The 137,585-nt window shown below is 40.0% G+C and overlaps 3 protein-coding genes across 3 annotated transcripts in view; 1 reads left to right on the top strand and 2 right to left on the bottom strand.

Annotated features, from left to right (window-relative positions):
• The window catches only part of CATSPERE (catsper channel auxiliary subunit epsilon), a 243,606-nt gene extending 223,777 nt beyond the window's left edge, over window positions 1-19,829 (bottom strand). The window contains exons 1-2 of the mRNA XM_027122413.1: window positions 19,645-19,829; window positions 14,869-14,917 (exon numbers count right to left, since the gene is read on the bottom strand). Of these exons, the coding sequence (XP_026978214.1) occupies window positions 14,869-14,917; window positions 19,645-19,829 (234 nt within the window). The remainder of the gene's footprint in view (window positions 1-14,868; window positions 14,918-19,644) is intronic.
• Window positions 19,830-42,178: 22,349 nt separating this feature from the next.
• ADSS2 (adenylosuccinate synthase 2) lies at window positions 42,179-82,407 on the top strand. The gene is made up of 13 exons (XM_027122414.1): window positions 42,179-42,590; window positions 55,540-55,642; window positions 56,436-56,504; window positions 58,608-58,658; window positions 67,172-67,238; window positions 67,483-67,590; window positions 68,601-68,682; window positions 71,818-71,944; window positions 73,221-73,375; window positions 74,514-74,638; window positions 75,913-76,010; window positions 79,697-79,846; window positions 81,260-82,407. The coding sequence occupies exons 1-13, from the start codon at window positions 42,408-42,410 to the stop codon at window positions 81,310-81,312; spliced, it is 1,371 nt and encodes a 456-aa protein (XP_026978215.1). The 5' UTR covers window positions 42,179-42,407; the 3' UTR covers window positions 81,313-82,407.
• Window positions 82,408-84,741: 2,334 nt separating this feature from the next.
• On the bottom strand, window positions 84,742-121,688 carry SPMIP3 (sperm microtubule inner protein 3). The gene is given in 6 exon segments (XM_027122477.1): window positions 84,742-85,412; window positions 85,414-85,471; window positions 89,528-89,659; window positions 97,433-97,605; window positions 117,572-117,667; window positions 121,633-121,688. Coding segments are annotated over 6 exon segments (549 nt in total). The 3' UTR covers window positions 84,742-85,378.
• Window positions 121,689-137,585: the final 15,897 nt, after the last annotated feature.

A 137,585-nucleotide genomic window follows, 5' to 3' on the forward strand; every position in this document is an offset into this window, starting at 1 on the left:
ATTATCACACATACCGTGCCTTTGATATTAATGAAATAAAATAATTAGAATTTCTCATAAAGTTAATCAGAAAAAATTTTAGGATATTTGTAATCTTTTTTTTCACATCTTTATTGAAGTATAATTGCTTTACAATGGTGTGTTGGTTTCTGCTTTATAACAAAATGAATCAGTTATACATATGTCACTGGTAATTTGATAGGGATTGAATCAAATCTGTACATTGCTTTGGGTAGTATGGCCATTTCAACAATATAAATTCTTCCCATCCAAGAGCATGGGATATCTTTCCATTTCTTTGAATCATCGTCAATAAGCTTTACTAATGTCTTGTAGTTCTCAGCATATATCTCTCATCTTTCTGGTGAGGTTTATTCCTAAGTATTTTATTTTTTTCACGCGCTCTTAAAGGGGATTGCTTGTTTACATTCCCGTTCTGATATTTCATTGTTAGTATAAAGAAATGCAACTGATTTTTGTATGTTAATCTTGTATCCTGCTACCTTGCTAAATTTGTTTATCAGTTCCAGTAGTTTTTGTGTGGAGTCTTTAGGGGTTTCTATATATAGTATCATATCTGCATGATGACAATTTTACCTCTTCCCTACCAATTTGAATAGCTTTTATTTCTTTTCCTTGTCTAACTGCTGTGACTAGGACTTCCAATACTATATTGAATAGAAATGGTAAGAGTGGGCATCTTTATCTTGTTCCAGATTTTAGTGGGAAGGCTTTCAGCTTTTCACCATTGAGTATTATATTGGCTGTGGGTTTTTTATAAATAGCTTTTATTATATTGAGATATGTTCCCTCTATACTCACTTTTGTACGGGTTTTTATCATGAATGGATGTTGAATTTTATCAAATGCTTGTTCTGCACTATTGAGATGATCATGCGGTTTTTGTCTTTTCTTTTGTTGATGTGTTATGTCACATTGATTGATTTGTGTATGTTGAACCATACTTGTGACGCTGGGATGAATGCAAGTTGGTTATGGTGTATGATCTTTTTTATGTGTTGTTAGATTCAGTTTGCTAATATTTTGTTGAAAATTTTTGCATCTATATTCGTCAAAGATATTGGCTTGTAATTTTCTTTTTTGGTAGTCTTTGGTTATGGTATCAGGGTGATGATGGCTTCATAGAATGTCTTTGGGAGTCTTCCTTCCTCTTTGATCTTTTGGAAGACTTTGAGAAGGATTGGTGTAAGTTCTTCTTTTTATGTTTGGTAGAATTTGCCTGTGAAGCCATCTGGTCCTGGACTGCTGCTTGTAGGGAGTTTTTTCTATTTCACTTCTAGTGATCTGTTCAAGTTATCCATTTCTTCTTGATCCAGTTTTGGTGGGTTGTATGTTTCTAGAAATTTGTCCATTTCTTCTAGGTTGTCAAACTTGTTGGCATACAATTGTTCATAATAATTTCTTTTTTGTCTTTCTGTGGTATCCATTTTGATTTCTCCTCTTTCATTTCTTATTTTGTTTCCTTGGGTCTTCTCTCTTCATGGGGAGGCTGGTCAGAGTTTTTTCTATTTTGTTTACCCTTTGAAAGAACAGCTTTTGTTTTTATTGATTTTTTTCTATATTTTTAAATCTCTATTTTATTTATTTCCTCTCTGATCTTTATTTTCTCCTTCTTTCTGCTGACTTTAGGTTTTGTTTGTTATTCTTTTTCTAATTCCCTTAGGTGGTGTGTTAGGTTATTTGAGATTTTTCTTGTTTCTTAAAGAAGGCCTGCATTGCTCTGAACTTCCCTCTGAGAACTGCTTTTTCTGCATCCCATAGATTTTGTATGGTGGTGTTTTCACTGTCATTTGCCTCAATGTATTTTTAAATTTCTTCTTTGATTTCACTGTTGACCCACTAGTCTTTTACTAGAAGGTTGTTTAGTCTCCATGTAATTGTTTTTTTCTCATTTCTTTTTCTGAGGTTGATTTCTAGTTTTATGCCATTGTGGTCAGAAAAGATGCTTGAAACAATTTCTATACTTTTAAATTTGTTGAAGTTTGTTTTGTGCCCTAGTATGTGGTCAATCCTAGAGAATGTTCCATGTGCACTTGAAAAGAATGTGTATTTTGCTTTTTTTGGATGTAATGTCCTGAAAATATCAATTAGGTCTAACTGTTGTATTATATCATTTAGGATCTCTGTTGCCTTGATTTTCTGTCTCAAAGATATGTCCACTGATGTGAGTGGGGTGTTAACATCTCCTACTTTATTGTATTCCTGTCAATTTCTCCCTTTGTCTGTTCGGTAGTGTGTATATGTCAATGCCACTCTCTCACTTCATCACAGCTTACCCTTCCTCCTCCCCATATCCTCAAGTCCGTTCTCTAGTAGGTCTGTGTCTTTATTCCCATCTTTCCCCTAGGTTCTTCATGACATTTTTTTTTTCTTTAGATTCCATATATATGTATTAGCATACAGTATTTGTTTTTCTCTTTCTGACTTATTTCACTCTGTATGACAGACTCTAGGTCCATCCACCTCACTACAAATAACTCAATTTTGTTTCTTTTTTGGCCGAGTAATATTCCATTGTATATATGTGCCACATCTTCTTTATCCATTCATCTGTCGATGGACACTAGGGTTGCTTCCATGTCCTGGCTATTGTAACTAGAGCTGCAATGAACATTTTGTTACATGACTCTTTTTCAATTATGGTTTTCTCAGGGTATATGCCCAGTAGTGGGTTTGCTGGGTCGTATGGTAGTTCTATTTTTAGTTTTCTAAGGAACCTCCATACTGCTCTCCATAGTGGCTGTATCAATTTACATTCCCACCAACAGTGCAAGAGGGTTCCCTTTTCTCCACACCCTCTGCAGCATTTACTGTTTGTAGATTTTTTGATGATAGCCATTCTAACTGGTGTGAGATGATATCTCATTGTAGTTTCGATTTCCATTTCTGTAATGATTAATGATGTTGAGCATTCTTTCATATGTGTGTTGGCATTCTGTATATCTTCTCTGGAGAAATGTTTATTTAGGTCTTCTGCCCATTTTTGGATTGGGTTATTTGTCTTTTTGATATTGAGCTGCATGAGCTGCTTGTAAATTTTGGAGATTAATCCTTTGTCAGTTGCTTCATTTGCAAATATTTTCTCCCATTCTGAGGGTTGCCTTTTGGTCTTGTTTATGGTTTCCTTTGCTGTGCAAAAGCTTTTAAGTTTCATTAGGTCCCATTTGTTTATTTTTGTTTCCATTTCTCTAGGAGGTAGGTCAAAAAGGATCTTGCTGTGATTTATGTCAGAGTGTTCTGCCTATGTTTTCCTCTAAGAGTTTGATAGTGTCTGGCTTTACATTCAGGTCTTTAATCCATTTTGAGTTTATTTTTGTGTATGGTGTTAGGGAGTGTTCTAATTTCACTCTTTTACATGTACCTGTCCAGTTTTCCCAGCACAACTTATTGAGGAGGCTGTCTTTTCTCCATTGTATATTCTTGCCTCTTTTATCAAAGATAAGGTGACCATATGTGCGTGGGTTTATCTCTGGGCTTTCTATCCTGTTCCATTGATTGATATTTCTGTTTTTGTGTCAGTACCATATTGTCTGGATTACTGTGGCTTTGTAGTATAGTCTGAAGTCAGGGAGCCTGACTCCTCCAGCTCCGTTTTTTTTTCTCAAGATTGCTTTGGCTATTCTGGGTCTTTTGTGTTTCCATAAAAATTGTGAAACTTTTTTGTTCTAGTTCTGTGAAAAATGCCAGTGATAGTTTGATAGGGATTGCATTGACTCTGTAGATTGCTTTGGGTAGTACAGTCATTATCACAATGTCGATTTTTCCAATCCAAGAACATGGTAAACCTCTCCATCTCTTTGTATCATCTTTAACTTCTTTCATCAGTGTCTTATAGTTTTCTGCATACAGGTCTTTTGTCTCCTTAGGTAGATTTATTCCTAGATATTTTATTCTTTTTGTTGCAATGGTAAATGGGAGTGATTTCTTAATTTCACTTTCAGATTTTTCATCATTAGTGTATAGCAATGCTAGCGATTTTTGTGCATTAATTTTGTATCCTGCTACTTTACCAAATTCATTGATTCGCTCTCATAGTTTTCTGGTAGCATCTTTAGGATTCTCTATGTATAGTATCATGTCATCTGCAAACAGTGACAGCTTTACTTCTTCTTTTCCGATTTGGATTCCTTTTTTTTTTTTCTTCTCTGATTGCTGTGACTAAAACTTTGAAAACTATGTTGAATAATAGTGGTGAGAGTGGGCAACCTTGTCTTGTTCCTGATCTTAGTGGGAATGGTTTCAGTTTTTCCCCATTGAGGATGATGTTCGCTGTGGGTTTGTCATATATGGTCTTTATTATGTTGAGGGAAGTTCCCTCTATGCCTACTTTCTGCAGTGTTTTTATAACAAATGGGTGTTGAATTTTGTCGAAATCTTTCTCTGTATCGATTGAGATGATCATACGGTTTTTCTCCTTCAATTTGTTAATATGGTTTATCACATTGATTGATTTGCGTATATTGAAGAATCCTTGCATTCCTGGGATAAACTCCACTTGATCATGGTACATGATCTGTTTAATGTGCTGTTGGATTCTGTTTGCTAGTATTTTGTTGAGGATTTTTGCATCTATGTTGATCAATGATATTGGTCTGTAGTTTCCTTTCTTTGTGACATCTTTATCTGGTTTTGGTATCAGGGGGATGGTGGCCTCATAGAATGAGTTTGGGAGGGTTCTTCCCTCTGCTATATTTTGGAAGACCTTGAGAAGGATAGGTGCTAGCTCTTCCCTAAATGTTTGATAGAATTCGCCTGTGAAGCCATCTGGTCCTGGTCTTTTGTTTGTTAGAAGATTTTTAATCACAGTTTCAATTTCAGTGCTCGTGATTGGTCTGTTCATATTTTCTATTTCTTCCTGGTTCAGTTTCGGCAGTTTGTGCACATCTAAGAATTCTTCCATTTCTTCCAGGTTGTCCATTTCTTTGGCATAGTGTTGGTTGTAGTAATCTCTCATTATCCTTTGTATTTCTGCAGTGTTAGTTGTTACTTCTCCTTTTTCATTTCTAATTCTATTGATTTGAGTCTTCTCCCTTTTTTTCTTGATGAGTCTGGTTAACAGTTTACCAATTTTGTTTAGCTTCTCAAAGAACCAGCTTATAGTTTTATTGATCTTTGTTGTCATTTCCTTCATTTCTTTTTCCTATATTTCTGATCTGATCTTTATGATTTCTTTCCTTCTGCTAACTTTGGGGTTTTTTGTTCTTCTTTCTCTAATTGCTTTAGGTGTAAGGTTAGGTTGTTTATTTGAGATGATTCTTGTTTCTTAAGGTAGGATTGTATTGCTATAAACTTTCCTCTTAGAACTTCTTTTGCTGCATCCCATAGGTTTTGGGACGTCGTGTTTTCATTGCCATTTGTTTCTAGGTATTTTTTGATTTCCTCCTTGATATCTTCAGTGATCTCTTGGTTATTAAGTAGTCTACTGTTTAGCCTCCATGTGCTTGTATTTTTTACAGACTTTTTTTTTACTGTAATTGATATCTATTCTCATAGCATTGTGGTCAGAAAAGATACTTGATATGATTTCAATTTTCTTAAATTTACCAAGGCTTGATTTGTGACCCAAGATATGATCTATCCTGGAGAATGTTCCATGAGCACTTGAGAAAAATGTGTATTCTGTTGTTTTTGGATGGAATGTCCTATAAATATTAATTAAGTCCATCTTGTTTAATGTATCATTTAAAGCTTGTGTTTCCTAATTTATTTTCATTTTGGATGATCTATCCATTGGTGAAAGTGGGGTGTTAAAATCTCCTACTATGATTGTGTTACTGTCCATTTCTCCTTTTATGGCTGTTAGTATTTGCCTTATGTATTGAGGTGCTCCTATGTTGGGTACATAAATATTTACAATTGTTATATCTTCTTCTTGGATCGATCCCTTGATCATTATGTAGTGTCCTTCCTTGTGTCTTGTAATAGTCTTTATTTAAAGTCTATTTTGTCTGATATGAGAATTGCTACTTCAGCTTTCTTTTGATTTCCATTGGCATGGAATATCTTTTTCCATCCCCTCACTTTCAGTCTGTATGTGTCCCTAGGTCTGAAGTGGGTCTCTTGTAGACAGCATATATATGGGTCTTGTTTTTGTATCCATTCAGGCAGTCTACATCTTTTGGCTGGAGCATTTAATCCATTTACATTTAAGGTAATTATCAATTTGTATGTTCCTATTCCCATTTTCTTAATTGTTTTGGGTTTGTTATTGTAGGTCTTTTCCTTCTCTTTTGTTCCCTGCCAGAGAATTTCCTTTAGCATTTGTTGTAAAGCTTATTTGGTGGTGCTGAATTCTCTTAGCTTTTGCTTGTCTGTTAAGATTTTAATTTCTTCATCAAATCTGAATGAGATCCTTGCTGAGTAGAGTAACCTTGGTTGTAATTTTTCTCCTTCATCACTTTAAATATGTCCTGCCACTCCTTTCTGGCTTGCAGAGTTTCTGCTGAAAGAGCAGCTGTTAACATTATGGGGATTCCCTTGTGTGTTATTTTTCCCTTGCTGCTTTTAATATTTTTTCTTTGTACTTAATTTTTGATAGTTTGATTAATATGTGTCTTGGCATGTTTCTCCTTTGATTTATCCTGTATGGGACTCTCTGTGCTTCCTGGACTTGAATAACTATTTTCTTTCCCATATTAGGGAAGTTTTCAACTATAATCTCTTCAAATATTTTCTCAGTCCCTTTATTTTTCTCTTCTTCTTCTGGGACACCAATAATTCGAATGTTGGTGTATTTAATGTTTTCCTAGAGGTGTCTGAGACTGTCCTCAGTTCTTTTCATTCTTTTTTCTTTATTCTGCTCTGCAGTAGTTATTTCCACTATTTTATCTTCTAGGTCACTCATCCGTTCTTCTGCCTCAGTTATTCTGCTATTGATCCCTTCTAGAGAATTTTAAATTTCATTTATTGTGTTCATCATTGTTTGCTTGCTCTTTAGTTCTTCTAGTTCCTTGTTAAGTCTTTCTTGTATTTTCTCCATTCTATTTCCAAGATTTTGGATCATCTTTACTATCATTATTCTGAATTCTTTTTCAGGTAGCCTGCCTATTTCCTCTTCATTTGTTAGGTCTGGTGGGTTTTTACCTTGTTCCTTCATCTGCTGTGTGTTTCTCTGTCTTCTCATTTTGCTTAACTTACTGTGTTTGGGGTCTCCTTTTCACAGGCTGCAGGTTCGTAGTTCCCTTTGTTTTTGATGTCTGTCCCCAGTGGCTAAGGTTGGTTCAGTGAGTTGTATAGGCTTCCTGGTGAAGGGGACTAGTGCCTGTGTTCTGGTGGATGAGGCTGGATCTTGTCTTTCTGATGGGCAGGTCCACGTCTGGTGGCATGTTTTGGGGTGTCTGTGGCCTTATTATGATTTTAGTCAGCCTCTCTGCTAATGGATGGGGTTGTGTTCCTGTCCTGCTAGTTGTTTTGAATAGGTGTCCAGCACTGTAGCTTGCTGGTCGCTGAGTGAAGCCGGGTCTTGGCGTTGAGATGGAGATCTCTGCGAGATTTTCACCATCTGATATTACATGGAGCTGGGAGATCTCTTGTGTACCAGTGTCCTGAAGTTGGCTCTCCCACCTCAGAGGCAAAGCCTTGACCTGGCTGGAGCACCAAGTGCCTTTCATCCACATGGCTCAGAATAAAAGGTAGAAAAATTGAAAGAAGAAAGAAAGAAAGGAAGAAAGAAAGAAAGAAAGGAAGGAAGGAAGGAAGGAAGGAAGGAAGGAAGGAAGGAAGGAAGGAAGGAAGGAAGGAAGGAGGGAAGGAAGGAAGGAAGGAAGAAGATAAAATGAAATAAAATAAAGTAAAATAAAGTTATTAAAATAAAAAATTATTAAGAAAAAAATTTTTTAAAGTAAAAAGAAAAAAAAAACGGATAGACAGAACCCTAGGACAAATGGTATAAGCAAAGCTATACAGACGTCACACACAGATGCATACACATACACACTCAGAAAGAGAGAAAAAGGGGGGGAAATATATATATCTTTTGCTCCCAAAGTCCACCTCTTCCACTTGGGATGATTCGTTGTCTATTCAGGTATTCCACAGATGCAGGGTACATCAAGTTGATTGTGGAGATTTAATCCGCTGCTCCTGAGGCTGCTAGGAGAAATTTCCCTTTCTCTTCTTTGTTCGCACAGCTCCCGGGGCTCAGCTTTGGATTTGGCCCCACCTCTGCGTGTAGGTCGCCCAAGGGCATCTGTTCTTCACTCAGACAGGACGGGGTTAAAGTAGCAGTTGATTCGGGGGCTCTGGCTCACTCAGGCCGGGGGGATGGAGGGGTACGGATGCGGGGCAAGCCTGCAGTGGCAGAGGCTGGCATGACGTTACAACAGCCTGAGGCGCGCCATTTGTTCTCCCGGGGAAGTTGTCCGTGGACCACGGGACCCTGGCAGTGGCGGGCTGCACAGGCTCCCAGGAGGGGAGGTGTGGGTAGTGACCTGTGTTTGCACACAGGCTTCTTGGTGGCAGCAGCAGCAGCCTTAGCGTCTCATGCCCGTCTTTGGGGTCCACGATGATAGCCGCGGCTCACGCCCATCTCTGGAGCTCCTTTAAGTTGCGTTTTCAATCCCCTCTCCTGGCACACCAGGAAACAAAGAGGCAAGAAAAAGTCTCTTGTCTCTTCAGCAGCTCCAGACCTTTTCCCGAACTCCCACCCGGCTAGCTGTGGTGCACTAACCCCCTGCAGGCTGTGTGTTCACGCTGCCAACCCCAGTCCTCTCCCTGGGATCCGACCTCTGAAGCCCGAGCCTCAGCTCCCAGCCCCCGCCCGCCCCGGCGAGTGAGCAGACAAGCCTCTCGGGCTGGTGAGTGCTGGTCGGCACCGATCCTCTGTGTGAGAATCTCTCCACTTTGCCCTCCGCACCCCCGTTGCTGCGCTCTCCTCCACGGCTCCGAAGCTTCTCCCCTCTGCCACCCGCAGTCTCCGCCCGCGAAGGGGCTTCCTCTTGTGTGCAAACATTTCCTCCTTCACAGCTCCCTCCCGGTGGTGCAGGTCCTGTCCCTATTCTTTTGTCTCTGTTTTTTCTTTTTTCTTTTGCGCTATCCAGGTACGTGGGGAGTTTCTTGCCTTTTGGGAGGTCTGAGGTCTGCCAGCGTTCAGTAGGGTGTTCTATAGGAGTTGTTCCACATGTAGATACATTTCTGATGTATTTGTGGAGAGGAAGATGATCTCCGCGTCTTACTCTTCCACCAGCTTGAAGCTCTCCTCTGCCTGAGAAATTCTTTATCTCTCCTTCTATTCTAAATGATAATCTTGCTGGGCAGAGTATCCTAGGTTACAGATTTTTCCCTTTTAGGACTTTGAATATGCCTTGCCACTCCCTTCTGGCCCGCAACTTTTCTGTAGAGAAATCAGCTGATAGCCTTATGGGGGTTCCCTTGCAATTAACTCTTTGGTTTTATCTTGCTGGCTTTAGAATCCTCTCTTTAACTTTTGCCATTTTAATTATAATATGTCTTGGTGTAGGTCTGTTTGGGTTCATCTTGTTCAGGACCCTCTGTGCTTCCTGTACCTGGATATCTGTTTCCTTCTTTAGGTTTGGGGAGTTTTCAGCCATAATTTCTTCAAATACATTTTCAATTCCCCTTTCTCTTTCTTCTCCTTCTGAGATCCCCATTACGCATAGATTGGCATGCTTTATATTATCCCATAGGTCTTTTATATTGCTTTCATTTTTTTTTCACTTGGTTTTCTGTCTGCTGTTCTGATTGTGTGATCTCCATTATTTTAATCTTCCAGATCACTTATTAGTTCTCTTGCATTATTCACTCTGCTATTCATTGCCTTTAGCTCAGCTTTTGTCTGGCAAATGAGTTCTCTAATTTCTCCTAGTTCCTTTTTATAGTTTCTGTTTTCTTTTTACAATAACCAGCATATCTATCAACAGCCCTTCTTAATTCCTTCAGCATTTTCATTATCTCCTTTTTGAACTCAGTGTCTATTAGACTGAAGAGGGCCGTTTCATAGTGTGTTCTTTCAGGGGAATTCCCTTGATCTTTTAATTAGGAGTGGTTCCTCTGCTTCTTCATTTTACTTATATTTCTCTTGCTCTATGAATTTAGGAGAAACAATATCCACTGTGGTCTTGGAGGGCTATTTTTATGTGGGAGCATCCCTTGTGTAGACTGTATGGGTTTAACACTTTTGGTGCAAGTGTTGTTTTGAGTACGGATGCCTGCTGCCTCTTTCCTTGGTGTGTGCTGGCTGTTATCCCCTTGATAGGAGGTATGACTGGTGTGGTGGTGGACAGAGGCTGCACTGGATGTTGAGCAGGTCCTCCTCTTTGCTCTGTGGTCGTCACTGCCCTGACAGGGGCAAGGTTTGCTCCTTAGTTTTAGGAGTAGAAGCCTCAGATCCATTTCTGAGCTGTGTTTCTGAACTGCAGTGCATGGTATGTGGGATTGGAGTGCTCTCACTGGGAGAGGAGCCACTGAATATTCCTCTGCCAGAGCTGTTCACTGGTGAGTGTGCTCTGTTGTGTCACCTTTCACCCATTGTGCAGGCTCACAAAGTACACAGTTGTTGGCACTGCCGTCAGCCCCATCTCAACCATGCACATGCCGGCAATCAGCCCTCATGTCTCTCAGGCACTGTTTTCACAAGGCCACCAGCGCGGATCCACTGAAGTCAGGTGCCAGGACTGGACTAGTCACACACCTGGACCTGCTGTGCAAACTATGGAGGCAGCCCAGATCCTGACCTGGGTCAGCCCCCATGTGCAGGCACCCACAAAGCCCACAGCTGCTAAGGCCAGACCCGTCCCAGCCATGGGAGCACCCATTGTCTGCTCGGATGTCCTACGGGCGCTGAATTTACAAAGCCGATGGTGGAGGTGTAAATCAGCGGCTCACACAGCCATGGGGAGAGATTCCAGCCCTACCTCCTAAGTCACACAGCCCTGGGGCTCAACTATGATTTCAGCCCTGCCTCTGCATGTGGGCAACCCATCGGCCTGCTCCCGGAGCCTGCCAAGGTGGCGCCTGGTGCCAGAGCCTGCTGAGGTGTGAGCCCACCAAGGTGGTAGCTGGAGCTTGCGAGCCTGCCCTGGCAGCGGCAAGAGAGTAGGAGTCTACTAGGCAGGTGCCTGCTGAGGTGGTGGATGGAGCATGCACTCCTGGAGCCCACGGAGGTGGAGGCTGGTGCAAGGAGAAAGAGGCTGCTATGGCAACCCCACTCCTCCCTTTGTGCACCACTTAACAATGGAGCTCTGTTTCTACAGGCCCGGGTTTCTTCCGCAAACAACTCTGGTTGTGGCTGAAATACACTCCAACCCCTTCAGGCTGTCTCCTCCACACAGCCAACACCAGTCCTCTAAAACCTGAGTTTCAGCACTCAGTCCCCACTCGTAACAGTGGATGTGTGTCTCAGGCTGGGGCATGCAGGGTGGTGGCACGACCATCTGTGCAGGTCTCTCTCTGTTCTGCCTGCCACAAACCAGTTGATGCATTCTCCTCTGAGCATGTGAAGCACCCTTTCTGTCCTGGTTGATCTCCCCACCAGGGAGGGGGCTTCCCTGGGTGCAGGAACCTTTCCTTTTTCACAGCTCCCTCCCAAGGGTGCCAGTCCTGTCCCACTTCCTCTTTTGTTGTTCCTTTCATCCCACCTGGTTACGTGGAGATCTTTCTTGTCCTTTCAGGTTTTTGAGGTCTTCTGCTAGTGTTCAGTAGGTATTCTGTGAGAACTGTTTCACTGTAGATGTATTTTTGATGCATTTGTGGGAGGAGGTGAGTTCCACATCCTTCTACTCTGCCATCTTTATTCCTCTCCCCAACCATTATCAGGTAAATTACTTATCTCCATTTCTTTAAGGTTTTTTTTTTGCCCTGAGGTTTTATCTTATTGTTTGGAACATATTCCTGTGTTATTTCATTTTCCTTGACTCTTTGTTGATTTCTACAGTAGATGAAACTACCATCTCTCCCAGTCTTGAAGGCATGGCCTTGTGTAGGAGATGAGCGTATTGTTTAACCCTGCGCTAGCTCTTGGTTATCTCTCCTTGTGATTGTCCAAGCAGTCTATTTCATTTTTAATAGCTCCTAGTAGTTAAGGATGTGCCAAGACCTGTCAGTGTCCCAAATGGGAGAATCTGTCAGCACCTAGATTCATGCTGATTAGCATCCAGATCCTCAGGCAGCAGCTTTGAAAGTGTGCAAATATATACTGTCCTGTGGGATTGCAAGCATATAAGCCCCACTGGCCACCAGAGGCAGGCAATCTGTGGTGATTCCTAGGCAGCAGTCACAAAAATCAGGGCTCCAGATGAGTGTACAAGCTCCCATCTCAGAAATACCAATGAACTGTAATGAGGCAGAGGGAGAATGCAAAGACAGTATCCAACAGTGTATGTTCCCTAACAGCACCTTCATGTGTGCCAATCCTCATGCTGAAATTTCAGGAAAAGCAAAAAGGTGGGGAGGGACTTTTTAAAATGCTTTCCATCAAGAAGATTCATGGACTACTTAATCCCTGAAGTATTATGCATACTTAATATTTTCTTTCTCTGAATATTACTTTCAAGCAAGCACAATACCACTGTTTTTATCATCTACTCTCTTGACTTTTGTCTAACTTCTGCTCTGATAATCAAACTCTAGCTCCTAATCTGCATTTCTGCAATTACATAACTTTTTTGTTTTGGGGACCAATTATCAATTAAAACTGAAACATTTCTGTAACCTACATAAAAGTGATAAAGGAACAGTAGAAAAGAAAAAGGGTGATTTTAAAAAAAGACTAATAAAATGGTCAATCATATAATAAAGTTCTTCAAGAAAAAAAGATGAAGTACATAAACAAATAATATTAGAGAAATACAGTAACTACAAATAGAAATTTAAGTGGTATGCAAAGATTATAAAGAAATGGATAGCAATAAATTTTAAGACAAATGCACATTTTAAAAGGAAATATAGTTTTAATAACCTAAGTGGGAAAAGAATTTGAAAAAGAATAGATATATGTATATGTATAACTGAATCACACTTTGCTGTACACCTGAAACTAACACAACATTGTTAATCAACTCTACCCCAATATAAAATAAAAATTAAAAAAAGGAAATACAGTTTACATAGATTCCTTTTGCCTGGTTTTGAATAATGTAAATACAACAATATCTGTAAACAGAATATGAACGTAAACTGATAAAATTACTTTGTAAAATCTTTTGGCACCATCTACTAAAGCTGAACATATGCACATGCCTTATGGACTTATCAATTGATAAGTGGACTTATCAATTGATAAGTGGACTTATCAATTCCACTCCTAGGTATACACCCAGCAGAAATACATACATATGTTAAGCAGAAAATAAGCATAAGAATGTTCATAGCAGCCCTAATCACAGTAGACTAAAAATGGAAAAAACTGATTGTTTATCTAGAGTAGAATGATATATATATTGTTGTATGTTAATTCAATGGAATATACAGAATTGAAACTCCAACTACATGAAACATGTTGCAGAGAGGATCCGTCAAATCTACCAATAGGAAAGAAGAAAGTTCAGAAATCAACACATCCATATATAAAACAAAGATGATACCAGAAAAAATAATAAGGAAACAATAAATTTTAAAATACATGCTGGTTCATTCTATGGAGAAAGTAATGTAAATGCCTACCCTATATTATACACAAGGTGGACTCCAGATATTACTTATGACCTTTATTTGAAAAGTAAAAATATAAATCATATAAAAGAAAATGTAGGATAAAAATCTGTGCAATGCAGCGTAGGCAAAATTTTTTCTTAAATAAAATTCAAAAAAAGTATAAACTGTAACATCAAATAAGGGATGGGATGGCTCAACAAAAGTCATCTTTTAAAAAAAATAAAGTATCCATGGACAAAGTCAATGGTTAGATGAGTAGATGAGAGGCTAGGAAATGATAACTAAAATATTTAAAATCAACATTTGACTAATACATAGAGTGGAATGTAGACAATGCTCTGTAAATCAATGAGAAAAGGGTAGAACATTAAGTGGAAAATGGGCAAAAATGAAAAGGCAATTCACAGAAGAATCCTGCATAAATATGGCAAACGATTCACAAAATCACTAGTCATCAGAGAATTGAAAATAACAACAGCAGTAAACTATTACTATGTAGTAATGAGATTGGTAAAAAAAAAAAAGGGAAATTCAAGAATACCAAATTCTGGTGAAGATGTTCACGGTGTAAGAATATAAATTGTGATTGCCATTTTGGAAAAAATCTTGCAGAATTTAGTTAAGTTAGGTGTCTGCTTCCCTATGTCCTACGAACTATAGCTGAAAAATTATTGCACAGATTCATAAAAGGCCATGTAGAAGGGCATTCATCACAATGTTTTCTGTGGTGGTAGGAAGCCATTCATCCATCATTAGGGGGAGGAATAGATAAATAATATACACACACACTAGTAATCAGGCGTCATTAAGTGTACTAGACAGTGTTGAATTTAAAAAGTAATGTAAAGAAGGAAGTCTATAGCTTGGGTGACCATACATCCTGGTTTGTCTAGACAGCTCCAATTTATACCTATTGTCCCAGCATAACTGTTAATAGCACTATCTTTAATTCTCAATAGTTTAACAATATACTGCATGGTCATCCTGTCTGTATCATAACACCATTTTGTGAATGTTGAATCACAAAAACACTCAAAAACAACACTACCTATTTTTGCTAAATACATATTTAAAAACATTTATTGGAGGGGGAATTTATATTAGGAAGATATATAGGATGAGGAAATAAAATAAAAATAAAAGAATGACACTGTGCTGTATGACTGAGTATGATTAACTTTACTTTCTGCTGTGAAGTCAAAAAATTAATAATTATAGTTTAAAAAATTAAATACTTACAGTACTTCTGGTACTAAAAATGTGGTAGTTTGGGCTGTTACTGGAATACCTGCAGAGGAAAATGTCAAATATGAATACTAAAACTAATTTCTCCCCCAAATAAAAGGGATTCTATACTTGGTCAGAGCATGCCTGCGCTGCCATGAGCTTTACATTTCTGCCCAAGCACCTTCTTAGAAAGTATAGTCGGGGCTAAAACTGGGAATATCAGCAACATCTACCCATAACTCAAGGTGCGCTCAAGGTTGCTCAGTATCTGAAGACACTATAGCAAGAAGTAAATACTTTTACATCTTGTTTTGTTTTAGAATAAAAACTGTTGAAGAATATTGGCTCTAACTCCTTCACCTGTAAACTGAGTTAAAATAAAATGGATAAAGATTGAAAAATCAAAAAAACAGTATTTCTTATTTGAAGCATTGAAGTAAAGAGCAAATTTCTATGAGTCCTTGTTCATTATCATTTCTCACTATAATTCAGAGTACTTTAATTTCTGTGTATATGATTTATCTACTCTCCAATAAAAATATAATGTCTATGGAATTGAAAGTTTTCTAGTAGTCACATTAAAAAAGTGAGAAAAAACAAGTGATATTGCTTCTAATAATATATTTTATTCAAAAGTATTCTTTTGTTTTGGTACTAAGTCTTTGAAATCTGGTGTATATACTACACTTATGAAACATCTCAATTTTGACTAGCCACATTTCGAGTACTCAAAAGCCAGATAAGGCCAGTGGCTATCATAAAGCATCATCTTGAAATTCCCTTTACCTTCCCTTTGCTTCAGTAATCTATTCCATGTCTACATTACACACTTAATTGCCATTGGAATTGCTCCATCCTCAAAATCTTAAATCAGAGGCAATTTCTGTGTGTATTTGTATGTGGAATTGCTGGGATATCACTATGTAACTCTTTTAATAGATGTCAGTCCCATAATGAAATATATTTTGTTATTTATAATGAAACATTTTATCTATATGCAGATTTCAGATAAAATATAAAACATTTTAATGTATTTTTATATATCCCTATAAATTAAAATGGAATATATTTTCATCAAGGTCTCTTTTCAAGTAAGTATGAACCACCTCCCACTTATGAATCCAAGACCTCTTTCACTATAGTAAGAAAGACAGAAACCTCAGGAAAGAGAAAAATACAAGTGAAAATTTTTGTATTTTAATTTACAAAGTTAACCTGGGCAATTTGTGAATGAAACCTGGTAGCTAAATGATAAAACTACCTTCTCTGACAAGCCCTTTTCCCCACCTTCTCCTTTATCAGCTTCCAACTCCTACTAAGGCTGGGTACAGGATATGGAGGGAACAGTAGCTAAAGGAGTCATATTTAATTTATTAACTTCATCACAGACAACTATAATAACACCTTCTCATTCCTGCTTCCTTAATTATGTCAAATATTTACTGTGTTATTGTTGGAAATGGATCTGGAATGATCAAAGGTGTGGGTGTGCAGATGGCCCATGTGCTAGGACAATTTTTTAATGAAAAGGACAGTGTCATCTCACTCTGGGACTCTAAGAATGTACCTCTCCTACTCTCTCTAGTGTATTCCCACTCTACCAGTTCTTCCAAATCAAAGAGAATTCTTGACTTTTACCCCTTCCTTCATCTCCTAAGAGATAAGTCATTCCTGACTTCACTTTTTCTCTCTCTATCCAGCCTAAAAAATATATTCTTTGGGTAGACCATTTTCTCTCAAACCCCTTATTCATCCTAAGGAGTTTGTCTGTCCTGGAATTGGTCCTCAATAGGTCATACTCTTGGGCATCTGACAGAAGCATATGCTAAATCATTCATGTGGGAAAACCATACATTGCAGGAAGCACAGGATTCCCACAGAAAGTCCAACCCCCACTGGATATATTAATCTAACAGAAAAAAAGACTTTGAGACAAAAAGTGTTTTCAGGGACAAAGAAGATCAATCCATTATAATGTGACCCAATAGAATAGCAGAGCATGAGAAAACATATTCTTTTCAAGTGCATACGGAACATTTATAAAAACTGATCATCTAGTAGGACATAAAGCAAGTCTCAACAAATTTCAAAGAATAGGTATCATGTGGACCCTGCTCTCTGATTATAGTACAATTAATGGAGAAGTTATTAACAAAAACATAATCAAATATTTACATATTTGGAATAAAAACAAACTTCTAAATAATTCGAGGGTTATAGAAGAAATAGTGATTATAGTTAAAAATGTCTAGAAGTGAATGATAATGAAATGATTATATATCATTTCTTATGGGATACAGCAAAGGAGTACTATATGGGGTATTAATACCTTTAAATGCCATATTAGAAAAGAATAAAGACCAAAAACTGTGAGCTAAATGTCTGGCTTAAGATATTTGAGAAAAAATATCAGAATAAGCCTAATGAAAATAAAAGAGAGAAAAATGAAAACAGAAATCAATAAAATAGAAAACAAAGACACAAAGATAAGTAAAACAGACAAGCTTCTGACAAGACATTAAATGATTTGAAGTGGTACTTTAAAATCTACACTAAAACACTTATGTTCAGGGGTTTAACATATGAGTCCAATCACAACGTTCAAGGAACAAGTTATCCTAATCCTATACAAATTCTTCCAAAGAACTGAAAAAGAGATAACACTCTCCAACTCATTTTGTAAAGCTAGTGTAATGCTGATATCAAAACCAACCTAAGACATCATGAAAAAGAAAAATACAGACATAAAAATCCTAAAGAAAATATTTGCAAATTGAATACAATAAAGTATAAAGAGATAATAAACCATGACCAAGTTGCACTTATCCTATGTATGCAAAGACGATTTTCACCACACATTTTTTTTTTTTTTTGCGGTACGCGGCCTCTCACTGTTGTGGCCTCTCCCGTTGTGGAGCACAGGCTCCGGACGCGTAGGCTCAGCGGCCATGGCTCACGGGCCTAGCCGCTCTGCACCGGGGCACGAACCCATGTCCCCCTGCATCGGCAGGCGGACTCTCAACCACTGCGCCACCAGAGAAGCCCTCAAACTGTCTTAAAAAACTCTTCCCTTAAGTCCATTGGTGAGTTCACGTCTTTTGAGCGTTTATTGCCTCCTTGCACCTGCAATAAATGCTGAACTTTCCTTCACCACAACCCAGTGTCAGTAGATTGGATTTACTGCGCATCAGCAAGCAGACGCAAGTTCAGTAACATTGTTAGAAAATTTAGGTAAATACCTCTAAGACCTCGGGGCAGGGAAATATTTCTTAAATAAAACATCTACCCTGGAATTCTCAACTCCCCCACCCCCCAAAGGCTAACAATAAAACACAAATTCATTATATTAAGTTTAAGAAATCTTGTCCTTTAAAAGCACACCTTATTAAGAACTAAAATTCAGGGAATCTGTGACTACCATGACAAAAAAATACCATTTTTGTCTTCCCTAACCTCTAACTGAAATTTAGCATTTCCTTAATTATGAATGTACACCAGGAGTTGGCAAACTACGTTCTTTGGGCCAAATCCCATCTGTTTTTGTAAACGGATTTGTATTTGCACACAGCCACGCCCTTTGTTTACTATTGTTGGTGTATGCTGTCCCCTACAATAACAATGTTGAGTGGCTAACACATAGACTGCATTGACCGAAAAGCCTAAAATATTTAATATCTGGTCCTTTACACTAAAGTTGATGACCTCTGGTGTACAACATAACAAACGTTATAAACTCCCTAAGTTTCACAGGTGAAGCTGAATAATATCAGGTACCATACTTTATTGACACAGGCATGTGTTGAGAGCTTGAAATATATCATTGTATTCAAGCCTCACAACAACCCCATGAGATGGGTTTAATCATCGTCATTTTATAAAGAAGAAAATGAAGGTTTACAAAGTTCTGTCAGAATGCTACGGTTTTACTTTTTCTCAGTACTTCAATAATCCTTTCCAATGGCTACTCTCACTCTATTTGAACTCTCCATCTGTCCATTGAGATGCCATGGATCCCTTCCTTCTGAAACCTCTATAATAGTTTGATTTATTGTGGGTATCCTTACATCTTAATGTTAGAAGGTAATAATAATTGTTATAGCAAAGCCTCCATTAAACAGAATATTCGCAAAATCTGATTTTTCTAGTTAATCATCTGTATTTTAACCTGTGTTGAAAATCTAAAATATTTTGATACACTTTCCAATCCAGCAGTCACCTAATGTTGACCAAAAAGCAAACTTGCATAGAGGATCTCTCAGAACTTTAAAGTTTTCCTTCCCCAAATCAACCCACTTTATGCGGGAATTACACACCCTTACGTTTGTAGAGTGTATATTTTGTAAAGCACTCTCTCACAAATCATTCAACCACAACTACCTAATATAAACCATCAACTACCCTGTTACCCTAGTGAAGCTGGCCTCCCCCCCCCCCCGCCGCCCCGCCTCCGCTATTTCTGGTGGAGACTTTTCGGTTCTCCTGTGCTTCTCTTCCCTCTGGCAAAAGGGTGCAGTGGGGTCCAGGGGATGGCGACGTGAAGGTACCGCGACCCTACGGCGGGAACTTGAGGAGGCAGCCAAGTCCTAACAGTGTGCCCTCATTTCCCGCCCTCATTCACTGAAAACTCTCGGAAGGGGCGGGGTGAGCCGGGGCTGGTGTTGGGGGAACTGGGAGACCAGGCTGTGGTCTACAAGAGCGCCTGGCCCCGGGACGCTGAGGCGCCGGGGTGGGTCCCCGCCTGCCCGGCCCAAGGGGCGCCCCCCTCGCCCGCGACTGGCGTCTCTTTACCTCCACAGAGCCGAGCCGCAACAGCTCAGCCAAGACAGCAGCACCGCCACTCCTGAGGCTGACATGGCTGGCGCCAGTTCGCAACCACCCAACAGCCCAGCGCGCCCGCCAGTCCGCGCGCTCCCGCGGACGCCGGTTTCTGAAGGTGCTCGGTGCCCGCGCCGGGGGCTGGCGGGGCCGCTCATCGCGAGGCGAGGGCGTGTGCGCCCGCGTGCCAGCCCTCCCTGGAGAGGCGTGGGTGCGTGCGCATGCGTGCAAGCGCGCGCTGAGGCCGGGACTCCCCAGGCGTCAGAAAGTTAGCCGCCGGCCACGAAAGCGTAAATCAGATTTTAGGCGAGGCAGAGCTATGCTTTTTTGGAATGAAATAGCAAAACCACTTAAACTGACCCCTGAGAATCCAAACAGACAGGATGAAGGTGAAACTTTTAAGTTAGTGTATCTTTTAGCCCAAATCTTTCTTGTGACAGTATATAATCACTGCAATAGCTGTTAACATATCTGGCAGTACTATCCAGGGAGCAGGCACTCCATAAGTGATTTTAAAGGTGAACAGAGGGGGCTTCCCTGGTTGCTCAGTGGTTAAGAATCCGCCTGCCAATGCAGAGGAAACGGAAATGGAAACGGGTTTGACTCCTGGTCCGGGAAGATCCCACATGCCGCAGAGCAACTCAGCCTGTGCACCGCAACTACTGAGCCTGCGCTCTAGAGCCCGCAAGCCACAACTACTGAAGTCCTCGTGCTCCGCGACAAGAGAAGGCCCTGCTAGCTGCAACTAGAGAAAGCCCGTGTGCAGCAATGAAGAGCCTAAAATTAAAAAAAAAAATTTTTTAAGTTGAACAGAAATGAATAGTACAGTGTGCCTATTGAACACCTGCTTTGTGCCCAACACTATCTCGTGCACTTGAGTACAAAGAAACAGGAACAGGATAGGACTTCCCTGGTGGTCCAATGGGTAAGACTCTGCACTCACAACCGGGTTCCATCCCTGGTCGGGGAACTAGATCCCACAGGCCGCAAGTAAGAGTTCACATGCCACAACTAAAGATCCCGCTTGCTGCAACTAAGACCTGGCGTGGAGGGAGAAAGGAAGGAAGGAAAGAAGAAAGGAAGGAAGGAGAGAGACAGCATTCTGGTTTGCAAAGGGATTTGTAACCTTGTAGTAAAGCCAAGATAAACAAACACCAAAGTTATCACGTAGTATTATAATTTATCTGTTTACTTGTACCAAATAATCTGAATCCTTGAGGACTATAATTGTATCTTTATTCATCTTCGTGTTATCAGTGCCTAGCATAATCTTATTTTGTAGTAAGTTCTCAGTGTTTATTGAGTTAATGAATCACTGAATAAAAGTAGTAAAATTTGCTCTAAGGACTATAAGAGAATGTATATATATATGATTTGGGAGACACTACATTTAATGCGATTCTATTCCCAGTTTATTCCAAAGCAACTTTATATCAGAACTAGATGTCATAGTTAATTTGTGTTGCAGTTGGAAGAGCATGTGATCAGCAGTAGGCATTGTCAACCACAAAAATAAAGCAGCTAGTTATTTTACTAGCAAAATGGGTTTATTTGGGAGTAGCAGAGAATTGCAATTCAGGACAGGTAAGCTATGGTGAATCACAGGCAAGTCTGAAGAACAAAGGAGAAGGGGCTTGCTTTTATTAGGTTTTAGGAGGAAATGCTTGAGTTGTTTTGAACAAACGTGCATTGGAGAAGAGCCAGGGTCAGAGGTTATGGCAGTTTCTCTGGGTACAAGCGTTAATGCATTGCTGCTGGGTCAAGGAGGGATCTTCCTTCCTTTTTCTTAAAAGCAGGAGATAAAATTGTTGTGTGAAAAATGTCCTCCCTTATACCAGAAGGAAAGTAGCATTCTATCTTCCTTCTTGCTGCTGGTTATGCAGGCTACAACAAGTGGCAGGTGGGTGAGAGCTCCCTCTTTAGGGCTTCCTGACTCCATTTAAGATGAAAGTTACCTTTATTTACACACACACCCCTCATCACAACCCCGTGCCATTGCAGACACATCATTTTCACATAGTTCTTCAGGAATTTAAAATATTCCAAAGCTCAGTGGGAAAGGCTCGTGGTTAACTCTAATTTTGAAGCAATCTAAGGAATCTGATAAGCCTGCATCCTTTCCCTATACATAGGATTTCACCACATAGCAGTTAAATGACATGGAATTGAAATGACAACCAAAAAGTGCAATCAGTCTGGGCAAGGGGCGGGGGTGTGAGGGGGGGATAAGATGGAGTGGCTTTGTGGGAACAAGAATATCCTGTTCTTGGAGTGGTAAAGAATCAAGGTGAACAGGGGCACATCAGGACCATGCCTCAGCTATTCATACTTGAGCCAGTGCCTAGGCTGTACAGGCAGAACCTGCTTTCAAATGATTGAATTACTTACAATTAGTGGTTACCTTATTGTAGGTGCCCAAGATGGGTGAGCTCACTTTCTATTGAAAGCCCTTTTGTCTTATCTTGAAATTTACCTCCCCTTTGACAGGGACAACTCCTCCCTGAAATGGAACTCCAACAGCCACCCAACCCCTATTTCACATCTCATACCAGAGCTTGTTCAGGACAAAGTGGGAGGAAAAGATAATGTGTAAACCTGTGGGAACTGATCACTCTCCCCACACCTCCTTAGGACCATGAGTGTCCCCAGCTTACATTCCAGCTCCTCACTAGTTCCCCCAGGTCATAGTTCCATCCCGGCCCCTAATCTGAAATAGACTGTCTGGGGTCACCAGGGATCCTGCACTACTTGTAACAGAGGACATGTACCTAGCATGTCAAATTAGAATCATTTGTTACAATATCGTGTTTTGGGTACATATAGTTTATGTCATAGGCTACAAAACTACTCATGGATAACATTGTTTCTATAATACATGAGGCAAAATGCATTTCAAGTTTCGATAGACATGAAATGAATTTGGTGGACACTTCACCCTAAATTCTGACATTTAGACACATAGTCCAGGAATCCTTGATCACAATTGAAGGATTGGCACCGCTGAAGTTAATTGAAGTTGTCACCTTTATTTTCTTCAGACTTAGCCATAGTCATAGTCACACTGATGTACACGCTGCATGATCCTGTATCACATCTGTTTTCATTCTTTGTCAAAAGGCATTAGAAAAAAGTGCAGTACCTAATTTCTAACCCACTATTCCTGCATCAGAAATATAATTCACTCTAATCCCTAACTCCATTTAAAAAATTTGCATGGGGCTTCCCTGGTGGCGCAGTGGTTGAGAATCTGCCTGCTAATGCAGGGGACACGGGTTCGAGCCCTTGTCTGGGAGGATCCCACATGCCATGGAGCAACTGGGACCATGAGCCACAGCTACTGAGCCTGTGCGTCTGGAGCCTGTGCTCCGCAACAAGAGAGGCCACAATAGTGAGAGGCCAGCACACCGCGATGAAGAGTGGCCCCGCTTGCCACAACTAGAGAAAGCCCTCGCACAGAAACGAAGACCCAACACAGCCATAAATAAATAAATAATAAATAAATAAATAAGCCAAGCATTGGAAGCCCTTTAAAAAAAAAAAAATTTGCATGAGGGCTTCCCTGGTGGCACAGTGGTTAAGAATCTGCCTGCCAATGCAGGGGACATGGGCTTGAGCCCTGGTCCGGGAAGATCCCATGGGCCGTGGAGCAACTAAGCCCATGAGCCACAACTACTGAACCCGTGTGCCACAACTACTGAAGCCCACACACCCAGAACCCATGCTCTGCAACAAGAGAAGCCACCACAATGAGAAGCCCATGCACCAAAACAAAGAGTAGCCTCTGCAACTAGAGAAAGCCCGCGTGCAGCAACGAAGACCCAACACAGCCAAAAATAAAATAATTATTTAAAGAAATAAAAATTTGCATGAATACTTTAGTCCCATTAAAGTAATATAGCATCCAATGGAGTTTAAATTCCCTTAACAAGTATTTATCAAACTATTAAAATGTGGCAGACATTGGGCCAGGCACCAAACATGTAATGGTAAACAGGATATTCTTGGTCCCTACACCAAACGAAACTTACCTTCCTTAGAGATGAGCAAGCAGAATCAAGGGTTTAATTTTTAAATGTATATAGGTTTAGGAGATAATAGAAAAGAAAGGTAATCTAATTATGAAGGGTATAAGAACTAATGTTTAGGAATGTGAGCTTTATATAGGACCATTCATTGGTTACATTCTTCTAAAAGCCTTTTTATTATAAAAACATATATTCAGAAAAGTGCACAAAAGACGTGTACAATTCTTAACAATTTATTACATAACCACTATGCAAATGTTTAAAAAGTAGAACATTATCAGCATTGCCTAAGACCTCCTTATGCCCCCCTCCCCAAACTCATTACTCCCACTTTTGTCATGAACCAAGCATCCATATACATGGGTCTGTTTCTGAGCTATTTGGTTCCATTAATCTTCTATCCATGTGACAAACTGTGATATCTTTCTAATAGAAGAATTCTCCCATCTTGTTTTTCTCCCTGGCTTCTTTGGCTATTCTTAGTCCTTTGCATTTTCATGTAACTTTTAGAATCAGTCTGTTGAATTTCACACACACACACAAAAGCTGTTGGGGTTTTATTGGGATTTTATTAAATTTATACATCAGTTTGGGGAAAAGTTGACATATTTACAATATTAGTCAGGAGGAGTCAAACTTCTTTCCTAAAGGACCAGATAATAAATAGTATAGGTTTTGCCTCTTAGAGGCAAAATTGAGGATATTATGTACTTATATAACCATTTAAAAAGGTGAAAACCATTCTTAGCTCACTGACTCCTGAATCTCAGTAAATCAGATGCTGTTTTGAATGCATTTAGACTGTGGACTCTGGTTTTATGGTCCCATAAATTTGTTTTCTTTTAATTTTTCTCAGTAATGTTATATAAGGTTTTGGGTGCAGTCTTGCAAATCTGTTATTCCTTCCACTGAATTCTTAATTTTGGTTATTGGATTTTTTTAAATTCCAGAATTAACTTGTTTTTTTCACATGTTCAGGTATCTGCTGAAATTCTCAAAACTTGTATATCTCCTTGAACAGAATAAGGAGTTATTTGATAGTCTATGTCTGAAAGCTCCAATGTGTCCATCCTCTTTGGGCCTGTTTCCATTGTCTTTTTACTGGTTTTCTGTTGTTTCATATGCTTGGTTGTGTTTTATTGTATTCAGGATATTTTAGTAGCAAAATTGTTTGTAGAAACAATTCGAAGTTTAGAATGACGACATTTTCCTCTAGAGAGGGTTTTTGTTTGCTTATGCCAAGGCTTTGGGGAAACTCCCACTTTAGGATCACCTTAATCCAATTTTAAGGACTGGGATCATTGGAAGCTGAGCTGCAATCCCCTTCGAGAGCCTTTTTCTTCCCTACTTCTGGTTCACCCCTATTCCTAGGGTGCAAAGGCCTGAGGGCCACAAACCAAAGTGAGGGGCATTCACCAGGTCTACTCCCCTTTGACAGACTCTGGCCCCTACTTCTGGAAGGCTGTCAGAATCACACATCAGCCTCTGAACTGCCTCCTCCAAGTTTGACAAGTGCTGGAACAGTGGCCTGTAACATTAAGCCCACCTCCCAGGGCCTCCGCCTTCTCAATGGTCCTGGTCCAATAATTCTTCAAACACATGTTAGCTCTCTGATTCCTTTGGACTTTTAAAATATTTTGTCCAGCCTTCCTAGTTGCCCTCAGTGGGATGGTCAGTCCAAATTACCTATGCACCATTACAAGAGCAGAAATCCTCATTAGTTGTTAGTTACTGGAGTAGCCTCATTCATACACAGCATGGTAACAATATGTAAAATGTCAGTACGCCATTGTCCATCTTTGATTCTGTGTTAAAAGAGAGTTTTGTAGAAACCATTAGGCCTTGGAAAAATCAATTGCTCTCCCTAACAGGAAGGTTTCTATACTCATAGCAGCAAGCATGGGTTACCTCTGTCTACCTATAGCAAATAGCAATTAACTGATTCACACATCTTTACTGAGAGCCTATTACATGTGAGGGGAATGAAGAGATGACATTCTCACCTTATAGCAGAACTAAGTGACTAATTAATTAGTTGACATATCTCAAGACAAACCCTAAAGTTCAGGTTTCAGCTCTCTTCTGCTTTTTCAAATTATATATTCTTCCCAAGGACATGCAAGAGTCTAATTTCGATGCTTAAATGCCTTTATTTCTTTCAGATAAAACTGAAAAAGCAGAATAACAGCTCGATATTTTTGGCTATTGGAGCAATGATGTCTGGCAATTCTCAAAAAAAATATAAATGACCAGTAAGTATATAACTTTTCATTAGAAATAAAATTAACGAATTACGCAATGAGATTTTTTCTATCAAAGTGGCAAAATATTCTTTTAATGATAATACACAATGTTAGGAAGGGTTCAGAGAAATGCTCTCTTCTGCCAGAGAATAAATTAGCACAGCTGTTTTTGAGGAGTATGTGTCAATACAGCAAAGCCTGGAAAATGTGCATACCCTGCAATTCCACTTTTAATGATGTAGCCAAGGAAATAATTAAGAATGTGTAAACAGATTTAGCTATAAGCTTGCACGTTATATCACGTTGTTTATAAGAAACTGGAGACAATCGAATAGTGGATCGTTTAAATAAATTACGGTACAGAAATACAATGGAATACTAAAAACAATGGTGTATATAGATGGATATCTACTGACATGGGAAGTCAGTATTTTGTTAAATGGAAAAAGCAAGTTATAAAAGAGTGTGATCTCATATTTGTTTTAAAAGACCATGCATGTTTATATACAGTACATATAGAAAAACACTGAGAAGTATGTACACCATATAACCATTGGCAATCTTTGGATGGTGGAAATATGAGTGATTAAAAACATTTCTATACCCATTTTTGTATTTATCTGAAATGAATGTGTATTATCTCTGTGTTTAAAAACTGGAAAGAAAAGTCAAAGCCTAATTTAAAAAATGCTTTGCCTAGGTTTTGGCTTGTGATACGAGGGACCATATGCACCTAGAGGCATCTGCTTGGTTTTGCTCCTTATGACCTGAGTGGATAATTCTCGTTTTTGTTCTTATTTTCCTGCAAATGCCATAATCGTGGACAACAGTTCTCTCATTTTCTACTAGAGCTCATTGAGGCTATGATTGCGGAAGGAAGCTGCCTTTGTAGGGGAGTAGGCTGGTTGCAAAAGGCCCATACTTTAACTGGGGGACACTTAGAGTAAGCTCTGTGGAGAGGAAGGAGGAAGCAACCAGAAAACAAATGCAAAGGAATAGACAGCAGATTGTCTCCATTTAGTCGTCACTTCAATTCTAGGTCTACTGAATCTTAGAGGTAGGGATGACGGGAGGATACCTAAAACCTGGTTATATAGATTCCCTCTAAGATGGTGAGTCATTTCAGAAGACCAATGACAGAACAACTGAAAATAATATTGAACATCAAACTGCTGCTAACATCAAACTGTTAGAGCAACGCTACAGCTATAAATAGAGGCATTTAATGGTAAGTTTGTATTCTGGGTTGGTATAGAGATTCCAAATGAACCCAAACTCAGAGAGGACCATGCCCAGTACGTTCAATAAATGATGACACTATCCATTAAAGGAGTCTCTCCTAAGAGCAAATGAAGAGTCACTTGTCCAGATAAGACAAACCTATAAACTCATGTATAATATGGCAAAGGCCTATCCCTTCTATATCTCACACCCTCCATTCTGATTCCAAGAAATGTGTCCAAGGTAATGTGTTTCTGATTAGCAGTTACATACTGGTTTGTAAATGCTTTACTTTTAAAAAGAATAAATTGCTGTAGATAAAGTTAGCCACACGAAGAAGTCATTCTCAGACACTCGTATGTGTTCTTGAATGAGAGAGGAAAAAGGTGGAGTTTCAACTATCAGCACATGAGCATCATTTCTCATATGTCACTGTGGCTAAAAGGTTGAATACCGCCGTTCTAGAGCATGAAACAAGGGAACTCCTGGATAAAAGAGAGCCCAGGCAGAATACCAGGCAGGAGAATTAGCTTGTGAAAGTACCCCGGGGACCTAAAACTGGGGGGGAAAGGGAAATTAAGAAATGTTGTGATGCAAAGCAAACTAAGCAAGAGGCATACACTCGAGGCTTTGAGGAAGCAGGATTAGCTCTCTGCATGTTCAACTGGACATGCTGATACTCATAATTTATATTAGTACAGAGAAGGCAGCTGCAGTTATACCAGGTTAAATGCCAGTTCTTGTGAGGAGCAGCTGTTACAGCTGGGTGTGGAGCTGATTCCCTTCCCCTCAGTTACTCATGGGTAACCCGTTCCATGGCCACATAGAAACTGTTCTTGTCATCGAGGCAATGCCAGCCAATTGGTCCGATTTCACAGTCTGAACAGACCAGAAATCTGTTGCCCACATCCTTAGTGAAGCCCATGTTCTGAAAGATGAACATGTCATCACCGGCCAGTGCTCCTAGGGAAGTTCGCCATCCAGATTGCTGCCATCGGCTAGAGTTGGCTTCTTTCTCATGGAAGGGCAGGAAAAGCTGCAGTGGAAGAGAACATAAAGAATACAAAAACTGAACTGGCCCAGTTATATCATCACCCTCATTCTACTTATACTTTATAACTGCTCCCTAGCAGTTTCTTGGAATGAGAACAAACAAGGAACCCTGTCATTAAATTACAGACTAGGATGCTGGGAGGCTCCTGTGCTGTCTCTGGTCCATGCCCTGATTCTTAAGAGACTTGAAAGAGGAACTTTGACTGGTTGCCGTGGTAACTTGGCTTCACTGCTATCCTGACTATGGTCCATAAGGCCCTAGCTGTTCCTAATCTCCCCCTGGCTCCTTCTGCCCCAGCCACACTGGCCTTCTTGGCTTCTTCAAACAAGATTAAGTCTGCTCTGCCCTCAGATCTTGGCAAGGCCAGTTCCTTCATGATATTCAGTGCAAATGTGTTTGATATTCAGTGTTTAAAAAAAAAAAAACAAACAAGGTCAACTTCCCCTTAATGCTTCCAAGGAAAGCAAGCTTACTAGCAATTCCTGAAGGCAACCTATTCTTCTTTTGAATAGCTGAAGCTTTCCTAACATGGAGCTGAGAAAGGAAGTCAGCCTCCCAGATTCCCTACCCCTTTGTTCTGAGCTACAGGACAACTCTTCCACACTAGCAAGCTGCTATTATCTTTATGACCAGGAGTCCCTGCCTCCCCTCCCATTGCAGTCATGTCTGCAGCAGTGTAATGGGGCAGGAAAGCTGTATAGTTTCTAAATGCCACCGCTGTCACCTTTAATCTTTCTAGTCTCACCCTGAAACAAAACCTATAAAACTTAAACTAGGCCATATGCCCAGTACCCTCTGGGAATGTGAACTGATGAAAGGGTGGGGCATAAACAAATTACTCAAAAGGAAGAGACAGTATTCGTACACCTTCTGACCCCTGTTTTGCCCATTATCTGAATGGCAGGCCTTTCTGTGCTTCCAAAAGCACTCCCTTCTGAGGAGGAGCCATGTTAAATGGGTATGTCCACGGCACACATGAACAATGAAAGCACTGCCCCCAATCTGACTGGCAAGCCTAGGGAATGCCCATATACCAGGCTAAGAAACATGAAACATACTTTCCTTTCATAAAGGCGAGTTTTCCAATAGAATTGAACCTGGTGTACAGACCAAAGGCCTGGGCTCTAGACAAGTTGAGATCTATTAAGTTAAAGACAACCAGGCTTCCCTGGTGGTGCAGTGGTTGAGAAGCCACCTGCCAATGCAGAGGACACGGGTTCGAGCCCTGGTCTGGGAAGATCCCACATGCCACGGAGCAACTAAGCCCGTGCGCCACAACTACTGAGCCTGCGCTCTAGGGTCCGCGAGCCACAACTACTGAGCCTGCGCTCTAGAGCCCACGAGACACAACTACTGAAGCCTGAGCGCCCTAGAGCCCACGCTCCACAACAAGAGAAGCCACCGCAATCAGAAGCCCACGCACCGCAACAAAGAGTAGCCCCCGCTCACCACAAGTAGAGAAAGCCTGCGCGCAGCAACAAAGACCCAACGCAGCCAAAAATAATTAATTAATTTAAAAGAGTTAAAGACAGACTCTAACGCTGTTATTTGCCTGATTCTCCCAATCCCTAGTGCATGTTTCAAAGCCTGCAGCTCTAAAGGAATCTCCCCTCTCAGTGGTTACACTGGACACATGCTAATCCCTCCCTTTATACATAACTTGCCTTGAAACACATGGGATACCAGCCCACAAACCAGATGATGCACCTGGTCTTGAGAGTGGCAACGGTGGCATTCACATCCTTGGGCACCACATCTGCATGGCAGAGCAGGCCATGTATTTGCCATGGTGAGGGTCACACTTGACCCATCTGATTGGAGGGTTTAAGCAGGCATTGGTGATCCCTGACACCAAGAGCTGCTCATGATAGCCCTTCTCATTTGAGACAATGTGTGAGCAGGTCACCAACAGAAAGTGGATGCAGAGGTAGGGCACCAGATTGGTCTGGAACTCTGTGAGGTCCACATTGAGGGCACTATCAAAATGCAGAGAGGCAATGATGGAGGACAATCTGGTCCTTGAGCCAGTTGAGGTTGGTGTAGGTAGGGCACTTGATGTCCAGGTTACAGTGACAGATATCATAGATGGCCTCATTGCCTACCATGAAGGCATAGTCCAAGTGCTCCAGGGTGGTATGGGTGGTAAGGATGGAGTTACCAACTGCTTTGGACACTTGAGAGGCTTGGTAGATAGTAAACTCCAACTTGGATTTCTTTTTTTTTTTGTGGTACGCGGACCTCTCACCGTTGTGGCCTCTCCCGTTGCGGAGCACAGGCTTCGGACGCGCAGGCTCTGCGGCCATGGCTCACAGGCCCAGCCGCTCCATGGCATGTGGGATCTTCCCGGACCGGGGCACGAACCCGTGTCCCCTGCATCGGCAGGCGGACTCTCAACCACTGCGCCACCAGGGAAGCCCTCCAACTTGGATTTCTTGCCACAGTCAACAGAACGCTGCTCCATCAGCAGAGAGGTGAAGTCTGGGCCAGTGTCCTCCTTAAAGCTATGCAAGATCAAGAAACCCTGAAGCCCAGTACACTGGTCTGTCTAGGGTAGGAGATAACACTGTTAAGGATGCAGATGGCATTATCATCTGTCCCCAGCCCTCTTCTCCTGACAGGATTCTTTCCTGTCTACAAAACTATTGTGACCTAACTACAACTGTATTCACTTCTATACTTCAAAAACACAAAACTTTGAAGCATAATTTATACTTAACTGTATACATATTATTATACATACAGTGAATGCTTTGACAAATGTATATACCTATAGAACTATCAAACCAATCAAAATATAGAAATTTCCATCACTCCAGAAAGTTCTCTCATGCTCTGTTGCTTCACCTCTATAGATGTGAGAAGAGAATACCTACAAGGGGCTTGGAGTTCTGGGGAGACAGATGACCTAGAAGGGCAGTGCTGTGTGTGTGAAGTGTCAGGGGTGAGGGGAGGGGAGATGAGGGTCAGGTGGACATCGGATCTGTAGTCAGAGAGCTGAGCCCTCTCAGCTTTGTAGCTCTGCCACCTAGTCGCAGGAGAGTGGGACTGGGGCTGGTGGTGGTGGTATCCAGGCCCCACCTCAGACTGGAACCCAGGAACCTGAAGGTTTAACAAGTACCCTTGGTGATTCTGATGTAGTTGTTCCTTGGACTAGAAAAGCGTCAGACTATACCAGACACGTGAGTAGTAACAATATAAAAGTTCTTCATTTGCAATATTACATATATCAAATCATTATGTCCTATACCTGAAACTAATATGTCGTATACAATTATATATATTATATACAATAAATATACATTATATACAATAAAAATGTTTAAAAGCAAAAAATAAAATAAGTAGGCTTTATGTAAATTGACAACTAAAAGAAATTCTCCTTTTTAAGAAAGGTCTAAGCTTAAAGGGGTGCTTTGTCATATTTTCACACAGAATCCCATTCCTCAGGTCACCCGCAAGTCCTCAGTCTTTGAGCAGCAGAGCGTATGTCTGGACAATCCCTTTAGAGGGCCAGCGCCAAAGTACTGGCTCCTAGCTGGCCTTGGTCCTGGCTCTCCCGGCCTCAGGCAAGGGATAGGATAAACTGGAAAAGTGGCTAAAAGCTAAGAGGAGCCTCTCCCAGCTGGAAAGCCCTGTTAAGGAGTCCAAGAACAACAAGCCGAGCTTCTGAGGCAGCTTCCTCCCACCTGCTGGGGCTAGAGATGGATCAAAAATCAAAAAAGGTTTGGATCAGACAATCAGGCGTGGCAAAGCAACAACCAGCAGGGCAGAAGCCAGAGTCCACAGGCTCAGGGCAGAGCAAGTTACTCAGACTTCTAACCCTAGATCCACACCCAGGACACGCAGCTCCCCCTAGAGGAAGCAAGTGGACAGACAGGCCAGAGGAACCAGCACTAGCCATAGGCCTGTGGTTCCCCTTTCTTCCACACAAGTCCAGCCTCCCAGGTGCCAAGGGCACTTGGTCTGCTCACCAGTTTTTGGATCCACTCCAGCACCAGATCGAGGATCTCCTTCCCCACAGTGTAGTGGCCTTGGGCAGAGTTGCTGGCAGCCTCTTCCTCGCCAGATATCAGCTGCTCAGGGTAGAAGAGCTGCCTATACCTGCCAGTTCTAACCCCATCCTGTGCGGAGGAAAGGTCTCCTCCACACAGGCACTAGGACCTTTCCTGCTGAGCTCCCCTACGTAGAACCGAAGATCAGGGCCTGAGGCCCACTTGTAAAGCCCAGTCCTACCTGGGCTGTGAGGGGGAAAGTTAGGGGGTCCCTTTTACAGTCCCTTCCCTCTCATCATAGCCACTTCATTCTGCTTAGTAAGGAATCAGGGGTGTGTTCAGGGGAATCTCATTTGACTTTTGATTGGAATAAGAACACAGACTAATGCAGAAAACCCAGTCCACAGTTCAACATCTATAACAACGTCTGTAGGAAGATGGGGGAGGGGTGACATTTTCAGGAACAAGAAACCGAGGAAATCCAGACGCAGAAAGGAGGAAGCAGAGAACCCCTTGAGAGCCAAAAACAGCCAAGTTCACACAGGTCCACATCCTATTAAGGGGCCCATTTCAGTTAAACTCAGCACCCAGTTCCTTAGGCAATGTTATCCCTGAGAGCCTGAGGGTAGGGAAAGGGAAGTTTAAAGTTTCTGCTTTAATATCCACTCTTTTCTGTAGTCTTCTTTCTAGGCCTGACCCCTGACTCAAACATCTAGTGGTTTCCCAGGCAGAGCTCTCTGACTCATCTCCCTCTCAGCACAGGAAGCCCGCAGGACCCCTCCTGAAGACAGTCTAGACAAAAGCAACAGACCTTATTGTTGTTCTTGGCTGGTGACTGCCTGCATTCCAAGAGCTTTTCCCCTAAGCAGAGCTCCCAGCTGATTTGGGAGATGGCAAAAATATGGGCTGGGGGTGGGGAACCCACCAAGTGCCCACTCACCTATGACAGAAGGCTCCAGGTCCACAAAGACAGTCCCAGACACGTGCTTGCCAGCCCTGTCTTACTGATGGTGTTGAAAGGGGTCAGTGCAGCTCCCCAGTGCCTTGTTGCTGGGCACAGTGCCACTGGGCTGGATGTTGTGCTCCAGGCAGTAGAGCTCCCAGTAGGCACTACCCATCTGCACCCCAGCCTGGCCCACAGGGATAGAGATACACTCATGCTCTAGAGGGAAGCAGAGCTGTGGCACGGTCTGCGGAGGGCCAGGGGCTTTAAAAGACTTCCCTGGGAGCACCCCTTTATCTGTCCTCCCTGGAGCCTGAAGCCTAGCAGTGCATTACCTGGTTCCCTTTACTGGGTTCCCTTTCCAGGCCTTCCCACATTTTAAGGCCCTCATTTTCTCTTCATTTACCCAGGGCTTGAGAACAAAGATGGCTAAAGCCTAGATCTTCTAGAGAAAGTCAATACCAAGCAGCCAAACCCCACTGCCTAGTGCCCTGTCTTGCTGGCTGGGATGATTCTAGAAGGCGCAGAGCCCCCGCATGCCAAGATAGGGCACCCTGGAGCTTCTAGCCCTAGACCCCTAGGAGAACGAGTCTCCAAGGCCGGGACTTGGTGTCCTCCACACCCTGAAGCGGGCAGAAGTTGGAGTTCAGGTCTGTGGCTTAACGGAGGCACAGACTCTGGAGTTAGAGCGCTTTGAAAGCTCATCTGCACCCTCCACTTTTGGGGGGATATGCACCTACTCTGGACACTTGTCCTGGCCCCCTGAGTACAGATGGGTTAATCCAGATAATTGCTTAAGGGTCACAATGAAAGCAGAAAACTCACCTCACCCGTCCACTCTCCTCATTGAGGTAACTCCTGTGATGGACAGACTCTCCCGGCTTCTGGTCCTTCAACCCAGTCCAGTCTAGACCTTCCCAGATGCAGAGGGGATCTTCTAGAACATCGGCAACAGTTTCACAGTTCAGTTTAGTTAGGAACTGTCCTCCAAGACAGCCTCAGAGCCTCCACAGGGGTTCTGCCCAGAGGTGGGGATCCCGAGATTCCCGGGAGGCGCCGGGGTCTGTGTACACACCCTGACTTCTCCCTTTTAACTGAGGGACTTAGCGTCCTTGGGCACCGCAACAGGACAGAGGTGGGACAAAGTTCACTGACACCCCTGGTCAGGTACGGACCAAACGTCATGCGCCTTAGACCTCCGGCTCGAGTCCGGCCACGCAGCCTCAGAACCCGAGCGAACCTGCTGGAGGCTCCCCGCCGTCCCGGTCCCCGCCCCCGAACGGGCGTGGTGTCCGAGGCAGGCAGCACCGCCCCCCGCCCGCGGCTGGGGAAACGCACGGACCCGGGTGTCCCGCCACGCCGAAGGGAAGGCGCGGAGAACAGCCGGGCTCCGACGCCCCGTCCGCCCGGCCTTTCCGCGCAGCCCACAGTCGCCGCCAAGTCTCCCCCCCCGCGCCCGGGATGCCGGCGTCCCCTCACCGTGGTCTCTCGGAGAGGTGGAAGCTGCGGAGGGCCCCTGGAGGGCGGGCGCGCCACGAGTCCCCAGCCGCACCCCACCCTGCGGCTTAGAGTCCCGGCCGAGCCGCCGGCCTTGCCCCTTAGCCGGGCTCCAGTTGGGAGGGGGCACCTCTCTCGCTGCCAGGCCCCGCGCGCCTCTCTCGCTGCCAGGCCCCCACCCGCGCCCGCCCGTCTCTCCGCTACTGGGCGGCCGCCTGCGAAATATCTCCGCCTTGGCCGGCCACTGGGAGGTTTGCAAAGCCCAAGGGAGAGAAAGCCTCAGGGATTCGAGTCCTCCGGCCAGCTTGACCCTCTTCCCTGGTGGTGTATGCTGGGTCTGAAAAGTTGAAGCTTTCAGGGGATGCCTCATTCTGCTTTTGTTTTCGGTCTTTACCCGGGCAACACCGCGAACCTGGTGGGAAAAGCGCATAAACTTTGGAGGGCGATGCAGATTTGAGGTCCACAAACACCAGAGAAAGAGAGATGCTGTAATGAGAACCAGGTGCTGGGAGGTTCGAGGGAGGGACAAAATGTGGCTAGGGTGCGGGAGGGGCGGGCAGACAGGTGTGGGCGAGAGCACCGCAGGTGCAAGTAATTGAAGTATTACCCTTGACTGGGGTGGGGGTGGGGTGGGGTGGGGGTGGGGCAATTGTTTCTGTTCAGGTGTCTCAGATTTCCAAAAGAGCAAGGGGTCCAGGCTGGCTGAAGCAGATCCAAGAGGCCTTGTGTGGTGGAGATGAAAAAGCAGGCTAGGGTCTTGAATGCTACTCTGAAGCATTTGCACATAATTCCACTGACTCTGGGGAACCATTGAGGGTCTTTGATCAGAGGAGTGATGTGATCAGAGCAGCATTTTAGGCAGTACATAGATGTTGCTCCTATGTCCCCCATCCCGGAGGTGGTTTGCTATTTTTCCACACTAAAGGGCATACACACATTTTCCCTCTCTCCAAGCTGTTTGTCAGCTGTCTAAAATGAGGTTTTACTTCTAAATACTTAACATAAAAATTATTCCATTTCCTAATTTGGGAGGGTTAATTAGTGCTTGGCTTTATAAAATGATTGGGCACACCACAATGGTTACCCTTACTATTTGTGCAGCACATTGCAGAGGAAACCAAGCATCTGTCATCTCCTAGTCTCACTTTCTGGTGGAAAGGTGACTGCACCCAGCTTATGCGGGTCAGGCCTGGAGACTTGAATTCTTGCCTTAGAAGACCTGCAGCTGTAAATGTCTTTCTGGTGATAGAGCACACGAAGACTTAAAGTTACTGTGTCACTCGCCAGTGCCCCCTGCATTCCTGCAGCTGTTTTTCCACAAGACTCTAGCCATGTCATTTGAAAGTATCCTGAAATATTTTTAAACTTAATGCTGAGGTGGCAAAAGTGGTTTAAGTCCAGGGTGCGAGGTTAACTTTCAAACTCTGAAAAGTATTCTTTGGTCTCAACCCTTGGGTTTTATGGGGCTGCCAACTCTAAAGTGGATGCCTCTGGTCAAGGGATAAGATGCGAGTGTGTGCGTGAATATTCAAGTAAGTATCAGTATTTTGAAAACCCTCATATATACAAAGCTAAGACATGGTTATTCATTGCCTATCACTGCCCCAAACAAAACTCAAATGTTGTGTCCTACTGAAGGTGGGCATATCAATGATTAAAATGAAGCTACTTGGCCATAAACTCAAAAAGTCAAACTCAAGACCATCTCTCTTCCTTGTCTCTCCTGATTAGGCATCCATTCCACCCTCTAGTAGAGCTGACCAGTTAAAAACGTCCTTCCACCACTCCACTGAATAGAGTGCACTCTAACCAAGAGATTATAAATACATTTGAAACAGTGACATCCTAGTGTTATTTTATGGAAATTACACAAACCCTCCTCTCTTGATGTAAATATGCTTCTTTATATCACACCAATTAAAATTAGTCCTTTTACAAGGTATTTGGATTTATTTCTATTATCTAAACTGCTTCCAAGTTTAGACTTATTTTTTTTTGTTGTTGTTGTTGTTTGTTTTGGGCCCTGAAGTTCTCAACCAGGGATTGAACCTGGGTCCCCAGCAGTGGAAGTGCTGAGTCCTAATCACTGGACTGCCAGGGAATTCCCTAGATTTTTATTTTTAACTTTTCCTTCTCCTTTTATCTATATCACCTGTCGACCCTGAAAAATAAAACAACCAGTTATTTTACCAGCAAAATGGGTTTATTTGGGAGTAGTAGAGAATTGCAATTCAGGACAGGCAAGCTATGGTGAATCATGGGCAACTCCAGAGAACAAAGGAGAGGGACTTGCTTTTATTAGGTTTTAGGAAGAAATTGCTAGGGTTGTTTTGAACGAAAGTTCATTGGAGAAGAGCCAGAGTCTGAGTTTGTGGCAGTTTCTCATTGGCTGCAAGTGGTAGTTAGTGCATTGTTGCTGGGTCAGGGAAGGATCTTCCTTTTTCTTGAAAGCAGGAGATAAAACTGCTCTGTGAAAAACGTCCTCCCTTATACCAGAAGAAAAGTAACATTGTTCCTTCTTGCCGCTGGTTATGCAGGCTGCAACAAGTGGCAGGTGGGTGAGAGCTCCCTCTTTAGGGCTTCCTGACTCCATTTAAGATGAGGTTTCTTTCATTTTCACATTTCCCTCTTTGATCACCATCTTTCCTTGAAAGCATTGCTGATCAAGAGTCAGGTTTTCCAGGCTTCCCTGGTGGTGCAGTGGTTGGGAGTCCGCCTGCTGATGCAGGGAACACGGGTTCATGCCCCGGTCTGGGAGGATCCTGTTCATGCTGCGGAGCGGCTGGGCCTGTGAGCCATGGCTGCTGAGCCTGTGCGTCCGGAGCCTGTGATCCACAGCGGGGGAGGCCACAGCAGTGAGAGGCCTGCGTACCTTTTCCGCATTTAGAGATTTTGTCCCTCCAGGAAGGAGCTTTCCTGGTTGTCCTGCCCCACGTTGGAGGGAAAGTGCAGACTGGAAACCACTGAGGCCACATTTGAGGGAAAAAGAAAAGTAGGAGGGATAACTCTCAGGCATTTCCCATCTAAAGTCTTTATCTTATCAAGGCCATAAACACTGGAGATCATTTTAAAGTGCTGAGCTAGTATCACCCTTTTTGTGTTACTGAAACAAACTTGGATCCACTCACCCATGCACAGTAAAGCAAATCTACAGACAACAGGTTGTGATGAAGGAAAGTACAGTGCTTATTGCAGAGCACCAAGCAAGGAGTCCAGGCAGCTAATGCTTAATAGACCCGAACTTCCTGATGGCTTTCAGGAAAAGGTCTTTAAAGATAGGGTGATGGAGGGGAGTTGTGGGGTGCATGCTCAACTCATGGACATTCTTCTGATTGGTTGGTAGTGAGGTAATTGGGAGTCAACATCATCAACCTTCTGGTTCCCAAATGGTCTGGGGTCTATGTGCTTGTGGGCAGCAGAAGTTAACTTCATCCACCTGGTGGGGATTTCATTATCTGCAAAATAGGTCAAAGGATATGGCTCAGAATATTAGCTATAGCCCTTGAGGAGGAACTAAAGGCCCTTGACTTTGTTTAATGGCTACTATTATTATTTTGTCTTGCTTGAGTGTCTTCCTTTCTTTATGCATTTTCTCACTTCTTTGATTAAATTTATTCTTTGGAACTCAGGGAAGACCTAAGAGGCTCAAGTTTTCCTACAGATGAGAGGCAGGTGGAGGACATGCCAGGGAGAGTGTGTGTGTGGGGGTGAGGGGGTCTGTCCCCAAAAGGCCCCATAGGGTCCTGTTCAGTTACATTGGGTATATGTCATTTTTACAAAGACTTCAGGGGCACAAAGCTTAAAATGATTATGCAAAGCACAGTTAAAGTAATAAGACAAGTTCAGTTTGCATGATGGTTCTGCACCAGGAGCCTAAATCTGAAGGTAATGCTAAATAGGTTAAAAAAAGAGGGTGGGGGTGATCAGGTGAAATTTGTGTAACCAGTGGACTAGTTCCCTGATCTTGTATAATTGAGTTTTTGTCTCTCCAGAGGCATTTAACTATGTGTAACTGGTGGTATTTGCTATTGAAAAAAATGCCTTCTTGTTCAGCAAGTAGGTAATCAAGGGCTATGCGATTTTCCAAAACTATTGATACTTTAGCTAATGAGTCAAGTGATCCTTGTTAGGTTGCTATTGCTTTGGCTGTGGAATTGACTAGCTCTCCTAATGTTCGGAAAGATTTTTAATCATGCATTCACTGGAACTTATTCCGACCCAGAGGAGAAAGGCTCTCCCTTTGGAGGCAAACTCAGAGTCAGGTAGGCCTCCTGGAAGTTCTCTTTTAAGGAGGCTTAATGGAGTGGGCCAATGGAAGGCTTCAAACATCTTACTCTGTAGCTGATGCCAAGGGGTTGCCGAGTGAAATTAGCAGTAGCACTTGGGACAAGCGAAAAAATTTGTTACCGGATGGACTAAAGGGTCACCATTGTCATGAATGGATTGAAGTTTCTGGTGGCAAACACAACAATTAGGTAAGTGTCCCCCTTTTGTAACAGATTGAAAATGCAGATAAGAGCACTGTCTTTCCAAGAAGAGGGAGAGGATAAGGCAAGAAGTAATAGAGGAAAAAGGTACACAGGCCTGATCCAGTCATTTTGGGAAGAAAGATGTGTCCTTCAGCAGTTTCCTTCAATTCCTGATCAGTTTGATTCAGCAGTCTCCAGTGCTTTTTATAGGATGGGATGCCGGGTGGAATCTTCTTTAGCTGTGAGATGTTTACCCAAGGTTTGAGTCTCTTTGATGTTTTGTTGCATCTGGGTAGTGAGGGGGACCTTGGTGCAGTCCTTTCCAAGGAAATTCAAAGGCAACCTTTGTTCTTATTGATTCCAAATCAGAAGGGTTGGAGAAAATTGGAAACATTAGTTTGGAGATTTGTAGTCAGATATTAGGGAAACAAGACTTTAGGATCCTGTCCAGCTTATAGATATATAACAAAACCTTAAAGAAAATTAACAGGACAAGAATCTAATATCTACAAAGGTGCAAACATAATTTCTCTCTCCATAACTATCCCCCTTTTATCAAAAGTAATCATAGTAAAACTAATTTGTTTGTATTAAATTTGGCTTGATTATTTACATAAATGCAGTAAGAATAGTGATTGACCATATAAACTCTTTTTAAGGTTACTTTGCTGGAAACTTACAAGCAAGGTACCAGGCTTATTTTTCCAAGAAGTTCCTTAAAATTGGTCATATCTGAGTCTATGTAGCTCTCAAATATTACATTCCAGTCAAAGCCTTGGCAATGTAGTCAGTATTTCCAATTGTATCCTATTATAAGAAGAACAGGTTCTCACTGAATTCAAGTAAATAACTAACTGTACTGTCAGGAAAAAATATTTAAGAGCTTCCGAATTCTGGAAGGATCAGGTAGGAAAAGATAAATATTTCATCTTTGTTTACAATTGCTGTAAGTCACAGATGCTCAAGAGAAAACGTTTCCTTAAATCTGGAAAAGTAAACATTAGGGGACTAACATAAGAAGTCATAAAAATTATAATCATCCTCAAAAAGACTTCATTCAGAAAAGTAAAACATTAGGGAACTAGCATAAAAAATCATAAAAATTATAATCATCCTCATTTGTTCATTCAGCCTCCTGTAAATCTTGTTGATCTTGATCTTGGGTTAGCAGCTTTATGAATCAATCAATTTTCCATTAAAGTTTTAGAAACTTTTACCCAGTTCAGTGTTATGAACTTAAAGTTATCAGAAACCTGCATTCTAGAGCAGTGGTCCCCAACCTTTTTGGCACCAGGGACTGGTTTTGTGGAAGACAATTTTTTTCTCATGGACCAGGGTTGGGTGGGGAGGATGCTTCAGGCGGTAACGTGAGCAATGGGGAGCGGCAGATGAAGTTTCGCAGGCTCCCCTGCCGCTCACCTCCCACTGTGCAGCCTGGGGGGGGGTTGGGGACCCCTGTTCTAGAGTATTTGTTAGGGTCTTTTCCAGGAATCTCCTTGAAGACGAAGCATTTTTATAGGAATATTCTCGTAAAGCATCAGAGTAAAACAGTAACTCTCTGTGAATGACAAAAGACTTAAATGTCTGTTATTAAAGATCCAATAAGAGTCCATTATTATGGAATTGACATGGGAATTTGGTAAGTTCTATGACACACATTTTAAGATAATAACTAGAATTATGAATGATAATACACCAGAACATATCAAGATTTCTAGGAATGTCATAATTTCTGAAACATTTATGACATATACAGATGCAATGTAAAGAAGGCTTAGTATTATTTATTTGACAATGCTTCCCATGTAATTTCCCAAATAAGCCTAATTAGTTTAATATCTCCTTTTTAATAAAGAGAGAGAACAGATCCTTCAAGATGCTCCAGAGGCCCTCCAAAAAAATCCCAAAGTTAGTTTAAGGTCAAAAAGACTTCATTTATAGTTTGATTCTTGGGAAGTTTTTAAAAAATATCAAAAATTTTGGACATGACTAAATTGGATCACAGATCATTATAAAATAATATTTATTCATTTAACTAAAGTGGCAAAAAGATTTCAAAGGTTAGAGCATTGTTGCTGGGGCAGGGAGGAATCTGCCTTCTTTTTTTTAAAAGTAGGAGATAAAATTCCTGTGTGAAAAATGTCTTCCCTTATCCCAGAAGAAGAGTAATATTCTTATCTTCCTTGTTCCTCTGGTTATGCAATCTGCTAGGAATGGTACCTGCACGACAGCTACCCCGTTGGGGCTTCCTGACTCCACTTAAAATGAGCCTAATTTATTTTCACAGTATACTTGGGAATCTAGCGACAACTGAAACGCTAAACACTACAGAAAGGACCTGGGCTCTGGACTCAGACCATCTAGGTACCAATTCATCCCTCACTGGAGGAAGTTCACTAACTTTTAAACCCTGTAAAATAAGGATAAGGTAGTATTACCTACCTCATATGGTTGTGGGAATTAAAAGTGTATTATAGTATTCGGCATATATTGTATGACATGGGCAATTCATTCCTTCTCTCTGAACTTCTGTTACTAATATGTAAAATGAGAAGGTATAGGACTCTACGTGTTCTCTACATTTTCAGGCCTAATGTCCTCTACATTACTGCTTTACTTTCGAGTTTGCCTGTTCCCATCTCTGTTCTTACTTCCAGAGCTTTACTTTCCAAATTATAAATCTATAGTACGTTTCAATTTCATCCCATTTGTATTTTGAAATTGCACCCTTTGTATTTTGTACACACTATCTCATCCCTTAATAAAAACAAATTAAAAATTATTTAAATATGAACATTTTCAGAGACTGAAACGTGCAGATGGCAGACACCAAATCACTGGTATACGTCGCTTCCGCCAGAGCGCTGCCGGGAGTTGTAGTCTGACGCACAGGCACACACCTCCCCGCCTCTCCAGTTTGAAAAGCGGGAGGACGGGCGGGTGGGCGGGGCGTTGAGGCTGAAGCGCGCTCGAAGCCCCGCCCCCTCCCCTTTCCGCTCGCCCGGTTCGCCCTGGAGGGGCGCGCCCGGCCGTGGAAGGGGCGTGGTCTTTCCCTGAGGGGCGGTGCTGCCGAGGCCGGCGTCCTCCGGGAGGTCCTGATTCCCCCCGCGCCGAGGGCGGCGGGAGCGCGGGGCGGGCCTGGCGGGAGGGTGGCGACCCGGCAGGCGGGGCGGGGGCGGGTTGGCTCTGGCTCCTTCTTCCTCCGCATGTGGCTGGCGGCCGCAGAGCAGTTCAGTTCGCGCACTCCTGCCCGCCCGCGTCCCCTTCGGGCTCTCGTCGCGTCTCTGGAGCCATGGCGTTCGCAGAGACCAACCCGGCGGCATCCTCCTTGCCCAACGGCGACTGCGGCCGCCCCAGGGCGCGGCCCGGAGGGAACCGGGTGACGGTGGTGCTCGGCGCGCAGTGGGGCGACGAAGGCAAGGGGAAGGTGGTGGATCTGCTGGCGCAGGACGCAGACATCGTGTGCCGCTGCCAGGTGAGGCGGCCGGGCTCTGATGGGAAGCCGGCCCCTGAGCTCGGGCCCAGAACTCGCATTCACCGTCCAAAATAAGGTGTCACCTTGAGGTTCTTTCCTTTTATTATGAGCTGCGGCGACGTGGAGAAATGGCGGGAGGTCGGAGACCCCTGCCCTGGGGCCTTGGGCTGAGGGCTCGGGGTGGCTCAGGAGGAAGATGCGGCTTGACGGGGAGCCTTTGAGATGCGCGATGCCTGGGGAGTTGCAGTTCTCGGTCTGGGGACAAGTGCTCAAACCCAGGACTGAGGCCGGGGTGGAGGTGGGTTACTGTTCGAATTTGAGGAGCTACCGCCCGAGGCCTGCTGGCGACTCCGGGCGGAGACCCTACGGGGCCGCAAAACCTTCCCCATCATCACCCATCCGCTCAGGGAGACCAAGTGGGCCGAAACGCCCTGAAATCCAGACTCACCACGTCCCCACCTGCAGGCCCCGAGCTTGCAGAGCTTTGCCACCTCCGGGCCACTTTGTTGACATGAGAACCCACCTCCGGGGCTTAGGGCTGTTTGATGACTGTTTAGTGTCCCCGGTTTTTTTACTCGGTACCCGGTATACTAAGGGGAGATTAATTTTACATGTTGGTCCCAGAGGTGGGAATCCCACCCAGCTCTTTTACGATTGAGGCAAGTGAAATACACGAGTGTCAAATCTAGTATTTAGAAATATTTACAGTGTTACGCTCACATCTAGAGTGAACTTTCGGGAAATGGAATGGTAAGGTACTTCCTACCGGGAGACACGTGGTTTTCACTGTAAGCTTTCTTCCTATTTGTCGTTTGCTTTGAAGCAGCCTAGAGGCTAGGCCTTTGTAAAGGCTCTTAGATAACTGTTACCAATTTTAAAATTCGAAATAGTTGAGCAATAACTACTTTCAAAACGAATGGTAGTGTAATATCTGAAGTTAACCACTGCCTGTTTAGGTTGCAAGAATGTTTCTTCTTCATGAACTTACCTGGCACAATATGATGATGCTGTGTACATTCTAACAAGTTCATAGGCCCACTTGATTGGAAGTTTTCTACCTAAAATTGAGTACCATTTGAGCATGCAGAAAAGGTAATCGTAGGCACATCAAAAGTTAAATAAAAATCTTGTTTTTTGCGTGCAAAAATCCATCCTGCCCGTTCCTTGGTTAAGACAGCTGTTGCACCAGTTGCCTCTTAGTATTACCACTAGCACCACCACCAGCACCTCCCTTCCAGCCTTCTATTCCTCCACCCCTCTGGCAACACGCATACCTTACTTAATAACACCCCTAAAGGGGTTGCCTCACACTGCCTTAGGAGCTGCTCCAGAAGGCTGGCCTTCACCTTCCTTTTGTCTTAAAATCAGATCTGGCTGTGCTGTGGGGAAAGAAGTATGAAAATATACCTAACTCTTTCTGGGTAGGAGGGGAGAGAGGCTGAGACCTGTTTATTTACTTCACTGTCATTTCTGACATCTTCCTTACACAGAAATAGTAGTGCTCGGGATCAGCTACATTATGGCTTGTAAGAAGGTTTTGGGAATGTGACCATTTTGCCTTTATTCTGGAAGATCCTCAGTTTTAACATCCCTTTGAAACGTAGTAGAATTAGTTTGTTGATTGGAGAAGGTGCTACTGTGTTACTGTAAAAAGTAATCTTGAAGGAGGTCATGGACCAATCTGATCTGATGCCCTTGGAAAGTCTAGAGAGAAGTGACGGAGAAGGAGCCAAGTTTTGCTTTAAAATGTTAGCTGAGGGCTTCCCTGGTGGCGCAGTAGTTGAGAGTCCGTCTGCCGATGCAGGGGACACGGGTTCGTGCCCCGGTCTGGGAAGATCCCACATGCTGCGGAGCGGCTGGGCCCGTGAGCCATGGCCGCTGAGCCTGCGTGTCCGGAGCCTGTGCTCCGCAACGGGAGAGACCGCAACAGTGAGAGGCCCGCGCGCCGCAAAACAAACAAACAAACAAAATGTTAGCTGAAGTTAGAGAAGAAACATATGAGCAGACTTGTTAGGCAGACTTTACTCACCGGGAAAGTTTTGACTTACTACCTTCCTTATATAATTTAAAAAGTGTTGTATTCTTCTAGTGCCTTTTAAGAGCTCATCATTAGGATTCTTACGTCTTGTTAGTGCAGGCAGATAAGTAATGAATAGACTTAAGAATATCCCTTGTGATTCACCTTGGTAACTTTATATCATCTGGTCAGTCCTAGTAAGCTGACATCTACTTAGTGAAGTTCTCCTGACTTATAAAATTGATGGTTATGGAATGTTGAAATTCTTAATAAGTATGTATAGAGAGCTGGGAAAAGTCAACTTTAGGAAAAACATTTTGAGCTTGAATTGCCATGTTTGATGATTCAAATTTTGTGTATTATTGAAAATAATATGCACTTTGTTAGAGTTTAAGCAGTATATTTTTGTCATATTCATGCCATAATCTCAGGTTTTATACAGTCTTTCTCCAGAAGTGGTATACACATAATGTATCTCTAATGGAATCATAAAATAAGGAATTTTTTCCAGTAAAAATACAGTTTTTTTAAAAAGAAAAGCTGACACTGCATTTAACTATATATTTTAATATTTAAAATGCCTGTTTGGAAAGAATATAAGCAAAACTAGTGGCATTTTCATCATCATAGCACTTAAGACCTGTATTTTAGTTTCAAGATTTATAGGAAGTTACTTATAACTTGTTAGATACACTAGATCCTTAAATAAGTGTGTAGGACTTGCATGAAAGGATGACTTAATTTTAAATCGATAGGTCTTTTAAGAAAAAGAGAAGAATTAAGTATAGGACCAATTCCTGGCACAGTTCATTCATCCAACAATCACATAATGAATATCTACAGGGGACCACTTAGCCCCAGAGTTAAAAGCTGAAAAAGGCAGGGCTTGTGCCCACAGGGAGCTTATAGTCTAGTGGACAACTGTTTCTTAAACAAGTATTTCCCAGGGTGGGGATAGAGAAGGGGACTAGTACAGGTTTTTCCGAAGGGTTAAAGTATGGGAATAGGAAGCCTCCTTCCTGGCAACACAAAAATAGTTTTATTAGGAGAATATTACTGGGTTTTTTTCTCCCCAGATACTCTCAAAGTAAACTATTATTCTTTATTTTCTTTATTTTTTTGAGTAGAAACTACAGAGATTTTAACTATTGTACTTTATACCAGACCTTAAGCATGGGCTTATTTATTGTTCTGGAGAAAGTAAAGCTTGGTAGTCTCAGCTACAACTACAGGCATGAAGTTGCCTGTAATCAGGAATAGGTAGAAGAGTATTTCTTTGTGTTTTTTCCCCAGGGCTTTAAAGTTAATATAAAGAGAAAATCTTAACTAAAATTAATTAGAAAGGGAAAGTATATCCTGTCACTTGCTATATAAAGTTGGCCATAAAAGTAAACACAATGAAAAAAAATGTTAATTTATAGCTAGATGCTGGTATTTGCTGAAGGCTCTGAAACCAGCTATTAGCAAGTGATAGAGAAATGTAAAAGACGTACCAGCCGCAACTGAGGCGTTCTCCTTGAAATAATCAGAAAGGTTGAAAGATAATTTAAAAGAGAATAATTTCAGTGTTTTTTAATGCCTTGACCTTATACAGCTAAAATTATCTTCTAAACCACTTCCCATAATTTTGAAGATGGTGGAGAATTAGCATTTAAGGTAAGCCATTCTTCCAGTGTTATAACAATTGCTATTTCTGTGTCTCCTATCAGGATTGTTTTTTATGTGTAGTATTTCCCAAGTGCCTACATAAGTGTATACCAGAGTGTGGTGTACTTGGTTAACTCCTGCTTTCTCGGATTACTGTGTTTTCCCTACTAGAATGTACGTTTTCTCAAAAAGAGGACTTGTTCCTTTTTTGTTTTCTTCCATAGCATCCAGTACTGTGTGAGGCAGAGAGGAAGTAAATACTCAACAAATATTTATTGGGTGACCTGGATCACCCTTAGAAATTTCTGTGAATTCAATAGTTTAGCCCTTTCCTGTATTATTTTAATATACCCCTAGACAATTTAATTGACTATTGGCATGAGTTTAACGTGGAATCCCCAACTTTCCTTGGATTAACATTTGTTAAGTAGTATTTTTAGCTAGTATTTTTCACGTACCATTATGTTCAAAGGCTTTACTAGTTTATTTTAGACTTATTTCTTGTATCTATGAGAAAATAGATAACTGATAATTGTATCATTTTTGTGTATTTCCTCAGCAAATTTCAGTTGAATGCTCTGTGATTCTAGTAAATAGTTTTTCCTTGTTGAGGGCAGTAGATCTCAAAGTTTGGTCGATGAGGATGTCTCAAGTTGTTCACTATTTAAACTTATTGTATTAGTGTATATAATATACCATTATCTCTATTTTTGAGACATATATTTTTTAAATTATATGAGGTTATCTCAGTATCAGATCAATATTATTCTGTTTCTTTAATTTTGGTGAGAACGGGTGGGTTAGTTCGTTACTTTTAAGTATCTCTAGGAAAAACTTTTGCCTAGAACAAATCTAGAGTGAATTGGTGAATTGATAATATAGTTAATAGCTTACTTACTGTAACTGAATACAAATCTACTTATAGTATCTTTTGGGGACTAGGTCAGATTTTGATTAATGTGGTTGAGCTACATACCAATAAGTGAAGACTGGTGATATTAGAATACTTTTATCTAACGTCAAAGGGATATTGAGGTATTCAGTATTATCTGGGGAAAGCAATTGAAAAGAACAGTAAGTATGTATAGCACAGGGAAGTATACTCAATATTTTGTAATAACCTATAAGGGGAAAAGGAATCTGAAAAAAATATATATATGTATGGGACTTCCCCGGTGTCACAGTGGTTAAGAATCCGCCTGCCAATGCAGGGGACATGGGTTCGATCCCTGGTCTGGGAAGATCCTACATGCCACGGAGCAACTAAGCCTGTGTGCCACAACTACTGAGCCTGCTCTCTGGAGCCCACGAGCCACAACTACTGAAGCCCGTTCGCCTAGAGAATGTGTTCCGCAACAAGAGAAGCCACCGCAATGAGAAGGCCGCGTACCGCACCGAAGAGTAGCCCCCCCTTACCGCAACTAGACAGAGCCCGTGTGCAGCAATGAAGACCCAACGCAGCGAAAAGTAAATATTTATTTAAAAAAATATATATGTATGTATAACTGAATTACTTTGCTGTACACCTGAAACTAACACAACACTGTAAATCAACTATACTTCAGTCAAGAAAGAAAGAAAGAAAAAGAAAGAAAGGAAGAAAGAAAGAAAAGAACAGTAAATAGAGGACAGTTCCCATGGCTACTCTGGCTACAAGACGGAATGGTTCTTTACATTGGGCCAACTTTTAATTATATTTAATTCAATATAATAAAATTCCTCTTTAAAAAATAAGAGGTCCCATGAAATTTTTAAAAATGGGATTTTTGTGTCAAGCTTTTAAACACCCTTTTAAAGGAAGAATTTTATTCATGAGAGAAAACTTTTTTGACTTGAAATCTGCAGTTCAATTTCAATGTGTTTTAAGAAAATACCTCCATAAATGTAATGATTAAGTGAATTTTTATCAAGCATTTAGAGAGCTGCACAACATTATTGGTTTATGCATTTTTTGCTTGCATGTCTGATCTTCCTGACTATGACCCTGGTCATCTCTGACCGTTGTTTAGTAAGTGTGTATATTAGAGTTTGGTACCTAGAGTCTAGAGCTTCTTAATTAGGAACCTGAGATCCTCCAAGGCCATGCCTCATTCCATTTTCATTGTGAGAAGTTGTTTTATAATGGTAATTTAAGGTACAAAATACAAGGTACTTGAGATTTTTATCATTTGTGTGACATTTATCTGTGTATGAAACTGGAAGGTAACCATAATACTGTAAGGTAAAGTAGATACTGTAAGCCTTTAAGAGATAACTGAGCAGTATACTTGGATGTCTTTGCTAAAAAGAAATTCAGATACCCTGTATATGTTTTCCTATCTAGTGTGTCTGGTTACTGTTGAATAGTTTAATTTGATCAACTTACTGCTAGTAACTTAAACCTGCTCTACTTTGAAATCATAAGCTAATTGCAATTATATGAATGTTTTTATAAAAGAACAGTCATCCTTGTTTATAATTGCTTTATTGCTGTAGATTGCTGTTTTAGTTTTGGCAAATAGTGAAGTGTTTCATCAGGAAAGGGACACAGGCCTTTCAGTGTTTACCAAGAAAAACAGCACAGGTAATAAGCACCAACTCAAAAGATTGTTAGGTTTCTAAGAAGCTTGAAGACTAGGTAGGAAGTGGGAACACTTTCTTGATTGCTGGAATAGTTCAAAGTCATGGGGTCTGAGGCATTGCTGTGCTCTGCTGTAATCCACAGTGTTTACTCTGACTTCTTGATTGATGTTCATTTGGAGCTCTGTGATTACTGTACAGTGTTCATGTATTCAGAGCAAAAAGAAGACAAAGAGAAGAGAAGACAGATACTATTTTAGAGGCCTAAGTGGCCTGAGAAATGCCTCTTGGCTATGTGCATGAAATTGTTAGCCCACAACACTATTGCTAAAAAGAGACATCATTGTTTCCGGTTGTAACACTGCCTTCATCTCCTCTCCCAGCAGAAACTCACTTAGTTGCCCGAGTGATTTGGGGAAGAGGAAGACCTAGGAGCAAACTAAGAAGTTAATACTCGGGAGTCACTTTTGCAGACTAATGTCATTTTGTTCCTGTTTAAATTTCTTTTTTACTTTTCTTTTCTTTTTCTTTTTTTTTTTTAAATCTCTCCTGGACCTTCTTAATTAGAAACTTACACATATCAACATTTCCTGATCCAAAGTTTTATTCTAGAGCTGGTCTTGACAGCCTGTGGTTCTGAGGAGTGGTGGAAAGAAACTTTAAAACACTTGTCTTCTGACTTTCTTAAGTTTAAAATTAAATTGGGGGGAAAAAAAGTACACATGGAAACAATATAAAAGAATTAAATACTATTATTTTGAAATATACTGTCTAAAACCCCAAGAAACAAACAAACCAGTGGAGCCCAAAAGTGGTTTCATATTGTGTGGCAAGTCTCTGAGGAAAAACATAAGTCTGTAATGCCTTATATGATATTTAAGAGAACAGTTACAAAATAACTAAATAATATTGTATCATCCCTGTATCCTGCAGTACCATGTTTTAGAGGTTTGTTCTTGACAGCATAAATATTAAAATTTAGAAGTTAATCATTTTTTAATTGAAGTATAGTTGATTTACAGTTAGTTTCAGGTGTACATAAGTTAATCATTTTATATTCAGTTATTACTAGCACAAGATGTGAACTTAGAGAGCCAGCTGTATACATACCATGTTGCAATGAGTTTGTTTTGTGAATCATTTGGATTCTTTGTCTGCAAGCAATGGAAAGAGATTGTCTTAAGCAAAATGCCAATATGTTTAAAGGAAGACCAAGATGGCTAAACCTTAAAGTGGCCTGAGACAAAGGCAGACAGCTTCTGGGATCTCAGCAGCCAGAACTGGCAGCCTTTACCTTTAGGATGCTCCCTTAGGTGATAGCCATCTCTGACTTTGAAAATCAAATTCCCAAGAGAGAGGAGCTTGATTGGCTCAAGCTTGGATCAGGTTTCCCTGTCTGGATCAATTACTGTGGCCAGAGGGGATGATTACTATGATTTACAAAGTAAGGGGTGAGGGGGTAGGGAAGCAGACGGTCTGAACATACAAAAGGTATAGCTGACCTACAGTTAATTTCATATGGGAAAATTAAGAAATGAGGAAACATTAATTCAGGGTGATTCTCATTTGTAAACTATTTTCTAATATCACTGTAGACCTCTAGTGCTTTTCTAGAGGGAAGAATGTTTGGTGTTAAATAGGTTATTATTATTTTAACTATAATTAAAATAATGAGCGTTAGCTGTATTGGTTTTTAAAAACTAAGAGTATATACAAGAAACTTTGCTCTTCATCTTTGAGAACACAGAATTTTAGTTCTGCTCCCCCCGCCCCCATCATAATGTTCTAATTTATTTCAATGAGATACAGTTTTTTTCCTGGTCATTAGGAAGCTTATTTGATATTTACATTCAATCTTAATGTAAGAATAATGGTCAAAGAAAATAGGTAAAATAAACACCAAATTAGGGATGTTTTTGTGATTGTGGTGAGTGCTGATTGGATGACTGGATTTCTTTTTTTTGATATATTCTTTACTTTAATACTATTAATTTGCATTTATTCTTTTTTGGGAGGCTATAGAATGGCTTTATTGTCTCAGACTTGTAGAGTTTTGTTTCCTAAAATTAATCAGTCCATATCAAATAAGTACTAACAATATCTTAGAACTTTATTGGTCACTGCGGGGGAAGCAAAGAAGTAGTGAGTCCTTGTACTTAAAGATCATCTCACATCTTTCCCCACTGAATTTTACATTTGTTCTTGTTATTTAATATAAGAAAAAATATCATATAAGGCATTATAAACTTAGGTTTTTCCTCAAAGAGACTTGCCACACACTATGCAGCCACTTTTTTGGGCTCCACTGGTTGGTTTGTTTCTTGGGGTTTTAGATGGGATATTTTAAAATTAAAAATGTTCAAAAATTAAGACATCTGAGATTCATTAAGAAATATTTTCTCTATTGATAATAATTGATCTGGAAAACAACGTTAATTACTATTCCACAGCTCCTTGTTTGTATAGCAATTAAGTGAACATATTTGTTTTTTTAGTTAGGTAGTATAAAATATACAGCTATGATAATTAGAGATATTTGTTAAATGCTGCATGAATGACTGGGATTATAAGTGTTATGGGAATTTAGCAAAGCAGCAAGAGGTAGTTACATGTAACTATTAGTATGTGATCAATATTGTATCTGGGAGGATAGTTTACCAAATTTGCTTTGGGGAGTCTGTTAAAAGTATCAGTAGAAATAAGGATATATTTAGCTCCCATCATTTATCTGGCCTTCCCAGTGCTACTTAGGAGAATTGTTAAGCATAATTAAACAGGTATGTCCTTGCTACTTATCTTGGTACATACTACATAGAGTTGCCCATGTGAGAAGCATTCCATCTCAAACGTGGGAGCCTGCAGTTCAAGTTGGCCCTCCATATCCCTGGGGTCTGCATCCAAGGATTCAACCAACCACCAATCGAAAATATTCGAAAAAAAATTCCAGAAAGTTCCAAAACGCAAAACTTGAATTTGCCATGCTGGCGACTATTTACATAGCATTTACGTTGTATTAGGTATTATAAGTAATCTAGAGATGATTTAAAGTATATTTGAGGATGCACGTAGCTTGTATGCAAATACCACACTACTTTATACAAGGGATTTAAACATTTCTGGATTTTGGTATCTGTGGGAGTCCTGGAACCAATCTCCTGTGGATATGGAGGGAGGACTGTATCTGCCCTTGTAACTTCGTAGTATTTGTGGTTATTTGTGGTTGGGTGAGGCTGGCAGTGGTGGTCCTATTGAAACTTCTTTGTTTTGCCATCTGCTAATAACATGTGACCTTTCCATGGACCTCTGTTTCAGGACACTTTCCTGAGCTCCCAAGAAGAATTTTGTATATTCCACACAATTTATAAGTATTTTAGGTTAGCGTCCAAGTAGCCACTTCAAATTTGAAGCTTCATCAGGGGATTTTGGTGAAATGACCCTATCCTCAAACTTATTTTATATATGTAGATTTAATTTGTCAAGAAATTCCTTGTGAGTAGCTCCTCAGTTCACCTCAGGACTGTTTTCTGCACAGTGAGTGTTTCAAGATTAGAAGCTATTATACCCCAACTCCCTCTTAGGGCACTAGTGACTGAATATACTAATAAGCACTTACATTTTCTCCCCTAACTCCTTAAAAGGAAAACTTTAGGGTTATTCTTGGGTTTATTTAACCATATTTTCCTACTCAGTCAAACAATTTAAATGGGATTTAAACCATATAGTAATCCTTAATAAGGCATTGGTTATTGAAAAATCTTGGTCAATGTTTGAGTGAGCAAGCTGTTCACTAAAGTGTGATTTCAAGCCTTCTGCAGCTGAACTTTTCCAGCCTGAACTACCACCTGTATGTAAACTTGGAAGGACTCAAAGAATTAAAGCAATTTATCGCCCTAAAGTCATTTATCGCCAATCACAACCACCTGCCTCAAACAAACAAACATATCAGCCACTATCTTTCCATCATTACTTCCTGTCTTGGTAAGATATTATCTAAGAGAGTAGTAGGCTTTGTTACACACAAGAACAACCGAGTTAATAATTATTTCACCAAATGACTAGTATATCTGTAAAAATAACTTTGTGTAAATTATTTCACCAAATGATTAGTATATCTGTAAAAATAACTTTGTGTAAAGGAGACTTACTTTAAAGGTCTACATCAAAATTACAGAGTAGATTGTTTTTTATATTAAGCAAATGATGGATTAAAAAGAAAACTGGTTCTGCTTAAATAATAATGCTTTATTGGTTGTTGGTCTCAAAGTCACCAATACTATTAACAATTTAATACAAATTCATTAAATTTAGTGTTTTATAACAATTTAGAGTAAATAGTTATAATAACAAATTAACACTTTCCTAGGATTTGAGGAAATTTTAGTGAGCTTCATACTCTGAAAAGATTTTTCCTGAAAAGTTGGGGGACGTTTCCTAAATCATAAAAAGTTGTGATAAAAAGGCTAATATTGGTATGAGGGATAGAGTAAAAGGAAAACCGTAAAAACCAAGTAAGAATTGTCCTGTGAGTTATTTAAAAAAGACTAAGTTAAGATCAATATATTCTATGTTTTAAGATTCTGTCAGGATTGGTGATAAACCTGCCAAGTGTGAAATAATAGTAAAGTGTGTACCAGGAAGTGTATTGCAACATTGTTAATAATGACAAGAGGTTGGAAACAATCTGAATGTCTTTCTTTGGGACCAGTTTAATAAATTATGTGTCCATATAAAAAGGAATGTAGTGCAGCTGTTCAAAGGATGAGATGTTCTGTTTACAAGGTTATGGAATGAGCTCCAAGATTTGTTAAGTAAAAAAGCAAGCTGCCCAGGTGTGTATCTTTCCTACCATTTGTATAGGTGGAATAAAACAATGTATAAATGTGTTTGTATATGCAAAATTACTTAGGGAAGGACACAAAAAGCTGGTGGTAACAGCAGCCTTGTAGCAGGGAAGGGGAGGGTGGAGTATGGGAAGGACTTTACTTTTTATTGTGCATCCTTCTGTGCCTTTTGTATCATATGCAGATGTTGCCTACAAAAAAAAAATAGTAAAAAATATTCACCTGTTGCCTTGATGGTATCAAGTGAAGGAGGTATTGCTTAACACTACCACTTCTGTCCTTCCTGTGTCTTGTCATCTACCTGTTATCTTGTGGACTATAGGCCACCACCACCAAGTCTTTTAATTTTTTTTTTTTTTTTAATTTACATGACATACACTAGTCTTTAAGCAAGGAATTCTTTGCTCTGTACAGTGCAAAACACAGTGTAAATAAGTATTTGCTTTTTTGAAGATTTTTTTGCAGGACCTATTTTTCTGGCATTTTTGTGAATTCATGATGATGATGGTAAAAGTAAGTAAAATACATTTGTCAAATAGCCTTGTGATCAAGTTAAACTAGTCATCCTCAGGAGATATCGTTTTGATTTTTTTTTTAAAATGTCCCACAAAGATGTTGTTAAACCTTTTATTTGTTCAAATATATTCCTAGTTTGTTGTTTATTTTAAAACTTTTGTTAGTATTGTGTAGAAGTTTAAACATAATCAAATTGATTTGTGTCTTTTCCCCATGCTTTTTAAACTTAGAAATATTATCTGGTCACTTAATATTCAGTCTCCTTTGTACCTAATTTTTATAATTCAACTTCACATTTTGTTTCATAGAGTGGAAGTTTCACCATGGGTTTATGCTATGATTCTCAGCTTTAGAGGTTCCTTGACCCAGTGTATTACTTTAGCCAGAGATGAGCAGATTCAAGGACTCGGTCACTAACCAAACTCATGAGACTGATTTTAAAATTTAAAAATTATTCTCCAGGATAACCAATGTTTGAGGGATTTACTTGGGAGATATCCTCGTTGATAAGTCCATGTAAGAATAATAATTTTAGGTCACAGAGTTGCTTGACACACTCTTAGGACAATGAGAATTATATGAATATTTATGTCAAGTTAGGGTAACTGGATAGATTTTTCTATTTTAAGGATTTTTTTAAGATAAATATTATGGAAATTTAATTAGATTGCTACATGTTCCACATAGTGCCAGAAACAGAATAACAAACTAATTGTTCCCTGTACTTTGTTCGCTTTTTTCTCTCTTTTAAAAAGGGATATGGGACTTCCCTGTTGGCGCAGTGGTTAAGAATCTGCCTGCCAATTCAGGGGACACAGGTTCGAGCCCTGGTCTGGGAAGATCCCACATTCCGCGGAGCAACTAAGCCTGTGCACCACAACTACTGAGCCTGCGCTCCAGAGCCCACGAGCCACAATTACTGAGCCCACGTACCACAACTACTGAAGCCACGCGCCTAGAGCCCATGCTCCACGACAAGAGAAGCCACCGCAATGAGAAGCTTGCACATCCCAACAAGAGTAGCCCCCGCTCACCTTAACTAGAGAAAGCCCGCATGCAGCAATGAAGAGAAGACCCAACCCAGCCAAAAAATAATAATAATAAAATAAAATAAAAAGGGATACGTCTTCCTATCTTCCAGAAACCTGAACTTTCCAATTTCCAGATCCTGTTAGGAATAACCATTCAAGTAGGGAAAGGAAAGAGGATAGACAAACTATTGTAAAGCCTGTAAAGAATAAGTATTCACGGCAAATACTTGGGTTGCCTTATTGACATTTTAGCAGGAGGTCATTAATTCACTTTGGAAGGAGATATATTACTTGTCATATTTATTGTCAGGTTCATTTTTCCCAATCTTGTATTTCAGGGAGGAAATAATGCTGGCCATACAGTTGTTGTAGATTCTGTGGAGTATGATTTTCATCTTTTACCTAGTGGAATAATTAATCCTAATGTTACGGCATTCATTGGTAAGTATATAAATTGAATTTAGGGACTTTTTTTCCCCAATTGATAATAGTGTTTATTTTTCATAATCTAAACTTATTTAATCTCTAATCAAATGATTCATTTATTGCTTATTAATCTTGACAGTGGTACCTTCTGGAATATACCTAACTTTGGCTGTTTTACAACTCTCTTAGATCATTTAGCACTAATAACTTTTTTGGAATGATTACTTTGCATTTATTTCTGATCATTGGCAATCTTAATTGTATAACAAAGTGTTAGATCATCAAATGAATTTTCCAAACACTGTGAAGCATAGTAAGAAATACAAGAGGTCTGTGTTTCATTGACTGGTTCTGAACGCTTATAAGATGCAATCTGATATTTTCTCTTCTAGTCTTTTATTTTTAAAAATGCTCATCACAACCCAATAAATTGATTTTATGGCCACTAATAGGTTTGAGTCCCCAATTTGAAAGACTGTGATCTGGTTCAGTTTGCCTAAAACTATATAACTAGTTTCTTTCAAAATAATAGTTTCACTTTGTTTCAAAGAAATTTCAAGTTATATTGAGTGTAGTTTTAGTGTTTTGTATTCTGTGTATTATGTTCTATTATGTATTTACATTATACTACCGTTTAAAACTTGGAACCATTTCTGTGGTAACTCCCTGATAAATTAGAATGTCCTCCTAATCAAAGTGCCTCACTCTTCTACTATTCTAGATAAAGGGTTATTGAAGATGTATGTCTATATTATAGATATAGATGTTTAAGTTTGGGATTTGCTTATTTGTGGTTTTTGTTTTTTAGGAAATGGTGTGGTAATTCATCTACCTGGGTTGTTTGAGGAAGCAGAAAAAAATGTTCAAAAAGGAAAAGGTATGAAAGAATGAGTCTGCTTTGTCTGGCAGCCAGTTTTTTTTGTTGTTGTTGTTGTTTTAATGAAGTATTATTGGGCTCTCATTCCAGAAAAACTTAACATTTTTGTCTTCTACTTTAACATTGCAGATTATTGTAGGACAAAATTTTTAATGTCAGTTATTAAATTTTATTCATTATCATCAGTGTTCTAAACAAAAGACAAATATAACAAGGTCATTGTGTAAGTCCTGATTTTTTACACATTGGTCATCTGCAAACTCTAGGTAGCTAGAATTACTATATGCTGGTGGCAAAACTCTAGGAAATTCACGAGTTCATTTTGTCATTTGTGCTCGTTAGCATCCACTTCTACACAAGCCAAAAATTAGCTTAAGGCAGTCAGAGAGCCACTGTAGCCCATTTTGTGCACTTTTAGTCTCATTTCCTAGAGAATCTGGAACTCCCTTGGTTACTACAACCTAGGGACAAAAGAGGTTTTTTAGGTCCCTGCCTCCAAAGGAGGGAAATGCTTATTCTATGCAATGTATCCACTTCCATCTTTAAAAAAAAAGACTTGATTTCCTGCCTTTTCTAATCTCTTCTGGATTTTTGGAAGTCTGTTTACATTCAGTTAGGCTACCTTGCTAGGGTTTGAGGGGAATGTGGCAATGCAAATGATACACAATTGAGGAAAAGCATTAGTGTAGTTCTCCCTTAGCTCATATTTAAAGAATCAAATTCTATTACATCGTTAAAGTTTATTTTTCACGTTTAAAAGTAGCAATCCATCCTCAAGTGTTCCTAACAACTAAATCTGACTTCACAGAATCCTGTCTTGCTATTATCTCTGTTGTCTTCCCTGCACTTTTACCTGTGTGTTGTGTCTACCTTTTTAATTGGTCACTTTGAGGTTCCCTTGCTGCTCTCTGCTGTCCTTCATCCCCTTTACAATTTTGCCCTACTCTTTTTCCTTCTGGCCTATCTAACCCAGCTGAATCTACTTTATTGAGTTTCTTTGTAATATTTTGTTATAATATTCCCTAAGCAAACTTTAGAATACGTGTTACATGTCAAAAACAGCTATAGAGCGGGAGGCTTAATAGCTTCTTTAATCTATAAGGAATATTTGTAAAACAAATCTTTGGATATTATCAAAATTAACAACTAATTTTTAATATTCAAATACTAGTTTTGAAAATAGGGCTCAGTGGCTTATCCTTAGAATGCATATTGCCTACTAACTTACTCTCTTTAAAGAAGAATATTTAGATTCATTTATTTATTCATTCAACAATCATTTTTCTTGAACATTTATTGGATGACAGACCCCATACTATGAAAATTCATGGCCCCTACTCTCAGGCATTCACACTTAAATGGGGAGACACATGTATCTTCTTATAATTCAGTGTGATAAGTGCAGTAATTGACAGTACTTTGGAGGAATTAGAACATTTTATTATTTTGTTTAATCACACTTTTTTTTTTTTTTTTGGTACGCGGGCCTCTCACTGTTGTGGCCTCTCCCGTTGCGGAGCACAGGCTCAGCGTCCATGGCTCACGGGCGTAGCCGCTCCGCGGCATGTGGGATCTTCCCAGACCGGGGCACGAACCCGTGTCCCCTGCATCGGCAGGCAGACTCTCAACCACTGCACCACCAGGGAAGCCCTAATCACACTTTTTATAATTGTCTTTTGGGAAAGGGTGCCATACCCCAAATTAACTCCCTTTTCTCAAAATTCTCCCCTTGCTTTGAACTTCACCCACGCTCCCTCACATCCCACCCCCCCACCTCTCCACACACCCCCCCCCCCCCCCCCCCCAACAAAATGATACTTCCTACCATTTCTGTTTTGGATTCCTGAAAGTATTTTATGTGGCTATGGCTGGCTTGAGTTTGGAGCTTTTTAGAGCAAAACATTTAGAAGGAATTTGTGAATGACTTTGTATAATGAATGACAGGTGAGAAAATTCTTATTAAACATATTTCCTATGCAGAAGAAAAGATGCTAAAATGACTACTTAGGTGAAAAAGACTTTTAAACAGTGTATTTCTAAGGAAATTAAGTCTAAAAATTATACAAAATGTACAATTAAATGTATCTTTTCCCTTCCCTATAGGTCTGGAAGGCTGGGAAAAAAGGCTTATCATATCTGACCGAGCTCATATTGGTAAGGGGGACGTAATACATTTATTTATAACTGTCTTTTTATCAGAAACATCACATGAAAGCATTTAGTAGCCAATTTGTCTTTAATTTTACTGAACACTAAGTAGGATGAATTGTAATAATTGGGTTCAGATACATGGAATCTTATTCATTTTTTTCTTTTGTTTTTAATAAGGGCTAGGTTAAATTTTACCTATTTCTGAAGAATTAGCTAATCAGATGAATAATTTAAGCAGTATTTCATGAGACATCACTACTTCTATTAAAAAATAAGCCACATTAAAATACAAAGAGCTTTTATTTGCACATATTAATACTCATGTAAAAGTAGGTCTCCCATCGGGCAAGTCTTTAGAGTGATTCATTGTACCTAAAATGTAATAATACTGCTTTTTAAATGATGCAGGTTTTATTCAGACTAGCCTTCTCCTCCATTGGTTACAACAAACTGGATTCTAAAATTAATTTCAACCACCACCAGTATATTTGAAGTTTGTTTCCCTGTTATTATCCTATCTCTGAAGTGATAGCATTTTTAATTACCAGTGACATGATTAAGAGGCAATAGCCAGGAAAGAGAAAGAACTATAAACCATGTAAGAACTTCTGGGATTGATTAGAACTCTTAAATTGTCTTTAAATATGTATGTCTCCTGAGGCAGTAGCTGCTCTAGTTTTAGCATTGACCTCCATTTAAGAGGCAACCCCATCAAAATTTTCTTAAGTACCTCCAAATAACAATCACAGATTTGAATACTATGCATAGGAAATCAATAAAATAACTTATTTGAAGTAAACTGTACTGGATTGACATACAGCTTTTATGTGAAAACTCCCTTTTCATTTCATAGTTTGCCATAGGCTTCTTAATCTATAAAATCTGAAAAGAACAATTTGTGATTACCACTGCAAAACACTTTTATATTAGTTCATATTATCGTATATGTTGTCCATGAGTAGATTGGTATTCCCATACTGAAGACTTTGCTAGTTGTTAGTGTGACTAGATAACATGTAAAGAATACATACTTATGTATTTTCCATAAAGCAAAGTAGGCTGTGAGTCATTTGTATTTCACCTATTTAAACTATGAAAATATTAACTATCAATTATACTTGTGTTTAAACTGAACCTTTTCTTTGAAGAGCTCATAGTTTTTTATTTTTTAGCAAAACTGCAATTTATGTTTCCAGAGTAATAGCGTAGATGCATAACTAGACAAAAAAAGAAAGTAGGAAGCTTTGCAGTCCCAAATAATAACATGTAATTTGGATGAGGACAAAAAGGTTTCATTTTGCTTTTATGAGGAAGGAGGTTATAAATCTGTCATGTTTGTTGGCCATTTTAAGCTTCTGATTAAAAAAGAGAATCATACTCAGCCTGTCACCTATATAGTTTAAAATATTTTTTGGTTATTACCTTAGTACTTTTAAACTTTTACATATCATCACTATAGGGCTGTAATATAGGAAGCAATATTGTATTATTTTTCTTACTGACAGTCTCTTAGGTATATAATGAAAATTATATTTTTGTGCATTACTTTTGTAGTGTTTTTTTGGCCTCTCCCGTTGCGGAGCACAGGCTCCGGACGCGCAGGCCCAGTGGCCATGGCTCACGGGCCCAGCCGCTCCGCGGCATGTGGGATCTTCCTGGACCGGGGCACGAACCCGTGTTCCCTGCATCCGCAGGTGTGGACTCTCAACAACTGCGCCACCAGGGAAGCCCTCTTTTGTAGTGTTTTTTATCTGCTTACACTCACTAATCATTAACCTTATATATATTTTATTTTGTTAACATGAGTCATCTTTAACTTTCTAGTTTTTATGTATGGCCTTTTGGTATTCATTGCCTCTGTCTTGTGAATAAATGATGAAAGCTGCTACTTATCTTCAGAACTTTGTAATGGTCCTCTGTCATCTGCTATGTGAAATTCAATATCAGAATACCACAATTTAGGATTGCAAAATAGGATAATACCTAGTATGTACTCTTTGAGTAGCTTATAACATTAATGCACATAATCAGGTAAGTAGTTCGGCCATGTGTAGATGTAAATATATGCTGATGGATATCAATCTGTTGAAAAGAACATGGTGTTAAGAGAGATACCTGTGTTCCTGCCTGGATTCTCCACCTTTTTTCATTATAAATGCTTTGGGTCTGTCACTTGACAGTTTGCATTCTTGAACGTAGCACAGTGGTTAAGCAAGTTACTTAATTCCTTTAGAGTACAAAAACCAAAGAAAATACTAATACAAAGGGGTCAAAGGACCAGAATAATAGGAAAGTAATGTGGTTTAAATTATAACAAATGTGAATTTTTAAATTTTAAAATGTATTATATTTATTTAATAATGGTTTTTCCTTTTCCATAAATTGATATTCTTAAAGGAAAGTATTTCTTAGAGGAGAAGTAGTTAGAGGAGAACTGAGCCCAGAGAGGATAGCTCTGACTAAAATTTAGATATTAGTAGTAATATGTATAATAATATATGTATTCTTTAAAACATGTGTTATTAAAATGTCTATAAGAAACATGTATTTTTAGTACAGTCAATTCTGAAATGGTGAAAAGAAGTAAATAATGTTATCAAAAAATCAAATCAAACTAACTAGAAAATTGCTGAGAATCATTGCTATGTAACCACTTCACATTTTTGCTTCAGGGACTCTCTTACCATAGGACTGAAAGGACAGTTCTCTAAGTGCCATGGTAATTATGGCATTAGAACTCTCATTTCAGTACTGAGCACAAAACCTAGTCTGGTACATAGATGCTTAAAAATATTAATTCTTTCCAAGGATTTTAAAAATTTCTCATAAAATCCTGAGATTGTCAGTACAAAGTATGATGGGTGATACGGAGTATAGTATAATACAATTACAGGTTTTAGAATTTTAGGGATCTGGATCCAAATGTTGTGTTTGTGTCCTCTGGCAAGTTATTTGTCTTCCAGGCATTAGTCCCCTCATCGGTAACAATGCCTCACACAAGGCTGTGCCCATGTGGGAAAGAGTTTTAGCTGTTTTATTCATAAATATGCCCAGCACCTAACTTAGGTGCCCTACCCCCTTGGCCAAGATGTACTACTTTTTCATCTGGAGGCATACTGTCCTGTAGTTTTTTAGTTTTAGTGCCTTCATTTTTCTGAAAGAATACATGTAGGGTTGGTATTATTTCCTTTTAAATGTTGGCTAGAATCTCTGAGGGGATGTTTTTAGTTATAAATTCCACTTCTTTAACAGATATGGAGAGATTCAGGTTTTTCTGTTTCTTTTTGTGTCAGTTTTGGTAATTTATGTTTTTTCAAGGACTGTATTCATTTCATCCAACTTGTCAAATTACTGGCATAAGGTTTTTAATGTTTGTATATTATCCTTTTAATTTCTGTAGTTTGCAGTGATGTCCTTTCTTTTATTCCTGGTATTGGTAATTTGTATCTTCTCTCATTTTCTCTTGATCAGTCTAACTAGAGCTTTCTCCATTTTATTGATTTTGAGTTTTTTCCCCAAAGAATAAGCATTTGATTATGTTTATTTTCTATTTCATTGGTTTCAGCTCTTTATTAGTCCATTCTTTCTACTTTCTTTGGGTTTAATTTGCTCTCTTTTTTTTTTTTTAGCCTCTTTAGAAGCTTATTAGATTATTTATTTTAGACTTTTTTTAATATAAGCATTTAAAGTTATACATGTCTCTCTAACACTATTTTAATTGCATTTCCAAACACTGACATTTTGTATGTTTATTTCCATTCAGTTGAAAATACTTTGTAATTTTTTTGTGATTTCCATTTAATCCATGAGTTAAATATGATGCTTATGTTTCTAAATATTGGAAGATTATCCTGATTTCTCTCTATTATTTATTTCTAATTTAACTTTGTTGTAGACAGAATATACTCTGTACAATCTTAGCCTTTTAAAATTTGTTGAGATTTGTTTTATGACCCATTATGTGGCCTGTTTTGATTAAGGTTCTACATGCATTTAGAATATGTGCTCTGTTCTTGTTGAGTAGTGTTCTTTAAATGTCAATTAAATCAAATTGGAAGATAGCATCGTTCAGATCTTCTGTATCCTAAGTGATTTTCTATTTACTTGCTCTGTCAGCTTCTGAGAGAGAGGCATGTTAAAAACCTCCAACAATAATTGTGGATTTGTCTATTAATTTCTTTTCAACTCTGTAAGTTTTTGCTTTGTGTGCTTTGAAGCTGTTAGGTGCATGTGTATTTAAAATTATGTTTTTTGATGAATTAGCTCTTTCGTCATTATGAAATGTCCTCTTTATTTATGGTGATATTTCTTATACTGAAGTCTACTTTGATATTAATATAGCCACTAGAGCTTTCTTAAGATTAGTGTATCTTTTTCCATCCTCTAATGATCTTTAATCTATTTATATCTTTATATTTATGGCTCATTTATTGTCGACAAGATGTATTTGGGCCTTGCTATTTATTCATTGTGACAATGTGCCTTTTAATTGGAATGTTTTGACCATTTACTTCTAGTACAGCTAATTAGCAGTATGGTTGAATTTATATCTGCCCATTGTTTTCTATTTGTTTTTTTTCTTCTTTCCTGATTTCTTTGGGATTTGATATTTTAAATATTATCTCCACTATTAGCTTATGAGCTATACCTCTTGTTTTATGAATTTTGGAAGTTGCTCTGGGGTTTATAGTGTGCATCTTTAAATTTCTCATGATCTACCTTAAAATAATGTAACATTTAACCTAAGGTCCTTACAACAAAATGCTTGCATTTCCTTGTAAAGTCCTTTGTGTTATTATTGTCATACATTTCATGTCTACACTGTTATAAACTCCACAATACATTGCTAATATTTTTGTAACAATCAATTTTCCTTTAAAGAAATTTAAAAATGACTAAGTTGTTGGCCAATTCTTTACATTAGCATACTTAAGCAAGTATGCAAAGAACTATGTTGCATCATAATTGTGCCCCTTCCCATTGAATCTCATAACAAAATTTTAATATAAGAGATGTTTATTGAGGAAAAGAGACCTGAGAAATGACTGAGAGTTTAAAATTTTTTTAAGCATTTGAAATCCAAGGTTTGCTGGGTGTCTGTCCTTTGATTCAACAGCTGTTGGAAGCCTACTCTATGTCAGGTGTGGTGTTGGGCACTGAGGATTCAGCAGTAGAAAAGATAAAAGTCCCTTAATGGAGCTATAGTAGGGAGCACAGGTATGTAATGTACCATGGTATATAGTGATACGTTCTGAGGAGAAAAAGTAAATCAGAGAAAGGAGACCGGTAGTGTCAGGCATTTGGAGGAGGTGGGTGGGGAACTATAATTTTAGATAAAGTGGCCAGGGAGGTTTCACTGAGAAGATGACATTTGAGTAAGAACCTGAAGGAGATGCAAGATGAATAAGGTCTAGAGATATGCTGTACAATCTTGAGGTTATAGATTACAATACTGTATTGTGACTTAAAGTGGTCATATTAAAAGAAAAAAAAAAACTTAAAAAAAAAAAGACCTGAGAAGGTGTGAGAAGCAAGCGAAGTGGATATTACATGTCCTGAGGCTCACACTGGACACTTTAATGCAGTATAAAAATAGTGTTAATAAAACTTAACTCTGATAATTAAAAAATAATAAGATGGTGTTAATAAAACTTAATTACTGAAGGTACACAATTATCTTTAATTAAAAAAATTAGACTGAATCCCCAAGGTGGCATTTTGTATTTTCAGTATCTAGGCTGTAGAGAATGGAAGAGATATTCAAGCAACTTTAGACAAAGACTGTTCTTTCAAAAACAGTAGTTGTGGTGGTATTAAGGCTCCACGCCATGATGAAGCTTCATGAAAGTGATGATTCTGATTGTACTCTTAGCTTCCTGGAACCTAGAAAAACCTAAGAAAATATTAGCTCTACGGCAAGGTACTTGGCTCACCTGCTTTCCAACAACTATTTGTGATTTGCCAGTTGCCTCTGTAACTTCTTTGAACATAAAAAATAAAACATGCTGAAATGCAAATACTTTTTTATTCAAAAGAAGTGGCGTACTCCAAGGTCTCAATCTTGTCCTAAATGATTTGCAAAGTCTGAGTTTAGTGAAACAGCTCTTAAGAACTATTCTGGCCTCTCAAACGTAGATGAGAAAGGCTAGGCTGGGCACCAAAATAGGAACATCGTGATGAACTAATCGTTATAGTATATAATAGCGATCTATTGGCCAAGGTTTAGAATCCATGTCATAGAAAAAAGTAAACATTTTAACATACCGCGTAATATAGAAGGTGCGGCACAAATGGTATACACATATTTTACTCCTTTAATCAGCATGTACCTTATTATACAGAGCCTTCTAGTACCTGAAAAGGGTACTCTGTTAACCAAGGAGGTGAAAGACCTGTACACTGAAAACTATAAGACAGTGATGAAAGATATTGAAGAAGAAACCAATAAATGGAAAGATATTCCATGCTTATGGATTGGAAGGATTAATGCTGTTAAAATGTTCGTACAACCCAAAGCACTGTACAGATTCAGTGCATTTGGAATTCAGTGTGTTCAGTTACATTGGAATTCAGTGCAATTCCAATGGCATTTTCCACAGAAATAGAACAAACAATTGTGAAGTTTTTGTGGAACCACAGAAGACCCAAAATAGCCAAAGCAATCTTGAGAAAGAATAAAGCTGCAGGCATTATGCTTCCTGATTTCAAATTATGTTACAAAGCTATAGTCATTTAAAAAACAGTATGGCTTTGGCATAAAAACAGACACACAGATCAATGGAATGGAATAAGGGGCTCCAAAATAAACTCACACATATGTATTCAATTAATTTACAACAAAGGAGCCAAGAATATACAATGGGGAAGGGACAGTCTTTTCAATAAATGGTGTTGGGAGAATTAGAGTGCTACATGCGAAAGAATGAAACTGGACCGCTATCTTAGGCTATACACGAAAACTAACTCAAAATAAGATTAAAGACTTGAACCTAAGACCTGAAACCATAAAACTCCTAGAAGAAAACATAGATGGTAAACTCCAAAACACTGGTCTTCGTAATGATTTTTTTTATTTAACACTGAAAGCAAAGGCAACAAAAGCAAAAATAATCAAATGGGATTACATCAAACTAAAAAACTTGTACAGCAAGGGAAACCATCAACAATATGAAAAGGCAAGCTACAGAAAGGCGAAATAGTTGCAAATCATATATCTGATAAGGGGTTAATATCTAAAATATTATAAAGAACTCATACAACACAAGAGAAAAAAAAACAATTTAAAAAAGGACAGGAACTGAACATACATTTTTCCACGGAAGACATTAAAGATCACCAACAGGTACATGAAGAGGTGCTCAACATCACTAATCGTTAGGAAAGTACAAATCAAAATCACAATGAGGTAATCACACTTGTCAGAATGTCATCAAAAAGACAAGAGATATGGGCTTCCCTGGTGGCGCAGTGGTTGAGAGTCCACCTGCCGATGCAGGGAACACGGGTTCGTGCCCCAGTCCGGGAAAATCCCACATGCTGCGGAGCTGCTGGGCCCGTGAGCCATGGACGCTGAGCCTGCACATCCAAAGCCTGTGCTCCGCAACGGGAGAGGCCACAACAGTGAGAGGCCCGCGTACCGCAAAAAAAAAAAAAAAAAAAAGACGAGATAACAAGTGTTGGTGAGGATGTGGAGAAAAGGAAACCCTTGTGCACTGTTGGTGGGAATGTAAATTCGTGTAGTCTCGGGGAAAACAGTACAGAGAGGGAAGGGGAGAAGAAGAGGGAGAGAGAAGAGAGAGAAGGCATAGAGGCGTATTCAGACAGGAAAAACATATGCCTTGGAGCCAAGGACTTAAAAGAATGCCTATATGATGGTATGGGAGGGCAGAAAGGGGGCAGAGCATAGTGTAAGATGAAAGGGCAGACTATTCAAGGAGCACATGTAAAATAGTTTTGTCTTTTCCTTTTAAGCATTAGAAAGATACTGAGTTTTAAAGACAACAGTGGTGATATATCTGTGTTGGAAAGATGACTGTGGCTGCATTAAAAGGTAGGAATTAGAGGTGTCCAAGAGTGGAAATAGGTACACTCATTAGGAGGCTACAGCTTTAGTGAGAGGTGATGGAAGCTTGGGACCAGTGAGGAAGAGGGAGATAATTAACATAATCCCTAGATTTCTGGAGTCCAGAACTTCAAGAGGATATCTTAGTAAACTGAGCTTTATAGAATTGTAGGGTAGGGTACTCCAGAATCACTCTCTTAAGGACTCATTTCTAAAAATAGAATAGATTGCAATATATGGGAATGAATGATCAGGCATACTTTCATATTAATATACCAGTTAGCATTATAATCTTCACTCCCACCATTATTGTTGCTTTTTAAAATGTATCCATTCAATTTGTCATAAAGAAATTAGGCTTAAGGAATTTATAACTTCAGTAATTTAAAATGCAGTATATGTTGCTTTCCTGTATTTTGTCTCAACAACAACTGATTTTGTTTTTCCCCCTCAGTATTTGATTTTCATCAAGCGGCTGATGGTATCCAGGAACAACAGAGACAAGAACAAGCAGGAAAAAAGTATGTTTTTGTGTGTGTGTGTGTATGTGCAGTTTAAGCATATCTAGTCTTTTTTGTTTAAATTCTAGGCCAGAAGTTTAAGAAAAATAACTATTAGGATATCCTTTTTAGATTTCAGAGAAAATAAGACTGTGAAAATAAACTTAAAGGAAATAGCATAAAAATTTCATTCTTTGTGTTGATTTGACCATAAGAACTGCATCTTTCTTTTCTAACTCAGAGCTTGTTTTGATTTATTTTAAAGTTTGGGTACCACAAAAAAGGGCATTGGCCCAGTTTATTCTTCCAAAGCTGCTCGGAGTGGACTCAGGATGTGTGATCTTGTTTCTGACTTTGATGGCTTCTCTGAGAGGTAACTACCTTGTATTTCAAAATGGAAAGAGCAAATGGATTTTTAAAACCCAATATGCAAATTGATAAAAATCAGTATTCTAGTTGAGTAGTGGTAGTTGGCTTTTTTGTTTCATTTGAAATATTAAAGTTTTTTTATTACATTTGAATTGGTCCTTAATTTGAAATTAACTTCACGAAAACAACATGATGTTGATATCATATCAGTACCACAAAAAGACAAAGCCAAAATTATATTTAAGGATTGGAGTTTGGAATGTTTTAATGAGAAATAGAGATGCTTCCAGGAGGATGTGGCAGTGCTGTGGTGGGGTCACCACAGCCTAGGGTCCTCGGATTTTCAGGTCCAAAGACTCTGTTGTGTCCTCCCACCGGGAAATAATTAGGCTCTCAGGTACTGGTGAACTATTGCGTATCAAGCTCACCTTGAAAAATAGAAATGCCCCATTGACACTTAATCTCTGTAGAAAAAATCTCCGTGGGAAACCTGATAATCATCCGAAAACTGTATGGTGACTCAGTGATGAGGCGTTAGTTGGTCACATCTAATAACAGATGGCATCAGAGATCACTCGCTGTATCCATTTTCAGTCAGCAGTTTGTCTGTCTGCACTGTTGGGACACCTCCACTAAGAATATTGGAGACAAATTGCTAATGCCTGCCTCTGTCTCTCTTAAAAGCGTCATTTTAGACCGTCCCCTTTTGTCTTTCATGCAGTACAATATAGTTAATTCGATTTAAGTCTTGTGGTTACAGATTTCAGTCATTCCCTCCTCCTCCCACCCCTCACCTTAATTATATTGTTGATATCCCTATCAGTAAAAAATATTTTGAGTGTATCATTTATTCATATGACTGATCTTCTTTATTAGATTCTATTTCTCAGAGTGTAACTTCAGTTTGGGGATTGTTACTAAGACCACTTATCTCCAGAAACCATTTGAATCAAATGAAATTATTCAGAATATTTTTAAACAGAGCTGAGGTCTTGATTTATCTGTAATTTTCAGGTTCAAAGTTTTGGCTAACCAGTACAAATCTATATACCCCACGCTGGAAATAGACATTGAAGGTGAATTACAAAAACTCAAGGTAATGCTTTCTGACATTTATAATGTCCTTTTTAAAACTCGTTTGCCAAATTGGCATCTAGATCTTTCATTCATTCAGTCTTTGTATTAGGAACTGAAAATATAAGGTTGAAGAACATGTGGTTAATAAGTGCCACACAGATATGTATAAAGTATTATAGGTAAGAAATGGTGAAGTGAATTTGTAATTTTAAGTCTAAAAGCATATAGCCTAAAAGCATGTGGCATGTTTGAGTAACTTTACATGATGTAGCTTAAACAAAATATTGAGTGGGGAGCAGGGAGCAAGAATAAAGTACCTGAAAATAAAATTAGACAAGTAGGGAGCAAATCATAGATCTTATGCTGGCCTTATATGCAGTGATAGGGAGTTTAGCTATTGAATAATTTTTGAGCAGAAAAAAAGACTAGCTTTGTATCATATAAAAATCACTCATAGGAATTTGGGGGATAGATCAACAAAGGGACAAGTAAGAGATGATAACTTTTAAAACTAACCAGCCGATTTAGGACTGTTACCCCATAGGGTCAATTTCTTTAGCACTGTACTCTTAAGAGACAAGTAAGGTAACTGGCCAAAGATTAGGCCCACAGTTGGTGCCTGAGTTAGCCAGTAGTCAAGTTGCCTATCCTCTCCACCCTTCCATTCTTCCAAAATCTTTGGTGAGTTTCAAGCTGCTTCTCATGTGTCTGATTGTCTCTCTTAAATAAGTATGACATCAGTTCCAGAACTGAATAGGAATTTACATACCTGATATGTCATTTTAGAATTGTTGCAGGCCTTAGGTCTAGCCACTCACTGAATTTCTAAAAAAAAAATGACCTCCAAGGAACATTATAAATGTTAAGTATTTGGATTTCAGTGTATGGATTGTTGCTTGGAATAGACTGCCATTTTATTTTCATTCTGTCATGCAACAAATATTTTAAATTTATTACTAGCAACTTGGAAATATTTACGTGCTAAAGTATGGGTATATCTTTTCAATTATATTTTATACATGTTCTGAATGAAAGTAAAGTAGGTGAATAATAATGACCAGAATTAGGTAAAAAGATTCTTAATAGGTGATAAAAAATATTTCCCCCTTATCCTTGGTTTCACTTTTCATGGTTTCAGTTTCCCATGGTCAACTGCAAAACAACTCATAAGTTTTAAATTTGAGAATATCTGAGTAGTGTGATGAAATCTCTTGCTGTTCTGCTCCATCCTGCCCAAGATGTCAGTCATCCCTTTGTCCAATGCATCCCACCCATTAGTCACTTAGCAGCCATTTCACTTATCAGATTGACTGTCATAGTATCACAGTGCTTATATTCAAGTGACCCTTATTTTACTTACTAACGGCCCCAAAGCACAAGAGTTGTGATGCTGGCAATTTGGATACACCAAAGAGAAGCCATACAGTTTTTCCTTTAAGTGAAAAGGTGAAAGTTCTCAACTTAATCAGGAAAGAGAAAAAATCATATGCTGAGTTGGTAAGGTCTACAGTAAGAATGAATCTTCTTCTATCCATGAAATTGTGAAGAAGGAAGAAGAAATTTGTGCTAGTTTTGCTGTTGAACCTCAAACTGCAAAAGTATAACAATGCATGATAAGTGCCTAGGATGAAAAAGACATTAAATTTGTACAGTAAGATATTTTGAGGGAGAGAGAGGCCATATTTATATAACTTTTATTACAGTATATTGTCATACTTGTTCTATTTTATTATTGGGTATTGTTGTTAATCTCTTACTGTGCCTAATTTATAAATTAAACATTATCATAGGTATGTATGTATAGGAAAAAACACAGTGTATGCAGTTTGGTACTGTCTGTGGTTTCAGGCATCCCCTGGGAGTCTTGGAACCTATCCCCCTAGGATAAGGGGGGGACTACTATATGTTGAACCAAGACTTTAAGGAACAAGGGTTGTGATGAATGGTACGGTCATTTCAGGCATTAAAAAAAAGGACTAAAACAGGAAGAAGCATGAGATTGGGGACTAGAGCCAAGGGGGGAATTATATTTTCATCAATAGGTATACCATACTCAGGTGAGTTCATGAGTGGATCCTGGAATTTCCATACTAGTCTGGCTAAATATTTAAACATGGTTGAAACTAGATTTTATTGTAGTTATACTATAAGCTTTGGGGAAACTCTTGTTTATATTATATTTTTAATTGAATTCCTAAAATTAAGCAGTATTATTAATACTTTAAACGTGTTTTGAGAAAGTTTTTCATGTTTGTGTGTATGTTAGTATTTGATATTATCTACTAGTAATACTGCTAAGGTATTTTACTGTAATGGAATACAATGGGAAAAGAATAAAAGAATATTAGTAGTCAATTACTGATACTTACATGCTTGGCAGTGTCACTTGTGGCCTTCACCACATTTTGAGAAAAACCTTGATGCAGCTTATGGTTATATGGGCTATAACTTCTGCTTTTCTAATACCTACAAAATATAAAAGCATAATGTAATATATTCAGTTCTTGTTTATTTTCCTGAAAGCTGGTTTATGAAGTATGAGTACTTGGCTATTTGGAAGATTGTCATCATTATTTGCAGTGAGGTTAAAATAGAACCTTTGGGGCTTCCCTGGTGGCACAGTGGTTGAGAGTCCGCCTGCCGATGCAGGGGACACGGGTTCGTGCCCTGGTCTGGGAAGATCCCACGTGCCACGGAGTGGCTGGGCCCGTGAGCCATGGCCGCTGGGCCTGCGCGTCCGGAACCTGTGCTCCGCAATGGGAGAGGCCCGCGTACCGCAAAAAAAAAAAAAAAAAAATAGAACCTTTGAATTTCATTGTATCTCTACTTTTCTTGAAATAGTATCTCTTTTCTGGTTCTGGAGAATCAGCATGGCCTTATATGCAGTGATAGGGAGTTTAGCTATTGAATAATTTTTGAGCAGAAAAAAGACTAGCTTTGTATCATATAAAAATCACTCATAGGAATTTGGGGGATAGATCAACAAAGGGACAAAGCCAATCCAAATGTTGCATTAGGGTAAGCACCGTCACCAATCCCTTTCTACTTTGCATTGGTCAATTTTCACTGTCAAAGTCAGGTAATTTTTACTCGTATTGGTTTCATTGTAAATTTATTAGTATACGTTGAACTTGGTTTTTGTCTTTGTATATAGAGTTATATGGAAAGGATTAAACCAATGGTGAGAGATGGAGTTTATTTCCTATATGAGGCTCTACACGGACCACCAAAGAAAATCTTGGTAGAAGGTGCGAATGCAGCACTACTAGATATTGATTTTGGTAAGTGAGATATGACTTATGGGGAGCTTAACTGAGTCCTAAATTGCTTAAGATATAAATAATTAACGTTAGCATTAAAGGATTTTAAAATAAGGCTTTTTGCTTGTATATTCAGGAATGATGAAAGTTTGTCATCTTATGCTAACCCTTTTTTTAAAAAAGGAATATTTTGTGTTAAGTTCTGCAGTTCATTAGAAAAATGAAATCACTATTTGGGTCAGTGGGTTTGGGTTTTTATAAACTGTGATTTTTTTTTGTTGTTTGGTTTATGGTTCAATTCCAGACCTCATTTCCTTGGAACTGTAAAATGATTAGATGAATCCTTTGAAAGGACCTTTAATTCAGCCTTTTTTAAAAAATCAAAAGCTAATATACCTTGTTATTAAACATGCACATTCTAAGATCTATGGAAGTCTGTTTAATTGACTCCCTGGACGTGAGATTCTGAGTGGATTTAGAGCATTTCCTCCATCTTCAAAAAGTTAATGCTATCGTCTTCAAACTGCTGCCTTTCTTGGCCTAATTTGTTGGCCTTTTCATCTAAACATGATCTTTCAGGATAAATCTGGTTGTTCTCAGCTCTTACTGGCATTTCATTGGCTTTTGACTCCAAGTAAGCCAATTAAAGTGTATTTCTGTGTAGTAGATATGTATTTTTGATACCATAATATGCCTATCCAATCTGGAAAGAAAGCAGTGTCTAATTAGCATAGTGAATAGTTTAAGTATGAAGAGGATCTTGGGGCCAGGGTTTGGGGAGGGGGGGAAGTACACCACTCTTTGCTTACTCTTGTCATTTCTGGGATTATTCCCTGAAGACAGATAAAAAGGTCAGAAAATGCTGAATACCACAAAATTCTTAGTGTACTGTTGTCACTCCAGGTTGCTGGTGCACCTTAATATTTGTATCAGGGGAGTAAAATAAATTTGCTTTAAACTAACAGGAGAGTGTTAAAATATATATAAGTCTGCATAGTAGAATAACACCAGAGTTTTGGCATTAAATTATTTAGCAGTCTATTAGGTGAGTGCCTACCAGACAGAGCTGAGTAATTGCATGTACTCAAGGAGCCTCTCTAGTATAAGCACTACAGCTGTAGCTTAACCACCTATGTTTTTATCTCTCTACAGACAAAAGGAATCAGGAATAAAACATCGAGGCTTTGAAAGGGCGGTTACAGTTATATTCTCAAATACCTAGAATATACTCAAATGCAGAATTTTTAAAATAATGTCTATCATTTGTGTATATTTTACCATTTGTTTCTATTTTTAGGAACTTACCCTTTTGTAACCTCTTCGAACTGTACAGTTGGAGGTGTTTGTACTGGCTTGGGTATGCCCCCTCAAAATGTTGGAGAAGTGTATGGAGTTGTGAAAGCTTATACAACTAGAGTTGGTATTGGTGCCTTTCCTACAGAGCAAGACAATGTGAGCCTATTTCTCAGTAAATCTAATTTAGAAGTTTTAAAATAAAAAAATCATGCTTTTTTTTCCCTTAATGAATTATTGGCTTCTGTGCATTTCACTTAATTTGCAAGAGTAATCAGAGCAACATTAAAGAAAATTATATACACCTTTATTGTTAGTGGCAGCAGATTGACAACAGAAGGGGAGGGATTAGTGGGTGCTTAAAAGTAATTGTAATTGCAAGGCTAAGTGACAGGTGGGTTTATGAAGGGGATTAAGATGGTAGAGGAGAAAGAAGCTAAAAATAACAACTATCTTTCACCAAGAGCTTATTAGGAGTCAAGATTGAGGAGAATGATCTGCAGACATTGTCTAATCATAGCCAACACTTACTTGGTGGTGACTTCGGGCCAGGCACTGTTTAATTGCTGTAAACTTAGAAGCTCTTTGGGTCCTCACAGCAACTCTGGGAGCTGGGTGCTATTACCATCCCCATTCTACACATGGGGAAACTGAGGCATGGAGAGCTGAAGTAACTTGCCCAAGGCCACACAGATAGACAAGGCTGGAATTCAAACCTGACAGAGCAACCTATTAATTGTAATTATGTCAGAATACGTGAGGTAATGAAATGATGGCTTTAATCAGAAAGGTGTAAATTAAGGAACAGATAGATCATAGATGGGAAAATTAGGTTGTAGGGAGTGGCTGTAGCTTAGAACTTTGAGCATTGTTTTCAACCTCAGTTCTCTTTAAAAGGACATTGTGATAGCAACTACTAGGTGAGAGTTTGCCTTATGGTTTTCAGGAAAGTCATCAAACTAAAGTCCTTAGAACAAATTGACCTAACTTATCTATTTTAATAAATACTTACTAACAACTTAGTTTTTAATATGTAGCATTTAATGTAACATAACATAAAAAATGTTCTTGGTTTTAAAATAGTGGTAAAAAGTGAAGCCAAAAGTGGATCTATCTCAAATAATGCCTCCCTCACATAAAATCTATCATCTCTATGGAATTGTATCTTCAACTTACTTATTTTCTGAAAGATGCTTATCTCTAAGAAACTTTGACTTGTTATATGATCTTAAGTATAATTCTACTAGATTTAGAGCATTGCTATTCTAGTCCTAAGGTTTTATTTTCTGTTCCTTAGGAAATTGGAGAATTATTACAAACAAGGGGTAGAGAGTTTGGTGTAACTACTGGAAGGAAAAGACGGTGTGGCTGGTTGGACCTTGTTTTGCTCAAATATGCTCATATGATTAATGGATTTACTGCGTGAGTATTCTTAGAAACATTTATTTCGTAAATGACAATTCATGACCACAGGTTAAATTTTGTGGAGTGCACACTAGAGGTAGTGCACTAATAGAAAAATTTCACTCTTTAGACTCCAAATGAAATTGCAGTTCAGGGTAGAAGTGGACCAAGATATAGGGGAAGGGTACATAAGGAGAGGGACCCCAGGTTTTTTTCCTGGATATCCAAGGTTGGGAGAAAAGAATCGTGATACCCTTACATGCGTATAAGTATAGAGGGAAGTAAGACAGGCAGGTAGAAAGGTAGGTAGATAGATGGAGTAACATAGAGGGGAGGCAGTATAACAGTGGTTTAGTGGATGAGCTTGAGAGACGTCTGACTTCTGGATTCAAATCTCAGATCCATGCGTTATGCTGTGTGACTTTGGGCAAGTTGATCTTTCTGTGCCTTTTTCATCATCTTTAAAATCTAGATAATAGTACTATCTACTTCAAAAGGGTATTTTGAAAACTAGATGAGAGCATATAGCATGCTGCATGGCACACTAAAAATGTTCCGTAAAAGTTGTTATTAACACGTACACATAAGTAAGTGTAAAAATGTATTCGTTTGTATTAATTACACTTAATTTCTAGCAAATAACAGAATAAAGGATAAAAAAGTAATCTGTGGGCAAGAATCTCAAACCTAGTGTTTTATCTAATTTCTATAGATTTTCCTGTAAAACTCTGTTTTTCAGTCAGTTTGTTGGGAGATTTTGATGTATCATGAAGAGGTCCTTGATGTGGTTTCCTCACTCTCCTTTGACAATTTCTGACCAGAAGGGTGGAATTGATGGTAAGGAGAGTGAAGAAATGAGGATTGATAGCATATGTGTAAAGGTACATGTATCTTGTCATCCATGTGGAAGAGTCAGTTTTGCTGTGTCCCACAGCCGTAAGATGCATCCTTTACTCCAGGCAGCCCTCTGTGGATATGTGTTGGTTGATCCTGAGAAACTAAGCAAGAGGATGTGGATCTATCAAAGAGTGAAAATCTACTATAATTATTAGAAAAGTAACCCACTAGTAGATCAGTTAAGTCATTGTTTTTATTATGAGGAAAAATTACATCAGTATATTGCCCTGTAGTGTTTTATGTGTGGCATGCTTTAAAATATAATCCTAACCAGTTTTCAGAATTGCTTTGGAACTGTTAACTTTGTATGAATTTTCCTTTACTCCCTTATCAAGTTGGTTGTTAGGGCCTTTAAGAATTTGCTATTTTAACGTCACCTTTTCTTCCAAAATTAGGTTGGCACTTACCAAATTGGATATTTTGGACATGTTTACAGAAATCAAAGTTGGAGTTGCATACAAGTTAGATGGTGAAATTATACCTCATTTCCCAGGTACTCTTCTTTTTAGGCTGTGTATAAAGAGTATTATTAGGTGTATGTATTAGAGCAGTTCATAAAGCTCTTCTGTATAATTTATGATATATAGCTACAGACTTGATATGCCCTTTGTGAATAGTGCAAGTACATTCACTTACTAGCATTTGTCTCATAGCTGCTATGCATTTGGGTGCTGGGTCGCAGCAAGCATGTGCTCAAACTTAAAATAGGAAAGAAGAAACATGGTACCCCTGAGCCCAGTTATGCTGCTCCGGAATCTTATCGTCCCTATTTTGAAACTAACCTCTCTGTAGGCATTCCTCCCTTCCTTGAGAAATGTGAGACAGGAGAAAAGAGCCCTGCTTGTCAGGGTAAGCAGGCTCTTAATACATTAACCCACTATGTCCTTCAAGCCACAGGAATGATTTTTTTCTAACTTCTATTCTGTGTCTAAAGTGGACGGATGTAGGGAGATTTCCTACTTGAGGCAATGTGTTTTTTCAGGCGTATCTTTAGTTGTATGATTTCTTTATTTACTCAGGAAGTTCCATAAATGTTTCCAGCTTCCAGAAATAGAAACTGTTAAATTGTTTAGTCATCCTATAAGACTAGAAATATGTCAAATGAAGGAATATTGACTAGCTTAATGGAACTTGGTAAGCTGGTAGGTTTTGTGACCAGTCCTTGGGAATTGAGGAGAGCTGCAAGTTCTTAGAAACATGTTTAAAGTCATTATTTGTTAGCTAACATCTGGACCATCTCCAGTTTGGTTTCTCTTGACTATTCTTTTCCTTGATTGTGGATCACTGTTTCTGTGTCTAATGACTTTGGGTTGAATATTGGAAATTGTGGGTAATATGTTGTAGACACTTGGATTCTGTTGTCTTACTCTGAAGAGTATTGGTTCTTGTTTCAGGGGACAGCTAAATTACTGGCTGATCATCCTGAACCTTGTATAGTTTGGTTTTATGCTTTGTTAGTATAGTTATGTGGAAAGCCCAAGGTGTTTCCCAAATCTCTAAACTAGTGTGGTACAGTCTCCAAATTGTCTCCTCTGTGGATCTTGGCAGAGCTTGGTTTTAGGCTTTGTTGGGGTGTTGAGGGGGGAGTCTGTAGTAGATTTCCATCTAAAGTATGGTTTTTACTTTTAATGAACAGCGTTTCTGTTGTCTCAGCTGGATGCCAGGAGAGTTAACAAGGTATAAAGAGATCTCTCCAATCTGGCAGTGCTGGAGCTCCAGTGTACCCTGTTCCTTCCCTTTTACCAGCACTGCTTGACCTCTAGAATCTTTGTCCCACTCAACTGTGTGACAACTGCTATCTGGTAAGCCTCCCATGGTCCCATTCTTTGCATGTATGGTTGAACTTTAGCCACAGGACTTTCACACAGACTTTTGGGGGAGGTACCCTCTCTGTCTGTATAGCTCCCTCCTGTCTGACGCTTAACCTTGAGGATTCTAGCTACTTCAGCTTCCCTGAAATCTGATATCTGCCTTCTCAGGTCAGTGGGACCACCATTCTCTACTGACTCCAGGGTCCTGACTTTCATTGATCAGGAAATTGTCCTTAGGCAGAGAGTTGAGTAGTTTCGGGAATTGCTTACGAGTTTTCTTTCTCTCGGAAACCACAGTTTGTGCTGCTTATTGACCACTGCCTGGAAAGAGTTGTCGTATGTTTTGTCCAGTTTTACAGTTATTTATGCTGGAAAAGTTAGTCTAGAATCATGTACTCCATCATGGCTGAAGGAGAAGCCCCTCTGAGTCTTTTGATTCCTTCTTCTATCATCTATCACAAACAGTTCTGACTTAGTGTGGTTCATCACTTTCTCTAAGCGTCCAAGAACATTCCTAGCAGTATGTTTTCATCACGTTTGTATCGTGGATCATAGGAGAGAACTTCCATATCAATATACTCTCTTACTGAACTTTTTATCCCACCACTCTCAGGACCCCTTGATCCAGTACCTTGAGGATCCAGTTCCATACATACTTCTTTGGCTCCTACTGGTAAATCTTGGCTCAGTCCTGCAGATCCTTCAGAATGTAGTCCGTCTCCTCCTTTAGCAGGCCCCGTGCATCCTTGGCCAACTTACATTGTACCTATTGTTTGCTGGTCAGGAGGGGAGATAGAGGTAGGCCCTGACAGGGCCACAAGCTGCCTTGCAAGGCAGAGGCTTCTGCATCCTCCTCACGCAAAGGGAAGCCTTCGTCTTCAACAAAAGTAGTAGGCCATTCTGCAGGCCATCGGCGAACCTAGGGGTTCAACCGGATGTCTCATCCAAAGTCTTAGGGTCCCGCTTTTTTCTCAAACAGGATCTGGCCTTGTCACAGCAGATTTGCTGGATTTGAGAATTCAGCCTTCTCTGGAGCTCTGCTGTCTGTGTGACTAAGTCCTAAGCCCGATCCTCAGCTTTTCCTGCTCTCTGCTATAGGAGACGAGATTCTCTCTAGGTGTTTTCAGTAATCTTTCATTGTCTTTCTCCAGTTCATGAATGGCATTCACCTAGAGCCCTTCAATTCCGTTGTTCCATTGTGCTCATTTCTCAGCGCTTCAGGTATTGCGAGTGCTTTACTTCCTACCGTGGCATCCCAGTTCACCTCCCATGAAAGTTTTAACGGTTGCCCTACTATAACATGCCCAAGATTATCCATACTCTTCTGCCACTAGCAATCCTCCTTGCCAGCCATAGCCAATGATCCAGCTTCAAGGTCCCATTTTAGAGCCTTCTTCCTTATACCACTCCTGGCACCAACTGTCTTCCTTTCGGTTCCCTGGGAGACAGACTCTCTGATATAGAGATGTACATGTAGGTAGTTTGTTTGCAGGTGCTCTGAGCAATCTGTAAGGGAGTGAGAGAAGAAGCGGGATTAGGCAGAGGGAGAAGTTGAACTGCAGAGAAGTTCCATGAAAAGCCCTTAGCTGATCCCATAGGGGAGCTCTGGGGCTAGAATAGTTTTTCAGAGTGGTCCCTAATTAAGGTAAGTAGTCAGGTCCTTTGTATCCCCACACTGACAAGTCATTGGATACGGGCTGCTCCAGGGAGACAGCTGGGGAGATTCTGAACTGTGAGTTCTCAGCAGGCAGTACTCCCATAGCTGGGGAATGAGTGTCTGAATCCCAAAGAGGGAAATCTGGACAGTGTACCATAGCATCCACCACACTGTCTCTCGTCAAAGCAACTGTTCTTGTTTTAGCACCCTTTCGGTTTCTATTAGGGAATACAGAGAAACTGGTTAGGTGAGATAATGAAGAAAATTTCCAGCAAAGCCTGTGTATACCTTCACAAGAACAATAGATTTCCCAGGTGAGGGCAGATATGCAAACCTTTTCTGTGAGATTGCTGCCATTATACAGATCCACAATCCCTAATCCATAGTGTGGAAATCTAAAACGCTCTAAAAATTGAAAGTTGTGAATTTGGCACCAAAACTATTTGATGGCAAAACCTGACTTGAACTGATGTTATTAGAACTAATAATCTACCCACTTAGAGTGAATAATCCTGTTGCTGCAGAAATATGTTTGATTATAAAATACTAGATGGTGCACTGTTTTACCTCTCTAAATTCTGAAAAATTCTAAATTCCAAAACGTATCTGGCTCTAAGTATAAGAGATTGTGAACCTATGATATATCAAAAAGTTGTTTGACAATAGGCAGTGTACACCATGGACAAATATACTTATTCCTTTAACTTTCAGCAAACCAAGAAGTCTTAAATAAAGTTGAAGTTCAATATAAGACTCTCCCAGGATGGAACACAGACATATCAAATGCAAGGGCTTTTAAAGAACTACCTATTAATGCACAAAATTATGTTCGATTTATTGAAGATGAGCTTCAAATTCCAGGTAAATATAAATATTTTATGAAGAACTATCTTTTTCTACTTTTGACTTAACTGTCTACTTTTGAAATAGGATAAAAAACAGATTATTACTTTATAGAGTGCTCACGATTTACACAAATGCCCAGGAAAATATAAAATAATTTTATTCCCTAGAGTAAATATAATCATCTTTCTCTAATCCTTCATGTGCCTGAAGATAAGAGATTACCTCTCGCCCTTTTGACCCTGCTTTTAATTCTCTGTCAGTCTGTTTTTTACCCTCTGACACTGATTCTTATTCCTTTCTCCCTCTTAATAACAAATCCTTTTTGTCTTTACCACCACCAGAAATGGTTTTTGGTATTTTTCATTTCGGGTTAAGCCACCCTTGAGAGTTGGGGGATTTTCTTGACCAGATATTAGGAAATAATAGGTACATAAAATAGGAAATCCAATTTTAAAAAATATAAGAATAAAGAATAAAACTCTTTATTAAAAAACAAATGTAAGCTGGCCAAGGAGTTAGGCATAACCAAGTTATGGCTATGACTCATTATGTGAAATCTTTCTTTTAAAACATTGCTTTTTTCCTTTTTCCTTTTTTTTTACACTGTTAGAGATTTCAGAGACAAAAAGTGAAGTGAGTGGGAAGTATCCTCTGTATAAAAATCTGTTATGCACTTAATCTGATTTTGTATTGTTCGTTATATTTGTGGTTCATCTCCAAACATGAATCTTGTTTTTCCTTATTACTAGCTGTGTTTCCCAGCTTGAGATCAAATCTTGTAAGCATGTTTGCTCACTGCACTTAGTCAACATCTTTTGAAATATAAACAACAATGAATTTAACAATGACATCTGTAAAATGCCATAAAGGTTTACCCATGTGGTGCAGACAATTAGAGATTCCCCTAGACTGGTACAGTAGCCAAGTTCTCAGGCTGTGCAAGTGAAAACAGTATTCTTTTCCAGATATTTCTACTTTTTGTGAGATATGAAAGTTAGAGTGGTACTTCAGTGGCCTCTTAGTATCATCCATTTTTCAAAGATGCTTATCTTTTCTAGTTAATTAGGAACTTGATGAAAGGTTCTTTAATCAAGTTAGGTCTCTGATTAAAGAACCTTTAGGTTCTTTAGGTCTCTGCTGGTTTGGGCCAGTATTTTACTATACTAATCATTAGAAATTGAATAGTTGTAAATATTGTGCAATGAAAACAGGAAATGGTAAGGCAGACTACCCTGTGCTGAATGTTGACTGCACATTCTGTTTAGAAATTGGCATAATCTGCTAATAGAGAAAAAAAGATAGCAAAAGACACAGTGGGGAAAAATAAATGGTGACGTTGAGAAAAGTGTGGGATCTTTTAATCTCAAAGATTGAACATTGTAAATGAATTAATACTATTCTTATACCATTTTTTTTTTCCTCTCCCAGTTAAATGGATTGGTGTAGGTAAATCCAGAGAGTCTATGATTCAACTCTTTTAAGGATTTCCAGTGATGCAAGAAACACTCCTTGAGAGGGGGGGAAAGGACTTTGTTAAATATTTCATTTATGATCTACAAATTTCAAGAATAAAGACACTGAAGTGAGTTTTAAGCCCTACAGTTGTTTCCAGTCTTGTAAGATGGATGGCTGGTGTGGAGATGCACTTCGGCATTTTCTAGCGTCAGCTTCCTCAGCTGGCATAATTGCCGAATCATTTGTTGCTTCTGCTGCTCATGTTGCCACATTTTCTTTTAATGTTTAGTAATACTATGATCAATGTTGTTTGAAATCTAACAGAATTACTTTCAGTGTAGTTTTTCTTCATTATTGTTATTGTGTGTTCATAGGTTTTACCTCTATTGAATGGTAAGAACAATTAATGCAGTTTTGCACAAATATTTTTACATTCTGATCATTCAGTTCTGTCATTGTAATCTTCGTTGTTCAAAAAAAATAAGAGAGGAGTCCTGTAAACGTTTGTAATGCTATCAATTCTGTTTAAATTGTGAACTGTTTATTTTCTGCTGAGACCATTGCAAATTTGAGCTTTGGTGGTGGGAGGGGGTTATATTCATGGGTCCTTTAATTTGTACAGAACACAAAACTTATTTCTTTTCTCTCTGTAAATTATTTAACGCATTGAACATTTAGTTAAATGTTCAAAGAGAAAAAGTGTTCCCTAAAACAGCAGTTGTAATGTTAAAAAAAAAATTAGTCATTAAAAGATCTGTTGTGATATTTGGTGGATATTCTTCTTTAATTTCAGAGAATTCTGAAATGTATAGCTTTCTTTTTTTATCTTACCATTATTTATAAGTCAAGTGGATTGTATTTCAGCATCGTGCCTGCCAATATGCCTACAGAGTCATCTGTAAGTGTCCAAATGAACCCAAATTGTTGGTCATAATGTTGATCATGCCTTTATTTCTTCTTGAAAAAAAAAAAAAGAGGTGTTATTTTGACTATCTGGCTTAACATATTGTGTTGTAGATTATCCTTCAATGAATTATTTTAAATGTTTAAATTAGGTGCCACTTAAATTTATTTTATTATACCATCAATAGCTGATTAAAAAGAACCAACTATTTCTAGTATGTTTTGTGTATTGTATTTTTGTTCTGATGAGAGAAGTAATAGTAATACGACTAGTATATGTAAGAGTTTTATCTTTATAGTCTGTGGGGGTAAGGTGAGGAGAGATCAAAAACAGAATCTTTGAAAGGATCTAAATGTCTTTTATCTTCACTAGATATATTTTTATTAATAATTAGTTTTTAAAGTCCATTATCTTGGCTATAAGCATTGCATTATTGACACACATTTTTAGTAATGGTCCAGAAGCAAACGTAAAGAACCCTCTCTTCAAGTCAGGAGTGGTCTTGTTTTTGTACCAAAACAGTGGAACCTTCCTATTGATGTTGATACACATTTACATATTTTTGACCATTTTGAGTGATTCTCCTGTTTCTCTTTAAAAGTGAGCTGTTTGCTGATTAAACTGGTTGAGAGGATCTGTTCTTCAGATACAGTTCAGTCTTTGAAATCATAGACAACTGTATTAAAATAATCTTTGTTGAGCAAGTATATATGCCAGGTATTAGGTATGTGGGTGACAAGTACACAGTCTTTCTAAAGTTTATTGTAGTTAGGACAGCATGCTGAACACACATATGCCAGGATGGAAAAGAACCAGAGTGCTGTGAAGGAGAACCTAACCTAAATTTGGAAAAGGTCAGAGAAGGCCTTCAGTAGAAATAGCATTGAAACAGTCCAAAAGGATAAGTGGCCGAAGTACAAAGTAGTCCATATGCAAAGACCCAGAGGCTGGAAATAATTTGGAAAGTTTGAGCAACTGAACAAAATAAGTGAGGGACTGGTGAGGCTGCTGAGGCTAATGAGGTTGGCAAGAAAAACTGGGAGGACGGTGATGCCAAACACCCAAACCATGTTTTGTATGAAAGAAGAGGACTCTAGGCCAAAATGTGTACATATGCTTCAGGAGGCATAAGGAGAGCACGGAACAACCACTGGAAACAAAACCCTGAATCGTGAAACTTCGTGGAAGGGAGATGAATGACAGAACGAGATATTTCAGTGGGGAGAGGACCTATTTAGTATATATGTTTTATATGTTAATTGATTAATGTAGTTGAATGAAGATGTCAGTCCTTCACAAATGAGTATATGAATTTAATGCCATTCCAGTCAGAATTGCCATGTTGTTCTTTGTAACCGGCCAAAATTATACTGAAGCTTAGGTGAAAAAACGAATGTGCAAGCATTCCTAAGATATTTTTGAGAAAGGAATGTGTTGAGAGAGGAGGTTTTTACTCACCGGATATTAAAACAGTATGAAGCTACTATAATCAGAGTATGTGATATTGTCATGGGAAAGAACAGATACGTAAGGGAGGTGGACTAGGCATTCCAGAAATAGATGCAACGTATATGGGGACTTAATATAGGCATTTCGTTTCACTGGGAAAAGAATACATTAAAAAGAGTGAGAGCAAAACAATCTCAACATAAAGTAGAAATTTGTAATAGAATAAAAATCTAAATTATAAAAGTTTTAAGTAATAAAAGTAATATAGGAAAATATATAATCTTAGAGCCTTCTAAAGAAAAACAAGAAACTTGTTTTTGTTTGAAACAGATCTGACCAAATTAAAAGTTTTAAAAATACTATGAACGAAATTTAAATAAACCAAAAAACTGAAAAAACAAAAGTAAAACTTGGGAAAAAATATTTCAACACATATCCCTAAAACACAAAGAGCTGCCTCAAATAAGGACATGACAACTAATAGAAAGATAAGCAAAGCTTTCATTTGGTAGGCTTCTGGTCTTAAGCTCTGTGAAAATGTGTCTTTGATAATTCCCTCTACTCTTAATTTTTTGTTGTTGTTGTTCTGTCTCTAGAATGCTTACTAGTTAGATGATGGACCTGATTTGTTACTCTATGTCTTTTTTTTTAAGTCATTTTATTTGCTTTTCGATTCTCTATAGAATATTTCAGAATTTTTTCTAAATCCTGTCAAATTTTTAATTTTTAGCAATCATTCTTAATTTCCAAGAGATTTGGAAAGATTGCTTTTTCATGTTTATGAATTTAATTATTTTGACCCATCTCGTCAAATGATAAAGCAATTTTTTTTAGCTTGTTTTAGGTTCTTTTCTGTTCCCTGAATTCCCTTTTCCTCTGGGATAATTTCTTCTGTTTGTTTTGTTTATTTTGATCTTTGTCTTTCATGTTGTAGTATTTTTTCAACTCTCTGGTGATCCTTGGTTGGCTGTTCACAACTAAGACTAAGACAGTGGAGATACATGTATATATACATGTGTGTGTATATATATATACAGTTCATTATATATATGTGAGTTCATTAACTGGTAGACTTCACTTTGGGGTGTTGAGTAAAGAACCAACTACTATGCTGGGGGGTCCCTAGGGAACAGAATGTAGGATTCTTTCCTTTGGGATCATTTCATTTCTTAGAGAAGAACCTCTAGCATTTTGCCCAGGGAGTTGATGCCTAGTTGTCAGGCATTCTTGTCAGGATAGGGATGTTAACTCCTGTATCTAGACTTTCAACTAATCTTTCTTTTTACCAGCCCCACATCTCACTACAGCCCTGTGTCATATCTGGGGTTCTGCATCCAAATCACCTTCCAGGTCTGTGATGCCAGTAATCTTCCTCCTTAGCTACATCCTCAGATGCTGCTGCTGCTTTTTTTTTCCAACAGTGATGCAGTTATTGGGCGGAGGCAATTATATTCTTACCTGGTCCCACATAAAACCACTGGACTAAATGTGAGATGGTTTGCCAACACCAGCAACAAGTCTGGTAGTGGGGCATTAAGAACAGGTGACAAGTCTTCTTAAGGCTGATCTTGATTCCCTGCCCTAGGCTGACCAACTTAATGTGAAAAGAATTTGCAACATGTAAATATTTTAGGATTGTAGCCATCTGGATATACACTTAAAAGTAGTTCTGTTACCATTATTTCAGTCTAAAAGAGCCACTTAAGAATGCCAAATGTTATTTTGTTCAAATGCCGTGGTTACTTTAGTTTAAAAGCCTTTCTTTCAAAGCCACCTCTCTTCACAACAGTAATGCCCTGGCAGTGAATTAAGTGGTCTAGGATTCGATGAAACTGGCTAATTTCTGGTCCCCATCTGGAATGTAAAACAAATTAATGATTTATTTTAAGACTACTTGATTTTAACACACTGTCCTTTCAACAATTGTGTGCAATAACAAAATAATTTACAGGATTTAAGACAAAGGAATATATTTAAAAGATGTGGAAAAAAAGGATTTAGAAGGTTATTTCTGTGGTTCAATCTCTGATTAAGAAGCATATTATTGGATTATTCCAAAGTGTAAATAAAACGAAATAAATCATATAAATTTGCATGCTTACATTCTAATTCTAGACAACCCCCCCACCCCTTTAAGCCCTACATTATAAACAGGCCACTTTGTATCATCTTTGTATCAAACTGCAGTTGTTACGTCCCTAAATTCATACCCAATGGAGTTCCCTCATGTCTTATAACCCCTTGTCTACAGTCACCAACAGTTCTGCTTTTTGGAGGTTTCTTAATGTTATGTACAGGCACAATGCTAAATTATACGGGTATCTCAATTCTATTAGGTAGATACTATTTTTATCCTTTTTGCACATGAGAAAACTGAAGGTCAGAGAGTCTAAGGGTCACACTGCTGCTGAAAGAATATATTTTATTTTGGAAGAATGGGGTTTTTGAATTATTTGGCACCAGGGTGCATAAAACAAAGGCAGTTTTCATCTGAGGGGCCATCTAAGCCTTCCAGGCTATTAATTCTCTGAGGACAAAGTCTTCATCTCTTCTACTGTGTCTTGCACATAGTCAATGCTTGATAAATATTTCCGAAATAAATAAATGAACCCTATGTGCTGAGAAAGAATTTTACTGAGGAAGAATTTCTTAGGCAATAACCATGATCTATCATAATCTATACATAATCTGTTCTTCAACTGTTCCCAAAAGAGATAAGAACTGCACATGAAATGCAAATCATTGCTAATCTAGACATAAGCTCTGCCCTTAAAATCTGATCACAAAGACTGGTCAATGGATAAGATAAAAAAACCTTACACTTTGGGCTTCCCTGGTGGTGCAGTGGTTGAGAGTCTGTCTGCCAATGCAGGGGACGCGGGTTCGTGTCCCGGTCCGGGAAGATCCCACATGCCGCGGAGCGGCTGGGCACGTGAGCCATGGCCGCTGAGCCTGCGCGTCCGGAGCCTGTGCTCCGCAACGGGAGAGGCCACAACAGTGAGAGGCCCGCGTACCGCAAAAAACAAACAAACAAACAAAAGAAACGGAGAGGAGCTTGCATCTCTCTTCTGCCTTTGCAATGTAACTATTCTGCCTGGGCTCTCAGGAACTACCTGATCCATCTGTAGTTCTCCAGACTGAGGGAAAAAAAAAAAAAAAAAAAGAGGCATTTTAAATTCAAGCAGAAAAACTGTGAGATCTCTGGTTCTGTCTGTCTTTATGTAAAAATTAACTTGTAAATGAGCTGTATTTAATTTGCTTAAAAGAAATTGAGTGCTTATATGCATTCTCAGAAATATAAAAGAAGCTCACTAGAATACATTTCAGGTTCATGTGATCTGGGAAATATTTAATATTGAATTAATATTTGGTATTAGAGCTAGCTTAAGCTTGTGGTCTTAATTAATACAGACCTGTCTTTAGAGACATCAACATTAAGCACAATACTTTCATTGTACCTAGGGCTATTGAAAGTCAATAAACGCATATTGTTTCTGTTATGAAATTTCTCAACAGGGAAAATAACCTGATATGATTAAACTTTTAAGTAAATGTAACTGAGATAAGAGCTTTTTGTTAAACTCTATAGGAATAATTATGTTTTGGTAATGTCCATCTAAAATAGTCTCTCCAAATTTTGGTAACTTGAAACAAAATTAAGTTAAATGTTAAGAATTCATTGAATATCCAGGCCATTTCAGATAAGATAAAATTTTGGAACATTAATTGTTAAACATGTCTAACTTTACCTACTTTTGTCTTCTTGTGAGAGAGAAACTAAAGATGTTTGGTGCCACCTTGAGATGTTCTCTACCAAGCTATAGAAGGCTAATGTAAAAGACAGTTCATGGTGGCTTAAGGAAAATAGGATGTGTGTTTTCAGAAAAGAAGGTATGAGGAGTGGAAATATATTTTGTTGAAAGGAAAAAAGGATGATTTTGTCCTAGAGCTGGTTGTTTCTGAATGGAAAAAATAAGGGACAAAATATGGCTACAGAAATTTGCAGAAGGTTTGTGGAAAAGGAACACTGAGAAGAGAATTTTGTATGTGCTCAGGATTTTCTAAGGTTGGATTAAATTCAGTTAGGTAAATGGATTTTATTAAGAGTAGGTGGATGCAAGACTGGATTTGGTTTCTCTCTCTCATAAGAGAGCAAAGTTTTCCTGGAATGCTGCTTTTGATAACAGATTGTGTGAGTTTCTGTGCCTTTAAGTGATCTGTATTTACTTTTGCAATCTTTTCTTTCACCTTAGCTCAAGGAATAATTTTTTCATGGTGACCTATGATTCTATCTGATTGGCTGTTTTAAAACTTTTTGAAATTTTTGACAGACTTCCCAAATATCAAGTTCTTTTGACCTCCAGCTAACTTTGGGGTGCTTCCAATGGCCCTTGGAGCAACCCAAAGAGAGATCCTAAACTAATTGGGTTCAACTGGTATGTTAAATTACATGGGAAACGTTGTCCAAACTCGCTGTTGCCCGTGTCAAATGGAATCATCAGGCTCTCCCCAGTTTTATCGTAACCACCAAACAGGTAGGGGAAAGGGTTTTGGGTTCTTCTGCTGTCTAGTCTCTCGCCTTACTGTATGTCCAGAAATCCCCTATGGGAATACTTCCACCTCTAGGCCCTCAGGTCCTGACTCCTGTGGCATTTTTCATTACGCCCAACTCCAATTCCTCCAGGAGTTCCTTTTTGCACCTCTAGGACCCCCTTCACTCCAGGCCTTGGCAGCCCAGACCTTGTTACAGACTACCTATTGGGCTGGCCACTTCCAAGCAGCCCACATCCTAGGCTTTATAGAAGCTCATTCTTGAGGAATACACCCCAACCTAGGGAAACTTGTTATAAGACATAAGATTTATAGATAACAGATCCCCCTCAAGGAGAGCCCTGGCAACGTGCTGGCACTGAGCCCTTGCATGAGGGACAGGATCGACCAGAGATGTCTGGTTAGGAATTGATGGGAAAGTAGAGGACGCTCAAAATCCCATTAGGTAAGAAGGGAATTTGGAAGACACTCCAACCCCCTTCTGACAAAGGCCTCCTGGTAAAATGTCTCCAGGACACCAGACTTCATATCTAGGAGTGCTCTTTCTTGGTTGCAGGTTACTCAACATGGAAGGACCCTCTTCTAATCTGGAAGAAACACCTCTGGAATGTATTCTTAAAAACTGGAAATTTTAAAAACTAGATGGGCTAAAAAGGGGGAAACTTACTTTACTGTAACACTGCCTGGCCTTTATATAAGTTGTGGGGATGGATAAAAATGGCCTGAAAATGGGTCTCTAAATTACAATATCATCTTGCAATTGGATCTTTACTGTTGCAAGATGGAAAAATGAACTGAGGTTCCCTATGTTCGAGCCTTCATGGTCCTTTACCAAAACCCCTGCTCTATGTGGCTCCTGTAATCAAAAGCCTGGGGAATCAGAAAACACTCCCAACATTTTAGATGATCCCCTTCTAACCTTCCCCAGTTCTCAGGGGGGAAACCAAGTCTCCACTGCTTCTCCAGAGCCACCTACTTCCCCAGAGGCACCTACTTCTCCAGATCCCTCTGGCAAATCCCAAACTCCACCTCCCTATGTCCCTTTATATGCTCCATTACCCCAGAAAGGAGAGACTAGTCCCTCTGAGGTAACTCACAGTGGAGCTTCCTAGCACCCAGGATCAGGAAAAATATGCTCTCTTAGGGAAGTGGCAAAAGGTGAAGGGACAATCAGAATACATGTGCCCTTCTCTTTAACTGACTTAGCCCAATGCAAACAGAGACTGGCTGATTTTCTGAAGACCCTAGTCAAGGTTTGCTGAAGGGTTTCAGGCCCTAACTCTGGCCTTTGATTTAACTTGGAAGGATGTCCAGATAGTCCTATCTACTTGCTGTACCCCTGAGGCGAAACACAGAATTTGGGCAGCAGCCCAGGGGCGCACTGACCAGCTTGCCGGGGACCAACACGAACTTTTTGTTATGGGAGGAGATGCATTCCCAAATCAGGAGCCCCATTAGAATGATAATTCCTGGGAGGGAACAGAAGCCAGAAATCACATGATCCAATGGGTATTAGAAGGGATGAGAAAGTATATAAAAAAGCCAGTTAAGGGCTTCCCTAGTGGCGCAGTGGTTGGCAGTCTGCCTGCCAATGCAGGGGACACGGGTTCGAGCCCTGGTCTGGGAAGATCCCACGTGCCGTGGAGACTAAGCCCGTGAGCCACAACTACTGAGCTTGCGCGTCTGGAGCCTGTGCTCCGCAACGGGAGAGGCTGCAACAGTGAGAGGCCCACGCACCGCGATGAAGAGTGGCCCCCGCTCGCCAGAACTGGAGAAAGCCCTCGCACAGAAACGAAGACCCAACACAGCCAAAAATAAATAAATTAAAAAAAAAAAAAAAGCCAATTAACTATGAAAAGGTTAAAAGAGTGACCCAAGAAGAAAAAGAAAATCCAGCCCTCTTTCAGGGCGGCTTATGGAGGCTTTTAGAAAATTTACTAATATTGAGCTGTCCATTCCCAAGGGTCAATCCCTGCTGGGACAACGTTTTATCAGCCAGTATGCTCCTGATATTAGGCGGAAACTCCAGAAGCTACAATTAGGCCCACAAACCCCTAGGCCCCAACTCCTAGGGGTGGCCTTTGGGGTACTTAATAATCGAGATCAAGCTGAGGAAGAAGAGAGAACCCAAGGTGAAAACAGGCAGGCCAGGGCTCATGCTAAACTGATAGCTGTTGCTGTCTGTCATGCCATGTAACCTCAAGGCAACCTAAAGGGGCCAAGGAAGTTTAACCATCCATCCCACAAGGGGGAACACTTCAAATGTAAGTCAACTGACCACTGGGCCCAGGAGTGCCAAAAAAAAAAGGCCCCTGGTCCATGCGCAGTCTGTAAACAAACAGGTCATTGGAAGTGAGACTTTCTCCTATCCCAAAGGCGAAGCGGGGACTCCCACTCCCAATACGGCCATGCTGGATGACTGAGGTGGCCCGGGGGTTCTGGCAACTCCCCTTCACAAGATGTCTATCTCCTTTGAGGAGCCTTGGTGGTCCTTAACATGGCAGGTAAGAAAATCAATTTTTTAATTGACACGGGAGCCACTTACTCTGTCCTGATCTCTCACACTGGACTTCTCTCCTCTAAAAGCTGTACAGTGACTGGTGTTGACAGAAAGCCTCACACCCATTACTTTACTGGGCCTCTCACTTGCCAATGTGAACAGCATTTGATTTCCCGCAGCAAAAAAGGGTTTGTTGTTCTCCTCCTTTTTAGCCCTGGTTTGTTTAACCTTTTGGTTAAATTTGTGTCTTCTAGGCTCCAACAGTTTGAGGTAAGTCTCATGATGGCTCAAGGAATTCAAACCATTCCAGCAGAGAGTGGCCCAGGTCCCTACAGGTCCTTGGGACAGTCAGTGAGGGACTCATACACCTCTAGGGTAGGCTAGGGTCTGTGGCCCCTGTCCAGCAGGAAGAAATTTCAGAAGAGAACTTCGGCCCCTTACCCCTTAAGAATAAAGGTGTAGGGCTTCCCTGGTGGCGCAGTCGTTAAGAATCCGCCTGCCAATGCAGGGGACATGGGTTTGAGCCCTGGTCAGGGAAGATCCCACATGCCACGGAGCAACTAAGCCCGTGAGCCACAACTACTGAGCCTGCGCTCTAGATCCCATGAGCCACAACTACTGACTCTCCCGCCTAGAGCCTGTGTTCCGCAACAAGAGAGTCCACCGCAATGAGAAGCCCGCCCACTGCCGTGAAGAGTAGCCCCTGCTCACCGCAGCTAGAGAAAGCCCGCGCCCAGTGACGAAGACCCAGTGCAGCCAAAAATAAAATAAATAAATTGATTTAAAAAAAAAAAAGAATAAGCGTGTAGAGTCTCTCAGGCAGAAGTGAGACAAGCTGGAACCTGGCACCCTTTGCTGCAGTGCTTGCACCTGGACGAACTTCTCCCCAAGCAACAAAATACAAAGGGACAATAAGGGACTAAAAATGACTGCGTGCAGGCACAGTTGGGGCAAATTATGGACAACAAGATACAAAGAGACCAAAAAAAAATCCAACTGCCACTTCTGAAGAGCCGAGAGCAAAAGCAGGGTATTGGACGTGCCCCCTGCACACACCACCACCAAAGGGGTGGGAAAAACACCTAAGCACGCCTGCAGCCCCCCTGGACACACCCCTACCCTCGCCCCATATAAGGAACTAGCTCGCGCACCCCGTTGGGGAACCAGCAAGGGAACGTGTTACTTGTTTTTGGTCCCTCCTGTGGCCGGTGGGCACAGGAGCCCCAATAAAGTCTTGCCTGAATTTCTGGTCTGGCCTCTAGTCAATTTCTACTGATTGGGGAAGGCCAAGAACCCTGGTCGGTATCACTGCCTCCCATCATCAGTTGCCTATAGCACTGGTTCCTAACTTGGCTGCACAATGGAATTATCTGGAATTTTTATAAATTATTGATGCCTGGGACCTTCTCCCTCCCACCAGGAGATTCTGACTTAATTGGTATTGGGTATATCCTGGGCATCTGGAGTTTTAGAAGTGATGTAGCTGAGGTTAAAAACTGTCAGCCTAACCCCTGCAATTGCCTCCTGACCCTTTATATTCAATCTTTGCCCTACTCTACTCCCCATCCCGCCCCCTTTTTCTTCCTCACAGTTGGAGTCATCTTTTCAAAATGCAATTTTAATCGTGTCACCTCCACCCTCTTTAAAACTTTTCAAATGTTTCCCATTAATCTCAGGCTAGAAGCCCCAAACCTGAAAATGGCCTGTAAAGCCCTCCTTGTTCTGACCTTGCCATCTCTTTAGCCATATCCTTCTTGACTTCTGGGCTCCAAAAAACTCATTTTTTTTGTTTTTTGGTACGTGGGCCTCTCACTGTTGTGGCCTCTCCCATTGCCGAGCACAGGCTCCGGACGCGCAGGCTCAGCAGTCATGGCTCACGGGCCCAGCCGCCCTGCGGCATGTGGGATCTTCCCGGACCGGGGCACGAACCCACGTCCCCTGCATCAGCAGGTGGACTCTCAACCACTGCGCCACCAGGGAAGCCCCCACACTCATTTTTTTTTTTAGTTCTTCAAACATGTCATGCTCTTAACACAGTGCCTTTGCATATGCTGCACTCTCTGTGAAGCTCTTCCCCTGTTCCTTGCCTAGTTAACTTTTAGCTCATCTTTCAGCTCTCAACTTATCATTTCTCTGACCTGTTATATGCTCCTATAGCACCACATAAATTCTGCTTCATAGGATTTATGACAGGTGAAATTTTATGCTTATTTCTATGCTGGTTCCCCACCGAAGCTCCTTGAATGTAGAAACTTTGTATCTATTTCTGCTTCACATGGTGTTGATGAAACCTTGCGCACTGATTGGCATATAGTTAGGCTCTCAAATTAGTTACTGAAGGAATATGTATGAATGAATGAAAATGTGCTTGACATCAAATCTATCAGTGAGTTCAACTGATGTAAGCTCCAAAATATCTCTGGAACCCATTTGTCCCTTTTCGTCTTCACTGCTGGTCTGAACCACCATCACCTCTGGTCTCAACTACTAAACAGTTTCCTCACTGGTCTGCAAACCCTCCCTCTTGTTCCTCTCCAAACAGTGTCTTAATGGCAGGCAGACTGATCTTTTTAAAATACAAATGATATGCCACTCCTCTGTTCAAAATTCTTCCAAGTTTTTCCATTGTTCTTGGAACAGAATCCAAACATCTTACCACTCTCACTCTCACTGACTACCCACCAAACTACACTGGCCTCCTTTCTGTTCCTCAAACATGCCAAGCCCTTTCCAGCTTTCAGGCTTCAGCACTTACTGTTTCTTTTTCCTGAAATGCTCTTTACATGATTTTTTCTTATTTTGCAGGACTCAGCGAAAACTGCATAGGGGTTTTCCCTGACTGCACTATTAAAAGTAACATCCCCTGGCTACACTCATCACTCTGTTTACTTCCCTTATAGCACTACTACAATCTAAAATTGAAAAAAAAAAAGAAGTACTCCGTTATGCTCCATATTCCCCACCAGAATGTCAGCTCCATGAAAGCAGATGTCTTGTCTATCCCGGTCACTGTATCCCCAGCAGACAGCACAGTGTCTAGTTTGTACTGGACTAGTACAATCAATGACTGAATCATCTTATGATTGCCAGCTTCCAAGATGGACCCCAGTGATTCTCACCCCCTGGTATCCGTGCCTTGGGTCCTTTCCTCCCACACTGCTTCAGGGCTGAGTGTTGTGTGACTCTTGAACCTAAGGCTTTTGAACCTAAGCCATAAAAGGCATTGCAGTTCCCAACTTTATCTCAGATTACTCATTCTAGGGGAAGCTAACTGCCATGCCATCAGGACGCTCAGCCTGGAAAGGCCCACCTGGAAAAGCATTGAGGCCTCAGTCCCCAGCCAGCCTGTGACAACCCTGTGAGTAGTCACACCTGACAACCATGTGAGTGAGTCACCTTGAGGGTGGGTGCTGTAGCCCCAGCTGAGCCTTCAGAGGATGAAGCGCTCACTGACACTGACTGTTACCTTGAGAAAGACTCTAAGCCAGAACTGCCCACCTGAGCAGTTCTCAAATCCTAACCCACCAAAACCATGAGAGATAAAAAGCATCATCACTGATGTTTTAAGTCACTAAGTTTTGGAATGATTTGTTTCTGCACAATAGATAACTAACATACACACAGTCAATGAGTCAATGAATGGAGCAATGAATATTTCAACATAAATTTTCTCTTGAATTAGTCAGGCTCCAAACCTCACTAAATAGGGCACTAGCCAATTCTGTCTTCTCGTGTTGCCTAGCCTACACTTTCCAGTACCATATTTTCAATTGTATACAGATCCCAGCTTGACACTTCTTCTGCCTAAAACCATTATTTCTATCAGAGGCACCAACAATCTTGCAGTAGAAGTGGGAGGCTGTGCGATTAGCTTTAATTTCTCTCCTGTGAATTCTCTACCAGTACTGTCGTTTCTCTCTCCTGATGCTTTGCCACATGAGTTTTCTTCCCATTTCCCATGAAACTTCCTCAGTTCACTTTAAGAGCAAGGTCTGGGAGTGTGACATCTCCAGACATGACCTAGACTGATGACTTACCAGTTGCTTGCTTGAGTAGGTTTCTAAGTCTCTAAGCCTCCGTTTCCTCTTCTGCTAAATGAGGTTAATAACAATACCTACTTCATGGGGGCAATACAACTCACTGCAACCCTGAGTGTGACACACGTATGAGTAAATCACTTAGCACAGTTTTGGGCACATGACAGATATTTTCAATTCTAGCAAGTATCCTAAAACGTAGACTTGAGTCTCTATTTTACAGACACAAAAAGGTTCAGAAAAGTCAAGTGTCTTGCCCAACAGCACGCAGCTAGAATCTGCCAGGCCTGTAGCCCTCCAAGGTCTGGATTCTGTTCACTGCCTCTCACTACTCCATCCCGCGGTTCTGCCATGGCCTCCCAGCTGCTCTTCTCACCTGCCAGTTGTGTCTTCTCCCACCCATGCTAAGCAGCCTGACAGACTAACATCCTCTGAAGCTGACTGGGTTTCTCCCTGGACTCTGATCCTACAACAGCTCTGATTGTCCAAATTCAACCTTCCAGACTCCTGCAGCTCCTCTGACTGTCCACATTTTCCTTCCCACTTCCTAGTTCTGCCTTGCCCAGCCAGCCAGGTCCTCATAGCTGGATTCCCCGCTGCTCTCCCAGACCTCACACACCTCCCAAACTTCTTCTCATCCGCTGCCTCTGGTGTGTCGCCCTGTTTCTTCTTTCCCATGCACATCTCATCTGTCAAGACCGACCTTAGTCCCCACTAGTGCATGCTGCCTTCTTGGCTCTTCTAGGCCCCAGTGACCTCATCTTTGAACTCCTGCTGCTCTACTTGGTACTTAATCACTCTCTGATAGGTTGACTGTTGCCTCATCTTCCCAATTAGCTTGTGAGCTCCCTGATGCTGACCTCATAGTCTGGACTTTTACCTCCTCCCATGGCACCTAGCCCAGGTATTTGCTTTGCTAGACGTTAACTTTGTTCTATAGGTTTGGAAAGAATTAGGAATTGTCTTCTAAAATAAGCAAGGGAGAAACCTTTTGTGTCTGCCTGACAAGACTTCCGCATAGCAGAGGAATTGTAAAGAAGTGTTTACTATCACTTTGGAAACTAGAGGCCACCTAGAGTCCCTCATACAAAGGAAAACAGATTTCACACTCAGTGTCAAGAAACTGCTTTGGCTGTTCTACAGGGACAGGAGCCCCACTAACACTTCCGGACCACCCCTTCTTTCCAAGCTCTCCTCAGCCCCGGCAGTGCCCCCCACCCCACGGCTGGCTCCCTTTAACACGACCTTCCTACAAGAGGGAGGGGATATGGGGATATATGTATACGTATAGCTGATTCACTTTGTTATACAGCAGAAACTAACAACATTATAAAGCAATTATACTCCAATAAAGATGTGACAAAAAACCAACAACATAACCCTCCTAAGGTCCCCTGCCTGTGGGACCCTAACTCCTACCACCCTCCTCCAAATGACTTAATCTCAGCTCTCACCCTCCTCCCCATTCCCTCAGCTCACTCTCTTCTCAGGCTCCAACCTTCTCTCACCCCCCCAGAAGCCAGGTTTGCCCTTATCCCACACTCCTCCAGTCAATCTCTGGCCCCAATCTCAGCTTCATCCATTACCACCCTTATGCCTGGCTCAACTCCCCAAGATCTGCCTGGTCCTGCTGGGTTCCCACTCTTTCTGATTGCTGTCATTTGCTGTCCCCTCAGGACCTGAGTCCCAGCCCTGCTCTGGCATCCCATCCAGGCTGCAGCTTTTTTCTCAGGAGAGACAAGAAGGAGGGCAGATTATTCCCATTCCTCCCCACCATCCTTCTACTAGTTTTCTTATTTTTAATTTTAAGATAAAAAGTGGCTCGCTTTAAAGAAAACTGTTGAATAAATAGTAGTACAAGTGATTCTCAGCTGTGACAGAGGCAATATAGCTTAAAGGTCCAGCACAGAGCTTGGCCTGGGGCTGAATTCTGCTTCTCCTAGGTACTGTGATTTGGGGCTAGTTAATTAACTGTCTCTGCAACTTGGTCACTGTTTACAGTGACCAAGAAATAATAGCATTTACCTCAGAGAGCTGTTAGAAGAACAAAATATGTGCCTGCCACACTGTCAGAGCCTCAGAAATATTGGGGTTTACTCATTTAGAAAGTCTGTCAACAAAGGAATCCATTCCGTGACTAAAATCCAAAGTGTCAGTGACTACGGAAATACAGGTAATGTTTCAGGTCATGTCCATGTGTACCCCCCAGGGTCATATCTGTGGGGGGCCTCGGCCCCTCAGTACTCTCACACAGGCTGCAGCATGGAGAAATACTACATAGGGAAGTTAGAATTTTTGAAACACACCTCCAGTTTTCAAATAATTGTCAGAAATCCATTTAAAATAGGAGAATGAGGGGGGAAAATTCGTCTAACAATATGTTTAGGCACAATAACAAATTTGTCAAGTGATAAAGTGCTCTGAGGAGTGGTCAGACTCAAGTTTGCTTCCTACCAAGGACATTTATGAATTTTCAGTCTTAAAGTCTCCTGTACAAGGAGCTAGGGGAGGAGGAAAGGAGGAAGCGGTCTGGGGGCAGCTCTCTAAATCCTTCTTCCTGCACCCAGACACATACGCATCCCCCTCCCCCACAACGTGACTGGTCCCAGACATACTCCCTGAGACGGCAAGCCCATGGGAGATGCTCATCTGTGGCCCAGGCAAGGTTTTGCTCTCAGAGAGTAAGAACACTTGATCTGACTTACCCATCTTGTAAAATGGCAAAGAATAGTCTCTTTGGTACGTAGTTTCTTTATACCATGGCTCAGCAGGCTTTGAATGTCTTCGAAAACAAATGTATTGAATGAGAGTTTGTTGGTCTAATTGAGGCTGATACTGACTTTTTCTCTTAGGTGGAATTTCCAAGTCTATGAGAGGTCTAAATGAAAGTAAAAACAGCTTGCTGAATATCCATCCAGTAGAAGAAAAGCATTCCACTTTCACATCAGCTGAAATCCATTCCCTAAAAGTGGCCAGGAGGCTACCAAGATAGTATTGGCAAGACTCCATACCTCCAAGGCTAGCCCTAGCAAAATTATCGGTAGATGGTTCAAGGATTCCAGACCCCTGTTCTTCCCTTTAATATCCCTCCTCCTTCCCAATCACAGGTCACAGAAGGTGACCTGCATCAAAACTTCCTCTGGATCTGCTTACGCATGGCTACTTCCCATACTCCAGATCTTCCCAATGCCCTTTTGCAATGTAACTTTTCTATAGATATTTGGTTCCCTCAAGGAACTAATGCTTTCTTTTGACCAGACTAACCATTATGGTGCATATTGGTGTTTGATGAACCTGAAATTGGTTACAACCTTCTTGTACCCTCCACTCAGATGAGAACCCTATGAAGGTAAAGGTAAAGAAGGATCAAAATGTAGTGGTGGAATATCTTCACATACTTGTGGGAGTATACATTCACTTTGCAACTTGTTTGAGAAGACTTTGGTGATATGTATTAAACCTTTAAACTGTGTATATATTTTGTCCTAGAAACCCAGAATTTAGGAATATCAACAAAGACTTAGCTCTAAGAATGCTTGTCAAAGTATTTTTATGATAATAAAAGGAGTGGAAACAACTTTCATGTGGAAAAAGATAGGGAATTATTTAGAATATGATACAGAGATATACAGAAATACCATGCCACCATTAAAGTGATGCTGTAGAATTATAATATTTGAAATGGAAAAAAAGTCCACAATATATTATATTTAAAGAAAGATTTCAACTGAATTGTACACTTTAAATGGATGAATTGTATGGTATGAATTATCTCAATAAAGCTGTTATACAAAAAATGGTTTCAATCAACAAAATATCAGCAAACAGAATTCAACAAAACATTAAAAGGCTCAAACAACATGATCAAGTGGGGTTTATTCCAGGGATACAAGGATGGTTCAACATCCACAAATCAATCAATGTGATACACCACATTAAAAGAATAAAAGAGAAAATTCATGTTATCATTTTGACAGATACACAAGAAGCATTTGACAAAATTCAGCATCCATTTATGATTAAAACTTTCAACAAACTGGGTATAGAGGGAACATACTCCAACATAATAAAGGCCATATATGACAAGCCCACAGTGCACATCATACTCAATGATGACATGCTTTTCCTCTAAGATCAGGAACCAGACAAGGATGTCCACTGTCTCCACTTTTATTCAACATAGTATTGAAAGTCCTATCCAGAGTAATTAGGCAAGAAAAAGAAATAAAACGCATCCAAATAGGAAAGGAAGAAATAAAACTGCATTTATTTGCAGATCACATGATCTTATATATAAAAAACCCTAAAAATGTTATAAAATAGCTGTTAGAACTAATAAATAAATTCAGTAAATTTGCAGGATACAAAATTAATATAAAAATATCTATTGTGTTTCTTCTATACACTAAAAATGAATTATCTGGCAGAGAAATTAAGAAAACAATTCCATTTTCAATTTCATCAAAACAACAAAGTACTCAGAAATAAATTTAACCAAGGAAGTGAAAGACCTGTATACTGTAGATATAAGACACTGATGAAAGAAATGGAAGAAAACACAAATAAATGGAAAGATTTTCCATGCTCATACATTGGAAGTATTAATATTGTAAAAATTTCCACACTATCAAAGCAATCTACAGATTCAATGCAATGCCTATCAAAATTCCAATGGCATGTTTTCATAGAAATCAAACAAACAATTCTAAAATTTATATGGAATCACCAAAGACCTCAGATAGCCAAAGCCATCCTGAGGAAGAAGAACAAGGCTGGAGATATCACATTTCCTGATTTTAAACTGTATTACAAAGCTATAATAATCAAAAATAGTATAGTATTGGCATACAAATGGACACATAGATTAATGGAACAGAATAGTGAGCCCATAAATAAACCAAAGCATATACAGTCAATTAATTTATGACAAATGAGCCAAAGTATACAATGGGAAAAGAATAGTCTCTTCAGTAAAGTGTGCTGGGAAAATTGGACAGCCACATTCAACAGAATGAAACCAGATCCCTAACTTATACCATTCACAAAATGAGTTAAAGATTTTAATGTAAGACCTGAAATCATAAAACTCTTAGAAGAAAACACAGGGAGTAAGATTTTGACATCAGCGTTGGCAATGATTTTTTGGATTTGACACCAAAAACAGGCAACAAAAACAAAAATAAATAAACATCAAACTAAAAAGCTTCTGCACAGAAAAGGAAACCATCAACAAAATGAAACAGCAACCTACAGAATGGGAAAAAATAATTATCAACCATATATCTGATAAGGAGTTAATATCCAAAATATGTAAAGAATTCATACTACTCAATAACAACAACAACAAAAACCCTCAAAAGGAATATAAAACAAACCAAAAAAACTATTCAATTAAAAAATTGGCAGAGGGACTGAGTAGACTTTTTTTTCCACAAAAGACTTGTAGATGGCCAACAGGTACATGAAAATGTGCTCAGTACCACTAATCATTAGAAAAATGCAAATCAAACCCACAGTGAGATATCACCTCACACCTGTCAGAGTGGCTATCATCAAAAAGACTACAAATAGGGTTTCCCTGGTGGCGCAGTGGTTGAGGGTCTGCCTGCCAATGCAGGGGACACAGGTTCGTGCCCCAGTCTGGGAAGATCCCACATGCCGTGGAGCGGCTGGGCCCGTGAGCCATGACTGCTGAGCCTGCGCGTCCGGAGCCTGTGCTCCACAATGGGAGAGGCCACAACAGTGAGAGGCCCGCGTACCGCACAAAAAAAAAAAAAAAAAAAAAGACTACAAATAGCAAGTGTTAGCAAGGATGTGGAGAAAAAGAAATCCTCCTGCACTGTTGGTGGGAATGTAAATTGGTTACAGGCACTATGGAAAACAGTATGGAAATTCCTCAAAAAACTAAAAATAGAACCACCATATGATCCAGCAATTCCACTTCTGGGTATTTATCCAAAGGAAACAAAATCACTATCTCAAAAAGATATCTGCACTCCCATGTTCATTGCAGCATTATTTACAATGACCAACACATTGAAACAACCTAAGTGTCCATTGACAAATGAATAGATAAAAAATATGTGGACTATATATGATATATTAATATAATTATTAATATTAATTATAATTAATCAATATTAAATATAATAATTATATTAATTAAATATAAGAGTATTCATTGTGTGTGTATATATATATGTATATACCATGAAATACTATTCAGCCTAAAAAAGAAGAAAAGCCTGGAGAGACCTTCAAGATGGTGGAGGAGTAAGACGTGGAGATCACCTTCCTCCCTACAAATACATCAGAAATACATCTACATGTGAAACAACTCCTACAGAACACCTACTGAATGCTGGAAGAAGACCTCAGGCTTCCCAAAAGGCAAGAAACTCCCCATGTACCTGGGTAGGGCAAAATAAAAATCAGAGACAAAAGAATAGGGATGGGACATGCACCTCTGGGAGGGAGCTGTGAAGGAGGAAAAGTTTCCGCACACTAGGAAGCCCCTTCACTGGTGGAGATGAGGGGTGGCGGGCGTGGAAGGTTTGGAGCTACAGAGGGGAGTGCAACAGGGGTGCAGAGGACAAAGTGGAGAGATTCCTGCATAGAGGATCAGTGCTGACCAGCACTCACCAGCCTGAGAGGCTTGTCTGCTCACCCGCCAGGGCAGGTGGGGGCTGGGAACTGAGTCTCGGGCTTCGGAGGTCGGATCCCAGGGAGAGGACTGGAGTTGGCCATGTGAACACAGCCTGAAGGGGGCTAGTGCATCACAGCTAGCTGGGAGGGAGTCCAGAAAAAAGCTTAGAACGGCCTAAGAGGCAAGAAACCATTGTTTTGGGGTGCACGAGGAGAGAGGATTCAGAGCACTGCCTCAACGAGCTCCAGAGATGGGCGCGAGCCACGGCTATCAGCACAGACACCAGAGACGGGCATGAGATGCTAAGGCTGCTGCTGCAGCCACCAAGAAGCCTGTGTGCAAGCACAGGCCACTATCCATACCTCCCCTCCCAGGAGGCTGTGCAGCCCACCACTGCCAGGGTCCTGTGATCCAGGGACAACTTCCCCAGGAGAGCACATGGCTTGCCTCAGGCTGGTACAATGTCACGCTGGCATCTGCCGCCGCAAGCTTGCCATGCATCCCCTACCCCTCCCTTCCCCCCAGCCTCAGTGAGCCAGAACCCCCTAATCAGCTGCTCCTTTAACCTTGTCCTGTCTGAGCAAAGAATAGATGCTCTCAGGTGACCTACATGCAGAGGCAGGGCCAAATCCAAAGCTGAACCCGAGCAGCTGTGCAAACAAAGAAGAGAAAGGGAAATCTCTCCCAGCAGCCTCAGGAGCAGCGGATTAAATCTCCACAATCAACGTGATGTACCCTGCATCTCTGGAATACCTGAATAGACAACGAATCATTCCAAAATTGAGGCGGTGGACTTTGGGAGCAACTGCAGACTTGGGGTTTGCTTTCTGCATCTAATATGTTTCTGGTTTTATGTTTATCTTAGTTTAGTATTTAGAGATTACTATCATTGGTAGATTTGTTTATAGATTTGGTTGCTCTCTTCCTTTCTTGTTTAATATATAGATATGTATATTTTTTTCCTTTTTCTCTTTTTTTGAGTGTGTATGTGTATGCTTCTTTGTGTGATTTTGTCTGTATAGCTTTGCTTTTACCATTTGTCTAAGAATTCTGTCTTTCTGTTTTTTGTTTTTTTTTTTTTAGTATGGCTTTTAGTGCTTGTTGTCATTGGTGGATTTGTTTTTCGGTTTGATTGCTCTCTTCTTTCTTTTTTCTTTATTACTTTTTAATAATTTTTTAATTTAATAATTTTCTTTTCTCTCTTTCTCTCTCTCTTTTCTTTCTTTTGTTTCCTTCTTTCCTTCTTTCTTTCCTTCTTTCCTTCTTTCTTTCTTTCTTTCTTACTCCCTTTTCTTCTGAGCAGTGTGGCTGACAGGGTCTTGATGTTCCGGTCAGGTGTCAGGCCTGTCTGTCTGAGGTGGGAGAGCCGAGTAGAGGACATTGGTCCACCAGAGACCTCCTGGCTCCAGGTAATATCAAACAAAGAAAGCTCTCCCAGAGATCTCCAACTCAACGCTAAGACCCAGCTCGGCTCAATGACCAGCAAGCTCCAGTGCTGGACAGCCCATGCCAAACAACTACCAAGACAGGAACACAACCCCATCCATTAGCAGAGAGGCTGCCTAAAATCATAATAAGGTCACAGATACCCTGAAACACACCACCCGAGGCGGTCCTGTCCACCAGAAAGACAAGATCCAGCCTCATCCACCAGAACTCAGGCACCAGTCCCCTCTACCAGGAAGCCTACACAACCTACTGAACTAACCTTAGCCAATAGGGGCAGACACCAAAAACAAAGGGAACTACGAACCTGCAGCCTGTGAAAAGGAGACCCCAAACACAGTAAGTTAAGCAAAATGAGAAGACAGAGAAATATGCAGCAGATGAAGGAGCAGGGTAAAAACCCACCAAACCAAACAAATGAAGAGGAAATAGGCAGTCTACCTTAAAAAGAATTCAGAGTAATGATAGTAAAGATGATCCAAAATCTTGGAAATAGGATGGAGAAAATACATGAAACATTTAACAAGGACCTAGAAGAACTAAAGAGCAAATAAACAATGATGAACAACACAATAAATGAAATTAAAAATTCTCTGGAAGGAACCAATAGCAGAATAACTGAAGCATAAGAACAGATAAGTGATCTGGAAGATAAAATAGTGGAAATAACTACTGCAGAGAAGAATAAAGGAAAAAGAATGAAAAGAATTGAGGACAGTCTCAGAGGTCTCTGGGACAACATCAAACACACCAGCATTTGAATTATAGGGGTCTCAGAAGTTGAAGAGAAAAAGAAAGGGACTGAGAAAATATTTGAAGAGATTACAGTTGAAAACTTCCCTAATACAGGAAAGGAAATAGTCAATGAAGTTCAGGAAGCACAGAGAGTCCCATACAGGAGAAATCCAAGGAGAAACACGCCAAGACACATATTAATCAAAATATCAAAAATTAAAAACAAATAAAATATATTAAAAGCAGCAAGGGGGTAAAACAACAAATAACATACAAAGGAATCCTCATAAGGTTAACAGCTGATCTTTCAGCAGAAACTCTGCAAGCCACAAGGGACTGGCAGGACATATTTAAAGTGATGAAAGGGAAAAACCGACAACTAAGATTACTCTACTCAGCAAAGATCTCAATCAGATTTGATGGAGAAATTAAAAACTTTACAGACAAGCAAAAGCTAAGAAAATTCAGCACCACCAAACCAGCTTTACAACAAATGCTAAAGGAAATTCTCTAGGCAGAAAACACAAGAGAAGGAAAAGACCTACAATAACAAACCCAAAACAATTAAGAAAATGGTAATAGGAACATACATATTGATAACTACCTTAAATGTAAATGGTTTAAATGCTCCCACCCAAAGACATCGACTGGCTGAATGGATACAAAAACAAGACCTGTATATATGCTGTCTACAAGAGACCCACTTCAGACCTAGGGACACATACAGACTGAAAGTGAGGGGATGGAAAAAGATATTCCATGCAAATGGAAATCAAAAGAAAGCTGGAGTAGCAACTCTCATATTAGACAAAATAGACTTTAAAATAAAGACTATTACAAAAGACAAAGAAGGACACTAGATAATGATCAAGGGGTCAATCCAAGAAGAAGATACAACAATTGCTGGAGCACTGAGGTGCTCCAACATAGGAGCACCTCAATACATAAGGCAAATGCTAACAGCCATAAAAGGGGAAATCGACAGTAACATAATCATAGTAGGGGACTTTAACACCCCACTTTCACCAATGGACAGATCATCCAGAATGAAAATAAATAAGGAAACACAAGGTTTAAGTGATACATTAAACAAGATGGAGATAATTGATATTTACAGGACATTCCATCCAAAAACAGCAGAATACACTTTCTTCTCAAGTGCTCATGGAACATTCTCCAGGATAGATCATATCTTGGGTCCCAAATGAAACCTCAGTAAACTTAAGAAAATTGAAATTGATCAAGTATATTTTCCAACAACAGCACTATGAGACTAGATATTAGTTACAGGAAAAAATCTGTAAAAAATACAAACACATGGAGGGTAAACAATACATTACTTAATAATCGAGAGTACACTGAAGAAATCAAAGAGGAAATCAAAAAATACCTAGAAACAAATGACAATGAAAACACAACGACCCAAAACTTATGGGATGCAGCAAAAGCAGTTCTAAGAGGGAAGTTTATAACAATACAATCCGACCTCAAGAAACATCTCAAATAAACAACTTAACATTACACCTAAAGCAACTAGAGAAAGAAGAACAGAAAACCCCCAAAGTTAGCGGAAGGGAAGAAATCATAAAGATCAGATCAGAAATAAGTGAAAAAGAAATGAAGGAAATGATAGCAAAGATCATTAAAACTAAAAGCTGGTTCTCTGAGTAGATAAACAAAATTGTTAAACCATTAGTCAGACTCATCAAGAAAAAAAGGGAGAAGACTCAAATCAATAGCATTAGAAATGAAAAAGGAGAACTAACAACTGACACTGCAGAAATACAAAGGATCATGAGAGATTATTACAAGCAATTATATGCCAATAAAATGGACAACCTGGAAGAAATGGACATATTCTTAGCAAAGCACAACCTTATGAGACTGAACCAGGAAGAAATAGAAAATATAAAGAGACCAATCACAAACACTGAAAATGAGACTGTGATTAAAAATTTTCCAACAAACAAAAGCCCAGGACCAGATGGCTACACAGGCGAATTCTATCAAACATTTAGAGAGGAGCTAACACCTATCCTTCTCAAACTCTTCCAAAATATAGCAGAGAGAGGAACACTCCCAAACTCATTCAATGAGGCCACCATCACCTTGATACCAAAACCAGACAAATATATCACAAAGAAAGAAAACTACAGGCCAATAACAATGATGAACCCAGTTGCAAAAATCCTCAACAAAATACTAGCAAACAGAATCCAACAATACATTAAAAGGATCATACATCATGATCAATTGGTATTTATCCCAGGAATGCAAGGGTTCTTCTATATACACAAATCAATCAATGTGATACACCATATCAACAAATTGAAGGAGAAAACCCATATGATCATCTCAATAGATGCAGAAAAAACTTTCAACAAATTCACCACCAATCTATGATAGAAACCCTCCAGAAAGTAGGCATAGAGTGAACTTACCTCAACATAATAAAGGCCATATATGACAAACCCATAACCAACATCGTTCTCAATGGTGAAAAACTGAAACCATTTCCACTAAGATCAGCAACAAGACAAGATTGTCGACTCTCAGCACTATTATTCAACAGTTTTGGAAGTTTTAGCCACAGCAATCAGAGAAGTAAAAGAAATAAAAGGAATCCAAATCAGAAAAGAAGAGTGATGCTGTCACTGTTTGCAGATGACATGATACTATACATAGAGACTCCTAAAGATGCTACCAGAAAACTACTTGAGCTAATCAATGAATTCGGTAAAGTAGCAAGATACAAAATTAATGCACAGAAATCTCTCGCATTCCTATACACTAATGATGAAAAATCTGAAAGAGAAATTAAGGAAACACTCACATTTACCACTGCAACAAAAAGAATAAAATACCTAGGAATAAACCTACCTAAGGAGACAAAAGACCTGTATGCAGAAAACTATGACATTGATGAAAGAAATTAAATATGATACAAATAGATGGAGAGATATACCATGTTCTTGGACTGGAAGAATCAACATTGTGGAAATGACTATACTACCTAAAACAATCTACAGATTCAATGCAATCCTTATCAAACTACCAATGACATTTTTCACAGAACTAGAACAAAAAATTTCACAATTTGTATGGAAACACAAAAGACCCCCAATAGCCAAAGCAATCTTGAGAAATAAAAATGGAGCTGGAGAGATCAGGCTCCCTGACTTCAGACTATGCTGCAAAGCTACAGTAATCAAGACAGTATGGCACTGGCACAAAAAGAGAAATATAGATCAATGGAACAGGATAGAAAGCCCAGAGATAAACCCATGCAGTTATGGTCACCTTATCTTTGATAAAAGAGGGAAGAATATACAATGGAGAAAAGACAGCCTCTTCAATAATTGGTGCTGGGAAAACTGGACAGCTACATGTAAAAGAATGAAATTAGAACACTCCCTAACACCATACACAAAAATAAACTCAAAATGGATTAAAGACCTAAATGTAAGGCCAGACACTATCAAACTCTTAGAGGAAAACATAGGCAGAACACTCTATGACACAAATCACAGCAAGATCCTTTTTGACCCACCTCCTAGAGAAATGAACATAAAAACAAAAATAAAGAAATGGGACCTACCTAATGAAACTTAAAAGCTTTTTCACAGCAAAGGAAACCATAAACAAGTTGAAAAGACAACCCTCAGAATGCGAGAAAATATTTGCAATTGAAGCAACTGACAGAGGATTAATCTCCAAAATTTACAAGCAGCTCATGCAGCTCAATATCCAAAAAACAAACAACCCAATCAAAAATGGGCAGAAGACCTAAATAGACATTTCTCCAAAGAAGATATACAGAGTGCTAACAAACACATGAAAAGATGCTCAACATCACTTATTATTAGAGAAATGCAAATTAAAACTACAATGAGGTATCACCTCTCACCAGTCAGAATGGCCATCATCAAAAAATCTACAAACAAGGAGGGAGGGAGACGCAAGAGGGAAGAGATATGGGAACATATGTATATGTATAACTGATTCACTTTGTTATAAAGCAGAAAATAACATACCATTGTAAAGCAATTATACTCCAATAAAGATGTAAAAAAAAATCTACAAACAATAAATGCTGGAGGGAGTGTGGAGAAAAGGGAACCCTCTTGCACTGTTGGTGAGAATGTAAATTGATACAGCCACTATGGAGAACAGCATGGAGGTTCCTTAAAAAACGAAAAATAGAACTACCATACGACCCAGCAAACCCACTACTGGGCATATACCCTAAGAAAACCATAATTCAAAAAGAGTCATGTACCACAATGTTCATTGCAGCACTATTTAGAATAACCAGGACATGGAAGCAACCCTAGTGTCCATCGACAGATGAATGGATAAAGAAGATGTGGCACATATATACAATGGAATATTAGTCATAAAAAGAAACGAAATTGAGTTATTTGTAGTGAGGCAGATGGACCTAGAGTCTGTCATACAGAGTGTAGTAAGTCAGAAAGAGAAAAAAAATACTGTATGCTAACACATATATATGGAATCTAAAAAAAAAAAAAAAAAAAAAAGGTTCTGAAGAACCTAGGGGCAGGACAGGAATAAAGACGCAGATGTAGAGAATGAACTTCAGGACACAGGGAGGGGGAAGGGTAAGCTGGGATGAAGTGAGAGAGTGGCATGGACATATGTACGCTACCAAATGTAAAATAGATAGCTAGTGGGAAGCAGCCGCATAGCGCAGGGAGAGCAGCTTGGTGCTTTGTGACCACCTAGAGGGGTGGGATAGGGTGGGTGGGAGAGACACGTAAGAGGGAAGAGATAAGGGGATATATGTATATGTATAGCTGATTCACTTTGTTATAAAGCAGAAACTGACTGTAAAGCAATTATACTCCAATAAAGATGTTAAAAAAAAAATAAAGCCACCAAAAAAAAAAAAAAGAAGAAAAGCCTGCCATTTGTGACAACATGGATGGACCTTGAGGGTATTATGCTAAGTGAAATAAGTTAGGCAGAGAAATACAAATACTGTATGTTCTCACTTATATGTGGAATCTAAAAAAAACTGAATTCATAAAAACAGAAAACAGAATAGTGATTGCCAAAGGTGAGGTTTGGGGGGTGGTGGAAATGGGCGAAAATGGTCAAAAGGTACAAAATTTCAGATATAAAATAAGTTCTGGGAATGTAATGTACTGTATGGTGACTATTGTCAACAATGCTATATACTATATTTGAAAGTTGTTGAGAGAAATAGATCTTAAAAGTTCTTATCACAAGAAAAAATTGTAACTATATGTGGTGATGGGTATCAATAAACTTATTATGGTAATCTTTTTGCAATATATACATATATAAAAATCATTATGTTGTATACCTTAAACTAATACAATGTTATATGTAAATTATATCTCAGTAAAACTGGGAGAAAAAGTGTTTCAAAATGCCATCTCATTCTATTTTGTGTAGATCTGGAAGATTCTACATGATTATCTGTCTCTGGGTAATGACATGATGGATAATTTAAAAATTTTTTTTGATTATCAGCATTTCTAAATGTTTTAATAAACGTGTATTTTAAACTGTAAAGTAGATGAGGTGAGCTGCTAGAGATGTGAAAAATATTAAATGTTGGGTGAGATTTAAGAATATCTAAATCCAATCATTTTGAGTAGGACATCATCTAACTTGATTGTATAACCATAATTAATCACACTGAAATGTGATGACTGACACTGTTTAATCATATTTGGGTAAAAACCTGATTGTGGTGTGCCTCCTTGGCTCTGGACACGCAGGCTCAGCGGCTATGGCTCACGGGCCCAGCCGCTCCGCGGCATGTGGGATCTTCCCAGATTGGGGCACGAACCTGTGTCCCCTACATCGGCAGGCGGACCGTCAACCACTGCGCCACCAGGGAAGCCCCCTTATTCTCATTCTTAACCAGAAGTTTAATAAAGTCATTGATTGGCATTTGCACTAAGTTTTCCCCTAAGACTAATCTTGGGCAGGCACAAGTCTTGTCAGAGTCAAGATTCCCTTTGCCCGAGTGTCCTGTGTTAGGAGGAGGGTGAGGCACTCGAGTTGGGGGAACGGTCAGAGTCCACAGAACACACGTGGAGAGTGCCCTGTGGAACTGGCTTCTGGCAGTGGAGTTCTGTTGTTTCCTTCCTTGTTTATCCTCTGGCAAAGAACATGGTCCTAACAAGAGTTTGATGTAAGAATGTATTTGAGTTAGAACCAAGAGCCTTGAACAGCAATTAGAAAATTGGATCAACTCACGTCCCAGCTTTTACACCAACCAACTACACCTCAGGCAAGACACGTCACTTCTCTGGGCTACTTCTTATTTATTAAACTGAATCAGGATTTAAAAAGCTAAAGCTACTTCCAGATTGGTCATCTATTAAGTTCAGACTGTGTGCTGCTTTATAGTTGCCATGGCTCCCTTTTCTTTGCTTGGAGAATAATCAGGAGGTGATGACATCAAAGGAAATTAAGAGAAGAAAAGAAGTTTGTAAAATATACTAGATGATGAACTCAAAATAACAGCAATCCTATTTTGAGTGCTTACCATGTTCTAGAATTTTATATCAATTATTTTATTTAACAGAGAAGTCACTGATACTCAGAAGGAATGAAAACTGCCTAAGATCAAACATTTCATAAGTTACTCAAATTGCTGTTATTAACTGTTGTGGTTTCCAGCCTCCCAAAACTAGAAAATAGCATTGAGGTACCTACTTTTTTCCCCTTTTTGTTAAAAAAATCACCTGCAGAAAGGCAGAAACCATTTAGACCAAATTTGTAATTTTATTGAGAAGGAAACTGACTCTCAAGAAGATTGTTATTTGACTGAGTGAAAATGCTAAACTCATGGTGTTTCTTAAATTTCTTTGATGATTTAATATATACGTTCATTACAAAAAATCTGGAAAATAGAGAAAAAGATAAAAAATGAAATACAAATATCAATAATCTCACCATTCATGAAAAACCATTGTTAACATATTGCTGCATTTCCTTCCAAATTTTTCCATCCACTGAACAATAATAATTGTTATTATTATTATTACAAACTGTGATTCCCCTTTTTTCATTTATTATTCTAACTTTAGTGAAATTTTTCAACATTAAGATTTAGGGACTTCCGGGAAGATGGCAGAAGAGTAAGACGCGGAGATCACCTTCCTCTCCACAGATACACCAGAAATACATATACGCGTGGAACAACTCCTACAGAACACCTACTGAACGCTGGCAGAAGACCTCAGACCTCCCAAAAGGCAAGGAACCCCCCACGTACCTGGTTAGGGCAAAAGAAAAAACTAAACAGAGACAAAAGGATAGGGACGGGTCCTGCACCAGCGGGAGAGAGCTGTGAAGGAGGAAAAGTGTCCACACACTAGGAAGCCCCTTCGCGGGTGGAGACTTCGGGAGGCGGAGTGGGGGAGCTTGGGAGCCGCGGAGGAGAGCACAGCAACAGAGGTGCGGAGGGCAAAGCGGACAGATTCCAGCGCAGAGGATCGGGCCGACCGGCACTCACCAGCCGAGAGGCTTGTCTGCTCGCCCGCCGGGGCGGGCGGGACTGGGAGCTGAGGCTCCGGCTTTTGTCGGAGCGCCGGGAGAGGACTGAGGTTGGCGGCGTGAACACAGCCTGCAGGGCGTTGGTGCGCCCCGGCTGGCCGGGAGAGAGTCCGGGGAGGGGTCTGGACCTGCCGAAGAGGCAAGAGACTTTTACGTCCCTCTTTGTTTCCTGGTGCACGAGGAGAGGGGATTAAGAACGCTGCTTGAGAGAGCTCCAGGGACGGGCGCGAGCCGCGGCTAAGAGTGCGGAGCCCAGAGACGGACATGGGACGCTAAGGCCGCTGCTGCCGCCGCCAGGAGGCCTGTGTGCGAACACAGGTCACTAGCCACACGCCCTTCTGGGGAGCCTGTGCAGCCCGCCACTGCCAGGGTCCCGGGATCCAGGGACGGCTCCCCGGGAGAGCGCACGGCGCGCCTCAGGCTGCAGCGTCACGCCGGCCTCTGCCGCTGCAGGCCCGCCCCGCACTCCGTGACCCTCCCTACCCCCCGGCCTGGGTGAGCCAGAGCCTCCGAATCAGCGGCTCCTTTAACCTCGTCCTGTCTGAGCAAAGAACAGACGCCCTCCGGCGACCTACACGCACAGGCGGGACCAAATCCAAAGCTGAGCCCCTGGGAACTGTGAGAACAAAGAAGAGAAAGGGAAATCTCTCCCAGCAGCCTCAGAAGCAGCGGATTAAAGCTCCACAATCAACTTGATATACCCTGCATCTGTGGAATACCTGAATAGACAACGAATCATCCCAAATTAAGGAGCCCTGTGGATGAAAGGCTCTTGGTGCTGCAGCCAGGACTCAGTGCTGTGCCTCTGAGGTGGGAGAGCCAACTTCAGGACACTGGTCCACAAGAGGCCTCCCAGCTGCACATAATATCAAACAGCAAAAATCTCCGAGAGATCTCCATCTCAACGCCAGCACCCAGCTTCACTCAACGACCAGCAAGCTACAGTGCTGGACATCCTATGCCAAACAACTAGCAAGACAGGAACACAACCCCACCCATTAGCAGAGAGGCTGCCCAAAATCATAATAAGTCTACAGACACCCCAAAACACACCACCAGACGTGGACCTGCCCACCAGAAAGACAAGATCCAGCCTCATACACCAGAACACAGGCACTAGTACCCTCCACCAGGAAGCCTACACAACCCACTGAACCAGCCTTAGCCACTGGGGACAGACACAAAAAACAACAGGAACTACGAACCTTCAGCCTGCAAAAAAGGAGACCCCAAACACAATAAGATAAGCAAAATGAAAAGACAGAAAAACACACAGCAGATGAAGGAGCAAGATAAAAACCCACCAGACCTAACAAATGAAGAGGAAATAGGCAGTCTACCTGAAAAAGAATTCAGAATAATGATAGTAAGGTTGATCCAAAATCTTGGAGATAGAATGGACAATAGAATGGACAAATTGCAAGAATCAGTTAACAAGGACCTAGAAGAATTAAAGATGAAGCAAGCAACGATGAACAACACAATAAATGAAATTAAAAGTACTCTAGATGGGATAAATAGCAGAATAACTGAGGCAGAGGAACAGATAAGTGACCTGGAAGATAAAATAGTGGAAATAACTACTGCAGAGAAGAATAAAGAAAAAAGAATGAAAAGAACTGAGGACAGTCTCAGAGACCTCTGGGACAACATTAAACGCACCAACATTCGAATTATAGGGGTTCCAGAAGAAGAAGAGAAAAAGAAAGGGACTGAGAAAATATTTGAAGAGATTATAGTTGAAAACTTCCCTAATATGGGAAAAGAAATCATTAATCAAGTCCAGGAAGCACAGAGAGTCCCATACAGGATAAATCCAAGGAGAAATACGCCAAGACACATATTAATCAAATTGTCAAAAATTAAATACAAAGAAAACATATTAAAAGCAGCAAGGGAAAAACAACAAATAACACACAAGGGAATCCCCATAAGGTTAACAGCTGATCTTTCAGCAGAAACTCTGCAAGCCAGAAGGGAGTGGCAGGACATATTGAAAGTGTTGAAGGAGAAAAACCTGCAGCCAAGACTACTCTACCCAGCAAGGATCTCATTCAGATTTGATGGAGAAATTAAAACCTTTACAGACAAGCAAAAGCTGAGAGAGTTCAGCACCACCAAACCAGCTCTACAACAACTGCTAAAGGAACTTCTCTAGGCAAGAAACACAAAAGAAGGAAAGGACCTACAATAACGAACCCAAAACAATTAAGAAAATGGGAATAGGAACACACATATCGATAATTACCTTAAATGTAAATGGACTAAATGCTCCCACCAAAAGACACAGATTGGCTGAATGGATACAAAAACAAGACCCATATATTTGCTGTCTACAAGAGACCCACTTCAGACCTAGAGACACATACAGACTGAAAGTAAGGGGATGGAAAAAGGTATTTCATGCAAATGGAAACCAAAAGAAAGCTGGAGTAGCAATTCTCATATCAGACAAAATAGACTTTAAAACAAAGACTATTAGAAGAGACAAAGAAGGACACTACATAATGATCAAGGGATCGATCCAAGAGGAAGATATAACAATTGTAAATATTTATGCACCCAACATAGGTGCACCTCAATACATAAGGCAAATACTGACAACCATAAAAGGGGAAATCGACAGTAACACATTCATAGTAGGGGACTTTAACACCCCACTTTCACCAATGGACAGATCATCCAAAATGAAAATAAATAAGGAAACACAAGCTTTAAATGATACATTAAACGAGATGGAGTTAATTGATATTTATAGGACATTCCATCCAAAAACAACAGAATACACATTTTTCTCAAGTGCTCATGGAACATTCTCCAGGATAGATCATATCTTGGGTCACAAATCAAGCCTTGGTAAATTTAAGAAAATTGAAATTGTATCAAGTATCTTTTCTGACCACAACGCCATGAGACTAGATATCAATTACAGGAAAAGATCTGTAAAAAATACAAACACATGGAGGCTAAACAATACACTACTTAATAATGAAGTGATCACTGAAGAAATCAAAGAGGAAATCAAAAAATACCTAGAAACAAATGACAATGGAGACACAACGACCCAAAACCTGTGGGATGCAGCAAAAGCAGTTCTAAGGGGGAAATTTATAGCAATACAAGCCCACCTTAAGAAGCAGGAAACATCTCGAATAAACAACCTAACCTTGCACCTCAAGCAATTAGAGAAAGAAGAACAAAAAAACCCCAAAGCTAGCAGAAGGAAAGAAATCATAAAAATCAGATCAGAAATAAATGAAAAAGAAATGAAGGAAACAATAGCAAAGATCAATAAAACTAAAAGCTGGTTCTTTGAGAAGATAAACAAAATAGATAAACCACTAGCCAGACTCATCAAGAAAAAAAGGGAGAAGACTCAAATCAATAGAATTAGAAATGAAAAAGGAGAGGTAACAACTGACACTGCAGAAATAAAAGAGATCATGAGAGATTACTACAAGCAACTCTATGCCAATAAAATGGACAATCTGGAAGAAATGGACAAATTCTTAGAAATGCACAACCTGCCAAGACTGAATCAGGAAGAAATAGAAAATATGAACAGACCAATCACAAGCACTGAAATTGAAACTGTGATTAAAAATCTTCCAACAAAGAAAAGCCCAGGACCAGATGGCTTCACAGGCGAATTCTATCAAACATTTAGAGAAGAGCTAACACCTATCCTTCTCAAACTCTTCCAAAATATAGCAGAGGGAGGAACACTCCCAAACTCCTTCTACGAGGCCACCATCACCTTGATACCAAAACCAGACAAGGATGTCACAAAGAAAGAAAACTACAGGCCAATATCACTGATGAACATAGATGCAAAAATCCTCAACAAAATACTAGCAAACAGAATCCAACAGCACATTAAAAGGATCATACACCATGATCAAGTGGGGTTTATTCCAGGAATGCAAGGATTCTTCAATATACGCAAATCTATCAATGTGATAAACCATATTAACAAATTGAAGGAGAAAAACCATATGATCATCTCAATAGATGCAGAGAAAGCTTTTGACAAAATTCAACACCCATTTATGATAAAAACCCTGCAGAAAGTAGGCATAGAGGGAACTTTCCTCAACGTAATAAAGGCCATATATGACAAGCCCACAGCAAACATCATCCTCAATGGCGAAAAACTGAAAGCATTTCCACTAAGATCAGGAACAAGACAAGGTTGCCCACTCTCACCACTCTTATTCAACATAGTTTTGGAAGTTTTAGCCACAGCAATCAGAGAAGAAAAGGAAATAAAAGGAATCCAAATCGGAAAAGAAGAAGTAAAGCTGTCACTGTTTGCAGATGACATGATCCTATACATAGAGAACCCTAAAGATGCTACCAGAAAACTACTAGAGCTAATCAATGAATTTGGTAAAGTGGCAGGATACAAAATTAATGCACAGAAATCTCTGGCATTCCTATATACTAATGATGAAAAATCTGAAAGTGAAATCAAGAAAACACTCCCATTTACCATTGCAACAAAAAGAATAAAATATCTAGGAATAAACCTACCTAAGGAGACAAAAGATCTGTATGCAGAAAATTATAAGACACTGATGAAAGAAATTAAAGATGATACAAATAGATGGAGAGATATACCATGTTCTTGGATTGGAAGAATCAACATTGTGAAAATGACTCTACTACCAAAAGCAATCTATAGATTCAATGCAATCCCTATCAAACTACCACTGGCATTTTTCACAGAACTAGAACAAAAAATTTTGCAATTTGTATGGAAACACAAAAGACCCCGAATAGCCAAAGCAATCTTGAGAACGAAAGAAGGAACTGGAGGAATCAGGCTCCCTGACTTCAGACTATACTACAAAGCTACAGTTATCAAAACGGTATGGTACTGGCACAAAAACAGACAGATAGATCAATGGAACAGGATAGAAAGCCCAGAGATAAACCCACGCACATATGGTCACCTTATCTTTGACAAAGGAGGCAGAAATGTACCGTGGAGAAAGGACAGCCTATTCAATAAGTGGTGCTGGGAAAACTGGACAGCTACATGTAAAAGTATGAAGTTAGATCACTCCCTAACACCATACACAAAAATAAGCTCAAAATGGATTAAAGACCTAAATGTAAGGCCAGAAACTATCAAACTCTTAGAGGAAAACATAGGCAGAACACTCTATGACATAAATCACAGCAAGATTCTTTCTGACCCACCTCCTAGAGTAATGGAAATAAAAACAAGAGTAAACAAATGGGACCTAATGAAACTTAAAAGCTTTTATGCAGCAAAGGAAACCATAAAGAAGACCAAAAGACAACCCTCAGAATGGGAGAAAATATTTGCAAATGAAGCAACTGACAAAGGATTGATCTCCAAAATTTATAAGCAGCTCATGCAGCTTAATAACAAAAAAACAAACAACCCAATCCAAAAATGGGCAGAAGACCTAAATAGACATTTCTCCAAAGAAGATATACAGAGTGCCAACAAACACATGAGAGAATGCTCAACATCACTAATCATGAGAGAAATGCAAATCAAAACTACAATGAGATATCATCTCACACCAGTCAGAATGGCTATCATCAAAAAATCTAGAAACAATAAATGCTGGAGAGGGTGTGGAGAAAAGGGAACCCTCTTACACTGTTGGTGGGAATGTAAATTGATACAGCCACTGTGGAGAACAGTATGGAGGTTCCTTAAAAAGCTACAAATAGAACTACCATATGACCCAGCAATCCCACTACTGGGCATATACCCTGAGAAAACCATAATTCAAAAAGAGTCATGTACCAAAATGTTCATTGCAGCTCTATTTACAATAGCCCAGAGATGGAAACAACCTAAGTGTCCATCATCGGATGAATGGATAAAGAAGATGTGGCACATATATACAATGGAATATTACTCAGCCATAAAAAGAGACGAAATTGAGCTATTTGTAATGAGGTGGATAGACCTAGAGTCTGTCATACAGAGTGAAGTAAGTCAGAAAGAGAGAGACAAATACCGTATGCTAACACATATATATGGAATTTAAAAAAAAAAAAATGTCATGAAAAACCTAGGGGTGAAACAGGAATAAAGACACAGACTTACTAGAGAATGGACTTGAGGCTATGGGGAGGGGGAAGTGTAAACGGTGACAAAGCGATAAAGAGGCATGGACATATATACACTACCAAACGTAAGGTAGATAGCTAGTGGGAAGCAGCCGCATAGCACAGGGAGATCAGCTCGGTGCTTTGTGACCGCCTGGAGGGGTGGGATAGGGAGGGTGGGAGGGAGGGAGACGCAAGTGGGAAGAGATATGGGAATATATGTATATATATAACTGATTCATTTTGTTGTGAAGCTGAAACTAACATACCATTGTAAAGCAATTATACTCCAATAAAGATGTAAAAAAAAAAAAAAAAAAAAAAAAAAAAAAAAAAAAAAAGATTTAGGAAGGTGTCTCACCTGGGGGATAATCTTCACATATGAGTATAATGAACTCTTGCAAGCTGCCCAGGGTAATAGCCATGGAGGTCCTTTCCTTGATGGGCAATGAATATACTAGTGGGAACAGTAAGGGGGTGAGAGAAAAGCAATTATTATGATTAGTTCTTTACAGAAGAAAACCAGCTGTGGTATCATAAAAAATACATTCAGTCTTTATCCCCAGTTCCTGGCACAAAGCTCATAAAACCTTTGGAATCTCTTGATAGGAGTGTCTTTTGTCATCCATTTTTCAGGATTTAGTTTTCAGGATTCATAAAGAAATACTTGACATGTCAGGTGAACTTGACATGTTCACAATATCAGAAAAAAACAAATAAGAGAATATATAAAACCAGTGGGTCAAATGTTGATAATTGTTGAAAGATGGAAATGGATAAATGGGGGTTCCTTATACTATTTTTTCTACTTTAGATATTTTTACAAACTTTCACAATGTTTAAAGAAACTCTGATAATTAAGTATATAGGGGCTAAAATTAAGTATATAAGAAGCACTGTGAAGGTCAAAGCACAAGGTGCTTGTAAACCTAGAGGAGGGGCTGTAGCCCTGCCTGGGAGGGCTGGGTTGTGAGGAAGTTTGGAAGCACAAGCATGAGTGAATGAGGTGGAGAGGGAGGGGGAGTCTTCTGAGGCGTGAGGTGAGCTGGGTGTGTGCAGCTGAAACACAGTGGTGTCAGGGGGAGGGGCTGAGGGCTAGTGGTGTCCAGATCTTACTTTTTTTTTTTTTTTTTTGCGGTACGCGGGCCTCTCACTGTTGTGGCCTCTCCCGTTGCGGAGCACAGGCTCTGGAAGCGCAGGCTCAGCGGCCATGGTACACGGGCCCAGCTGCTCCGCGGCATGTGGGATCTTCCCGGACAGGGGCACGAACCCGCGTCCCCTGCATCAGCAGGCAGACTCTCAACCACTGCGCCACCAGGGAAGCCCCAGATCTTACATTTTGAAATAAATCTTCTTTTATAATTAATTACTTTCCTTTTAGATTATGGTTATAGCATTATATTGATATTTTAAAATTACGTGTTTTTGGATTATGTTATTTACAGATTTTATTTCAGAAGAGTATCAGGGACATTGCAAAATATTTGTTATAAACAAAGGGAGGGTTTGTCTGAAAGGTTGAGAACCACCGAGGTAGGTAATAGGGAATCTTTGTAGGATCTTTAAGATTTGTGACAAACGCAATTTTTATTTTAGAAAGATTTTGCTGGTGGCCGTATGGAAAACAAATTTGAGGACAATCTGACTAGAAGTAGAAAGACTGGTCAGGAGACAATCGTAGTAATGTACTATGTGGGGAAGCTCTGGACTTTGTGGTGGAAATGTGGATGAGAGGAGAGGTCTGACTGAGATCACTGTTAAGAGAGAGTGTTGAGAGTGAAAAAGAAGGAGGGGTCCAAGACAAGGCCGAGGCTTCAGACATTGGGAAGAAGGCTGCCATTCTCCAGGAAACAGAACACAGGAAGGTGACCCCTGTTGAGAGGATGACTCTAGAGTCTGCGGTATGTGGGGTCTTTTGGGACCTCCACAGGTTCTGAGCACTTGGTATGTGCCAGAAGAATTCAAGAAGAGTCAGTAGAAAGCAGTGCATAGGTCTGCATGAAGTAGCTTGCCAAACATGTGTCAGATGGTGAATGGAAACTTAAACTATGCCTCCATTCCAACCAGCATTTATTGAATGTACGTAACGTACTCTGCACACTGCTAGGTTCTGCAGATACAAAGGTGACCAGGAAGCAGGACTTGTCCTCATAATGCTCTTTATGTGCTGAAATTGTGATCTGAATAAAAAGTCAGTGGGGTACAAAAGAGGGAGGGGTGTCTAGGGCTTGGGCAAGTAACTAGAATGGGGAAGAGGTTCCAGGTGAGGGGAATTATAGGAGCCATGACTTTGACAGAGTTGGGATCAGTGTGGAGTGTGTGGGGGCCAGTGGGGACCTTGCTGTCTAGCTCGTGCAAAAGGCAAGTGCTCTAAGCAGGGCGGGTCTGTCTGTCTATGCAAACAGGACCTCAGGGAGCTCTAATTTTCATAAAAACCACAGGCTGTCTAGACCTGCCCTGCGTCTGGAATAATATGACTGATCCCTGAATAGTAAATAACAGCAGGGAATTAGGTCATAAGAAGAATAACTGGCACTGTAATAGAGAACAAATGACATTTCTGAGTGCACAGGAGTGGGCGATACAGCTTTCTTAGGCGCCCATCCAGTTTCCAAGTACTACCTTGGAAAGATTACCCTACGGCCACGTTATACTTTGTTAAGCATCCAGGTGGAGTTCCAGAATGACACTGGTATCTCACAGTTTCTATACTGTTTGCACTAGGCTGTGTTTTGACTCTGGGCTCCTCCCTGGCACGAGTCCAGGTAAGCAGCCCAGGCACTGCTCCTAGAAGCGGTCTGGGCAAGCCGTCTGAGAATGGAGAAGCCCCTCACCAGTACCAGGTAACATGCCCACCCCAAGTCCCTCGGGAGTCTCCCTGGGTAGGTTTTGGAGTGGAGAGAATGGGAAAGTGTGTAAGCAGGCAGCAGTTGGAGGGAGGGCTGGGTGGAGACGTGGAGAGTTTTGAGAAATGAAGGCATGATACATTTTTCCTCCACCTCTTTGGGTAGACTTTCCAAGTTCCCCCATGTGGCCTTCACCTCAAACAGGAGAAAGCTCTCGATTAACAGGTCAAAATGTCGGTTGTTTGGAAAAGAATTTGTACCTCCTAAGTGGCAATGCCTGGCCTGGCGTGGCAGTCAGTACTCCCAGAGGCTGCACAGTACCCAGCCTCTCCCAAGGCGGGGCTGGGTGTTAGGCAAAATCGATTAATGGGTAGGAAAGCTGGGCTGGCCTCCAGACCTGGCCCAGGAGCCCCACCCTGGACTCTGCTCAGACCCATTTTATTGACTTGGCTTACAAGATTCTTGAGTCAGCTGTAGAAAGGCCTTTCCTTCTTCCTGGGTGGGAGTAGGAGTCCAGGTGTGTCTGACTCCACCGCACAGTATTTACCAGTCCCTGACAGCTTGGCTCTTTGAGGTGACACGTTCAGTCCAGACAAGAGCAAACCAGTCCCCTGGAAGGGTGAATGTAACCGGAGCAGGCTCTGAGCTTACCTGCAGGCAAAATCCAACATGCACAGGGGAGGATCCCTCTAGAGAATGAGGTAGCCTGTGTCACAGTGACGATGCAGCCCTTCTGTCAGTGTTGGGCTTCGTGCATTACAAAGCATCTTTACAGAGATGATCTCATCTAATTTTCACAGTCACCTTGCCAGGTAAACATTATTAACACCCCATTACAGAAAAGGAGACCGAGGCTCAGAGAGGTTAAGTAGAATTTCTAAATATCACTCAGCTGATAAATGCCAGAGGCATGAATCAAACCCAGTTCTCTAAAATCCATGTCCCATCCAGAGTCATCTTTGTGTTTGTGTGATGACTTCTTTTCAGAAGAGTTCAGAGTTATTTTTGTGTGAACTCTGTGATTCTCTCACTGTGGGCAGATAGGAAGTAGATGTCCTGTACCAAAGGAATAGGAAGAGAAATAGACCCGGCAGTGTAAGGCTGCTTTCAGTTCAATAAAACAAGGGTTTTATGCAACAGAAGGCTTTGGTCCCATTTACGTTTTATTCTTGGGCCATCGATGAACTCAGAGAAAGAGTGAAACTACTAAGTTTCCGTCTGTGTGGTTGCATCCCATGTTGCAAAAGCATGAGAATGGTTTGTTTTATCCCAAGAGTAAACGGGTCCCCTCTGAAATTTGGGCTTGTGTTCCTTACTAAAGCTCTTCCCAAGCAGAAACCAACATCCTTCCAATCTTTTGGGAATTTGGAATCGCCTGTTTGCTTGGATTCTGCCATGAATGTGGGATTTTATTTTTTTTACAACTTTCTCTAAACCCAAAGAAACTTCCCTAGAACCTCTGGCAGCAGTTATCTCTTAATCAGGGAGCAAGCAGCAGGGGGAGCAATTCCAATTCCCTAGGTGTCTGTCCAACTTGCTGCAGCTCTGGAGGCGTCTCTATTTGGAAGAACATTACCTGGGTGGGATCCCTGGGTGGCGGTCAATAAATTCTCATAGCTGGATGGCAGTCATGATGGATAGGATTCTGAAAAAGAAATTAGAGTGAAGTTTCATATTGCAAGTTTATATACATTTCCAGGCATGAGCTATCTAGTACTACAAAGTCTGTCTTGAAGGACCATCATAGGACCATCATAGCTTCTGCTAGACTATTTAGGGAAGGAAATAGACTCAAACAAAAAGAAATGGGGAAATGCATAAGCCAATACATATAGACATGCTTTTCTTTAAAAATAGAAAGTACTGTGCAAGTTGGGCACGTAGCCTCCTTTCTCACCCTTCTTAGGGTGCCTTCCTACTGCATGAGCTTGCAGGCTAAGCACTGCATCTTCCATACTCCCTCACAACTAGAGTTCTGGATATAAATTAGGATCCTCCATTCAGATGTAATTGAGTGAGATTTGGAAGATGAAAACGAGACAGAGGCTGTTTCCTGCTGCTTTGACTTGTTCTACCGGCAAGGCGGTTATGACGATGTGGTTTTTTTTTGTTTTTTTTTTTTTTTTCAGCAGAATGCCCCTGTCCAATCTCCAGCTTTGAGGGTGTCGGAAGGCAATTGTGTTGAAGGCAGTGCTGAAGGCTGTGTTCTAGTGTTCAAACACCAGCTTCGTGAGTGTGGAGAGGGGGCTGCAGGGGCAGTGCAGGTGGCTTTGGGACTAGGTTCTTGAACTCAATTGTCTGGAAGCAGTTTCCTGATCAGGGCACAGGTAGCTGCTTCCATGATGGGTCAGTTTTGTGAAGGTGTTCTAGAAGCTTCCTGGAGGCCTTCCCCAGAGCCTAACCCTCCAACCTTTCCAATGATTTTGTAAGCACCTCATTATCTACATCAAACTCTTTCTGTTTCCTATACTGGCCCTGGATTTAAACATGTAATATATGATGTTTCCAGTCTAAAATTTCATATTGCATCTGATTATCTACTGGAGAGGACTTGCCACAGAAAAACCACTGCATCTAAGTATTCAGTTGAGAAAGAGTCTACAATGGGGAGGAAACTGAGTGCCTGGGGGACAGAGGTGGGAGAAAGCCTTACTTTTCTACAGTTTATCTTCTGTGTACCTTCTGAATTTTGTACTGTGTGTATATACTATGTATATGCAAAGACAGTTGGGCCTCTGCATAAACATGGTGTAGCAGGAGAATGTTGGACTGAGACCCATGTGACCTGTGGCAAATCATTTCCCCAAAGGAGTGGACTGAAAGTTTGTGTCCCCCTGAAATTCATATGTTGAAACCCTAATTCCAATGTGGTGGTATTTGGAGGGGGAGGCTTTGGGAGGTAATTACATTATGGGTGTGGAGCCCTCATGAATGGAACTAGTGTTCTTATGAAAGAGACCCCAGAGTGCTCCCTGGGCCTCGTTCTGCCATGTGACGATACAAGAAGTCGGCAGCCTTCAACCTGGAAGGGGTCTCACCAGAGCCCGACCATGCCGGCACCCTGACCTTGAACTTCTAGCCTCCAGAACTGTGAGAAAGAAACTTCTACTGTTTACGAGTCACCCAGCCTCTGACATTTGTTATAGCAGCCTGAACAGACTCAGGCACCCACTGAGTATATGGATGAATACAATATCTTTCTGGAGAATTGAGGCAGAAATGCATGTGTGAGTGTTTTCTAACCTAAAAAGCATCAGTATATGCATTTCTACTTATGAGCACGTATAATGTGTCAGGTACCATGCATGAACTCATATTAGACTCCCAGAAACCCTGTGAAGTGTTTATCACTACTTTACTGACGAGAAAACTGAGATTCTGAGAAGTAGAATAACTTCTGAGGAACCATGGTTAGAATCCTCTGGCTCCAGAAACATTTATCTTAACGACTATGCTATATCACAACAACCATGGCGCACCCAGACCATCAGCCAACACAAAACTGGGACAGCCCAAAAGAAGCAGTAACCAGGAGGGAGAAAGGATTGGAAAAAAGGGTGTGATGCTTCTCTCTCTTCTTTTTATAACTTGTTAACTTACTGTCCACAGGCCAGCTGGCTGCTTTATTTCACCTCCATGTTTTTCAAGCAACTTGAAAATTTTCAAACAAGATTATAACAGAACAGTTTGGCTATCCAACAGAGCCTGTTAATTACAAAGTGTGTTTTTACTTTTAGCACTGGTGTGCTTAGTTAAAAAAAAAAAAAGATGGAAGAAAGAATGACAGAGAAAATCTGAGTAAACACAATTGAGTTCTCCCTTAAACTCAGACACATGACTGCTGGGATTTCATTTTACTAGAAGTGACATGCTGGAGAGAAGAATGCAAGATATTTAGGGCATTTGTGCTCCTAACAAAGAAAACACCTCGTGTGCCTTTGCTGATAGAGTGATTGCTCAGTGCCTAGAAATTCTGAATCAGCACCGCAGAGAACACCAGTCCTGGGTGGCTGTAACTTGGCTATGCCAAAGAAACCCTTTCAGAGGAGCACATTAATAGCCCTCTTTGAGTCTAAGCCTAAGCTTCCAGAATAATCAGGAGACCTTGTCTGGGTGGGTGACCTTGCCATTCTGCACCTTTAGAGGATGCCTCTACCATGTGTACAGGGTACCAGATCACATTTTCTGTGGTTAGCTATCATCTCTTGAACACGTAAGAAAATGTAGTTTGCAGTAAGATATGTCAGTGCATTTTATTTTAATCTTAAAAAGTAGAGTCACGTACCAAATCTGAATGTGACTCACTTATGAGCACATGTTAAACTTGCCATCATTTCTATACTCACAGCCAACACTGCACAACTGTTGTTAGAGGCACCATGAACAACATAACTTTTATCTCCTTTAAAATAGATAATTTTTTAGTTGCCTTAATAGAAGATTCTCCTTCTGATGTGCCCTTAGTAAAATTCTTCCAGTGCAAACATGAGTTCTATCTGTACCTTCATCCTACCTTTCGTTCAGTCTCATATTAATCTTGGGAAACCTTAAACATTTTTCTTTTTTTAAACTGAAATACAATATGCTCAGGGTAAATAATGCTATAAAATAATATTAAAACCACCCATAAAAAACTATTTTCATTTTTTATATTTTATGTATACATACTCAGGCTTATACTTAAAAACTTGAAAACTCAGTAGACATTCTATTTCATAGTTTTGGGTTTTCATTTAACAATATTTCATGAAAAATTTTCCACATCGCCACAAAGTATTCTTAATTCTCATATGTAGTGTTCTTTTGTGTTGTTTGGTGAGGCCCACCCATCACTCTATTCAAACAGTATCCTCTCCACTTCCGCCCCTGGACTCCTCATCCATGCTCTATGCTTGATTTTTCTGCACAGCACTCATCACCATCTGCCATACTGTATGTTTACTCAGGTATCTTGTTTATGTCTGCCTTCCCCATTAGAAAGTAATCACCATGAGGGCAGGGAGCTTTGTCTGTTGTGTTCACTGCTGTACTTCTAGGGCCAAAGATAATAACTGATACATGGTAGACATTTAACAAATATTTACTGAATAACTGAATGTGCCATAATTTATGAAACCCAGTACCCTGATGTTGGACATTTTGGTCATGCTGAACATCTATATGTTTGATTCTATTGAATTCATTTCTTCGGATACATTCCTAGAAGCGAGTCAAGGTTTGGGCATCTTCATGGCTCTTACTTACGAGGATTTTAGCCACTTTCAGTTAATAAGGCTGGACCCTAAATCACTATGGTTAGACTCCTAGGGCACAGACATTAAAATTTAATAATAGAATTTTTATTATGCTGATTTCAGAAGGCGAACTAAGGTAAATGAATAAAAGATGTACATTCCAGCAAACTTCCTCAAAGTTAATATTCAACATGCTGACTTCGGGAAAAAATATATAAGATTTATTTTGCTAACTTTCTCAGCAACTTTTTGGTATTATAGAATATATTATGGATCAAATCAAAATTTTATAAAATATAGTAACATAGTCAAAAACCTGATAAATTCTGCTTATTTATGGCAATATTTCTTAGCAAGCCATGAAGGAAATTTCTCAACCTGATAAGGAACATCCATAAAAACCTACAGCTAACATGACATTTAATGGTGAAAGCCTGATTTCTTCTTGAAATTAGGAACAAAGCAAGGATGTTACTCTCAGCACTCCTACTCAACATGCTGCTGGAAGTCTGACTCAGTGCAATAAGGCAAGAAAATGAAATAAAAGCATACAGATGGGAAGGAAAGAAAACTATCCCTATTTGTAAATGACATAATTGTGTAGAAAATCTCAAGGAATCTACAGATAAAGTTCCTAAACGAATAACTCTGTTTAACAAGATCATAGGATACAAAGTCAACACATAAAAAACTCATATTTCTATACTTTAAGTAAAAAATTAAAACCAAGATTTAAAACACTACTATTTACAATAGCTCAAAAAAAGGAAAAAGAAACATTATGTATAAATCTAACAAGACATTTACAGGCTATGTATGTTGAAAAGCACAAAATCCTGATGAAAGAAATCAAAGACCTGAGAGACACTGTGTTCATGGATTGGAAGACTCAACGTAGTAACGATGACAATTCTCCCCAAATTGATCTGATTTGTTTGGTTGAACTAATTAGCAGGATTTTTTTGTAGATATAGACAAGCCTGTTCTAAAGTTTATTTGGAAATGCAAGGGAAATAAAATAGCTAAAATAATTTTGAAAAAGAGCAATCACATTCTGGTAGAAAGGGGATGGAAAAACAACTAGTCCTCAGCTGACAACCAGATATTTTACATATGTTCTTTCATTCAGTCCTCACAAGAGTCCTGAGAGTTGTTTGTTATTATCCTGAATTTGTAGAAGATGTTAAATTACATGTTTAAGGTCACATAGCCAGTAAACAAAAAACTCCAGATGTGCCTGACTCCAAAGCCCATCCGCCTTCTCCTCGAGTGCCACTGATTCATTGATTTACTCAGCAAACATTTACTGATCAACTACCTTTGCTTGGCATTGTACCAGGCGCTAGGGAAAAAGCATTTAGCAAAAGGTATGTGGTTCTGCTCTCATGTTGCTTATGTGGTAGAGAAGTTGAAGTCAGATATTAATCATAGAGTTGCACGATCAATGTAAAATTAAAGCTCAGTAACTGCTAAAACAGAATCCTTTGACAAGTTAGCTTTCAGGTAGTTGAGGGGCTGCATCCCTCCTTGCCTCTTTCAGAATTCTAAAGGAAAAGGCTCTAAGAATGGATGTCACATTTGCTTCAGGACATTTTCCCTGATAGGAAACTTGTGAGAAGCTCTCCTTTTGGAGATGGGCTTCCTGAGGTTTAGAAAAAGATTTTAAATGTTGACACCTACTTTTTATGGTAGGAAAAAGAGTTAAAAATAATATTTGTTAAAGTCTTACAAGGTCAAGTGAAACCAACAGCAATTACCTGGTAAGTTAATTAGCTTGTGAACCTTAAGTAAATGATAACTAGCAAGTTATCATTTAATTAATCTGCCCAAAGAAGGGGCTGAGGCAGGATTTTAGAGTCAGGGTCCCAAGACTCTGATGTTATTTATCTGGTAATTTTTGGGAAATTTGAGGAATAGTTAGGGAGTGGCATTTAAACTGGTGTACAAATGGCAACAATTTATTTTCTAAATGTAGTTTATAACACCAGAGTCCTGGGTGTCCCCTTTCCTTGGAGGTGTGGCATCAGTACTCGTTGCACTGGGGGAAGTTGGGCCCCTGTGGAAAGCCATGCCCTAGTAATCTGACAGTGCAGAGAAGGCATGGGGGTGGATGGCTTTCTCAGAATTCATATGACCCACCCTGCCTAGGAGTATGACAGCAGCCTCTCTGACTGCTGATTGCTCTGTGGCTAGGGCAATGTCTCCCAGCTGCTTCTGAGTATGTGTGTCATAAGAGGACATTTAGAAAATGGTTTTCAGTAACTGAGTTACTTTGACAGTCCCCTATTGCTTCTGTTTCCTCAGGAAGCCAGTGTTCCCAATTCAGGAAGGTGAGTTACCCACTTGCTCTCTTCCCCTTCCACACCCCTGCACCCAACCCCCAAAATCCTACCATGAATTCTGCTGCCTGAATGCTTTTTCCTTCCTCTTTTTCTAGTCTAAATTCCACCCATTCTTCAGGGCTTTATTCAGGTCCTTTACAATATCTTCCTAGCACTATGAGTTCTAAATGGTCCGTTGCCTGCCCCTGAATTCACAGAGCCCTGGATTAATTCTATTACGCATTTTGGTTCTCATTGGTTCATTGGTTTCTGAACTCATTTATTCATCATTTAAGAAAATGTTTAATGAGTGGCAATTTTGTGCCAGGCCTTGAATAAGATTCTAGAGATTCTTCAAAGAATAAGACATGAGTTTCATACAGTGTCTTTCCTCTCAGTTAAAATTATGTAAGCTCCTGGATCTCGGAACCACGTTTTTTTTTTGTTTTGTTTTGTTTTTTGTGCGGTACGCAGGCCTCTCACTGTTGTGGCCTCTCCCGTTGCGGAGCACAGGCTCTGGAAGCGCAGGCTCAGCGGCCATGGTACACGGGCCCAGCTGCTCCGCGGCATGTGGAATCCTCCCGGCCCGGGGCACGAACCCATGTCCCTGCATCAGCAGGCGGACTTTCAACCACTGCACCACCAGGGAAGCCCAAAACCATGCTGTTTTGATGGCCTCTATCTTTACTTTCCTTGTCCTGCTACCTCACTGTCTTGCAAAGTGTTCCCCATCAAAGGAAGTGCTCAATGCATACTTCAGAATGAATGAATAAATGAAAGAATCCATCCATCCATCCATCAGTCCACTCAGTAATCTGGTTAACAGTTTTTAAGCTTTTTTTTCTTGTATCATAAAGAGCCAGATACCTTAATATAGGTATACCCTATTTCTGAGAAAAATATGTTGATCTAAAACTATTCAAATAATTCAAAATGGAAAGGTATGAATATTCAGTTTCCAAAAGAATTCTTGGTTTTACAAAATGGTCTACCACAAAGTTTCTTTAAATTGTGAGCTCCTGTCCCTAGAACATTCAAAAGGTAATCAGCTATTTAGTAATGCAACAAATAAGTGAGAGAAGAGAGAAGTACAGGCAGTAACTGGTGTTACCTGCTTAGACTGCAGAGGGTAGAGACCTCCTTTTTCTTAAAAGCAGTCCTCTGAAGACAGCAGTTATTTCAGCTGTCTCCTGGTGTTGTAAAGGCTCACTGCAGAGTTGTGGGACTTGATCCTTTTACATCGCTCAATGGGTATTGTGATGCACTATGGCTTAGAAAGTTTTGCTTGGTAATGCCTTTCAGGTCTCAGACTTATAAAAAGTAGAGATCTTTGGTCTCTATGACAGCCCAGCTGCACATGAAAGAAAGGATAAAAATTGGTGTGGAAAGGAAAACCATGTGGGCAAGTAACCTGGACTAGTTAATCACTAGAATTTTCTTTTCTATAAAGATTATTCCAAAGACAACGTAAGGTCAAAGACCTGAGAGGTGCTGTATTGCAAGCACTACCCTTTGCAAGCTAAAATTGAGAAAGTAGGGGCTGGCAAGAGGGACAAATGAGTCTAGCTCTGCTTGGTCCAAGACTAGATTAGGCTCTATCCTGTTAGTACTGAAGGTATCAAAGGAGGCATTTAATTGGCCATCTGTATGTCCTCTTTGGAAAAATGTCTATTCAGGTCGTCTGCCCATTTTCTAGTCAGACTGCTAGTTTATTTTGCTATTGAGTTGTATGAATTCTTTATATAATTTGGGTATTAACCCCTTATCAAACATATCATTTGCAAATAATTTCTCCCATTCAGTAGGTTGCCTTTACATTTTGTTGATGGTTTCTTTCACTGTGCAAAAACTTTTTAGTTTAATTTAGTCTCATTTGTGTATTTTTGCTTTTGTTGCCCTTGCCTGAGGATCCAGAAAAATATTGCTAATACTTATGTCAAAAAGCATGCTACTATGTTTTCTTCTAGGAGTTTTATGATTTCTGGTCTTACATTTAATATTTAATCCACTTCGAGTTTTTATTTATTTATTTTTGGCTGATTGGGTCTTTGTTGCTGCACACGGGCTTTCTTTAGTTGTGTTGAGCAGGGGCTACTCTTTGTTGTGGTGCGTGGGCTTCTCATTGTGGTGTCTTCTCTTGTTGTGAAGCAAGGCTCTAGGCACGTGGGCTTCAATAGTTGTGGCTCGCGGGCTCTAGAGCGCAGGCTCAGTAGTGTGGTGCAAGGGCTTAGTTGCTCTGTGCATGTGGGATCTTCCCTGACCAGGGCTTGAACCCATGTCCCCTGCCTTGGCAGGCAGATTCTTACCCACTGCACCAACAGGGAAGCCCTGAGTTTACTTTGGAATATGGTGTGAGAAAGTGGTCTAGTTTTATTCTTTTGTAGGTAGCTATCCAATTTTCCAAAAACCATTTATTGAAGAGACTATCTCTTCCCCATTGTGTATTCTTGCCTTCTCTGTTGTAGATTAAGACTAAACCTGCAATATCTCCGAGGTATGCCTGTAGTCATTCTGAGAGCTATGAGGTGATATTTCATTATGGTTTTGATTTGCATTTCCCTGGTGATTAGTGATGTTGATGGGTTTATTTCTGAGCTCTCTATTCTGTTCCATTGATCTATCTGTCTGTTTTTTGTCCAGTGCCATGTGGTTTTGATTATCATAGCTTTGTAGTATAGTATGAAATCATGGAGTGTAATACCTCCAGCTTTGTTCTTCTTTCTCAAAATTGCTTTGGCTATTCATGATCTTTTGCAGTTACCCACAAATTTTAGGATTGCTTGTTTTAGGTCTGTGAAAAATGCCATTGGTGTTTTGATAAGGATTGGATTGAATCTATAGATTGCTTTGGGTAGTATGGACATTTTAACAATATTCATTCTTCCAATCCAATATCTTTATATTTCTTTATATTATTTTCAAATTCCTTCATCAATGTTTTATCGTTTTCAGAGTATAGGTCTCCTGCACCCTTGGTTGTTTATTCCCAGATATTTTATTCTTTTTTTTTTTTTTTTTTTTTTTTTTTTTTTTTTTTTTTTTTTTTTTTAACATCTTTATTGGGGTATAATTGCTTTACAATGGTGTGTTAGTTTCTGCTTTATAACAAAGTGAATCAGTCATACATAAACATATGTTCCCATATGTCTTCCCTGTTGCGTCTCCCTCCCTCCCACCCTCCCCATCCCACCCCTCCAGGCTGTCACAAAGCACCGAGCCAATATCCCTGTGCCATGCGGCTACTTCCCACTAGCTATCTACCTTACTGCGTTTGTTAGTGTGTATATGCCCATGACTCTCTCTCGCCCTGTCACAGCTCACCCTTCCCCCTCCCCATAACCTCAAGTCCGTTCTCTAAGAGGTCTGCGTCTTTATTCCTGCTTTACCCCTAGGTTCTTCATGACATTTTTTTCTTAAATTCCATATATATGTGTTAACATACGGTATTTGTCTTTTTCTTTCTGACTTACTTCACTCTGTATGACAGACTCTAGGTCTATCCACCTCATTACAAATAGCTCAATTTCGTTTCTTTTTATGGCTGAGTAATATTCCATTGTATATATGTGCCACATCTTCTTTATCCATTCATCCGATGATGGGCACTTAGGTTGTTTCCATCTCCGGGCTATTGTAAATAGAGCTGCAATGAACATTTTGGTACATGACTCTTTTTGAATTTTGGTTTCCTCAGGGTATATGCCCAGTAGTGGGATTGCTGGGTCATATGGTAGTTCTATTTGTAGTTTTTTAAGGAACCTCCATACTGTTCTCCATAGTGGCTGAACCAATTCACATTCCCACCAGCAGTGCAAGAGGGTTCCCTTTTCTCCACACCCTCTCCAGCATTTATTGTTTCTAGATTTTTTGATGATGGCCATTCTGACTGGTGTGAGATGATATCTCATTGTAGTTTTGATTTGCATTTCTCTAATGATTAATGATGTTGAGCATTCTTTCATGTGTTTGTTGGAAGTCTGTATATCTTCTTTGGAGAAATGTCTATTTAGGTCTTCTGCCCATTTTTGGATTGGGTTGTTTGTTTTCTTGTTATTGAGCTGCATGAGCTGCTTGTAAATTTTGGAGATTAATCCTTTGTCGGTTGCTTCATTTGCAAATATTTTCTCCCATTCTGAGGGTTGTCTTTTGGTCTTGTTTATGGTTTCCTTTGCTGTGCAAAAGCTTTGAAGTTTCATTAGGTCCCATTTGTTTATTTTTGTTTTTATTTCCATTACTCTAGGAGGTGGGTCAGAAAGGATCTTGCTTTGATTTATGTCATAGAGTGTTCTGCCTATGTTTTCCTCTAAGAGTTTGATAGTTTCTGGCCTTACATTTAGGTCTTTAATCCATTTTGAGCTTATTTTTGTGTATGGTGTTAGGGAGTGATCTAATCTCATACTTTTACATGTACCTGTCCAGTTTTCCCAGCACCACTTATTGAAGAGGCTGTCCTTTCTCCATTGTACTTTACTGCCACCTTTATCAAAGATAAGGTGTCCATATGTGCATGGGTTTATCTCTGGGCTTTCTATCCTGTTCCATTGATCCATATTTCTGTTTTTGTGCCAGTACCATACCGTCTTGATGACTGTAGCTTTGTAGTATAGTCTGAAGTCAGGGAGCCTGATTCCTCCAGTTCCTTCTTTCGTTCTCAAGATTGCTTTGGCTATTCGGGGTCTTTTGTGTTTCCATACAAATTGTGAAATTTTATGTTCTAGTTCTGTGAAAAATGCCAGTGGTAGTTTGATAGGGATTGCATTGAATCTATAGATCGCTTTGGGTAGTAGAGTCATTTTCACAATGTTGATTCTTCCAATCCAAGAACATGGTATATCTCTCCATCTATTTATATCATCTTTAATTTCTTTCATCAGTGTCTTATAATTTTCTGCATACAGGTCTTTTGTCTCCTTAGGTAGGTTTATTCCTAGATATTTTATTCTTTTTGTTGCAATGGTAAATGGGAGTGTTTTCTTGATTTCATTTTCAGATTTTTCATCATTAGTATATAGGAATGCCAGAGATTTCTGTGCATTAATTTTGTATCCTGCCACTTTACCAAATTCATTGATTAGCTCTAGTAGTTTTCTGGTAGCACCTTTAGGGTTCTCTATGTATAGGATCATGTCATCTGCAAACAGTGACAGCTTTACTTCTTCTTTTCCAATTTGGATTCCTTTTATTTCCTTTTCTTCTCTGATTGCTGTGGCTAAAACTTCCAAAACAATGTTGAATAATAGTGGTGAGAGTGGGCAACCTTGTCTTGTTCCTGATCTTAGTGGAAATGCTTTCAGTTTTTCACCATTGAGGATGATGTTTGCTGTGGGCTTGTCATATATGGCCTTTATTATGTTGAGGAAAGTTCCCTCTATGCCTACTTTCTGCAGGGTTTTTATCATAAATGGGTGTTGAATTTTGTCAAAAGCTTTCTCTGCATCTATTGAGATGATCATATGGTTTTTCTCCTTCAATTTGTTAATATGGTTTATCACATTGATAGATTTGCGTATATTGAAGAATCCTTGCATTCCTGGAATAAACCCCACTTGATCATGGTGTATGATCCTTTTAATGTGCTGTTGGATTCTGTTTGCTAGTATTTTGTTGAGGATTTTTGCATCTATGTTCATCAGTGATATTGGCCTGTAGTTTTCTTTCTTTGTGACATCCTTGTCTGGTTTTGGTATCAAGGTGATGGTGGCCTCGTAGAAGGAGTTTGGGAGTGTTCCTCCCTCTGCTATATTTTGGAAGAGTTTGAGAAGGATAGGTGTTAGCTCTTCTCTAAATGTTTGATAGAATTCGCCTGTGAAGCCATCTGGTCCTGGGCTTTTCTTTGTTGGAAGATTTTTAATCACAGTTTCAATTTCAGTGCTTGTGATTGGTCTGTTCATATTTTCTATCTCTTCCTGATTCAGTCTTGGCAGGTTGTGCATTTCTAAGAATTTGTCCATTTCTTCCAGATTGTCCATTTTATTGGCATAGAGGTGCTTGTAGTAATCTCTCATGATCTCTTTTATCTCTGCAGTGTCAGTTGTTACCTCTCCTTTTTCATTTCTAATTCTATTGATTTGAGTCTTCTCCCTTTTTTTCTTGATGAGTCTGGCTAGTGGTTTATCTATTTTGTTTATCTTCTCAAAGAACCAGCTTTTAGTTTTATTGATCTTTGCTATTGTTTCCTTCATTTCTTTTTCATTTATTTCTGATCTGATTTTTATGATTTCTTTCCTTCTGCTAGCTTTGGGGTTTTTTTGTTCTTCTTTCTCTAATTGCTTGAGGTGCAAGGTTAGGTTGTTTATTCGAGATGTTTCCTGCTTCTTAAGGTGGGCTTGTATTGCTATAAACTTCCCCCTTAGAACTGCTTTTGCTGCATCCCATAGGTTTTGGGTCGTTGTGTCTCCATTGTCATTTGTTTCTAGGTATTTTTTGATTTCCTCTTTGATTTCTTCAGTGATCTCTTCATTATTAAGTAGTGTATTGTTTAGCCTCCATGTGTTTGTATTTTTTACAGATCTTTTCCTGTAATTGATATCTAGTCTCATGGCGTTGTGGTCAGAAAAGATACTTGATACAATTTCAATTTTCTTAAATTTACCAAGGCTTGATTTGTGACCTAAGATATGATCTATCCTGGAGAATGTTCCATGAGCACTTGAGAAAAATGTGTATTCTGTTGTTTTTGGATGGAGTGTCCTATAAATATCAATTAAGTCCATCTTGTTTAATGTATCATTTAAAGCTTGTGTTTCCTTATTTATTTTCATTTTGGATGATCTGTCCATTGGTGAAAGTGGGGTGTTTAAGTCCCCTACTATGAATGTGTTACTGTCGATTTCCCCTTTTATGGCTGTTAGTATTTGCCTTATGTATTGAGGTGCTCCTATGTTGGGTGCATAAATATTTACAATTGTTATATCTTCTTCTTGGATCGATCCCTTGATCATTATGTAGTGTCCTTCTTTGTCTCTTTTAATAGTCCTTATTTTAAAGTCTATTTTGTCTGATATGAGAATTGCTACTCCAGCTTTCTTTTGGCTTCCATTTGCATGGAATATCTTTTTCCATCCCCTTACTTTCAGTCTGTATGTGTCTCTAGGTCTGAAGTGGGTCTCTTGTAGACAGCATATATAAGGGTCTTGTTTTTGTATCCATTCAGCTAATCTGTGTCTTTTGGTGGGAGCATTTAGTCCATTTACATTTAAGGTAATTATAGATATGTATGTTCCTATTCCCATTTTCTAAATTGTTTTGGGTTCGTTATTATAGGTCTTTTCCTTCTCTTGTGTTTCTTGCCTAGAGAAGATCCTTTAGCATTTGTTGTAAAGCTGGTTTGGTGGTGCTGAACTCTCTCAGCTTTTGCTTGTCTGTAAAGGTTTTAATTTCTCCATCAAATCTGAATGAGATCCTTGCTGGGTAGAGTAGTCTTGGCTGCATGTTTTTCTCCTTCATCACTTTCAGTATGTCCTGCCACTCCCTTCTGGCTTGTAGGGTTTCTGCTGAGAGATCAGCTGTTAACCTTATGGGGATTCCCTTATGTGTTATTTGTTGTTTTTCCCTTGCTGCTTTTAATATGCTTTCTTTGTATTTAATTTTTGACAGTTTGATTAATATGTGTCTTGGCGTATTTCTCCTTGTATTTATCTTGTATGGGACTCTCTGTGCTTCCTGGACTTGATTAACTATTTCCTTTCCCATATTAGGGAAGTTTTCAACTATAATCTCTTCAAATATTTTCTCAGTCCCTTTCTTTTTCTCTTCTTCTTCTGGAACCCCTATAATTCGAATGTTGGTGCGTTTAATGTTGTCCCAGAGGTCTCTGAGACTGTCCTCAGTTCTTTTCATTCTTTTTTCTTTATTCTGCTCTGCAGTAGTTATTTCCACTATTTTATCTTCCAGGTCACTTATCCGTTCTTCTGCCTCAGTTATTCTGCTATTGATCCCATCTAGAGTACTTTTAATTTCATTTATTGTGTTGTTCATCGTTGCTTGTTTCATCTTTAGTTCTTCTAGGTCCTTGTTAACTGATTCTTGCATTTTGTCCAATCTATTGTCCATTCTATCTCCAAGATTTCGGATCAACCTTACTATCATTATTCTGAATTCTCTTTCAGGTAGACTGCCTATTTCCTCTTCATTTGTTAGGTCTGGTGCATTTTTATCTTGCTCCTTTATCTGCTGTGTGTTTTTCTGTCTTCTCATTTTGCTTATCTTACTGTGTTTGGGGTCTCCTTTTGCAGGCTGCAGGTTTGTAGTTCCTCCTGTTTTTGATGTCTGTCTCCAGTGGCTAAGGTTGGTTCAGTGGGTTGTGTAGGCTTCCTGGTGGAGGGGGCTAGTGCCTGTGTTGTGGTGGATGAGGCTGGATCTTGTCTCTCTAGTGGGCAGGTTCACGTCTGGTGGTGTGTTTGGGGGTGTCTGTGGCCTTATTATGATTTCAGGCAGCCTCTCTGCTAATGGGTGGGGTTGTGTTCCTGTTTTGCTAGTTGTTTGGCATAGGTTTTCCAGCACTGTGGCTTGCTGGTCGTTGAGTGAAGCTGGGTGCTGGTGTTAAGATGGAGGTCTCTGGGAGATTTTCGCCGTTTGATATTATGTGAAGCTGGGAGGTCTCTTGTTGATCAGTGTCCTGAAGTTGGCTGTCCTACCTCAGAGGCAGAGCCCTGCCTCCTGGCTGGAGCACCAAAAGCTTTTCATCCACAGGCTCAGGATAAAAGGGAAAAAAAGTAGAGGGAATTAGTAGAAGTATGAGGAAAGAAAGAAGGAAAGGAGGGTTGGAAGGAAGGAGGAAAGAAAGAAAGAAGCAAAGAAGGAAAGAAGGCAAGAAGGAAAGAAAGGAGGGAGGGAGGGAGGAAGGAAGGAAGGAGGGAAAGAAGGAAAAAAGACAGAAAGAAAGAAGATACAGTAAAAATAAAATAAAGTATAATAAAGTTATTGAATTAAAAAATTCTTATTTAGAAGAAAAAAAAAAAAAAAAAAAAGGGACGGAAAGAACCTTAGGACAAATGTTGGAAGCAAAGCTATACCGACAAAATCTTACACAGAAGCATACACATACACCCTCACTAAAAGAGGTAAATGGGGAAAAATCCTAAATCTTGCTGTCAGAGACCACCTCCTCAATTTGGGATGATTCGTTGTCTAAAGGAGGGAAGGAAGGACAGAAAGAAAGAAAGAAAGAACGAAGGTAAAGTATAATAAGGTTTTTAAAATTAATTATTAAGAAAAAAAAATTAAAAAAAAAAAAAAAAAAATACATGGACGGATAGAACCCTAGGACAAATGGTGGAAGCAAGACTATACAGACAAGATCTCACACAGAAGCATACACATACACATTCACAAAAAGAGGAAAGGGGAAAAAATCATAGATCTTGCTCCTAAAGTCCACTTCCTTAATTTGGGATGATTGGTTGTCTATTCAGGTATTCCACAGATGCAGGGTACATCAAGTTGATTGTGGAGCTTTAATCCGCTGCTTCTGAGGCTGCTGGGAGAGATTTCCCTTTCTCTTCTTTGTTCTCACAGCTCCCAGGGCTAAGCTTTGGATTTGGCCCTGCCTCTGCGTGTAGATCGCTGGAGGGCGTCTGTCTTTTGCTCAGACAGGATGGGGTTAAAAGAGCCGCTGATTGGGGGCTCTGGCGCACTCAGGCCGGCGGGGACGGAGGGGCACAGAGTGCGGGGCGGGCCTGCGGTGGCAAAGGCCGGCGTGACTTTGCACCAGCCTGAGGCGCGCTGTGCGCTCTCCCGGGGAAGTTGTCCCTGGATCCCGGGAACCCGGCAGTGGCGGGCTGCACAGGCTCCGCGGAAGAGGGGTGTGGAGAGTGACCCGTGCTCGCACACAGGCCCCTCGGTGGCGGCAGCAGCAGCCCTAACTTCTCCCGCCCGCCTCTGGGGTCCGCGCTTTCAGCCGCGGCTTGCGCCCGCCTCTGGATTCCACGCTTTCAGCCGCGGCTCGCGCCCGTCTCTGGATTCCGCGCTTTCAG

The sequence above is a fragment of the Aethalodelphis obliquidens genome, unplaced genomic scaffold (genome assembly GCF_003676395.1).
Source record: "Aethalodelphis obliquidens isolate GAN/ISIS:26980383/991018 unplaced genomic scaffold, ASM367639v1 scaffold24, whole genome shotgun sequence".
NCBI lineage: Eukaryota > Metazoa > Chordata > Mammalia > Artiodactyla > Delphinidae > Aethalodelphis > Aethalodelphis obliquidens.

Bases quoted from the DNA above. Each gene is read 5' to 3' on its own strand.
- ADSS2 (XM_027122414.1), top strand. From the start codon at position 42,408: ATGGCGTTCGCAGAGACCAACCCGGCGGCATCCTCCTTGCCCAACGGC. The intron at 76,011-79,696 runs GTACTCTTCTTT...TTTAACTTTCAG, and splicing joins AATTATACCTCATTTCCCAG to CAAACCAAGAAGTCTTAAAT. The intron at 79,847-81,259 runs GTAAATATAAAT...TTCCTCTCCCAG, and splicing joins AGATGAGCTTCAAATTCCAG to TTAAATGGATTGGTGTAGGT.